At 33.4% G+C, this 144,179-nt stretch overlaps 3 protein-coding genes and 1 pseudogene across 4 annotated transcripts in view; all 4 read left to right on the top strand.

The window, feature by feature from the left end:
* The window catches only part of LOC148610303 (uncharacterized), a 4,433-nt gene extending 4,036 nt beyond the window's left edge, over nucleotides 1–397 (top strand). The window contains exon 5 of the mRNA XM_088543185.1: nucleotides 257–397. Coding sequence (XP_088399311.1) covers nucleotides 257–338 — 82 coding nt within the window. The 3' untranslated portion in view covers nucleotides 339–397. The remainder of the gene's footprint in view (nucleotides 1–256) is intronic.
* Nucleotides 398–17,278: 16,881 nt separating this feature from the next.
* Nucleotides 17,279–78,747, top strand: LOC148610304 (vesicular glutamate transporter 1-like). Of its 2 annotated transcripts, XM_088542691.1 has the most exons (13): nucleotides 17,279–17,780; nucleotides 39,947–39,968; nucleotides 50,160–50,487; nucleotides 53,701–53,822; nucleotides 54,273–54,387; nucleotides 59,689–59,776; nucleotides 62,168–62,254; nucleotides 64,951–65,087; nucleotides 69,053–69,202; nucleotides 70,090–70,219; nucleotides 71,280–71,390; nucleotides 73,089–73,216; nucleotides 75,239–78,747. In XM_088542691.1, the coding sequence occupies exons 2-13, from the start codon at nucleotides 39,955–39,957 to the stop codon at nucleotides 75,677–75,679; spliced, it is 1,851 nt and encodes a 616-aa protein (XP_088398817.1). In that variant the 5' UTR covers nucleotides 17,279–17,780; nucleotides 39,947–39,954; the 3' UTR covers nucleotides 75,680–78,747. The 2 variants fall into 2 exon arrangements, with proteins under 2 accessions (XP_088398817.1, XP_088398816.1); XM_088542690.1 differs by lacking the exon at nucleotides 39,947–39,968 and having other exon boundaries at nucleotides 17,280–17,780.
* Nucleotides 78,748–85,894: 7,147 nt separating this feature from the next.
* Nucleotides 85,895–102,460, top strand: LOC148610305 (vesicular glutamate transporter 3-like). Its single transcript, XM_088540869.1, has 11 exons — nucleotides 85,895–86,272; nucleotides 87,292–87,413; nucleotides 88,621–88,735; nucleotides 89,061–89,148; nucleotides 91,177–91,263; nucleotides 92,056–92,192; nucleotides 92,788–92,937; nucleotides 94,688–94,820; nucleotides 100,169–100,279; nucleotides 101,215–101,345; nucleotides 101,798–102,460. The coding sequence occupies exons 1-11, from the start codon at nucleotides 86,012–86,014 to the stop codon at nucleotides 102,029–102,031; spliced, it is 1,569 nt and encodes a 522-aa protein (XP_088396995.1). The 5' UTR covers nucleotides 85,895–86,011; the 3' UTR covers nucleotides 102,032–102,460.
* A 22,363-nt stretch (nucleotides 102,461–124,823) lies between these two features.
* LOC148610306 (uncharacterized) lies at nucleotides 124,824–125,705 on the top strand (annotated as a pseudogene).
* The last annotated feature ends 18,474 nt before the right edge of the window (nucleotides 125,706–144,179 follow it).

The following is a 144,179-nucleotide window of genomic DNA, read 5'->3' on the forward strand; positions in this document are numbered from 1 at the left end:
TAGGAGCGTTCGTTTAAACGCACGATAGAGGTGATCGTTTATCGTGCGTTTGGTGAGCGTTTAGCGTGCGTTTGGGTATCGTGCGTGCTGGAAACCTAAACGTCTCAAGCGGTGTATATTTTATAATAGATATGGTGATGTAAACCTATATGGTAGCGATTCTAACAGAACGCCGGTCATCTTCCACTTTTACTTATTTTTTTAACAGTTTAATCATGTCCGACAAAACTTATTTAATGCTTGTGTCTTGTTTTAGGCTAATCAACCAAGTTCTTGCAGCTGCTAAGCGATGTAACGTTGATATATCTCAAGCCATCATTTCGAAATATCTCGGATGAAGACAGTTTATTTGAAGCCAAGAACAAATATGTATATAATAAACATTAAGCTGAAGAAATAGAGTTGTCGTTCTTTACCTTTATGCGCATTTATACAATGTAATTTATTTTATGTATCGACCGAAAAACATAACGCTAATTAAGTTACCTCAAATATATTTCACATTTGTTACCTTAAAAATTCTCCAAATAAAGGATAACAACAAAAGTACTGAACTTATAAACTTTAGGCAATAGTAGAAAGGAACTGAAAAAAAAGGAAAGTCCCTATTACAAATGACAATATCAAGGCAAAAACCGGGAAGTTGGACACCAACGCAATGGTCCTATATTTGGTTCAGGCATTTCCAGTAGAAATGGTGGGCTACACCATGTTTTGTTGAGATAACGCCCGCCCTTGCTTTCACTGCTTTTTATTATATGAGGTGTATTACAATATAAACAAGCAGCATAAAATTGTAACCGCGGGCTAAGTTGGTGAAATTAGCAGTCCAAGCAGTACAAAATATAAGAATAATAAAAACAGGGAGCTAAATACAACTAAAACATAATAACACAGAATTTCTGCCTTTGTCAATGAAAAAAAAAGAATATTTCTCAATAAGTTCTGGATATCGGAAAAAAACTTTTCTAGGCAGTGTACGTCGATCAATCCAAAAGCCTGTCTCTCAGGCAGCGATGCCGCATTAAGAATGCAGAATAGCCGCTACTAGCTCTGGCATACCTAAACAACTAAGAAATATAAGCATTATATGCAGAGGAATCTAAAATAATACTGCACATTTATAATTTTAGCATCAAAAATTGTCTGGTTTGTCATATATGCCGTTGCACTTAGAAGACTACTGAAGGTCCATACAAGTTTTAATTACTAATTTCGATGGTAAGTTAATTATATGGAAGTCATTCTCCAAATGAACACCGTCAATATAATTAAATCGATAATACTGTAGTTTTACTTGTATTCAATTAGTTCCAACTTGAACTTGACGCGTTTACACCACACTGTTCAAGATCGGTCATTTTTTCTCATATGCCTGCTTGGGTAGTTCCCCATTCATTGGAATACCCTTGACAAAGACTTTATATTTCTATATATATAAAGTTTTATATTACTATATTTCAAAAGTTGTTTTTTTATTTCCTTTTTTCTTTTTAAATATGACCATTTTCTCTTATCTATTATTCATAGTCCTTTGTTTTGTTAGTCATTGCAATTAAAAAACTAACAACGCGTATTTTGTTACAAAAGTTTAAAATCTTTTTGACTAAACGATATCTAGATAAATTTCTGCCTTAAGTGACAGTAAATTAGTTAATTGAATTTGAAAATCTTTTCTAAAGCAACTGTCAAATTGATATTGATATTATTAGGTCCCAGCTAAGAAGGTAACAGTTCAGCGTCACGAGAATTACAACAAGTTAAAGTTAGGTAACGTACCCTAAATAAGTCACTATATACAAAAGGATATCACTTTTGTGAAGTGTTCTTCTATTTGTGTATTGTTGGAATATTTTTCAGGGTTTTGTGACATGACGAGGACTATAAACGTAAATTAAGGAACATGACATTTGGTCTATAATCAAACGTTTTTTGAAACATTCATTCATATTACTGAAACAAATGTATATCAGAAATGATATGAAAGTAGATAGATTTTTTAAGATTTATAATTAATCCTTAAAGTAGTTCTGTTTTTAACATCTTAAATCTTTAACATTTAACCTTTCAGACTTAAAGACCTATTGAAATATATTCTACTGCGCTTTGTGGAACATCTCTGTGCGTGATTTAGCTTCCTACAGTTCTAACTAAAATATTTTAAAACCTCTCAATAAAACTGAAAGAATAGCCGGCTCTATGACAGTTCTATATGTATGAATGTCATAGAACAGTTCTAAAAGAGCCGGTTCCAGGACAGTTCTACGTGTAGCAATGTCATAGTACAGTTCTAGAAGAGCCGGCTCCAGGACAGTTCTACGTGTAGCAATGTCATAGAACAGTTCTAGAAGAGCCGGCTCCAGGACAGTTCTACGTGTAGCAATGTCATAGAACAGTTCTAGAAGAGCCGGTTCCAGGACAGTTCTACGTGTAACAATGCCATAGAACAGTTCTAGAAGAGCCGGCTCCAGGACAGTTCTACGTGTAGCAATGTCATAGAACAGTTCTAGAAGAGCCGGCTCCAGGACAGTTCTACGTGTAACAATGTCATAGTACAGTTCTAGAAGAGCCGGCTCCAGGACAGTTCTACATGTAGCAATGTCATATAACAGTTCTAGAAGAGCCGGCTCCAGGACAGTTCTACATGTAGCAATGCCATAGAACAGTTCTAGAAGAGCCGGCTCCAAGACAGTTCTACATGTAGCAATGCCATAGTACAGTTCTAGAAGAGCCGGCTCCAGGACAGTTCTACATGTAGCAATGCCATAGAACAGTTCTAGAAGAGCCGGCTCCAGGACAGTTCTACGTGTAGCAATGCCATAGAACAGTTCTAGAAGAGCCGGCTCAGGACAGTTCTGCATGTAGCAATGTCATAGAACAGTTCTAAAAGAGGCGGCTCCAGGACAGTTCTGCGTGTAACAATGCCATAGAACAGTTCTAGAAGAGGCGACTCCATGACAGTTCTACGTGTAGCAATGTCATAGAACAGTTCTAGAAGAGGCGGCTCCAGTTCTACATGTAGCAATGTCATAGAACGTTCTAAAAGTGGCGGCTCCAGGACAGTTCTACATGTAGCAATGTCATAGTACAGTTATAGAAGAGGCGGCCCCAGGACAGTTCTACATGAAACAATGCCATAGTACAGTTTTAGAAGAGCCGGCTCCAGGATAGTTCTACATGTAGCAATGCCATAGAACAGTTCTAGAAGAGCCGGCTCCAGGACAGTTCTGCATGTAGCAATGTCATAGAACAGTTCTAGAAGAGGCGGCTCCAGGACAGTTCTGCGTGTAACAATGTCATAGAACAGTTCTAGAAGGGGCGACTCCTGGACAGTTCTACGTGTAGCAATGTCATAGAACAGTTCTAGAAGAGGCGGCTTCAGGACAGTTCTACATGTAGCAATGTCATAGTACAGTTATAGAAGAGGCGGCCCCAGGACAGTTCTACATGAAACAATGCCATAGTACAGTTCTAGAAGAGCCGGCTCCAGGACAGTTCTACATGTAGCAATGTCATAGAACAGTTCTAGAAGAGCCGGCTCCAGGACAGTTCTACATGTAGCAATGTCATAGTACAGTTCTAGAAGAGCCGGCTCCAGGACAGTTCTACATGTAGCAATGTCATAGTACAGTTCTAAAAGAGCCGGCTCCAGGACAGTTCTACATGTAGCAATGTCATAGTACAGTTCTAGAAGAGCCGGCTCCAGGACAGTTCTACATGTAGCAATGTCATAGTACAGTTCTAAAAGAGCCGGCTCCAGGACAGTTCTACATGTAGCAATGTCATAGAACAGTTCTAAAAGAGCCGGATCCAGGACAGTTTTACATGTAGCAATGTCATAGTACAGTTCTAGAAGAGCCGGCTCCAGGACAGTTCTACATGTAGCAATGTCATAGAACAGTTCTAGAAGAGCCGGATCTAGGACCGTTCTACATGTTACAATGCCACAGAACAGTTCTAGAAGAGCTGGTTCTATTTTTGTTCTCGTATGGTAGGTCCGAGGACTGTTTTAACATTATAATCAGCTCAATGAGATCTGTTCTGCTACTTGAAATGTCATCAGAAATGGTCCTACGAGAGCAGTTCTACTAGAGAAAGCTCTACGAAAACTGTTCTACTACTAGAATTGTCTGAAGATCTCAATCTACGAAATTGTTCCACTACTAGAGCCGGCTCTACGAAAACTATTATACAATGTACTACTAGAATTGTCTGAAGATCTCACTCTACGAAATTGTTCCACTACTAGAGCCGGTCTACGATAACCATTCTACTACTAGACCCGGTTCCACGAGAACTATTCTATTGCTAGAGCCGGTTCTACGAGAACTATTCTTCTACTAGAGGCGGCTCCACTATAGCTATTCTACTACTAGAGCCGGCTCCACTATAGCTATTCTACTACTAGAGCCGGCTCTACTATAACTATTCTACTACTAGAGCCGGCTCTACGAGCAGTATTCATATACTAGACCCGGCTCTATGAGAACTATTCTACTACTAGAGCCGGTTCTACGAGGAGTGTTCTACAACAGTAGTAGAGCCGGTTCTACGAGAACTATTCTACCCCAAAAGCCAGCTCTAGTGTCATACTATAGAATAGTTCTTAATCTGTCATAGAACTATTCTTGCAATTCTAAGACAGTTTTGTTAGAGGTTAGAACTGGTCACATATGTATGTCGATATTTTCATTTATTTGGGGGTGTATATGTACTTGTACGTTTTGCACTTCAAGAATATATTTTCGTTCGTTTTTAATTTTGATCTCCATATTACCAATATTATATTTATACAGAATGGTTCAATATACTAACGATACTCCCAAAACTCCATTGCACAAGAAATTGCTACTGCCACTGTTCCACAAATATTCAACTTGCTAGAAAACCTATAGGTGTGATATAAAAGAAATCTATTAAGACTTTCTTCACGTATTAATGCACGTGAGACTAGAAATATAACAAGTTTCAAGAAATCTTGCATAATGTTATCGATTACCTTTGAAGAATGATAAATTGTACTTAAGCTTTCGATTTTTTAAGGTATTGACGGTTTAATTATCAAATATTTTATCCTTAAGCCCCAGAACAACCTTATATAAGAAGCTTACTTCTACTTGAAACAAGATAGTCAGGAATTATAAGATCCGGACACAATCCGGGTTCACCTGATATAATCCGATCATGAAAAGATACACCAATAAATCTGAAAATTACCATAATCGTTATTAATATGGAACTTGGTTTTAAATTGGTAAAATACAAAGCGACACAAGCCAACATTTGCCTTCTTTTAAGTCACTTTTGTACCAAAAATGTATACGTTTTCAATATGCAATATTAAAAGGCGTCTCCGTAAAATTACCGTTATCAAGTTTCACAGGTTTACATGAAAATGGACTGGCTTTGTAAGGGTCAATGTTCTAAGAAAATGATCATCTGTATGGCTGATAGTTGTTCTATATAGCGGCTCCAACTGGTGAATGATCTGTCTCTTTACGTAAAGATTCTACTTACTTGTAGAGCACAAATTACACAATATTGTGTTTATGTGGAACGTTTGAATAGCCTTTCGAAAATTAAGTAGCACTCCACATAAGAATCATGCAAAATGCGATTCATGGATGGAAAGTCCACAAATTTAATTTTGATATCTTGTTAAAAATGTCATATGAAACAGAAAGTAACATGCGGTTTTTCATACAGCCTATGTTCATAGGAGATAAATATTATATAGAATGCACTGTAGATTTCAGGGAGATAACTCTGTAAATGACACTCAAATACAATAGAATCTATTGGTTTTCAGTGTTGATTATATCCTAAGAGCAGGCAGATATGAAAGAATAATTTGCACATTTCACAATATAGACCCATAAAACAACTTAATCACAAAAATAAAAATATGTAGCCTTTTTTGGGGTGTATCACATTTTTCAGATTTTGCATGATTCTTACAAAGACTGCTACTTAAATATTTCGTTTGTTACATAATTAATGAACAAGCTATGATATGTATTTTGCCCGACTAAGAGAGGACTTGTATCTTGACTTACGTGATGACCTTTTTTTGTAGTGTCATCCTATTTCTACCGTTAAATTCATAATCGCAACTTATTTGCTACATTAGAGCTTTCTTACATTGCACGACTTTTGTGTCTCACATAATAGAATCGATAAGCTTTTTAATGATGTTTTATATTGTATGTGATGGGATATAGAACTTTTAGGCCACCATCAGTGACTTGGCGAAAGGAAAAATTTGGGTTCCTCTCTTTGAGGTATTATATTCATTTCTACTGAATGACGTGTTGCTTTTCATATCGTCCAGTCAATCTAGCAATTCTATACCATAACTTTTAACTAATTGCGTAAAAGATTTCAAATTTGGATTTACAGCATTATGCTCCAAAGAAACACAGAAAAAGTCCTTAAAAAGTTTTACGGAAGACTCAAAATAAACAATAAGTTATTTTATTTTAGACTTTTTCTGACTGTGTATATTCGGAGCATAATTCTATGGATTTGAATTAAAACTTTTTCTGATCCGATAACTTTAAGGTGAGGATAAATTTTGATTGGACTAAAATACATATCATCATATTATCATTACTATCAAGAGGGTTCTAGATCAAAAGAGGTTGTTTTGAAGTGTAAATATAAAATGGCGGATATTAGTAATAGTATTCCAAAATCCAATAATTTGTTGTTGAAACTGTCAGATTGATATTATGTAGATGATATTAATTAATGAACAGTAAGATATGAATAAAATGTCGTAGTGGGAAAAAAATTATAAGCGAATTGTACATTACAACACTGAAAACTTTCAGGTAGGAGTTACGTAAATGAACGCCCCTAGCGGATTACGGGAAATGTTCTTGTTGCCGTTACTATGCGAGTTATTTCCCTTTGACCACAGACTAAAAAATGTTCGACGGCAATCAAAATTCCCGTGAATATTTCGTTCGTAAATTGTCTTATACTAAGTAACAAAAATTTCGTGGAAAAGAGAGACAAGAAGATGTTCACGAGAAAGAAAAAATGAATGCACTCAAAAGTAATAACAACAATTTGGAATGGAGACAGGCCATGATAGAAGAACAGTAGACATCTGACACATTTGCTGAAAGGGTGTAAAAACTGTATATAATTCTCCCCTATTCTTGCATAATTGCAAATCTGAGCAAAGATATGGTCTTGGGAGCACTCTTTTTTGAAAAAAAGAGAAATTTGGAAATTTCCTCCAATTAAAAATAAATGACTAGTCATGTTTCGACGAATAAAATATATATGAAAACAAGTTAGACGAACAATAATTTAAAATCATTTGTATGGGAAGAGTGTGTCACATTTTTGTGAACATACAACAAATGCGCTTAAAAATATTTAAAAAAAAACAAACAAACAAAGAGAAAAAGAAATAGGTAAAAGGATTGACAGTTGCGGTGATATATCTTGCCAAAGACCCATACAAAAGGAAATATCCCTAAATAAGTACGGTTTACAAAATATTGTAGGATTAAACAGCTATTTTCCGTCGTTCAAGCATATATGAAAGGATCTCTCCACTCCCAAACATTACATGAACGGCCAAAGGCCGTTCATTGAGTTTGGGAGCTCGGAGAATAGGAGACAGAAAACTATATGAGACCAGGGCGGATTCACAGATATTGAAAAGTGGGTTCCAGAGGGGTTACATGATAATATTTGCTGGTCACTCTTGACAAAATACTGCGTGAAATTTTTTATCCTACTTTTGGTCCACCACTGCTAAAAGAAATCAAACAAAAATAATGTGGAAATCGGAAAAAGTGGAGGGTGGTCGAGGGAAAAAGCACAAGATATCAAATTGGTATCCCTACAACAAACTATCAAATAAATCAAAGCACTCTTGTACTGAATCAATTTACATCGATTGTTTGAATTAATCGTCAAATTGCAAAAATAGGGTTAAGATAGAAGGAAAGAATCGGGCTCGTTTTCAAACGCATCTAAACACAAGCTTGATGTTGTACATGTAAATTGTCAAAATTAAACACATTTATTTAAAATCACCATTCTGATTACAAATGACGATCAATTTGTCTTTAAAGTAGCACAATAAAATTCAATTGGCACCGTAGCAGTGCGCCAGTTTGTGTGATATTCAAGTTCGTTGTCAGTTTACGTGGAACACCTAGATGAATGAACACAAAACCCAATTTAGCGAACTCCAGATGCCCTTTCTTACATGTACATGTACATAATACAGTTTGTTATCAGTTGATAAGCTATAACTTAAGTGCTACAAATAACACCATACCTTAGAAAACTGCATGATCAAAATTACTATACCCCATGAAATATCAGTTGCCTTTGAAAAGGGTTTGCAAAAAAAGAGGGGAAGTGGACGGGGTTACAGTAGTTTGACAGGTGCACATTACACAAGTAGAATGCATTTTTTTTTTTCATTTTTATAAGCCCCGTGTCAAAAACAAACAAACAAACAAACACGATACCAATCGTGCAAAATGCCATGAAAAGCTGTTATGATGTATTTCCAACAAGATTGTTATGAGTACATGTAGCTATACGTATAGTGGAAGGTAGAACATAATTAGAATTGGTATGTGGTACAATAAACTGATTGGATTAGGACAGAATTTTACGTAATTCGTAATTCACCGGTATTTCTATGTCCCATTTCCCCTCATGACGGGAATAAATTCACTGTCATATAATCAATAAAATTAGTATCTCAATTCTAAGGCACCTATTGCGTAATACTTCAGAAGATTTCCCAGCTTTCCTATCACTCTCAGCTGATGTTTCCTTCTGTAAGAATACAATGACTTCATTAAATGTCATGCCTGCCAAATATCACATATATTCATTGAGCTTTTTTTATCATTTAGGCCATACAATAATGCAGCGATCATGTATCCATTTTTTTTTAATTTTGAAGACATGTTTTTTTTTTCGATACAAATTGTGTTATAAAATAAATGAATATACAGAAAATCCATTCGTAAAATACAGCAATCTGAAATAAAATGGTTAAACAATGCTACACGTATTTGTAAATTACCGTCTTCTTGAGAAACTTTGTTTGTTTGCCTTTTCGGTATTTTAATTCCCTTTTCCAACATCTTTGAATTCATTTGAAACTGAAGAAGAAACTGTGTCCAGGGCCTTCCGTTCACTAATTTGCTACAAGTACTATACATGAAACAAGTGTCGTAGCAAGCCTAGCGTTTCAATTACAACCGTATAACACGTAAAGATATGTGACGTCGCTAAAATCTATGTATTTTCATCATTGTACTAGTATATTTCAAATCTATGTACTTAGAAAACGAAATCCGATACGGTGTCATTATTTCCTGTCATATAATTGCATTCGAGTCGATCTTTCCACATACAAAATTTCAGAAAAATTCTAGAACGCGATATTTACGTATCTCCTACCTTAAACTCCTTCTGTACTTAAAATTGGTTTGGTTTAGACGTATGTCCGATTTACAAACCAAGGTTCAAAATACATTTAAACTGATATGAATGATTTTCAAAATTGACTGGTTTTGACAGGTTCTCGGATTAATATTCGTTTAAATGGTTAAGAATCCGTTGTATCAACACACAACATACACGCATGTATATCCATTACTTTATGATTAAATGGCTACGATTATCAATAACGATCTCGTAACCTCGTGCACTATTAAAAACATCTACACAGGACAATATTCCCGAAGTGAAATGCTCTAAAGTAATACTGATATTAATAATCTACAGACGACGGATTTGTGAAGTTATTACTGTGTCGCCTTTGGCAAAAATCCTTCCACAAAATTTGTATCAGAATAAAAAATAAATCATATCCATAACGAATGCTCAGTATGTTTCTGTGTATAGTATATCATCGGTTTAGATGTCATCACGTGGTATCCTATTGTTTGAATCTTGACGAACAATCAACACTATTAACAAAAAGTCATTTTTTTCTCTATGTTCATGGCGTCAAATTGGACATATGCTTTCTTATATTGACTCTTCTTCCTATGTTAGTTTCATATGATGTGTTAGTTTCTTATATAACTGGGCAATTAGTATACCTGTCAACGTGAGGTGTGTAAGACAACCCATCTTAACTCGAAAGACCGTTTGAGTATAAAAAAAATATGAAAGAACAAAATGCGATTACAGTTATAACGTTTAACTAGACAGATAAGATAACACACCAGTCACCAATGCTTCCTTAGGACCGTGAAACCTGCCTTAATTGAATTCCTTTTGGGGTCTTTTGAAGTTTATTCGGATAAGACTGGAGTTCGGTTTACAAGTCTTCAAAATACCTTTAAACTGATATTAAATGTAAGTATTTTTAAGAATCAGTCAAAATAGGAAAAATCAGAAACATGCATGCCGGTCTGACAATGTAATACCACTCTATTTGAAAAGACCACTATCTAATCTCTGCATCATTGGCTTTGCCCAGAAATTTTTTATAAGAATCTTAGAAAAAATAGGTTTCTGACAGAGTTATCTACCATTGAAATGTTCGAAACGGAATTGAAACTCAACGGCCAAGCATGATATGGAAAATCTTCTGTTTTCCTTGATTCTGTTTGTGCATATAGTCAAATTACACTATCAAAATGATGTTTTTTTTTCATAGCATGTTTCACCGACTGCCTGATTCTTACAGAGACTGACACTTAAAAACTGTCTTGTTTTGGCATATCTTTTTTTTTTGTATTTTCCAGGGTTGTGTTTGGATGAGTTTTACTGTAATGAATTCACCTGACTGATAGGGAAATCTCTGGGCAAGTGTCAAACGACGATGGAAATTTCCGTCCATATACATGTAACAAATTACCATATCAAGGCAGGGAACGGGAACTCGAAAAAAAAAATCCGTCGTAGTCCCGACTGGGTACAGGTATTTTTGAGTGCATTTTTCCAATAGGTAAACGTAACAAAGTTTTATATTTTCATTCATGAGCTAAACAATAGATATTACTTTCATGCCATTATTGCATCTGTCGAACAGCAATAGACGTGATATACAGTGTAAACAACTCGATGAGGCATAAAGGCAAAGAATAAATAACAGAACTAATAGGCAAAAATTCAAGACAAAAGCCAAATAGAATGGTCAAACATGAAAAAGTCCGTGTAACAATGCTAGGTAACAGGAAATTTGGAGAAAACAGCAATGGTCATTATTGTATTCAGGCAAATTCGATGGATTGTAAAAATGAACATAATACGTTTTCCTTAAAGGTTAGTTCAAATAGCCTTTATTCGGAGGTACTGTGAAGTACAAATGACTTTACTATTGTTCGTGGGGTACCAATTTTCATGGTTTTCGTGGGTAAACCAAACCATGAAATTTCATTCGCAACGAAAAGGAGATTTCCAATTATTGGTGTACTAAATACATAGTTTAAACAATGGGTCATCTGTTCCTAAGAAAAACAAACAAAACGAACAATCTTTTGCACGAGTAGTTTTGTTTTTAGTATGTCAGTATGTTTTTTTTTAATTCATTATGTTTTTACCCCTATTATTGTTACTTTTACTTCTGCATGTTCAGTCTGTAAAGAACAATGGTTTGAGTATAAAGGTCCAAACCTATTTTGAAATCATTTTTTATTAGGTAAAGTGTAATATTGTGGTTCTGGGTAAAGCGAACATCTGGTAAAACCACTCTAAAGATGGTTCGGTATGGGTAGGTTTCACTGTAAAACCAATTATTCTAAGCAGTGTGATGATTCTAAAGTACTAAAACGGTACAAAAAAATAATACAAAATCCGGTAAAAGTTGAAACGACAGATCCGATATTTTTCCATTTTTTATATTGTTTTATTTTTTTAATTTTTTTTTTTTTATCTATTTATTTATTTTTATTTTAGGAAAATTTCGTACAATCATCTCTGCGTTTTACTATCAGAAACTTTTGCAATCGTAAAAAAAACTTGTTGTGTATAGCGCCGAGATAATGAAAACTTGAATTCGCGTGACTAACCTAATCACAATATTTTCAATTGCACTTGTATTAATCAGTTTTCATTGTGTAACGTTAAAAACCTCTGAACATAGGAAACACAAGAAGAGCGAAATTGGAAATTCTTCTGAATTTTGATAATCACGCAATGTTGCTCATTTCCTGGGGTCGTTATAAATTCTGATGGAGTAATTTTCTTATCACACCCGAGGGGCAACCTTTTAACATGATATTGTTAAGGAATAAAACACAAATACAATAATATATTTAAAAATCAAACCATCCATTTAATGAGAATAGAAAAAAGAGAAATACTTCCATTAAAACAGATATTTCATGAATAAAGCATTGCACTCCTATTTTAGTGACGGAACTTCAGTCCCACAGTACGTGGGCTGAGAAAACCTCCAAGCACCCCCACCCAATAACTAAAATATACTTTTCCATTTCATATCATAAATGCATCCTTTCTCAAAGTTGAAATTTGGCTTCTGATTACCTGCAACGGTTAAATAGACGAGATACAAAGAAAGCATTGAAACTCATTGAAAAAGGGAGATAGCCCTTTGTTTTTGCGCAAAATTTGGTTGCATTGTTAGGGAACTTCAATATCGTTTACCAAGCCTTCCATTGTTGTGTACTAAAAATCTTTTTTACTATTTGACATGCATGTGATTTAAGCATTACATTAAAACAAAATAAAAACAGTGGGATAAAATTTACCATGTGCCAACCATGTCATATGATCTACCTGATTTTTACATGGACAGTCACTTAAACACTGAAAACTGTCTTATTAAGTTCATCTTTGTCTTAAAAAATATGATTGAAAATCCTTCTGAAATCCTCAAAGAAACTGTATTAAAAAAACATAAAAGTGCAAATGAAAAATGGAGTTATTTACACTAAAAGTTGGTTACTTTCTCATACAAAAGAAGTACGGGAAAATTTTCCGCCAGAATTTATACACTATATAACCAGTCCCAGTCAAAAAGTATTTCACGATATACATTTGTACATGAATTACAAGGATATGAACATGGAAACAGTTGTTTTAACGACGTTACAAAGGTATTTGAACAGTTTCATTGATTCGCGTGCTCAATTTGACTACCGTGTGGTCGTTCGGGAAGCCTAGGGCTTCATGCAAGATTTCTCATTCATGGGTGTAGGAACTGGAACGGTTAGTACTATATGTACTCCGACCGTACTAATAATTTTGACAGGTACGGTATGCTGTGCCAATCATTTCACATTTTCGCGGCGAAGCCTCGTGTCCCCATTTCAAACACGGTACCAATAAGTTTTAGCTTCCTACGCCTATGCTATTAATCCAACCAAAAACCTTCTGTCCCTGAGACGAGTGAGCGATGACTTGAGTAAAGAGACGGCATCCAGGGAAATCGTCTAAGACTATAATTATCACCTTAAACTAGAAAATAAAGTACTGACTAACATGTTATTAACCATATAATTTTTTTCTATCATGCTGATATATGTTAACATTCTAACTGTATTGACATGAACATATATACACTTGTACAAATAAAAGAGCGAAAGCGAAGTAATATTAAGGAGGCAGACATAGGGTAAGGGACATAACTCTTGAAATTAGTGCTATGTTTGTGTCATATTCGATTTGATCAAAACCTATCAAGCTTTCATTTGAAACAGAATTTAATTAACCCAAATTAATTAGATGCTTACGTGAGATTGATGTCAAATGCTGAATACAAACGTTCTATTGATTGGTACGTGTTGTGTCCCTTACCCTAAGTCTACCTCCTCAAATCATAACAAAATTTATTTCCCGTCATCGGCTATCTTAGTGCGTGGCGTCCGTCTTATGTGTGTGTTGAATGCATATCAGCAGAAAGATCTAGGGTAAGAGAATTAACTCTTGAAATCGGTAATTCTAGTAGGTTTTTATCATATTCAATTTCATTCATTGAAAGCCTGCTTATTTTTGGGTGGGTGTACATGTACATACATTACCATCTTATTGACCCTTTAGTTACACAAACATGCACAAATCAAAATGTTTATTCCGATCTACGTATTTCAGAACATTTTAAGAAATTGTTTACTTTATCTTATTTTAACCAGCGTCACCAGCAGAAGGTACCTCCAGTTCTTCGTCCGTCCATATATCCGTTTGTCACATTATTAGGTACATTGGTACTCAACTGTATATTCTGTAACTCAAAATCTTTGTTTTATTGAAGATACGCAGATCATTATTATTTTTTTCCAAAATTTTGAGTACATTGAACTTACGTCATTTTGTTTTTGTCACTTTACATGTATGTTATGAATGGAACCTATTAATGCAATAATATTCAAACTTAGCAGAATGATTATATACATATTTAGATCATACATTACATCTTTCGTCAGTACAATGTTATATACTAGCATTAGGACATTACACACAAGGAACAATCTAACCAACAAGTTTTTATTTGGTTAGTGTTGATAAAAATGTTGAAAAGTCTTATATATGACTATGATGGAGGTCGAGACTTGTTATGTTTTTTTTTTCTTTTTTTTTCTGCCTTTTCTAATTTTAATTGTATTTACAATTAACACTTATTTTTCCTAGCATAATTCTCAGTTAAGCTATATTAAGAATTAAATAGTTTATCTAGCCATGGCTAATTTGTTATTAAGGCTATTTTTTACAAACAACCATTTAACTCTGCTTTACCTAATTCTTATTTAAGCGATATTTACCATTTAACCAATTTTTATTGTATAAAGATACGTCACATGGTCGTGATATCGTGATAAGAAACTGTTTTTTTTCCAAAGTAACAAATTGCAGGCGCTTTTAACACCAGAACCATATTTTCTACATCAATAATGTATTATTGTGATGTCTGATTGGTGGTCGCTATTGAATTGCCTATAATTTGAGATAATTCATATATAATTGATGTTATTATGGAAACATTGACTTTATGGCGGGTGGTTGTATAAATTTGTCATTGATTTATGAATATATTATTTTTAATATTAATATTGAACGGTTTGGATCTCCATGGGGGACAAAATGTACGTAAAGTGAGTTCTGTGGTCAAACTTTTAAGCTGTCACTGTTGATAAATCAAACAAGGTCTTTACTGTCTGTACGGCATGCATTTGTGGTCAAAATAATGAATTAATCAATAAGAATTTGTCTCGTTGCGTGATTAATAGGCATAAATACCAGGTTTCATGTTAAAACTTAAAAAACAGGTATTCGTTAAACAGGAAAAATCGAAGAACAACTGTTTCTATGAGCAACATAGTTAGCTTCCCAAACAAACAGAAACAGTATTGGTACAATGAGCGGAGCAGAGTATAATGTTTCTGAATGCGAACCAAGCTACTAACTTTGCTACCCGTTACATTGACAAACACATACCTTAGCGTCAATGATAGGGGGATTCAGATTCATCAACATCTTAACGTGAAAACAGGATATAAAGCGATCAGTTACATGCACAATTTAGATACTAAAATACCACTTTAGAGAACAGAATTAAGGAAGTAGACCTAAGGTAAAGGACACAACTCTTACAAATCATTGGAACGTTTGTATTCAGACTCTTTACATAAATATCATAAAAGCATCAAAGTAGCTTGGATTGATTTCATTCTGTTTCAAATGGAAGCTTGAATGGCTTTGGGGAAAATGAATACGATACAAACATATCACTGATTTTATGACCGTTTCCCTAGATCTACCTCCTTAAATACAATTATATATAAAACTAGTACTAAGGTAAACAAGACGTCACGCGGAAAACTAAAGCGCTAGAAATATTAACTACCACAATAAATAACAGGGGACATCAAGTGCTCCGGAGGGATAAACGTATATTTCTGTACCAGTAATTGTCACATTTCGTTCAATTACAGCTTTGAAATGTTGTAAGTCATATACACGCGTGGAGTGGTCTTTGGACTATCCTCTTTTTTTTATTTGTAACTTTGACATTGACTTGGCAATTTACTCCAATGCTATACTCACAGTGAAAGAGATCAAATGTGCATAAAAAATATTTTGAATATGATTTTATGGAAACAGTTCCATGCTTTGCTTGCATTTTCTATAAAACTTCCGGATTATCAAAAAGGAGACAACGTCATTAAAAAAGAAGGATTCGAGTATTGCTATCCATGCAAACGAGATATAATAACATGAGTTCAAAAACTCATTAGCTGTGAAGGGTCCCATTCTAAAATACTTCTTCTTTACATTAAAGTTACAGACAAAAGAGTATAATGGATTTTATGTTAGATACCAAAGAGATAAAGCATATTATAAAGAACGATGCCAAACTGTGGATTTGTTCTCGATCGGGTCCTTGATTATTCTAATCAATCAAGCGTTTTAGCAATGCATACAATTCATTGATATGAAGACATAAATTGTCATCTTAACTTATTTGTTTATCTCCCCCAATTTGGTAATGTGATGGAATGTTATAATTTCGCTTACATGTATACATGCATCATGCTAATTTTGACGTGGATTCCGAAAACAATCACAACAAAGAACACAAAGTAACTAAAATAATACATACAATGTATTAAAAGTAAATGAGCAGCTCGGACTCCACTTCAAACTGGGAATGTAGACCAGGTGCACTGGTATGGTAAGCGTCTTCTGCTTTTCCAGAAACACCCGCCGAAAATCGTAAGACTTTCGCGTGGATTTTTCCTGTCATTTTTTAAGTACATAGCTTCGCATAATTTCGTATTTGGAACTACATACAATTATAGCCAGTGCATGATATTTCTATTAAATAATGATAAAAATAAAGTATTATTATCATTATTATTATTATTATTATTATTTTATTATTATAGCACTTGGGGGTACTGAATATTAAATTATGTAACGAATCGATCTGCGTATGTACTGTGTGCATGTATAAGATATGTGTATGTATCACTTGTTTGGACTGATATCTGTATATATGCATGTCTCTTTTACATATATCAATTTTTTATGGAAAATAATTTTTAAATTGTCCTCTTTTTAAATTGAGCAGTCAAATTTAATAGAAATTCTATTTGTCCTAGCAACACTGCATAAATTTCAGATTTAATCTCAAAGAATATGACGATGCTATCATGTATCAAGGTCGCTAGTTTAATCGAAAAGTGATGAAGTAAATTTTCAGTATCAGTTGTTTTTACCTTTTAGTCAGAATAAACTAATCGATAACGTCCTATTGTACATACGGCACTCTCGTGAGAATAAAATGATTGATAAATACTCATCGCTAACCGAATCGGTATAGTCAGAATATTTCCACCCACTGTTGAAATCGGCTCTGTGAAATTTAATTTACTAATGGACTCAAGGGAATTTTATTATTTTCTACCAATACCCATACACCGTTTGATTAAATTCTTCTATTTGTGTGAACTTCAAGAAAAACTAACTTTGTGCAAAGTGAATGTAGCGCATTAATATTTCAGTTGATTTCCTGCATTGCGATTGGTTGTTTTGGGAGAGGGATAGAATGATCTCTACAAATGCGGCGGTTAACACCTACGACGTCGGATCTTCAATAATTTAATTGTCTCTACCATTAAGAGAGTACTGTGTGTAGCTTCATTTCTCCCTTTTCACGTTTGACCATTTTTGCTTGCAACTAATTCTGCTTTTGCCGTCTGTAGTTTGTTAAAATTTTTATAAGTGATGCCGTTCGGAAACTTTCAACAATTAAAAGAGCGCGTGATTTATCCCGCCAAAGACATTGCTTCATCTGCAAAATCGTCATTATCAAGGTAAGTTGAATTTTGTTTCCCTCCTCAATTTGTTTTTGTTTGTTTGTTTGTTTGTTTTTTTTAATTACTAACAGAAATATACGCGTGAATTTCAATTGCTACATTACAAGTTAAGTTAGAATGATTTTAATTTTGAAACTTACTAAAACTCTCTATACTAGAAAGTATTTGAATGCCTTTTTCTCCTATTCGAAGTTCTTTTTTTTCAAACGTATTGAATTTACATTCGAGTTCAGATATTTTTGATGATTTATAAAATTCTTTTAATTTATTTTCATATTCCGATACCTTTGATGATTTCTGAATTTCATTTATATATGTATATTAAATTACTGAACCTTGATTGAAATGATAGATATATTCGGAATGCCTTGTATCATTATTAATTGATTAATTGTATGAGCAACTTCAAGTAATCTTAATTAATCAAACAGAATATAAATGTTCACTAATCATACGTCAAAACATATGTTCTCTTTAGGAAAACAAGGGTCTGATATATTATGCACACCACATCCGCAAGCTTTAAAAATTGTTTTTGAAAACCGAAAGAAAATAAATAACATTTTAATTATAAAATTTAATCACATCTTTATTGGATGCTTTGATACTTTTGCCCTTAAATTAATATTTTGATCACTTAGTTAAAAATGGTAAAGCACGAAGACTGACATTTCAACCATAATTATGGGATAATGGATTTGATATTTTTCTCTCTTCTGGAATTCCATAATAGGAAAGAAAAATAGCGTAAAACAAAACAAGAAAAAGCAATCAAGTGGCAGGTGTGTGTTAATTTTCTAGAATTAATTTCCATTAATAATTCTTTCCGGTATTATTTCAGTGATAATTAATGTTTTATCTCCACTCCACAGCGTGCTGGCAACACTAATTTCTATTTTCTCTAGTTTCAATCCGCAAAGTTGATTTCTAGTCATACCTGTACATTGTTTACAACATTCAGGGATTGTGACGCGTTATCTTTTTTTTTTTTTTTTTGTTCTTCCAGTTGCATAAAAATTACAACTCCCATGCGTTCAAAATTCAACAGCGTATCCAGGAGTTTCAAAAGAGGGAGCTAATTTGTCTAACATGATACAAATGTAGCCTGCTTTAGTTCTCTTCGTAGTAATTTGCTATGTAATCAAGTGCATTTTCTATCCCAGGGGTGGAGTCTGAACCCCGGGGATCTGCTTATGAAAATAAGCTGTCTCATACATAACATGCATTTAAATATGTAAATGTAAACTTTACCATTTCAGTTATATTTAACAAGATAAAATTGCTTCTTGATGTTTTAGATACATGAATGCTTAAAACAAATACCAAAATGAAGACACAAACGTCTTAAGTAACACTCCAAGTAAGAATCACGCAAAATCTAATTCATGGTTTGAAAGTCAACATATTTTTAATTTTTAGATATTTTGTTTTTTATGTTATAGTAAACGGAAAAAAATAGAATATACTATAAAATTCAAAATTGATGAAGAAACCTCTGTAAATGACACAAAAATACAACAGAAACTATTGGATTTTCAATTTCAATTATCCCCTAAGAGCAGACAGATTGGAATAAATAATTATACATTTCAATAAATAGACCAATAAGGCAACTTAATAACAAAAATAAAAATGTGTAGCCATTTTGAGGTGTATACATATTACAGAAATGCATGATTCTTACAAGGACTGCTACTTAATACGTTCATGCTCTTTAACATCAAACATCTGTGTAACTTTCATAAAACATTTTAAACTGATCAGATCTCAAAGCAAACATAGGCCAATTCAATCAAACCTATTTTGAATACTTGATATAAAAGCTTCTCCTAAGAACGCTCTTGAAACATTACTGTGGATGATCGTGGTACAATTGTATTGAAGCTTTTGAAAGACGGACATACTGCTTATTCAAAGGCCAAAGTCCATGTGCTGGTACATGTATCAGTCAAAGTTAAACTTTGTAGTAGTAGTATTGAATGTGATTGGATTTCTTACGTGTATCGTGTTTTTGTATATTTCAAAGTTTTGACTATATGCCTGTCTGTCTGTCCTTGACAATGTACATTTTAAAGTACAATAGTTCTAAAATCCGTTCGTTACAATTCCAATGTGTATTGAAAATGTATAGACCGAGCACCTGTCTAACCATTACAATTTGGGAAAGTCCGATAAGAGATGGTTTTAGATAGACTTGTTGTTTCATTTTCATAAAATGCAGTGGATGATCCCCAGGATGATGTGGAGAAACAAGAAACCCTTCCGCTTTTTTTTTATTTTTTATTATTATTTATTATTTTTTTTTGTTATTAAGTTTCGTTCAAAATGTGTGCATAAAGGCAAAACAATAGCTTGGAACTCTCTTTACAAAATTTTTGACCGCCCCTTAGTAGGGAACCGCTAGAATTAATCAAATACCTACATGTAACATACCCAACCACAATATTTATTAAACAAGCATCAGAAATAAACTCCTGCTTTATAAATTTCTCTTAGCTACTATCAGTATATGTTACCATATAATGTGTTATGAACGGGGGCGTCGCGAATCTGTCTTGGAATTACCCATTTCCTCCCTTCAAAATTTAACGCTTCCGCACTAACTATCATGAGTAGCCGAGTAACCGGAAAAGCTTTCAAACCTTTATTTCAATATTTTGTAATGAGCTTGTTTAATCTATTTCAACGTCGAATTTTTAACTTAGCTTTATTGAAAAAGCACTTTTTGATGCGATGAATTTGATTGAACAAATCCATCTCAGTATTGAAAATACAGTAGGAATATACAAAGATTATTGATGCTTTTAAAATCCTCTTTTCAAATGCTATGCAAACCTATCTACCCAGATTTATAACATCGATCTATTTTGTTAGAACTCTGAAGGCGTGAGAGAGGAGCATTATTCGCTAATACACGAACAAACATGGTTCCATGAAAAGCATTTTATCAAGCGCGCATCGATATTTTTACATTTAATCAACTGCGAGAAAATATTTATTAGACACTTAAAATCTCGTTTAACGCAAAATACATCTAGCTTTTGTGCCAACGGATATAATATCCGTGTCTTTGTAAGGACAACAGTTTTAAATGAACACTGACAATAGCAAAACTCATCGACCCTCAAAAACGGAATGTAGTCGGAGCTTTCCAGTTAATGGTTCTTTGGTTTAACTTTACCATCGAATGCATTCTGGCATAAAACGGCACATATTGAATCGATTGGAACATGTATTTTTTATCAGGTAGATTTCATCGAGTGTCTGTTCGTATCGATTGTTTGAATGATAGATGAGTTAAATCAATCAAAAAGAAAACTCATCAATTGATTTTCAGGTACTAAAATGTATTATGGGCTACTATGGTACTTTACAGTCTACTCTGTTCAATTTCTTATTACCGTATCGAAACAGATGAGTGCTTTTAATGATTGCTTGTTTCGTAAACATTAAAGTAAATTTTAGATGCATGTTTGAAGTAAAAGGGGATATTTCTTTGACAGAACACAGCAGTCAACATGTTTGTTATTGATTGAATACACCGACGTCCGTGACTTTTCGCGATTAGTAAAATTTCATTTCTGATTATCCCCAAGTCTTTTTCGCCTGTCTACCTTAAATGAATGCGTTGGCGTTTTAAAGTAAAAGTCGTACAAAAAAATTATATTAAAAAATTCCAACTTGTATAGCTGAAGCCACGATATGATATAATATACAAGGAAAATATCTTGTTTAATATCTTAATCGCTATTGTATGGCACGATGTATATTATACATGGACAAAAATGTATGTCAAAAACAAAGCAGAAATAATGAGTAACAAAATAATGTGTAAGGATGGGTATTTTCGTCTATGCTTTTTTTTACTGTTATGAATGAATAAACCGCGGATCAGATATTTTGGAAAGGGCGGGGTTTGGGTTATTTTTGCTCATATCCTGTACTAAATAACAGAATTTCTCAAACAAAAGGGGGTTCAAACCCGCAGACCACCTGCATCTTCTAGTACCGGTTTCAAAGGAAGAAATGAAATTAAAGGTTTGCTCCAAAATACATGAATTTTACCCGAATTCGTTCGTTAGGTTGCAACTTGAGCTTAGGAAGGATTTGAGGTAAAGGTCATTTAAGAACAAGCCCAGTAATCATATGTGCCGGTGGAGACAGATCATTTTGTCAGTGACACTTAATGCGTGTATATTATTGTCAATGGAATTAGACTACTTAAAGTTACACTTAAAGTAAATACAAAAACTTGAAGAAATTAACTAGTGAACTATAACCAGACGCGTTCAGTCACCGCTTGGTAAATTCCATTACTTTGTCACGTCTGTACGTCAACGACCAATTAAATGCTTGTTATGAAAATGACAACTAATTAAATTCGTTAAAAGACCGAGACCTCTTAATTTAAACACCAAAACACTCAAGTCTTAACACTGTAAGTCAAAGACAAACTGGTGCGATAACCCAGTGTTACCGACAGAGACAAGTAATACGGAATGATTGTAATTCTCCAAGACTCCCTAAGGCACTATATCAACTTCTGTCTTGAAAGACAAAATGACTTGGAGGCAAGAATAAGTCTCGGGAGGGTATCCTAATACCATCTATCGGTTTTTATATTTGAAAGAAAAGTCGTTCTGTCACAAGAAATCAATTTCAATGTCCCTCGTTGAAATAGCTTCGACATATTTATTAAGACTTAACAATGGAGTAAATGAAGTTATTTCACTAACATTGACTATTTGTGAAGACGAATATTGGCCAGAATATTCCCTGTTGTGCTATGAAGATGATTGCTTCGATTTGCAATGTTCCAGTTTTCACTTGGGTTTCAATTTGCTTTTAATGGTTGTCTTACTTGCAAATTGATTTTCTTGAGTTGCAGTATTATATCAGAATGATACAATTTTATGACTTTTATGCTAAACGATACCATAAACTGTTATGATGTACAATTTGGCTTTCTTTCATTACAAAACAGTGGTACCACTTCACGTAAGAGTTCTCTTGATTTACCGCTAGACGCGATGATAATTCTAAATGTAAGAATTCTCTTGATTTACGAAGATAATTCTAAACGAATGCGAATGTGTCTTAAAGTTTTAAGTTGTGCAGTCAAAGGGTCAAGTCGTTATTTTGGCAATGACCAACTGCAAGGCGTCTCAATCTGGATTGATAGAGTGCGCATGTCATAAATCATATGACATTGTACGTAAAAGTGCCACCACTGCCTCGATCTAGACTGCTTTAATGACGTTTTGAACAGTGTATTGGTAAGCGCTGTTATTGCACGATACATTGCAATTAGAACATTTTACACGAAGTCGATGCCCCGTTGTTACATGTATTGAATAAAATAAGATTTTTCTATTACATGCATTATGTTAATTATACTGTATTACTCAATTGTATGAACGTGGTACTAAATGCTTGCCGAAGACCAACACTTTGATGTGTACATTTCATTACAAGTTTGCAATATGAAATTCTACCTTAGTTATTACAGTGTAATTTGAAACACGAATGCTTGCCCTATATAAGTACCGCGTTCTAGGCTACTAAAAATTCCATTAGTCGTACAATACAAGACTAGTCTAGTTTTAATGAATGTTATCAAGTCAGCCAATACGTTAGCAACATAAAGTGATTAGTTACCATTACATACTTGGTGCCTAAAGATACATCAATGTTTATGACAAATGTCCTGGGCCTCTGGCTCAAAGATTTTCAGAGATTTACAGTCATACAGTAATATGAAAACAGTAACCTGTTTAATGAATTATAATATACATGTAGCTTTACGGTGTACGCAATCTGCTTAAGTCACATGAACCTGACCCAATCCAGTTTGCAAAAAACCCTTCCGGCGCACCTGGTCAATTCCGTATATCTTGGTTGCTTGTTCCTTTAAATTTTCTCTATCACGTCTGCCCCGTTTAAGTTTATTTTTTAATGAACATCTAAATTTTAATTTTAAATATATCGATGCCAATGTGTGTATAAAATTCGGTATTCATCACTGTAACAGTGTACTATACACATGTACATTTAATACAACTTAAGCAAATTATATTTATTATATAAAAGAAGAGCTCTTTCAAATTATTGGTCCTCGATGTGACGAAAACAAAGTTGCTGCCATTTTTATTCTGTAAGAGATGTTCAATGTTGAACAAAAAGATGACGTGCATGTATAAACTGGTACTGAAATCGATGAATTAAAAAACGATTCACGAAATAGGAAACAGCACCAATAAAACGGAATGGTTAACATTAGTTTTCATTTTATAAAACATGAAATTCTACACGTTCTTTTCTTTTTCATGAGTTTAACACAAATTGAATTTCATGTTAAAACAGTTCAGTTTCAGAAAACATTAGCAATTGGCACGATAATTCGATACTTAAAAATACCATTTTTTGTTCGCCACTGAATTGGAATAATGGCTATGGTTATTGCTCAATAGGGGGTGGTCGGAGCATCTAATATCACTGAAAAATATGTTTTATCGGCAAATTAATTGTTCATGATCGATTTTCACTTTATTAGGTTGTGTAATTATACAAACTGCATGAGATAAATTAGGTTTTTCAAAGTGCTCTGCGATACTGATCAGAGTGAAGTGACGGAGAGTGTTCTATGAAAGCACTGATTACTAAATACCAGAAAATGTAATTTGAAACCAGTACAAGACTATTATGCTATTTTGATAAATCACTGAATGTAAATTGATCGGAAAGAATATATGAAGCGTTTACCTTGCTATTGCATAACGTTTCCTTTACCATTTCATTCCTTGCTTTATATATGGTTATGGTTATAACGTTCCAGTCGCTACATTTGTTGAAAATATTTCTACGTTCGCTCAAGTGCACTACATATAGAAGCTAAAAATGAGTTATTTATCAAAATCTGTGATTATTTGGAAAGAGTCAAGTACAGCTCCGCCTTTAAACCAGGAAGAAGCTTATGGTTGGTGACTCATGCATTTCTTAATCCCAAATATTTTTTGGATTAGAAATCCTTCTGAAGGCCCAATAAAAACTGTATTAAAAAATAAAAGTGCATATAAAAATTGCCCGCTGGAAAAATTAATTCTAAAAATCTAGTTAAGTTCTACTGCAGAAAAGTACGTTAATTTCCCGCCCGAATGTTTTCGCTTTAACCTTTCACAAAATATTTCATGATACATGTAAGTAGCAGATCTAAGGACATGAACATAGGAAGCATTGTTTTTAGGATCCAACAAGTGTGTTAGAACAGTTTCATCGATTGTCTTGAGATATGAAGAATCATCCCTTGCCTAGTTTTTAGGCAGAATTATACATAAATAAAACAGACGACGCTCACCCTACCGGTGAATATTCTCCATGTTACCAGTTCTTAGTGATGTCCGGTTGTTCATTTACTTTTGTGTCTTGGTGCGTGTGTTCTTTTTTCATGTCCTTTGTGCGTCTATTTTTCATGCCCTTTGTGTGTCTATTTTTTTCACGCCCTTTGTGTGTCTATTTTTTCATGCCCTTTATGTGTCTATTTTCCCTTCAAGTTGTTTTCCTTGGATACATTTTGTTTATTACCGTTCGAATCTTGGTTTCCTTGATTTCCCGTCAATGAAATTGCACGAATATGTAAAAATTGTCTCTGACTGGTGTTATTATTATCGTGATGAATCCTTTCGACAAAAACCCTTCAGCACAAAAAAGGTCATCGAACACCGTTGTACATTTTAAAGTTTGTTCAAGAACGATCCCTAAATATGCACGTACATGTATTTGACTCATTTTTTGTGTGGAAACATACAGTTTGTATTATCAACTACACCTACGTGTACATGTACCTGTGTATTGAGCCTGACTTTAAAGTAAATCGGGTTATTTACATATCAAAGAAATGATGAGATACCGAATAAAAAGCAACTTCAAATTCATTTTTACGATTTACCTAAATGGATAAAATATATCACAGTATGTAGTCAATATTCGATTTTATCTGACGGCAATTTTATCTCTCACTTTTTATCACTTTTTATACCGGAGAGTCATCATATACCATATATATAGAGAATCTATTACTTTGATCGCCATATTATTACATAGTTTTTTATGTCCACAACCTCGACGGAAATCGTAATTGAAGGAGCTAGAATTTGCATAGAAATTTCTTCATAAAAAAGGTCTTAACACATAAAATAACTCGATAATTTAGAAGAGTCATTAATAGACAGAAGAAATATCTCCACAAGGAAGTTTAGACTGTCTTAATGGACTGACGTTATTTTTTGCCCAACCATTGCAAATATCGTTATATTTGTAGTACACCAAGTTGATTATAAATAACCAAGCACTAAATATATTTAATAGATAGAAAATCTAATTGTTTTCTTTAGTGATTCTCCATAACTTTGTGGTTATTGGTCAGATCCCGCTTTAACAGGGGAAAAGTTAGATTAATATATCAAATGAAAATTGAGTATTCGAGTTTAATGAAGAAGAAAACAAGATATTGACGATAAAGTCTGTGAATCTGAAGATTTCCTATTAATTTCTTAATATCCAGACTTTATTTGGTGCCTAATAAACAAATGGAGTATTAAAGTCTTTATATACACACGTGTTTACTCACTGTTTTACATATACATGTACAATGCATCTAGTAACGTATTAAAAGCAAAATAATTCAATAATACATTATACATGTATGTCGGCAAAAAAATCGAAGCGTCAAAAGTGGGACGATTTAGATACATCAAGACCTAAGTACGTGATCTGAACATAAAAACAGGAGAAAGGGACGCTCTACATACACGATGAAGTGCTGTATAAAAAATTGAACTTCTTTATACAACACAAGTACAATAACGCGTAAAACTGATGATAAAGAAAATATTAAGACGTTACACACAAGAAAGCTTGAGTAGCAGTCTTTTCAAGAATCCGACGGAAGGTGATTCATGCATGTTAAAAACCCACCAAATTCAGTTTTATTTCTTGTTCAGAAACAGTTACTGATCACAAAACAAGTCCTAGTTTTTTATTTGTTTGTTGAGATAAAAATTAGACAGATTATACAGGGAATTTGCACTTTGTTTAGCTACATGAAGATCCTTTAATCTCAGTTTCCGCTATAAAGATGACGTAGTATCTTTGAACAATCCTAATTTTGGGGATTTTATACATCGCATCTACCCCCAAAGAACTTGAGATAAAGGATACTACCGGGCCCTGATCTACCAGCGGCATCTATTATGTTGAGTACAACCCCGGAAAGGTCTAGTTTCAATAAGTTATGTGATAAAATTGTCATTTTCAAATTTGGAAATAACATTTGAAATGCGCTAAAAGACTTTGGATAGACTGTACAATTTAACAATGCGACTTTATATTAATCTGCATGTTCTTTTTCTACTTTTGTTTCATGTCCTTTCCTCTTTCGTTTACCCGGGCTTGACTTTTTATGAGCAATTCGGCGGGTATTTCTAGAAAAAGCAGAAGAAGCTTACCCTACCGGTGCACCTGGTCTATGCTCCTAGTGTTTAGTGGAGTCCGAGTTGCTCATTTACTTTTGTTACTTTGTATGTATTATTTTAGTTACTTTATGTTCAATTTGGTTTTGTCTTATTTCCATGTCTGGTCTTTGTCCCTGAGTTACATTCTTTGGATTTCCAATAAAGTCTTGGTTTCCTTGATTACTCTTTTATGATTATAACTTTGTGCGAGCACCTGTGATGCATGTTCAGGCGAAATTCATTTAAACTGAGCTGTACGTGAAATCCATGTAAAAGTCGTGTGACTTTTACGTTTAATTTGCTTTCTAACATTTTTGTGGAAATTTCACGTAAAATTCATGCGAAAGCTCGATTTATGTGAACTTAACGTGCACTTTATCACTAAATCAATTTGCTCGAAATCAGGTGAAAGTCATGTGACATTCGTATGAAGATCATGTCAACATAATTTGTCGGAATGGATGTATATAGGAAAGCTGAAATAATATTGAACAACGATAATATCGTACACTCCCGGTCAGTCTTAACCTTGAACCATTTCCGCCACTTCTAGACCGAAACAGTTCTCAAGATCCCCTTATTAGGGCGACTGAACACGAAAACGCTGCTGAAATTGTAATTAAATTAACACTTATCTGCCGAGGCAATCCCTAAAGACGCTGGATTCATCAGAATTACATGAGAATACACCAATTCATTATAGAAGTCACATTAAGGAAGCGAAATTACTTTAGCAATGGATTAGCAAACATATATTAATTTGAAGTCAAAGAGACATTAGATATTGTAAGATACTGTTGATGATTAAAATGTGTCGTGGACCAAAACTTTATATGTTATAATCATAATACATCATGATGTTTTATTGAGTTAAATAGCTGTCTTTGAAAGAATCATGCAAAATTTGAAAAATGTGATACACCCCAAAAAAGGCTACATATTTTTATTTTTGTAATTAAGTTTTTTTATGGGTCTACACTATGAAAATGTGTAATATTCATTCAAATCTGCCTGCTCTTAGGAGATAATCAACATTGAAAATCCAGTAGATTCTATTGTATTTGAGTGTCATTTACAGAGTTATCTCCTTTAATTTTGAAATCTACAGTGCATTCTTTATAATTTTTATCTCCTAAGAGCACGGGTTATATGAAAAACCACATATTATTTTCTGTTTACTATGACATTTCAAACAAAATATCAAAAATAAAAATATGTAGGCTTTTTACCCATGAATCACATTTTGCATAATCCTTAGCTGGAGTGCTACTTAAATGGTGAAAAAATAAAAACTTTAATGTTTTCCATTGATTTCAATGAAAAATTAAGAGTTTGAATCACAAAAAATGCTAAATAATTTTGGGACAAGTTTTCTCACCGCTGGGACTAACAAAGTAAAGAGAACCGCCCCCTTTTTGCGTCTGTACTACTGTACACTATATTAGGTTTGTACTTCTTCTCATGTTTGAGATATTCTTGTACTGATAATGATTATCTCTCAACTGATCATTCCAAGTAAAGTTGAAATTTTATAAAATTCCGACTGCGACTTTCACCGCAAGCTGCAATGGCGAGCAATTATCTGTAACGGATTCTTTTTGTGTAGCATTTTTTACTATAATTGATAGTCAACTCTTATGAGGATAAACAAAGCCAACTATTTGCCGAAAGCTTCTTTGCCACAATATCCCTTCATAACTATTTTGGTATCCAGCGAAAGCTAATAAAGCCGTCTTTTATCTTGAAGCTTTTTTTGTCGGTGCGTTTTAGAATTCTGTTCTGTTTTTGTCATCACAACTGTGCTTTTGATCAGAATCTCACAACTCCATTATGGGATTAATTCATCTGTATATCTCTAGGACAATTTATAATGATTCATTATCTGCAACTGCCGTTTAGAAACACATTTCTTTTCATCTTTGAGCAAATATGTCAAGAGAGAAGATAAAGCGATCTGGTATAACGAAACCTGTCAGGAATATGACAATCATTAACATGTGGTATAACTTCAATATAAGTACTCCTCGTAATAACAATCAAGATCTTCTTTGCGCTTTGAGTAAGGGATATTTCCGTTAGAGGACATTTTCAATCAGGTTGAAATATTCTCTGATTAGGAGTTCCAGCACGAAGATTATTTTCACGTCACTGAAAAAGACCCTTGCAATTCCGATGGATAATCCTCATTTGATTAAATTCTTGCTATTTCAAGGTTTTAGCCTATGGTCAGAAGTATATTTTGTCCAATTTCAACGGAATCAGTTTGTATCATGTCGGAAAATGTAACTGACCGGTATATGTAAAAAAGAGAAAGGTTTTTGATTGAATAACGAGAAGTGGACAGTGCATGGTTCTTTCACCTTAGCCGTACATCAGGCAATCTGACAGACGGGCCTTGTCATCTTAAATTAATATACTAGCATCATGCTGTCAACTAGAATTTATTTTTTTTACTTTTGGAAACAACGTAAAGGATGAGAAGTCTGGCCTGGTTGACAAGTAAAGTGTATACTCGGATGTTAGAGAGACAAACTGCTTTGACATAAGTTCGATGACATTTAAAAGCTGTCGGTGATAGGTTACATGTATCTGTACATAAAGTTTTGAAAAGTAACTGCCGCTTGTCTGTGTATGGTGGGGGTATGAATTACGTTGAATCTTTTTCAGTGTTTTGGAATACATGAACAATCAAACTGTAACGGAAAAGTGTATATATACATTAGCGAAAATTATATTGCACTCAGATATAGCTTTTTTATATAGCCTAGCTGGCCGAGTGGTCTAGGGCGCTCGACTTAGTGCAGGCGGTGTTGAAATAGATGTCACAGCGGTACGAGTTTGAGTCCCGCGGAGGGAACGACAAAGTTTGCTTCGCAAATTTGATAGTTCTAACATCGTTGGGAATTTTTTAGACCCTTAGTTTACGTTATCTTCCCTGTATCAATTTGATCCGATGGAGAAGTGTAGCGAATAGAGTCGTCACATTCTGAGACGTTGTATATAACCGAATTTCTAGCCCTTGGCAAAAAAAAAGACATTTTGTAAAATGATAAAAATGGTAGTCTTCGTTGCGGATGTCCATTTTATCCCGATTGAAACTTAAAACTTTTAAGTACAAGATACATGTACATTTGTATTCATGTATCTCGAATACTTGAATACTTCGTATGATATTGCATTTTCAGTTATGTCAGCATTGTTTATATCCATCCTCTTTTTGGAAGTTATATAGTGGTCATGGAGTCCGTCTGTCAGTCCTTTCACAACTTTTTTTCGACACAAGTTTTGTTGCAACTACTTATCACAGCCTGTTGATCTGTTGCCAGATACTTTATATACATTGTAGGTATGCCATGCCGTTTGAATCGATGTCAGGCTGAAGCGAAATCAACATCCTGTTTCACGACTTTGTATATATTTTGACCATATGGTTACCAATATGGGCAGCAGAACATCCATTTGGAGTTTTAAATTTTCTTGTTCAAAATTGTATTTACCTTCTAGACACACCAATGTATATAACATGTTACATGAAGTTTCATATTTAGAAAATTTACCAAATGACTTATTTACCCGAAGTAACTTTTTCAATAATTCACAGTTACATTCAAACTCGGATATTGTTTGTTTAGGCACCACGCCAATGGTTTCGTATTGAACTGGTATGTGTTCAACCATCCTCTATCAAATATCAATATCGGTGATGATTCCGTGACAATATGAAACAGACAAGGGGCTTTCAATCTAGTCTATTACCACATTATACCACCTATGACGTACATATTAAAACAACGTTCGATAAGTTTGATTTTCAATAATTAACTTTGGTCTTCTAAAAACGCATTATCCGTACTCGGGTTTTATTTATATTACAAAGAGACGAATCCATTCGTCTATCATTTAAGTTTATAAATAAATTAATTGTTGATTCAGTTTCAATGTAATTCATTGATTAACTGATCAATTTTAGAGATTTTGCTCCATTAGTAAACATTATCAGATTTTGTAATAGAACCTTCGGAGAGATGTACATTATTGCCTAAAGATACCCGCAATGGCCGTCTGTCGTCTTCCGGTGTGCTTGATGAACTGAAACGAAACGTTGTTCTTTTATAATGGATGACTTTGTGGAGAGTAAAAGTAAATAGTGATTAATTACGATCATTGATAAAAAGGGAAACACCCGCATTAGAACATAGGAAATTAATGCCACCCTCACGTGATCTATATTCCCAAAATAAATCATACAAGTTTACGCAAGAGCTTAACTATATAGTGCCATTGCATGTAATTGAGCTTTTAAATTGTACACATTGATTGGATTTCATGTACATGTAATTACAGTCTAATTTCATGTATCACTTAAAGTTGTAGGTTTACTTATTTGAACAAAAAAAAATCAGTGCCGTTTTTTTTTTTTTTTGTTTTTTTGTTTTTTTGTTTTTTTTTTCAAAAGAGAAGTGGTAATATCAAATGTGCAAGAAAAGAGAGAAACATTGGACAAAGCAACACAGAGAAAACCAGAGGAACAACACATGAAGAAACTACCGTCCAAAACCAAAAACTAAAAAGTTGCACACAGAACAAACGAACAAAATATACCCTACAAAAATCCATTGGTGAACTTGGTTGCTCCATAGGGATGCGCAGCTCTTGCTTTGTACAGGACACCCGCCATGCTACTATGTACAATATTCTCTTTGATTGTCAAGTCCGGTGAAGGAGAACTGACACCCATGTTTGATATCGCTGATCATATAATATCACAATCTTAACAAAAGTTGTTTCAACATACTCGTAAATACCAAAAAAGCCAGAAAAATCATTAATTTAAGAAAATAAATGCTTTTGTTTATATGATTTCGTAAGCAATTGTTTCAGACATTTATTTATACCACAGTTCCCTTGCGATTTTGAATCGATATATACTCAAAGCATTCAATATTTATGGTATTCACTGTTTGCCGTATTTCATGCCTGAAATTTTCCAGAAATGTCTAATGTGAAACTCTTTATGACTATTTGTTGTACACAGAACACAACAGAAGTCACAAAATCAATGCTAATGACATTACAATACTGCTATAATTGTTATTATAGTATTTTCTCATGAGTATCAAATGTGTGTATTCCAATTGATATTCTTGTTGTAACAATAAATACCCTAGATAGGAATCGAAACATCCAGACATAATCATGCAGTCATGGAGATTAATATTCCATGTTTCATTGTAAAGTTTGCTTTCGTGACCCTTTTTGATATAATACTCTTTGAAAAGATTAAAGTCATCTATTCAACCAGTAGCGATGTAACCATTATTGTCACAATCTCAAGAGACATAATATTTACACTTCATTTACATCGCGAATACGATCACTTTTGTAATTATTTCAAGTTTAAAGGTCTTTGAAATCATACTTATGAAAATATTGTTTGAATTGTAATGAAATTATATGATATATTGTCATTAAGTTCTTCGTGGTTTTATTTAGTTTTTATACAAGTTGCTCTTAACGTAAATATTGATGTGTCATAATTGTGTTTAATTTTCTTGTGAATTATTCTTCATCTCGAGCAGTTCACATAAAATTTCGTATTATTTTATTTTTGGTTATGTTTAATGCACCAATTAAAAACAAATCCGAAAATTCCGTTTTACGCAACTAAAATGGTCTTTCGTTAATAAGTAAGGACGGAATGCATGGTCGAACAGAAACTTGTTGCTGAAAGACAGATCTTGAATAAAATTATTTTATTATTACTTGCATTCATATCATTTGTAAGACATACAAGAAAGACACATTTTATACAACGATAACAAAAGAATCAAAAGAAGTAAGGAGAACACGACTACACTGTAAGACAAACAAACATTAAAAAAAACATATACAGGAAACTAGAAGCCGGAGCAATATGGAGCAAAATTAATAATAATAAATACCGTCATGCACTAGGAAAAGTAAAAGGTTTAGCAGTAGGTTCAAGCGGATAAAGTCCTAATAAAGGTAATCAATATGAATGTGACCTATACATTTTTGTAACATTAAAGGCACTGAGATTCCGATTTCAATCTGACAGGAAGTTAACTTGTAATACTGCGTATGGATGTTTATTAGTTTCGTATCTTTTACAAAAACAAATATTCCTTGCATACATCTTGAAACTTTGTTAAATTATGAAGTAAAATAATCATAGTTGATGTAAAATTGTAACGTTGAAATGAAATTCGAACCAATCATCTGCCAGTAACAAAATTGTCTATCGTTAATTGAACACATTTCCTCACAACTGTCAGAAGGTAAGAAAATATGACAAATAAGAGTAACTGAAAACAAATATGTGACCTTATGTTTTGTAACAGGAATGTTGACATAAAGGATAAAACTTGGGACGGTATCTGATTTTTTTTTAAACACGTGCACAACTACAGGGCGACTAAATCCCCTACGGCGTCCGATACAAAGTATGCGGCTCGGCCCGAGAAGCATCTGCTGCAATAGCTCAACGAGGTGTCCCTGCGATGTCCCCGATAAAGTTATTGGTTCGACTCGCCTTCAATCTGTATTTGATTCTTTAATCTGCAGGATTCGAACTGAAAGACCATACAGTGTTGTTATTCATTAATCTCTATAAAAATTTAGTCCTTCCATATTTAATGAGGGAACTTTATTTGCTGAAAGACAACGAGATATGCCTGAAAAAGTTATTAGTTGCATGTATTTTCTGATATACGATGAATAATTGATGGAAATCAAAATAGATTTTGATTTGTAATCGAATGATTTAGAATGGAACCACGGGGCATGCGTCTGATTTAAGAGATCTGCGTACATACTTGAATATTACTATTTTTTATTTATTTATTTTTTACTTTTTATAAGATTCGAATTTGGTAATAAAGGCGTTTCTTACATAATGTAGAAAAGGTATGAGAGATAATATGAGGAAAGCATTGGCTTTAAGTACGAGCGAAGCATTTGATAGGTTCCCTCTTAAAAAGTGGATTCATGTAATTTACCACCATTGTTCAATTTGATTTGTGATATTTTGATCTCTAAAAGAGACAGCAAAAGATATTCCAATTTTTGGAATTTTTTACTGGTCAAGGTCAAACAGTTTCGAGTTCTGCACAGAATGTCTGGTTTTTCTATAGCCGAAAGTATCGAAAATGTAGAGGCTTTCAGAACAAAAAAAAAAAACGTCTTTGAAACGTTGTGGGTGTTTTGACTACATGACTGAAGTTTCTCAAGACGGATTTCTATACATTTATGAGAGAGCTGCTTCGCTTGCTTAAAATTGCCTAAAAGAAAACGACGCTAACATAGTGCATGTGATAAAATAATTCAATTGATGAATCTACCTGTTATTTACCGATGTTTTTTTCTCTCTCTCTTCCGTGTGTTTGTTGTTTTATTTTCTCTCTCTCTTTCGTGTGTTTGTTTGTTTGTTTGTTTGTTAAAGATGTTTATACTTAATGAAGCCTCCTAATACAGTTTGTTATTTTTTATTACATGTGTTTCTATTAAATTGTGAAAATAGAGTTTGCTTTACATCTAAAGTTAGAAGTTTCGAAAAAGTCTTAAAAAACGCGTTGCTTAAATTAAAGTCGTTGTTTTGTTTATGGTCAATCTTGAAAGCAAACCGCAATAACAAACTCCGTTTTATTTCTCAATAGGCAGAGAAATTGCGCAAAATACCAACAAACGATGTATAACAATTTGATTTGCATGATTTTAGTGGTTGTTGATGAATAATTGATGAAATCTAAGTAGTTTTTCTTCTCCCCTTGGATGATTATATTCCTTAACATCAATTAGCGCTCAAAATGATATTTTTGGTCTTTGTGACTGCTGTAGTTTTAAATAATAAATGATACATAGAAAATCATATCTGGTTCATCAGGGTTTATGTGTCTTCTACGTCATCGAAAATGGTGAAATAAAGTTGCGTGAATACAGTATAACCTGCATAAACCGAAACACGTTAGGAGCATTGTTCCGTTTAGGAGAGTATACCGTTGCGACAGGTTTCAAATACTTTTAAGTAGCAGTCTTTCTAAAAATCAGACGAAAGGTGATTCATGCATGTCAAAAACCTACCGAATTCAGTTTTATTTCTTGTTCAGAAACAGTTACTGATCACGTAACCAGTCTTAATTTTTCATTTGGCTGCTGCACTTTGAGATAAAAATTATATAGATTGTACACGAAATTGGCACGTTGGAAGAGTTATCGTTCTTGTTTTGGTTTCTTTTGATTGATTTTAGTTGGAAATGAATGTATGATTTTCTAAAAACTGCAGATCTGAATGCAGAAATGACCAGCATTATGTGAAAGTATAGTATACGTATATGTAGACTGAAAAAAAAACATCGTTTGTTTTGGGGGTATTCCTACTCCATGAATCACTTGGCAGTGTCTGAATTTTATGTGGGCAGGTTCTTAACGGGATATGTAGAATGAGTCTGGTTTAGACAGTTTTTTTTTTGCCTATATAGGATTAAAGGCAAGTTTTTTTCTGTTCTTCTCAAGTTCCTTGTTTTATGACGACATATAAAGGTATAAAAGATAGTTTCAAATTTAGTCTCATATGTACAATGTGTGTATACGCTTTATAAGGATTCTAGTTACATGCATAAAGTAGAAACTATGCCAAGACCTCTATATTTACTCACATGCTTACTTGATATCAACAACACATTTATATACCTGATTAGGACAGTGGCTGAATGTCATCGGTACGTGTAAATCATTTAGAAACGATAAAACGTATAGCCTATATATATATATTAGTTTGTATTTTCAAAAGCACTAAGAACACCTCAAAATATGCTCATGCTGAGAAAAGTGTATTAACGAAATAATTTATTCTGCTGAAACATTTTCTTAAATTTATCACTTAAAATAAAAATAATTTTACTTTATTTCAGCCAATGTGTTTTAGCATCTGATACGTTCTTGTATTTAGCTGTTCGTTTCGAATTTCTTTCCGAATTCGTTATATCATCAAGATAAAATGGCTTTATCTGATGTTCTATACTAAATCAAGTTTTGCATGTGGATTAGTATGCTTAACATAAACCATTAACAATGGCATTATAAAGGATTAGTTGTAAATGCATTTTATGTTCTTGTCTGCATGCGAAAACGGAAGTAAAGCCTCAGGTTGATTAAGATTAATTCGCTGATGTTACGTATGTAGGGAAATTTCACAAGATATGAAACTCCCAGGTGACCAGGGTAGATTGATTACAATGATACTTGGTGCAATGCAGAGAAAACTTATTTTCTTATCGGAAAATCTCTTGAGGGTTCGCACAACACAAAGAATTACATTTATAGGGAAAATCTTCCATTTTGTGACTGGGCAGTTATCGATAAAGAAACTGTGTCTGATAATACAAATTGTATTTATGAAGTTGACGCTACCATTGAAAGTATGGTCAAACATTAAAACTTACTTGTTCATTGAGATACACCAGAAATCTTAATATGCCTTTTCCATTATCAAAGCCTCTTACGTTATATGGCAAAATTGGTAACGAAATATTGTGTCACAATTCTAAGTACATTTTAGTATATTGCGAACTGAAAGAAATGTTATATTTACTCCCTCAATCAGACTCGGAGCTGCCTGGTCCGATCCAATCATAGTCAGACTCGTCCCATGTTCCATCATGACATCATTATATCGCGGGAGTTTGTTTCACAATCAAAGTGTTGAGGCACTAAGTCAAGGAAGACCTCAAAGAAATCAAAAATGTTCATGCAACCAAATTGTAAGCTAAATAAACCGATCAAAACAGTCCTTTTAAAGAATAACCATTTGTTTTAACGCAGTGTATATATATATACAGTCCGTTTATCAATATATATTTTTGGGTATTCCTGGTTGTACACGTACGTTTATGTCCTCAAATTTCCTAATACTTAAATCAGCATTTCTTACAAAATATGAATTCCACTGAGATTCACTAATTATAAATATTCGATGAATTTTCAAAGTAAGATTAGACCCACACCTTGAAATTTCGGTTTGGAGATGCATGAAGTAGAAATGAATCACGTGTTCTGTTGTGACGTCTTGATTTCGATTAAATTAATTGAAATTCATCCAACGCACAAGAAGTCCCTTTTTCGGCATATCGCATTTTTGTTTTTGTTTAACATTTTGGATTTCTCTACCAATTAACTTCCTGTCGGGGCTCATACATGTAACTGTTTATTATCTAATTCTGCATGTACATGTACAATTAAACATGAGCATACTTAAAAAAAATAAATAAATAAAGCATTATCTTGAAAATGAAGATGGAAGTAATGATGATATCGATGAAGTATTTATTCCATTATCACTATAGTCCATTGTGATATCATATAAATTCACAAATATAGGTTTACATGTACGTCAATACTGCAACGTACACGTGTTGCTTAATTTCTGCTAGACAGGAAATAAGCATATAAACTATTTTACTGTTTTTGTTTTTCTGGTTTGTCAATTAAAGAGAATAAAATCCCATTTGATTCATGTCGTAAAAAATCACCATCTAATAGCTATATGTTTACACCCTGCTTGAAACATTTGAAACATTTTCAGTCAACATTTGTCCATATATGTTTCGTCGGATCGTTAATGCGTTTTGAATAAAAAAAGAACAGCATATATCATCGGTTAATGCAAATTATTTCATTTCCTGTATCATATTATATTAGAAAATACAGTAAAACATATTCTTAAACGTACCCTGAATAATCTGAAAACCTGTCTAAACAAGATACTTCTTGAAGTTCCTTTGTATTAACTTTAATGTGTGTTGAACCTGGGTGATAATGATTGAGGTTTTTAACGACCTTGAATACCAATACAGGCCTCTCGCAATCGATTTTAGTGGTTAGTATAACCAACTGGTGTTGGTGGCGGAGCCCAGTTTTCAGGATACCTTACCGAAGAACTCGGTCATAGTATGTCCTACTAGCGGCTGGGCTGCTGTTTAGACGCTCTGGCCTACTCTCAGACCCCACTCTAACTGTATTGGAAGTACATCTACCTAAGAGTGTTTAACCTTGGTAAACCGAACTCCTTCCTATACCGAACAACTTTAAGTCCGAAAGAGACTCGGTTTAGAGAGGTTTCACTGTAGATGTTTTTATTGGGAACAAAGGAAACATTTTGCTAACTTTTTATAGATGGACCCTTTAGGAATCACATATTTGTACCAGTAATAAGTGAACGTTTCACATTAATAAATTAAATTACAGTGTACTTGAATAATCTTACATCTTGAATATTTTCAGACAGAGTTTTTGAAGTTACATGTGAAGAGCCTGTCTATGTAAAAATCAGGCAGATCCTACAATATGAGAGGCATAATTATGAATTTTATCCTACTGAAGTTTTTGTTCCTATGAAATGTATATACATGTACCATATGAATGTTTAATATAAAGTCTGTTTTAGATCGACAATAGATGGCTCATAAAATGATTTTAAAGCAACCTAATTTTGCTCAAATTAAAGAGTTATCTTCCTTTTTCAATGAATCTCAATGCTTTCTTTAATTTATTTCTCTTTTATCCTTGCAATTAATCAAAAACTAACATTTAATTTTGAGAAAGGATGTATTTGTGGTGTGACTATAAGCAAAACCGAATTAATTTTTAAGGCTTCAAGAATATTGTAGAATATTCAAATACTGCCCAGAAGTTTTAAATTTTTACTTTTAGCTAAAACATAAAATATTATTTTTTAAATAATTTTCTTTGGCATATGCATAAATGTTAAACACAAATTGAAGTCAATTGGCTTGTTTAAATCAGATTGAAACATGAATGTAATACAAACAATTTTAAAAATTTACAAAAAGAACAATTTTCAACAATATGACTGAGCGATATTGCATCGAAGTACTCAAAAGAGATTTTCGTACCAAATACGTTGGAGTTTAATTTATCTTATTTGTTGTAATTTGTAGTGAATGTTCTAATTCTGTTTCAACTGCAGTACCACAATACCAGCCGGATATTGTGACATTTCCGGTATTGTTTAATTATTTACCTTGCAGTTCTTTTCTGACATCCATTATCAAATATGGTGACTAGTACATTAGATTTTTTTTTCAAATGAAAAATATCCTATAATATGATTGTCGTTCTGATATTGTTTTGTGATCTCTGTCGATGTCATGTCATTTGGCAGTTTCCTGTTTTCTTGACCTAGTAAATGTAATTGCTGTATAGCACTTCGAGATAATTATATCCATGGTTGAATTCGTGAGATAGGAGTAACTTAAGGAATATGTCTGGAAAAGCTTCTTGCACAATTCTTTGTAAATCTAGATTTTCTGCCATAACAAAATATTGAAAGCAATTTAAATGCATTTTAATGCATAAGTAAAACATTACAGCGGAATTTAAGATAGCCAAAATGGTATTAATCCTTCTATACAGCCTACCCTGCGGAAGGTCATGGGTTCAATCCTATGCCGAATCACTCCCATGCCTTTAAAATACCATGCACACTGTATTTGAGGAGATGGAGTGAAGACTAGTTGGCTCGGCGTCAGAATAATTTGTCCAAGTGGTATGTCAATTAATCATATCACTGAATCATATTGATTTATGTTTTTTTTCTTTTTTTATATTATATCAAAGATAAAAAAATGACTGTGAAAAGGTATGTTATGCACATTTAATCAATTTTGACATTCCTGTCTTGAGTGAATGAAATTTCTCAATGTTTCTGCATATTAATTTTCAGTTATTGAATTTATGCATACACCGAAAACAACGAACGCACTTTCATTACTCGGATGTTGCATGCTTTACAATATTCACAATATTCATTAGATAGACTTGATGCTACTTTTATTATGCATCTTGTAGTGTATTGATACTGACGTATCCACTTAATTAGTTAATATGCATATTTTTCTAGCATGCAACGCTGACTAATAGAGGACGAAGTCGTCGTAACAGTAACCAAAGCTTATTAAGCATACAAATTTAAACATCTGAGGGCTTGAATGTAGTCTGACAGGCATTCCGAATAGTCCAGTTGACATATAACGGTTCTCAACGAACCCTCCATTGGGGAGTAAGAGGATTTGATACGGAGAGTGACTGAATTGTTCAGGTTATCTGCCAGAAAGTGATCTACGGAATAACTACAAATCACGTGGTGTCAATGCATATAGTCGCCCCAATTTTAGTAAAACCATGAATGTCTCCAAATGAATGATAAGTTACATACAATATTCTATAACCTATAATTTCGTCTTTTTACAACTTACACCTGCCTAGTACACATTTTTTTATAAAGACTACAAAGACATTGTCCACTGTCAACATAAAGACATGTTTTGCACATTCCATCGTGAACATTTCAGAAATTAGCCTTTGATTATAAGCTAGATTACTACATACAATATGGATACAAAGTATTCCTGTCATTTTTGGCAATTAAAACTATTTATACTGCAAATTTTGGTGGACGCATGCGCTCATACACAATGACCAGCGTACACGTCATGTTAAAACTGTAAATAAATTTCCAAGCATTCGTTTTTTATTTTACTAGCAATTTATTTGAATTTGAAGGAAAATAAATAGATCGTTTCTGAATCTTTCTAGCTGTTGGACCATTGCAGTTCCTGTTACGTTTTATGACAGATTTCTTTCTTTTAACGCTAATAAAGAAAAAGAAAATGATGACAACATTTTGATTTATAAAAGTCATGAATTCCCATTGATTTCCTTTATTTTGTGACATATTAATGTTATAAAGCTATATATTTTGACAATCCACTGACAGCAGGAATTTTTGTCTGTGTCAAATTCCAATTGATTGTCAGCACTTCTGTCATTATAGTCAAATCTTTGATAAAACGAATGTCATAATAGTTATTATTTTCTAGTTTGCTGATAATCAAAGCCTTTTGAGTAATCTTCTGTTAAGAAGTGATGCCGGAACGTTTTAAAAGGTAAATGGCTTAAGTGGAAGAGTCAAATTGGTACGAATTATTTAATAAGAGTAAAACATTGTATGTAATCAAATACTGAAAAAAAAATAGGAAACATGACGCACTGATAAAAAATTAGGTGTTAATTTTAAGCATTGGCTAACCTCTGAATAATTGGTAAATTTGTGAACTAAAATGTCTTATTTAGTGTATAAAACCATTCTTTATACAATATTTTCCTAGCTCTCTTTTTTCTTTTTTTTTTTTTGACATTTTTTGTAAAGTTTATGTGAACTTTGAACGTTTCTGTTTAATTTCGATTGGAAGGTTATGTATTAGTGCATTGTCGAAATTAATTTTTTTGTTTGTTTGTTGGGGTTTAACGTCCGAGCAGCAATATTTCATCCATATTCAGACGATGAACATGAAATGGATGATAAAATGAACATGAAATGAAAAAAAAAGGATGTGCCACAAGGATAATAGGGTCGACAAATTTTGATTGCCACTGGAAAAAGGGGGAATGGGCAAGGTCGGGCAATTTAGCCTCCTGTGGCGGAGCGCAAAAGTTCCTACTCCTATCGAATACCATGTCGAAATTAAATGTTATACTTTAAAAGAATTTCTTTTTTTTTCTCATGGAGAAAGAAAATAATCAATTTTCAATTTCAAATAAATGCTACATGTACATCAAAACAATTCATTTAAAAGCTAACTGGTTTAACCTCATAAACATTTTCTCATATTTAAGTACCATTCCGTGTAAGAATCAGGTAATGGGTGGCACATCATTTCCCCCCAATTTTGTCATTTTTGCCTAAAATATATTCAGTACATCTAGAAAACAACCAAAAAGCTGTTTAAGTTTATCCTGAAGGCATCCCTTATGGATTTAAAAATAATCTTTGTACTACGTGACATACATGATATAAATATTACAGTGGAACAAAAAAACTCAGTGGAATTCAAATTTACCATGTGACGCCCTTATTATAGGAACTGCCTTGTTTCTACATGGGCTGTCTCTTAAAATGTTTACATTTATCACAAGAATATTTTTTATTATTTTGTTATTAATCAAATCTGAAAAGATGTGTTCGTCTTAACTATGGGTGATTTTTTTTTGGTTTTATTATTACACAAACATTTCCTCAGTTGGTATGTATTTGATAAGTAATTTTTAAGAGAAGAAAATAGATCTCGAGCAAGTATTCTTAGAGAGCTATACAATGTAACTTTTAACCATGATTAATGTCTCGTATAATACAATGGTGCTGATGTAACATTTGATGGAAAGAGTAATCAAGGGAACCAAGGTTATAGGGAACCAAGGTTATACCGGTAATCAAAAGAATGTAATCCAGGGACCAAGACCAGACATGGAAAACAGACATAGACAACAAAGAACATAAAGTAACTAAAATCATACATACAAAGTAACAAAAGCAAATGAGCAACTCGGACTCCACTAAAACTGGGAGCATGGACCGGAGAGTTTATATTACTTTATATGTGCTTGAATTTAGGTTTGATGGAAAGTTTAAATCACTTTACCAAATATTGTCCAGTTAATTACCTGAGAATGTTCATCATGTGATTGTCCTTTAATCAAGGGACCAATTGGATTCCCCGAAGTTTACATGCTGTCTTACGCGGTAGAGTTTAGATTGAAATCTGATACAATGTATTTTATTCGAAACAACAGTTTAGTTATAAACTGCTAGCGATGTTGTGTGCTAGCTTTACGTTTGGAATGCCATAAGATACTTCGTTATTCACAATGTTAAATACTTGTGTTATTACTTGGAATTAAATTGAAATTCAAATATATTTTTATTACAAATTTGTTCCATATAATTTGGTATTAGGCCTTACGTTGTCTCTAGCTCTTTCTACTGAATAATGAATTCTTAACACAAATGGAAATGAATGTTATATGTAATCTAATCTTGATAAATTTCTCATTTATTTTTCATAAACATTATTTGAGGTTTAATTAAAAATCGATGCCATGAGCGTTCATAATTTTAAAACATATTCAATATGCAGCCTTTAAATGGCAATGTTTTAGCTCTTAACGCTGGAAGAATACATTTATGCGCATTCATCTTTAAATATCTGTTATATTTATTGGAATTAAACTCTTTGATGATTCAGAGAGCATCATTGAAACGCTTTGTTGTCAACTTCCTACAGAAGCTAAATTCATGGTAACTAGAACCGAACAAAAAGCCTTAAATAGTTATTAACGTACGTTTTAAATAAGGAAGTAAAAAATACTCCGGAACTTAAACCTATTTTACTGAAGAGGTTTAGTAGGACGAGAGAAATACTCGTATATTTTTTACAATGCTGATATATTGTCTTAAATGGTTTCAGGCTTTTTAAAGAAAAATCGATATTTATTGATTTAAAAAAAAAAAACAAACTCGGGTATGTAGAAATAGCATGGTATAACTGTAGCTAGGAATGTCTTTCACTGCAGAATCATTTGTCAACAAATGAAAGGTTAGACATTAAATTGACCTCAAGAGAATAACTTGTGTTACAATTTATCTCGGGATCTAATCATGTAGCGATATAAAATGTTATTTCAAGACGTAAAATGTTTGCATCTAAAAGATATTGCAACACTAAACAGAAACTTTAAGTAGATTGCCAACAGACTATGATCGAGACATTTATTTACCTGAGTTAGAAATAAAATGGGAAGTATACTTAAAACAGCTCAATGGTCGACATGTTTCAAGTAAGTATCAAAGCTTTGATCTCCGATTTAAATAGATGTCTTTCTGTTGTTGGTTTCCGGAAACCATGTCATGTTCCATCCGCGTTCTATTTGACTATTCTAACGAATCGTTTAGGCTTGACGTGAACACGTATAAAAGAGAACACAAATTATCAATGCAGGATATGAAATAATTGAGCTAAATGATAAATTCCTGATCTATTTTAGGAAAAATGAAGCCGATTTAAACAATCATCATGTGTTTGTTCGTGCTCCAATACAGATTCTGAAGACTTTCAAAAAATGGAAGCTGCTTTTAATGGTACATGTAGTTCATCGTATATCTTTATTTTGATTCTTTTTAAATTATAATTTCAAGATTTGGCATCGATAATTTAAATCGAAACTTGAGTTTTTCTGTTCTGAGTTCTTTAAGTGCATTACTTTTTGAGATAACATTTTTATGACTTATATATTTGGATAACGAAAATAAAAAATATCAAAAACCAAAAAAAAAAAGAAAAAAAAACAAACTCGTTTGGAGTTGTCAGGGTATTAATAATTTGTTATGAATTGAGAAATTGCATGATTATAAGGTATTACTTGGATCCCAATTGATTCCAAAGCGTCGGAATGGCGGATGATGAGAAGCTTACTTTGTTGGAAGCATTACCGTTGAACTGCCATTCTCATAGGTGTTCTAGGAAAAAAGTACATAATATGATTACGTTGTAGGCTTTTATGGAGCTTTTATCGATCTTGCTAGATTGCATTCAAGGCTTGTGCGACTGGTACGGCATGGTTTTATATCTTTCATGGACTTTAATATAGAACAGAATAAATGACACATGATGTCCGGTTGTAATCTACCTTCGAAGAGAAAATCTTACTCCCGCTAAATGAGGATGACCTTATATTGTCACACAATTGAAGTGCTTTGCTTTTAAGAAAAAGCACATATTGACATCAAAGGACGAAGATATTATAATGCCTTACGTTGTAAAAGTCCTTCATAGAAACAAGGCGTCTAGGTTTTTTGGATTAACTTTAGTTGAAGTGAAAACAAGCGAATTTCAAAACCGAATATTCAATTATATTAATTTCGTATTTAGCAGACTTTTCTCAACTCACCACATTTAACGCAATTACAACATATTGTTAATATAAAATTTACCCGTGTACATGTATTTCCATGCCATTTTTACGTCCTTAAATCAACAGTGGTCTGATAAAATGATATTGCGCGTGTGATGAGAGATGATGTTAAAAAAAAAAAATAAAAACGTCATTCAACACATAAGTTTTTTTTTTAAGATATGACAAGAATAAACACCTGCATCAATTTTTAACATTTTTAAGTGTAAGTTTTGTTTTAGAATAATGCAAAATGGGGAAAAAGAATAAACATGCATGTGAAAGACCCAGCGTTCTGATAATATATTTTCACTCAATGATGCTTTCTCTTTTTAAAAGATCATTAATTGATTTCTGCATCACTGGATTTGCTCAGAAATTTTTAAACCTGAACTTGAAATGTTCTCTTTCATTGTCTTTTGATGAAATTACAATCCAGTTTACCAAAGTGATATGGAAAATCTTGTCTTTTTTACTTGATTCTGTCGGTACAAATAGTCAAATTAAACATTCAAAATATAGTGGGTTTTTCTACATGTACGCCATGTTTCATCCACTGCCTGATTCTTACATAGACTGACATTTAAGGAGGTAGACCTAGGGTAAGGGACATAACTCATGAAATCAGTGATATATTTGTATAATATTCAATTTCACCTAAGCCTTTTAAGCTTTCCTTTGAATCAGCATGAAATCAGTCCATGTTACTTTGATGCTTACATGAGATTGATGTACAAAGGTGAATGCAAACGTTCCAGTGATTTATAGGAGTGGTGTGTCTTACCATAGGTCTACCTCCTTAAAATGTAAACTACGAATCTTAAAAGCAATCCTAATTCAAGGAACTTAATGAAATTTAATATTTTTTTTGGTTAAATCTCATAAACTTATCATCAGTATTTGAAATGAATTTCATTTCCATACTAAATTCGTCATATTTAAGCGTTTAACGGAACACAATCTTACTTTATAACAAAAATATGTTTAAGTATGTCAATCTCACACATTCTTTGAGAGAAGCAATATTTCTAAACAATTAAATAAGACGCTTTTAAGATCTGGAAAACTGATCTTAAATAGTTAGAATAAGCGCTTTTTATTAATACACCAAATTGAAAATGCAGGATGTTTTAAAGCTTCAAAGAATATTTTAATCGGTTTTAAGTATTGTCCCGGATTGCTGGATTTGTAAAGCATAATTTAATTTTGACTGCACCAAGGATACAGGAAGATATTCGGGTAAATGGCAATGGAAGTTGCATTTAGATAGTAATTTTATAGTTCAATTTTGATTATAAATCCTCTGTATAATACAATTTAACATCCCTATCATAATGACAAAGTGAAAGCCGTTAAAGTGTTGTCTGAAACCGCTTTAGAGGAGCAACATCGTGAAAGCAACAATTTAGCAGCGTTAAATTAGTGGTGACTTAGTGGGGTTGTTCTTAAGCGCTTTTCGGAAATTGACAATTTAAGACCAGAAATTGACTTAAAGCAGAGCTTTGCCACTGTCAAGACTTATTAGGTCTTGTTCGGTAATCTAGATATAGAACATGACAGATTCTAACAAAATAAGTGTGAGATTAGAAAAAAATATATATAAATCTGCAAATAAATGAGTCTATGAATTAATGCTGGATTGTAGCTTTAAATTGTTTTAACCTCGTTTCCAATTAACTTAACGACTTTTAAAGAATTCCAGAAACTCATGTTTCTTTCTATTACTTTGCCTGCCACTGCACCGAAGTCGATCTGTGTCAGTCGTACATTTTCTTTTAAGCCGTTGTAATTTCTGAACATTCTCGTTAAAACGACCTAGTTTTAGCCAATTCGTTTTAACGAATTGAAAAAAAAAATCACTGCATGACAAAAACAATTTTTGAACATTCTTTTTTTTTCAAAGTTTAACTGCAAAATTAATATTCTTGTTTTCCATTTTTCAAAATCCTGAATCACAATTAAGAACTAATGTTTAATACATGTTTTATACTTTATTTTAGAATTATCTTATCTAGAGCTGAATTCAAATAATTTCAGCTATTTTCATTTTATGTTTCTGTTTGTATATGATACATACAATATGGTTAATTTAAATGCCTTTGTTGTTCGCCTTTTATATTTGGTTAAATGGTTATTTTTTTTTTATCGAATACATGCTTTAATAATATGTCAATTGTTTAGTACATGCTCTTTTTAATTATTATTTATTATGTGATTATTATGACATATGTAAGTATTATATGAACATGTAAGATAGGAGATATATAAAACCACAACAACAACAATAATAATAATAATAATAATAATAATAACAACAACAGCAAACAACAACAACAATTGGCTTCCCTAAGTACATGGTGTTTACATTGTATTCAGCCGTATGCTACATATATTAAATTTACTTTACATGAATTATTCACACCTGGTAAAAATCAAAGCAAAAACTAACGAGACAAAAATATATAAATTTTTGATTATGTGTATGTGCATTGTTGTTCTGGTGCTATTTAGGTATTTGCTGGTCATTTTTCATGTGTCCACAAAATTACCGAAATTACTGAGGTACAATGTAATTAACAGAAACAAAAATCGAATATACCATGTATAATCTTAAGGATGTAGATCTAGGGTAAGGGAAATAACTCTTGAAATCAGTGATATGTTTGTATCATATTCAATTCACCATAACCATCCAAGCTTTCCTATCAAACAGAATGAAATCAATCTGTGTTACTTTAATGCTTACATAAGATTGATGTCAAATGCTGAATACAAACATTCCAATGATTTGTAAGAGTTGTGTCCCTTACCCTAGGTCTATCTCCTTAAAACACAACATTTTTTTGTTTCCAAAACTTGTATGCTAGTAGTAAACCAATTTGCAAGAATTTAATTTTCTTTACAAGTTAAACGCCTTTTTTTAAGAAAAAGAAATCGACACATTTTATTATATTAGGATGTACTGTAACTTAGAAACACGAGTTCTCCATTGAGTGGACAGTCATTTATGTTCTGTACATGGCTTCAATAAAGCCACAGAGGATAAGTTTGATAGTATCTTCTTATTTAATCTTTATTGGTGTCTATATTTTGAAAGTGCATTGCATTTGGGTTTTAGCTGACACTTAAGGTATAAACATCATTGCGAGCTGCGTGTTTAATTAAGAAGAGAAAATTATATTTGTTGATGATAGTTCTGATCAGTGCTATTGTTTGTCGTCTGCTGATAATTCCCGCCAAAGTAGATTTTCAATCTGTGCGTCACTTGTGTCAATATAGATGGCACTAAAATCTCATTTGGTTTAATCAAACTCGCGTATTGAGAAGATCGGTGATAAATGGATACAGAATAAAGACACAAAAAGTAATGAAAGCAAACAAAACTAGTTCCTCTGTTTCAATCAAAACAGCCATTATTTCGACATATTGCCGATGGCTTGTTTTAAATGCTTCATGCAATATAGAGTATTAAATAGCAATGAAGGCTCTAATAGCTGAAATTCCGATATTTCTTTTGACATTTAAAACGTTCCCATTAAAACTGCAAACAAACGCATTCCGCGAGGCTAAAATGTATAGAAATTTGAGAATAACACAAGCGGCCTACTACAGACACACTCCTGTTATAAGATTCTGAATATAGTGGAATCTTTGTTTTCAGGAAGTATGACTGTTTACGTTTTTGTAAAAAACCAATCCATAAACAGACAGTCCTTAAAAACACATAAACTACATAAGACTGAACTTGCACAATCCTTTTTGCTATAAGTACTGGTAACATTTAAGGATGGTATGATAAAAATTTAATCACTAATTCCAGATTTGACACCGGATTTCGGCAAGCCTTTTATAAAATTTTGCATTGCTGGTATTCAATTCGTAGAATTTGGCGGTGTCTTCCAATTTCGATATTTTTTGTTCTGTATTCAATGTCATTTGGGAAGTTAGATTTTATTTTTTTATCTTGAACTTTGTCAGTTTTTGATTGTAATGCTGCTAAGTAGGTTATTATTTTGTTAAAACAAAAGCCAGAGTTATTGGCTTTCGTAAATTACCTATCCGTATGGGCACGTACTTATTATATATTTAAAATATTATTCATATTGAATGTAGCAAAAGCAGCGTAGACTAGCTATGTGAAATATTGCATGTCTTCAGTGTAATGCAATATTATCAGATCAGAATTGATGAAATATTAATGAGAACTTTCATAGCAGTGGACGTATTCACAATGACTAAAAAAAGCACAACGTAAGATACAATGATCATAAAAGTCCATTTTTAGAATTGATTGCTGTCATAATATGTACATAAATGGATACTTTATTATTACCTATTTGCAAAATTAAATTTGTATTTTTTTTTATTTGGATCTCTGTTATAAACAATGACGATTTTGAAATAACTGAGATAAAGTAGAAATAATATAGGTTTATGGCAAAGAGTCATTTTATTCAAGGATATTATAAGACTGTAAGGCCATACGCATTTTATGTTTTATTTTTTTTAAAAATCTTTGCGTTATCCCATAAATGTTAAATTGTATTCTGCATACCTACTGCCGACAACTTAATATCTGGTACCTTTTGAGGTGTTTTGTTATTATTTCGGTTTTCTGTTGTGTATTTTCTAGCACCGTCTTTTTGAAATAGAAGTATATCTTATTAAATATATGAATGCAATGTTTAATTTTGTTTTTGTATATTTTTTATTTTTATTTTTGTTAAATATTTCAACGTTTTACGATTGTGTACATGTATATCTGAAACTATTTTCTAAATGACTTTCTTTTATCTATATTCTGAATCATATTATAAGAAGGACATTTGTCGACGTTAATAAACCATTCTTAAAAAGTGAATGGACACGAATTTCTTGTACGGAAAGTGGTTTCCATTTAGAGATTTTTAGTATCATAAAGGCCTTTTACCTATCCTTTTTTCCTTTTAACGTAGTCATAAATTCTCATTTTATCTTTAATTTGATAATGCATTTTTTGGCAAACCGCTGACAGCATCAATTATATAGTTTGTCTTGTTTGCAGGATCGTCCGTAAAGATGCCGACGAGAAATCGTTTGTCAAGTATGACGAATTGGACGAAGCCTATATCGATGAAGAAGAAGTCAGAAAATCAAAACCATTCCATTTCAAATGTGAATGTTGTCGTTGTGTTTCACAGCGCTACCTGGTGGCATGTCTAAGCAGTATTGGATTTATCATTTCATTCGGAATACGATGTAATATGGGAGTGGCTATTGTAACGATGACGAAAACTGACGATACAGGCGGAGGAAATACAACAAATAACGACTCTGCTTCACCAAATTCATTAAACGGCACTGAGCACCATAATAGGACAATGAAACATTTGGTACGTATCAAAAAATTTGAACATCTTTGTATATATAGTAGTCAATAAAATAGATCTAATGATGTTTGATATTAGGTACAATGTATATGGTCAATCAAACGGAAATTTGAAAGTTACTCGTATTACAGCATCAGAACATGTAAGCCATGGTTTAAGATAGGGTCATTCAAAGATTTTACCTCTCCTAAAAATTGCCAAGGATAGAGTCGTATCACAAAAATAACTAAATCATACATCATAAACCTACCGATTTGACAATATACTTCCACTATAAGTAGGTGTCTCTATTTGAAATGACCGCCATTACTTCTATGGATATGTTCGATCACAACATAATATTTTTCAGTAGAATTTTTTTGAAAATTTGAGGCTTTTGACAGAGTATCTGCCATTGAAATGTTTAATCTATGGACAATTTCAATCAAGTTTAAATGTGCAAACCTGGTGTTTGAGTTTTTAATACTGATTCTAATTGTACTACTAGTAATAGTCAAATTAAAATTTAAAAGTGGTAGGTTATATTTAATATATATTTAATTCTTTACCTGATTCTTACATAGTCTTACACTAAAACACATAAAATGATATTAAAAAAAATAAATATTTACATAGAAAATAAGTATAATATAACGTATCAAGAGTGTGTGTGTATGCGTTCTTGTTGTTGCTGCTGTTGTGCTTCTGTGTATGTAAGGAAAGTCAAGTCTATCATAACTTTATTTGTGGCATTTACAATGTAAATGAATTTTACCATCTGTGTTTACTTAATTCGATTTTATATAAAGACAAAACGAGATTAAAAAAAGAGCTCTATGACCAAAATCAACCCATTAACTTTTTGTGAGAACAGTCGTTAATGGTATTATTTAATAAATGACAAAATTAAAGGGGAATAATGAAAGCGAATATCCTTGAAAATACAAAAAAAAAATAATATTTTTATTAACAAATCTTATTGGTCGTTTGAGACAGACTACAGATGAATCTGCCCTTAACGAGCTTTTATTAAACAATGGCTTCTTAATGTATAAATATATATATATATATATATATATATATATATATATATATATATATATATATATATATATATATATATATATATATATATATATATATATATCTTGCTTACATCAGACCTTTAAATGTATATCTTTCTTATCAATTACAATTACATATTTAAGACACATTTGCTGTAGACTTTACCAATGTCTTGAAACGGTGATGCTGCGTTAGTCCACATTTAGATTGATTGTTTCAATCCTGACTTCCGATTAAAATTTCGCTGCTATGGACATGTAACTAATGTTGATATATGTAAGGAAAACGCCTTAATAGATAGTGATTTTGTCCATCTTAATAAAGTTAGTCATCGTCTGTCCAATAAGGCATGACATAATCTTATTGACTAACGTTCGAATATTAGCCTAAATGTGATCAAATTGCCAATACAATACAAAATACGAAAGTTCACCAATATGGAATTTAGCCATCCAATACGGCTTTTATCTATATTGGCCAGATCAAAATCCAATTTGACATGTTGGGCTAGTTAGTTAAAGACATAGCTGATTTACTCATATTTTTACTCAGATTACTCATTTACTTAGATTTTCCATATTTGGTAGAGGTACATGTATTTGTCCGAAGCTAGTCTTGGACCAATAACTAAGTCAATATAGAAAACAGATGAATCCATCTTTAGTTATCTTAAAAATAGTCTTCAGCTTCCACTTAATGTATAGTGATGTATTTTGCTGACTGTAGGTCTCTTTACACAGACCTCCCGTCAGCAGAGACCCCAATTAAAAGATTTTCTTTATGCGTACGTTTATCAAAAGTTGTTCATAATTACAGTAATGATTTACGTGAAACTTTTACTTTATGTGTGTGAATGAAAGGAAAACATGTTTGATAAATTCACTATATATTTTATATGAGTCCGCTCATCTAAAAAGTGTAATCAAGTTTGATGAAATTAAAGCTAAATTATTCTTAAAACAAATGGTCCACTTGAAAACATTTCGGATATGGAGTATGATAAAATTAGAAGCTTCAAGATCAAAATTTATACTATAACAATGTAACTGTATATGCTATACGTTATCTGTTCTCAACAAACTTTGATTCAGGATCAGTTGTTATTATATAGAGTGAGCAGTGATTTACCGAATGTTCTCAATGTAATTTTTTTTTCGGTAATTGAAACTGAAATTACTTCGGTAACTTCACGCTCGCGTTTTCCCCCGCCAAAACGTCACAACACGAATATCAATCCGTTGTTCACAAAATTTAAAAAAAAACCAAAAAACAAAACAATGAATAATGTTGGAAATCTATGCAATAAATAGGATAATCAATTGGTTATCGTGGATAACCAAAATATGATCACTCGTACCAAGAACGCATTACGATTGAACTCGTGTGCGGAAAAAGTTCCGCACACTCGTTAAATCTAGGCGTTCTTCGGCACTCGTGATCATATTTTGGTTATTCACTCTTTCCAATTAATCATCCTGTTAGGAATAGTTTTAGAATAGCAAGTATCAAGATAATACGCCTTTGTCAGTTAGTTATAATTCACTTTAATGACATTCAATATACAATGGAAAGGGTATGTCTCGAAATATCTTTATGATTTCTTATTGAAAGTTCATACTCCCACACCCAATGAAAAAACATACGAAGGCAATTGATAATTTTCTTCTGTTCTATAATAGCTTTATGCAGTAAAAGATGAAAACAAGAAACGACTTTGAAAATCCCAGTGATGCAAAAGTCATCATGATTATTAATTTGTGTTTCTATGTAGATTGCTACAGAAGATGATCTGTATCTCTGTTATTCTTAGAACATCAATTGAATACAATTGTAAACAAAACTAAATACACTGCTGTTTTCCACGTGGAGACAATACTATGATATAAAATTTCTTCAGGATGAAATTCTGTATCGTTAGTATTTTGTCGGAAGATTTACCTTTTTTATTATTAACATTAATCTTTAATTATTAACATTAATCTGCAATATGAATAACGATAATTTCGGAATTTCTGGATCCACCACGAATAAGTGCTTGATTTAAACAAAGGCTTTTATGAGAAGATTATGGTTGAAAAATATTTTCATCTCCTGCAAGCACATGACCAACATTTGAAAAAAAAACATATGCTTTCAATAAAACACATATGTTAAACTATTTGATTTTTTCAGCACCTTCCAGAATTCACGTGGACACCCGAAACGATAGGTGTTGTAGACAGCTCATTCTTCTGGGGTTACATTGTTACACAGATCCCAGGAGGCTACCTTGCTTCCAGGTTACCTGCTAATAGGTAATATCTTAAAACCAAAAAGTATGTTGAAAAACAAAATAGGTTAAGCAGTAAGCACTCAAAGAAAGGTAGGAGAATGTTTACAATAAATGTTGGTTAAACTTTATATTACATGCTGCCAATGTTACATGCATTTGTTATAAATACGATTTAAAATAACATTTTCAACACATCTGAATTGTACACAAATTTTAATTTCTTTAAGGTAGACCTAGGGTAAGGGACATAACTCATGAAATCAGTGATATGTTTGCATCATATTCAATTTCATCAAAGGCTATCAAGCTTTCATTTGACACAGAATGAAATTAATCGGAGTTAGTTTGATGCTTACATGACATTGATGTAAAATGCTGACTACAAACGTTCCGATGGTTGTGTCTATTGTGTTTTGTTATTTTGTTGGTGATTCTGTTTCAAATTCTAACATTTGTTTTGTTTTCATTTTAGAATATTTGGACTTGCTATAGGAACATCGGCTTTCCTTAATCTACTTTTACCCGGCGCTGCACAAGTTCACTTTGGTTTTGTAATGGTTGTAAGAATATTTCAAGGAGTTGTGGAGGTAAGAATCAATAAGATTATTTACCATGAAAAATATTTTCATGACTAATAAAAAATATTTAGAATCATTTAGTGAAAATTTGGAAAACTTCTTCGATGGGTATCAAATCGGGTAACATGAATAAACATACATCGGAGACAATATTACCAATTATTATTCACTATCCGTTATTTGCATAACAAAGCTACTGTTGCGATCACTTATAACCTCTCTTAAATTCTGTCAGAATCTGTCAGGATTTCTGTTCTACGACAGCAGATAGAATAGAAATCCTGACAGGGTCTGACATAGGCTGTCCTGTGTCAGGCCACATTTTGCCCTATTACCTGGCAGATCCTGGCAGAAACTGCCCTGGGTCGTGATAAAGAAAATACGAAAAGCTGTTCTAAACTGTCATACCCCTGGACAGTTCCTGAAACTAAATCTTTCTTTTATGCGTGACGTAATTTAGAACAGGAAGTCCGCGATTAAGAAATGAAACTGTGACTAATGTAAATTAGCTAACCCGATTAAGAAACAAATCTTGATTTCAAAATTTACATTAAATTTCCAAATATATACAGACAGCTTGTCGTGATTATTATCCGACAATCACTCGATCTTTGTTCATGTTTCAATTTTCGTCGATCACGGTCCAGTCACTCATCGCTCAAAAATTATCATGGTTTACATGTATATTTTTTTTTACATTCTGACATACACCTGTGATATTAATTAAATCCAATTATTTAATTATAAAACTAAAGGTCTATGTTTCTGTTCTAAGTGTAAAAGTCGTAACAAATAACTTTCAGATGTTCTGTAATTCAGTTCAAGATTGACATAAAACTTTTTGAGTGAGAGCTACTTTTAATAAATTTTAACAAAAATGTTAAAATCGACAATTTTGCATTAAATGGGTGACTGATACCTTAATATTTCGGTCCAAATTCTTCAAAATGCCACTTTTAGCTACGAATATGAGTGAAAACACTTCCAATTTCCCTACAGAGTCTTATATGTAGAAAATGTAGAAACTAAATATGTTAGTTCCATATTAGTGACTGTGACACCATTTGTTCAGTAAAAATTCTCCTAAATGTATGAGTGCAGGCAGTTTTATTTTTCATGAGGGTCTAAATTATTGACTAAAATGGTTATTTTTTTCAATACAACTATCATGTGGGTGACTGTGACTCATATATTTCTGTCAAAAATTCTTCAAAAATGTCATATTCCAGCATATGCGAGAGTGCCCACACTTAATTTCTACGAGGGTCTAAAATTAATGACTAAAATCCTATTTTTTTTTTTCAATATTACTATCATATAGTGGCTCTGGCACATTAGTTTGGTCAAAATTCTTAAAAAATGTCATTTTCTTGCAAAATGTATGAGTGCGAGCACTTTTTATTTCCATGGGGTCTAAAATTAATGACTAAAATGGTAAATTTTTCAATATAAATATAATGTGGTGGCTGCAACACATTGTTTTGAGTCTAAATTCTTTAAAAATGTTATATTCTTGCAAAATATATGAGTGCCCACACTTGTAATTTCCATGAGGGTCTAAACATAATTAACAAAATGCTTAATTCTCCAATATAAATATCATATAGGGGCTGCGACATTTCGTTTTGAGTCAAAATTCTTTAAAAATGTCATATTCTTGCAAAATGTATGCGTGTGCACACTTTTAATTTGCTTGAGGGTCTGAAGATAATGACTGAAATGCTAAATTTAACAATATAATTATCATGTGGCTGGCTGTGACACATTTGTTTGAGTCAAAATTCTTTAAAAAAATCTTATTCTTGCAAAATATATGAGTGCACGTTTTATTTCCTTGAGAGCATAAAACTATTGACTAAAATGCTATTTTTTTTTATAATAACGGCCATGTGGGTGACTGCGACTAACATATTTCGGTCAAAATTCTTCAAAAAGTCCTATTCTTTCAAATTGTATGAGTTTGAACACTTTAAAGTTCCATAAAGGTCTAAAATTTCTGAATAAACTGTTTTAGAAATGTCAATATATATAGGTAATCTGTCTCATAACGGTGTCTAGATCTACAACCAAAAATAATTCAGTCCAACATCTTTAAAGTCAGGGGCGTAGCAAGTACGACAGGCAATAATTTTTGTTGGCACTGCATGCCAAACATAAAAGTTGCAGGGTAAAAAATTGAAAAAAATCAGGTTTAAACATAGCAAGGCTTCCTTCCAGTCGTACGAATCGGGATTCGGGTGCTACGCCTTTTTTTTTCATAATCACATACATGTACTCTATGTAATTCAGCCAGAGAAGTATTCTCGAGCTAAAGACTGTCAGAATCTGTCAGGAACTCTTCTAATCCACGTTTCTGTTCTACTTAGAACAGTTCCTGACAGGAGGGTGTCAGGACCTATGACAAATTATGACAGAGCTTTTTCGAAATCCTGACAGGCCCTGACAATGTGTATCGCGGGTCAGAACAGTTTCTATGTTTAGAACTGTTCTATGACAGCGAGTCCTGACAGGATCGACTGACTGACTGTCTGTTGGGGTTTAACGTCCGAGGAGCAATATTTCAACTATATTCAGACGATAAACATAAAATGGATGATAAAATGAAAATGAAATGATGATGAAATGAAAAAAAGGATTGGGACACAAGGATAATAGGGTCGAAAAATTTTGATTGCCACTAGAAAAAGGGAGGGATGGGTAAGGTTGGGCAATTTAGCCTCCTGCGGCGGAGTGCAAATGTTTCAACTTCTATCGAGTACCACAGCAGGGTTCTTTAACGTGCGAGGAACGTGACATCTTTCCCAACACGATGTACCACGATGGTTTGCGGTCAGGTTTTCTTTTATAGCCTGACAACCCAAGCATGAAACATGCCAGGGGTACCCCATTCCACCTCCTGGGGGACACATCCCAGTTGCTCTGTGGGCAGAAAGCCTAGCCCCTGGCTACGTTTCTGAGTACTATTTAGTCGCTTTTTACGACAAGCTTAGCGCTGCTGCAGGCCTATTCTTTTGACACCCGGACCTGCATGGGACAAAAGAGAGGTTAGAAGTGATCGCAACTGTAAACATTTTGAAGAAAAAAAATCTTAATTTCTCGGGAACGTCACGGAGTGGACAAAAACTTAACTCCTACATCCAATCCAACCCAATGTCCCTTACAATGACAATATTTGTTTTGTACCAGCAAAGTATTTCCAATGTTACAGTTTTATTAACGATATCAATTCACCATTGCACCATCTAGGGCCCACCAAATACCATAAAAATTCAGCTTTGTCACAATTAACAATTTCAGTTCATTTTTTCCCAAACTAAACTCCACCAATTCCTGTTCACCAATGACCCAACCCGGTACTGCTATTTACCATTCCTAAAGCATCAATACTCAATCCAGAGTTCATCATTGACCACCTGGGACCTTCATTCATAATTCTCATTCAGCATTGTCCCAACAAGGTTACCCAAGATAACTTCCCCAAGCATAAATGTTTTTATTCACACCGTTATTGACCATCCCTAATCATACAATTTTCATATCTAAGGTTAAATATCCTCCATCCCAATTATTGCCGCATCTAGTCTCAAACCTTATACTTCTCCATGTATCAATGTTATACACCATCCCCAAGACCATTGCCATTGCCCATGCTTCTATCAATCATACATGTAGAATAAGCTGTTTACTCAATTCATGGATTATAGTTTAACCGACTTTTTAAATTGAAACAACCCATTATGGAACGCAACAGTCCTTAAAATTAAAACTGACTGTACTTTATTTCCCAGACACCAGACCGTAGGGAAACTATCTATTAACAAGGACAATGGAATTGACTCAAATGAGAAACGGATGACTACAGGGGAGATACATGTAGCCATCATGCAATTTTTCACATGCAAATCTGCGTTTAATGCTAATAGGATATAGCATCGCTGTACTTTTATGAATCCAGATTAATCAGCGGGTCGATTCGATTTCTTGCTTCACAACTCTTTGGAAATAATTCCATACACGTTATGCAATAAACCATACTTTAGTATCATGTCACAATCGCCCTATTTCAATGTCAATTGTTGTTAGCTTGTTTGCTTTGTATCAGTTTCAATTGCTGGAACCGAGACTTTGACATGATTAAAAAACATTGTTGACGGTTAATTGCGCTTTAATCTCATTTTGATTAACCAGCAGCGTGACAATTGAGATTACGTTTTCATTTATTGTGTGCTTAGAATTACTATTGAAGATAAACGATGGTTCTGTACCGGTCGTTTCTACTGTGGTTTGGAAGTTAATTGACAAAAATAGAATTTCACCAATTTTCTGTTTCATTATGTAATATTTAATTTGTTTTTCAATTACAGTTTCCGTTAATTTATTTCAATGGTGTAACGTGCTTAGATGTAGAAGTCTCTGAAGAATTTTGTATCAAATCATTTGTACGCGATTGTAAACACCCGAATCTGTAGTTGAATTTAAGGTTTATTGTACTGTTAAAGTGCTTTTGTTGTACATGTCAATGTCTGTGGCTAGTCGAAATGATTGTTACCAATGTACGGTTTTATTGGAACTTTTTAGAATTCAAAACGAATTGCACACTAATATTTAAACGGTACGAAAATTGGTTCCGTTCTTAAATTTCATTACTTATTTAAACAGTAAGTATGTAAGTCTCAATACATTTTTCAGGCATACACTTGTAAGATATAGTCCAAAACATATAAAAAATGGAATTTTCACTCGCGTTTATTGTTACAGTAAATAGAACCTATTACTGAGAGTCGCTCATATAAATCATAGTTCATTGTTAATGTAGCTTATTTTATTTAAGTTTGATTATTTAGTGAAAGTATTCATATTAACACTGTATCACACACTTTCATTACGAAGTGAAATTTTATCATTAGGAATAATGTTTTGAAATCATAATGATAGTTCACAAATACGTTATTCTGTCGATTTATTCCATGGACGTTTTATATATTGTATAGTTTTACCTTTATGTAGGTTACGATTGTTTCTTTTATTTTCCACTCCAGAGTGTCATTCGATTTTTTCAAAATGCGAGCTTATTACAGGCGAACTTCAGGTATTATCTGAAATAAAGGACACATTTTGAAACCAGACGGGCTGAATTCAAAGCAGTTTTACATACCAAAATTATTTTAAAAAATATGAAATTTTGTAGGAAACCCATAGCTAGAAAGCAACTTCCTAGGGTTAAAGATTGCATATAAATTTGATTACATGAAATAAAAGAGTGAAATACTAACTATCGTAGTATCTTATTTTACTTTAATTTTTTTTCAGGGTGTAACCTACCCAGCATGCCATGGAATGTGGAGACATTGGGCACCTCCCCTAGAACGATCAAAATTAGCAACAATATCATTCTGTGGTACGTTTACATATAATCTAGTAGTCCCACCCCTGGAATTTGCTGTTTATCAATATCGTAGTTCATATATTTAGGATATGAATAAACCTGGTTCATTTATTTATTTTACTCTCTTGATTGTTTCAGGATCCTATAATTTTCTCAGATTTGTGATGTGAAGTGATATTTTTATATAAAACACGCTCTCACTCTTCAGAAGAATAAGCATAAGAATAACTCGTACACAAAAATAGTAGCTTTGCGTGCTCACCAGAGAATGTAAACTCCTCTGCAATCATGCTACGATGCTCATGTTTTTTCCATATCCGAACTCCTATCATTTAGGCGTCTATTCCTATGATCGAGGTCTCGGAGTGAACGGTAAGTAAAATAGAAAATCCTGTGCATAATTTGACCCCTTTTGTCCAACTGATGGTGGATGAGATTTGACGATGGACTTTCATTACGTATAACTTAGTGGCAAAAATGGATTAAGAAGCATCATAGTATGCTTTTTATATAATTACAAGTACCATAGTTTTATATCTTTTAATTATTTCATTGAAACTTATATGGTTAACATTTGTTTGCGCTTGTTTACCCACATGTACATTTGTATCTTATTTCTAAATTTGAAATGGTTTATCATACAGAAAACATGCGGCAATGCAGTTTTGAAGAATGCAGTAACAATTTACTTGTTTTCAGGGTTCGTGATATAGGCCAGTTTAATCAATTGGATGATTATGAATGCATTACTCTAGTAAAATGAATGTATTAGAACGTAAAAGTGCAAACATACCAAATAACAGGAAGTGATATAATTACCAATTTTGTGTCAAGGCAAATAGTTAATTTTGATGAATATGTTGAAACCTGAAGAATTAAAGAGTCTTTTTGGCAATAACAATCCGCTATTTTCTAATCAAAACAAAAATAAAATTGGTATAGTCGTTTTTTTTTCATTAACCGATTTCATGAAATATTTCAGTATTGAGGAAAAGTTTTTAGGCGAAAAGTTTATAAATATGATATATGTATATGAGAACTTTGTCATGCTAAACGGCAGATATGTCATTTCAATCTCTATGACCGAATCATTGTCATTCACATATAGTTACAAATGCAAATAGATGAAATAAAGTTTATATTTCTAATCGTAAACAAAATCGAAAGCAAGCATTGTAATGTTATGTACACTATGCAAAGAAGAAAAAACCATAAATGTAAAAGTGTTAGTATTTGAAAAAAATACTAAGAGTAAAGAAAAGATTCGAGTTTCTAGCGGAAATTAAAATAATGTAATCCAGGGACAAGGACCACACATGGAAAACATACACATAAAACAAAGAAAATAAAAATAACCAAAATAATACATACAAAGTAACAAAAGTAAATAAGCAACTAGGACTCCACTAAACACTAGGGTCATGCACCTGGTGCACCGATAGGGCAAGCGTTCTCTTCAGCGTAAGGGTAAAACTGTAAACAAAATATTGTCTTGATATGAACAAAACAAATGAAGTTAATATGGGTTTAATTCGAAAAAAAACATAATGCGGAAAAGCACTGCATTGTCGGTTTATTGGCCAACAAAACAGATTTTGCAAGCATTAACTTATTTATCGGGTATGAAGATTATTTAACAGGAATGTCACGAAACTGGGAGGCGGTATTTATATCAATTTTGGACGACTTATAACTGTTTGTTTGGAACTACATGTACATTGTTCCATGAGCATCTGTGGTCCTGACCTATGGCCAACTGTAGGAATTTAATTATTGTGTTAGATTTGCATGATTTGATAGGTTTTATTTTCATTTATGATCAGTTCAGAAGGTTTCCGGAAATTGCAATTGTAACAGCTGAGCTTCAACTGTTATAGGTGCTGTCAAAGCAGGGTCCAGAGGCGGATCCAGACACCGTAAAGGTGGGATGCCAGCCGTGGTTCCTCAGAAAAAGAGGTTGTGGTGCTAGGACAAACTTTACAATTTTTTTTGGTCAAATTTACACTTGAAAATAACAAATTTTCGAATGAAAAGGAGAGGTTCAACCCCGGTACCCCCTCCCTTTTTGAAATCCACCACTGGTGCTTATGCTACGGAAAGTCATTCAGGCGTTAACTTGGCATGATATCCATATTTGATGTTTATTATGATAAAAATAAACTTGTCTAAACATAACCCATTTCGGACTTTTAAATTGTTCCTTTTATGAAAGTGTTCGATTTGCAGATTGATTTTCAAAATGATTTAAATAAATGAAATGGGACTTTAAAACATGGATTTAGACAGGTTTTTGAATTATTCATGAATAGTTACGACAGTTTCCATACGCGTACAATAATAAATCTACACGCTTTATTCGTAAGCACTGTAGAAATATCATGTATCCATTGTTTGTTTTGACAGGGTCCTATGCAGGCGCTGTTCTTGGTTTGCCATTGTCTGGTATTTTAACAAAGAATTTGGGATGGCAGTCGGGATTTTACGTTTTTGGTAAATAGTTACATCTAATATATACACAGAGACACTGAATAACAGTGCACAAACAGTATTACTGCTGAATCTACAAATCCGAAAACGGATATGTTGCAAAAAGCTGGACAGATGGATCAGCTGTGTTGGTAGGACTCGATCTGATCTGAGAAACACAATTATATATAAGTAATATTTCATAGTTATCACGAGTGCCTTAACATTGGCTTTACTATGTAAGGCTCCATGTTTTAAGAGCACGTGTAATTCTGTTTTGTTTTATCACTTAGCGTTGAAAGGAAAATTCATGTGCTTATTTAATCCTATATAATAATAGGAATGTTACTAAAATCTTCAATGACAACCTTTCACAATACATTAAAGTTAATAGAATTGGTGAAACCTTTGGGAATACTACAGTATATCGTATTGTCAATCCAGTTTTCTTAACAAAGAGTTATATCGGAATTTACTAGGCATTTTATTCCCATATGATAATATTTATGGCCTTATATAAGACATAAATGATCATGTTATCTTGAAAGTCTTACCAAATGAAGTTTTGTCGATGATGTTTCATAACACTACGAGAATATTTTAAATACTATCTTTATAAGATTAATCATAAATGACAATGGTGTCAGAAAAGAAATTATATAATATAGCTTTGAAATAATCAACTTTTAGTAATGACGCAAACGAAATGGTAAAAACTTAAATAACTGCAAAAACTTGCACAAATTCGTCCGTTTATCATAAAGAACACTTTTTCAAACCCGTTTATACAACACTTTTTTTGTGATCAGTCTTCAATCTTCAAATATAAAAAAGGTGTTTGTACTACACGTGTATCACAATTTTTTAAATAAATGTTTTCAATATAACTTAAGGAAACTAAATCCTGGGGTTTTTTTTAATTACAAGCATAGTTGTGATACTAATGATTTAGAAAGAGAGAATAACCAAAATGTGACCAAGAGTAGATAGTTCAAGCATTCTAAATGGCATGAGCAAATGTGTCATTGTTATCCCAGATAAACAATTAATTAACCCGTTGAGTAGCACTCCATCTAAGGATCATGCAAAATATGATTCATGGGTAAAAACGCCTACATATTTTTATTTTTGATATTTTGTTTGAAATGTCATAGTAAACAGAAATTAACATGTAGTTTTGTATATAACCCATGCTCTTAGGAGATAATAATTGTATAAAATGCACTGTAGATTTCAAAATGAAGGGAGATAACTCTGTAAATGACGCTCAAATACAAAAGAATGTACTGGATTTTCAATGTTGATTATCTCCTAAGAGCAGACAGATTTAAATGAATAACTACACATTTCATAGTACAGACCCAGAAAACAACTTAATTACAAAAATAAAAATATGTAGCCTTTTTTTAGGGTGTATCACATTTTTTTTCAGATTTTGCATGATTGTTACAAAGACAGCTACTTAATAATTATTCATAATGTATATGAGATTTTCTCCATAGTTTATTGCTATTCCCAACTTGATTTTTTTTAATTTTGTGATTGGCGGGTTGATATTCGTGTTGTGACGTTTAAGCGGAGGGAAAGTCCGAGGATGAAATTATCAAATGAATTTCACAGTATGAATTATCGAGTTCTGATTAATACCGTGAACATAGGCGTTAATATGTGCTTTCTATGTATGTTTTAATCAATACTAAACATTATAATAATCGTAAGTTTTTTTATTATTTTACACTAATCTCAATATATGCATCCAAAACCCCATTACCTACGTTTTTTTTTATTTCTGCTGGAATCGTGGTTCCTTTGATAACTCTTCCACAAGCAATTTTACTTCTAAGCCGATATATAACTAAGTATATCTAGTAAAAAAAATCTATTTGGTACCTTTGGTCATATATGGTATATGTGAAGCAATATGACAATAAAAGACAAAAAACACTTGTTTCTGTTTAACTATTTGTCAGATGAATTAATATAAGCTGATTATTTCTCACTCTTGAGATGTTAAACGAAGATAATTTTGTAGTTGAATTTTTCTATACTCGTTGGTTTAAAGTGCTAAAAAATGTTATAATTATTACATATCTCAAAGTATGACTGCGACACGTCGAATCGGATCATTTTCATATTTTTAATGGCATTAATCACTATATTTTAATGAGAAAAAAACCGATACAGTCAAACTAGTTTTTAGCAATTAAACTATACCATATATTTCTGTAGAAAATTAACCTATAACCTGTATATTAAAGACCACCCGCATTATGTGGCCATGATTTTACTTTTCCCTGGAAAGGCACTTAATCCAGGCTTAACTGAATTTTAGAATATCTGATATTGTATATATTAGCCATTAAAGAGTACAATTTTAGATCGGTATTATATATATACATTTTGGTCCATATAACTTTTTGGAGCGATCAGTTGGTCAATATCATGTCATATGACCCGGAGTATCTTGAACTATTTGCAATATCATACTTTTTTGATATATTTTACTGAAGGTCATACTTGTAGAAGTAAAAGAAAGCAAGATACACAACTTAAATAATGACGTCACGTTCTCAATTTGAAAGCGAGTCGATCCATTAAATGTTATATGTACCGGCAGACACATCCAAGAATGTAAACAAATAAATATCTTAAAAGATTTGTATTATTAAATATAAATAAGTAAGCAAATAAGTTTACGGTCTTTCACTTTTATATTGCAGGTGCTATGGGTATTATATGGGCCATCATATTTTGGTTTTTCTCATTTGAGAGACCAGCATGTAACCCCTATATTACACAGGAGGAACTCATTTACATAGAAACTTCAATAGGGGAAACAACCTCACTTACTGCTAAGGTAGGTACAATTTGGACAAATTTATATATACGCATTGAAATTTCATGTAGGAGTTACATGGGATATTTGTGCAATAGGAAAATGAAGAGGACACAGATAGGATTTAATCATCAAATGTATTTTTGAAGATGTTGACAAGTACATTACTGCTTTTATTGTTTTGGGATGTTTTCAAGTCGTTAATTTTGTTAGCGACTTCTTGCAAAGATCAAAGTTCAAATTGAAAGTCGGTACACATAAAACATTACAACGCAAGCTCTATGGCGTATGGAGTGTTCATATCACAACTCATACGTTATTCCAGAGCTTGCCGAAACTACGCAGACTTTTTGTATCGCGCTAGAACTCTAACAAATATGCTTCTGGAACAGGGTTATGTTGCTACAAGATTGAAGTCATCACTATAGAAGTTTCATGATGGTCATCATGAACTCGTGGATCGTTATGGTGTATCCATCAGCACCATGAAAACTGATTTATTCAACGGGCATAGTTTTCCTTTCCTCGTTTGTCTACCCCGAACTTGACTTTTTATGAGCAACTCGGCGGGTGTTTCTAGAAAATCAGAGGACGCTTACCCTACCGGTGCACCTGGTTCATGCTCCCAGTTTTTAGTGGAGTCCGAGTTGCTCATTTACTTTTGTTACTTTGTATGTATGATTTAGTTACTTTATGTTCTTTGTTGTGTATGTCTGTTTTCCATGTCTGGTCTTTGTCCCTGGATTACATTCTTTTGATTACCGCTATAACCTTGGTTCCCTTGATTACTCTCTCTAATGAACTTTTAATACTGTCATACGTTTTTAAAGTGTTTTAAAATATCAAGTATATTTTTGAAAAAGGAATACACTTATTTTGCTAGTAATGTACAAATTACGATTTGTCATAAGGTGTGAAATGGAAAAGAATATAAAATCTTTCAAGTTTCAGCTAACCAAAATTTGTGATTTTTTTTTATTCTGAGCCAAGTCCATACATATATCTACCCAGGGTTTATGGTGAAAATGAGAGAACACTGATTAATTGAGAGTAGAGTTTAGTAGAGCATTGAATTCGCCTGGATGTTGAAAGCAAGGCAAAACCAGTGGCATAGAATATTCGACGATTAGCGACTTTGAAGACTTCAGTATTTGATTTGTTCTCATTCAGTCATGATTGTCAGTAACATTGTGTTGATGTATGATTGTATACCTCAGAAAACATTGTTTGTTTGTTTGTTGGGGTTTAACGTCCGAGCAGCAATATTTCAGCTATATTCAGACGATGAACATGAAATTGATGACAAAATGAACATGAAATGAAAAAGGGATGGGACACAAGGACAATGGGGTCGATAAATTTCGATTGCCACTGGAAAGAGGGAGAGGTGGGTAGGGTCGGTGAATTAAGCCTCCTGTGGCGGAGCCCTATGGTGTCTACTCCGGGAGAATACCACAGTAAGGTTCTTTAATATGCGAGGAACGTGGCATCTTTCCCCACACGGTGCACCACTATGGTTTGCGGTCAGGTTTTCCGTATTATAGCCTGACAACCCCAGCATGTAACACGCCAGGGGTACCCCATTCAACCACCTGGGGCACACATCCCAGTTGCTCTGTGGGCAAAGCGCCCTAGCCCCCGGCTAGGGTTCTCAGCACTATTTAGTCGCCTTTTATGACAAGCTTAGCGCTGCTGCAGGCCTATTCTTTTAACACCCGGACCTGCACGGGGCCTCAGAAAACATGAACCAAGCGTATACTAAAACTTAAAATTTGTTTAGTAATCAAAATGTCGTTGATTTGCCATAAATGTAGGGGCACGCCAATATCTGAACTGAGATTTAGCTCTGAAGTACTACTCATTCTATAACCTTAAGACGAACTACTTGTCTAGAACTCGTATTTCCTGATGCCTAGCCGTTACATTAATCTTATGTATCAAGTTTGTACATTTACATGAAATGTCCAAGACAACGATCCATTGAAAAAAAAACGAACATTACATATTCTGTTCTGTAATGTTTTTGTTATAGAATTACTATCTTTCAAATCGATAGATAATTAAATAATCCACTTCTTTGCCGATTTTATCACTCGGTGTCTGGAAAATATCTAAGGAAACAATGGAAGAATCTAATGTCTATTTCTGACACTAAAGAGCTTTATGTTGCCATCAATAGAGGGTTGATTTGATTAGGTTTAGCCATTAGAAAAGGTCGTATTATACATTTCACTAGAAACATCATTCGAGCGCGCCTTTTTATTAATTTGCGCCACAGATGTTTTTGTTGTTTAAGGTTGATTTAATTAATTAAGTCTTGAAGAGAGATCATTGTGTACAAATAAGTCAAGAAATCAGCTTATTTGAAATACAATAAGCATTGTCATAAACATAATAGAAAAGGAAAGAACACACCATAAGCATCAAATTTCTTGAGTTTATGTTTTAAACATAAATTGCCGCTGACGTAAAAAAAATCTTTGATAGTCATGGAAGTTTTGTTGATTACTCCATATGTCATTACCATGGTGACCTATCATTGATTTATAATAACAGATACGAAGTTTTAAAAAAAATGTGATAATCAATCCTGATTTATTAGTTGCACATGATTGTTGTATTTTTTCTTTAAAAAGTCCAGTACCTGAATGTATGAACCTTTCCATTAAATGGAATGTCCAGTCAATGCTTCCAAACGACTCGATAACTGATAAGCAAAACAATAGGATGTGTCTAGTATAAGTCGCTGTTCAGTTGGGAACTTCTATAATATCGAAGCTCATTTTTTTTGTTTTACCAGGCCTTATGATGACTATTTTATTGTTAATACTAGTGTAGACTGCATCTGCCAACCAGACACTGTTACTATAGTTGTTTGTTCATAGTTGGCTTTAACATGACCTAAGTTTTAACTCATCAATCACAATTTCAGTTTGCGATGAGTAGAATATCCCATCATGATAAAGTTCCAGTTCCGAACATAAACAACATTTAATATCTTACAGTGAATCTAAGGCGTCTCTAACATGTTTGAAGTGTTGAAAGTCTTAATCAAATCAATCAACTTTGAAGCCTTAGAAGTCAAATTACTACTTTGTGAGGCTTCAACTTGTTAAATTGATTAATAAAAGGAAATTCGTTCAAACGACTTAAATTCAACCTTTATATTCATTTAATTGTTTAAGGCGTGTAGATGAACATGATTGTAACAAGTTAATAGCTGACCTTAATGAACAGTTGTATATTCAATGCAAGTGTGGAAAAGCTTAACATATTCACCGATTAAATTATCTTTATTGATGCTTTTGTACTTTTTTTTTCGTAAACATGTCAGGTTCATCAAAATCTCTACTATTTCACTCCATTTCTGAAGAAAAAAATGTTTCCCTTAACTATTCCGTCTCACATTTGTGTACGTGTAATTTTCTGTTATAAAATACACAATATGACATTTAATATGTTAATCCTGATAGAAAATAACTACATTCTATCTGGTCTGAGTTTTTTCTAACCCTCGGTGCAACTAAACGAAGGACCCATTTGATTTAATGCCATTACCCTTTGTTTGATTAGATGGCAGAAAAATTGTTTCATTACGTACTTTTCAATCGTATTTATTCTATTTGCACCTTGACAGTTCATGTTTATGTCAGTTTAACATTATATGGACACTACTGCACTTATTTACCCTATCTACAATTACAGCATGGTATAATATATCTATTCCAAGAAGTGCGGACGATTGTGCTGAATTTTACATGCATCTGCATACATATTATTCTACACACAATTATACATAATGCCCTGCTTATATGAAGAATTGTTTACACTTGTTGAATACATTTTGGTGACCGCTGAATGCATTTACATTGACTATTCTGCATTTAGGATATACACTGGTGCATTTGTTGCGTTTCACCATACCCATTCTGTTTGTCTGTTGTATAAGTTTTCTCTGTACAAGTATACGCTTTATCTATCTACAGAGCATGCGGACACCTTGGCTGAGTTTCATTACTTCCATGCCAGTTTACGCAATTATTGTTGCTAACTTCTGTAGGAGCTGGACTTTCTATCTGCTGATTATTAGTCAACCTATGTACTTTAAGGAGGTTTTCCATGACGACGTAGCAAAGGTAGAGTGAATGCATTGTGGGTAGAGTCAGTGTACTAAGCCTTACAGGGAAGGAATCAAATGATCGCTAACCGAGATATAGAGATACTTTTGTTTGCAAACCATTTTACGTTCACTCTAAGAACTCTAAGAAAACTGTATAAACACATACAGTTGCAATATCAACTTATAAAAAGACTTGATCAAATACTAACCAATATGACATACAGATACTTCTTTTGTTAGAAATCCTCTGTAGCAACTGATTCGAGATGGAATCGTTGAATGGGGTTTTACGAAATCACATTTTATTGACATCCAATTTATCACAATGGCCAATTCTTTTAAAATCAATCTTGATATTTTGGAATTTGTTACCAAATGGCAAAGTATTTACATCCAACCCTCCACAAGTCTATAGCATATTGGATTAAAATCCCATTTTCTCCCAAACCTAATCAGTTTATAAGCTTGTCTGTTTTCATTTTCCTGTCATGTAAAATAGAACTCACCTATTAATCACTATATAAGGTTACCAAGGCATGCATCTGAACAAGAGAATTTCATTTTCTCATTAAGGGTTTACTTATAAGCGGATTGTACGACCTCCATGGCAACTTTATACACTTTTTTTTTTATTCTGGGTGTTTCTTCAAAAGCATGTATTATGCGTTTATTTTACAGAACGATTATGATGTAATTTTCATAAATACTGAAAGAAATCGCTCTTTATTACATATAAGGAACACCTTACATTTCAGATTGTGTATATGTCTATATCCTGCTGTTACAAAAAAAACCTTGCCAATTAACACCAAATATTGAGAATTAATTTTAGTCGTTGAGTACCACTATTGATAATCACAAGTGCATGTAAAGCATTATGTGAAATATTTCTCTTTGTTTCAGAGCGGGATATTATCGGCCCTACCTCATTTAGTAATGGCTATCATTGTACCTATCGGTGGACAGGTTGCTGACAACTTAAGAAAACGGACTCTTACCACAACTACTGTTCGAAAAATATTTAATTGTGGAGGTAAAAACTGCAACAAAATGAAATAAAATCTATTTTTGTTTTTTTGGTTTTTTTTTCAATAATTCATATGTGAAAATAGTCAATATGTCTTGTGAATTTTCTTACATGCAATTGAAACTAATGGTTTCTTTAGTTTAAGGAAGTAGACTTAGTGTAAGGGAAACAACTCTTAAAAATATTGGAACGTTTGTATTCAGCACTTTACATCAATGTCATGTAAGCATTAAAGTAACTTAGATTAATTTCATTCTGTGCCAAATAAAAGCTTGATAGACTTTGGTGAAATTGAATATGATACAAACATATCACTGATTTCATAAGTTATTTCTTATCATTATCATTCATTCATTATCATTACAAAGCATTTATATAGCTCTTATCTAATCCAAATTACTCTAAGTGCTTGACATAAGTAACCCATACTATAAAAATCACAACGCACACAATGAAATGATACAATCAAATAAATGAAAAAAACAAAGTCAACATTTTTTTTTAAATAACAGCAAAATATTTACACCTATTATATACAGATTTAATAAATGCAAGAATTCACCATTAAAATCAATGTAATTAATTTTACCTACATATATACAAACACACTTTTGTATTTTGTTTAGTACCCTCTCTCACTCTCTCTCTCTCTCTTAATATGTGACCCTTTGTAATGGACGTGTTCGATTATTTTATGTATGTTTTATGCTCCTTGTAAGGTGAAAAAATGTATACATACAAACACATACACGGTGTACATAATACCCCCACCAAAGCTTTAGATAAATAATGATCATGCTGCCAGTCCGTCCGATCGAAGTTCAAATTCGGAACTACACTGAAACTGCTGATGGAAATTAATGAAATTATCAAATGTTGACATTGTGCAGCTTTTATTTATCATTGAAGACGACTTTTAAGGTTTTATTCATTGCTTCTGGGGGTGAGCTGGGGTTATTTCATTCCTATCCCTCGTGTCCTCATCGTAATTGGTACTAAAGTATGCTTACTAAAATTTGTATGCATACACATATGCAGTACGTACTTCTATTTAATTTTATTAAAGGTTTTGGATCAGAAGCATGCTTCCTGATTGGTGTTGCAGTGGCACGTGATAAGACAACAGCTATGGTTTGCTTGACGTTGGCTGTTGGTTCAAGTGGATTTGCCATTTCAGGTGAATATTTTTTTAGGGTTAGAAAAGTTTTCTAAGTTTAGAAAAGACTGTCACTCAAGAGAATCTTTATTGAGTATGGCATTGTTTGTATAAATGCTTAAATGCATATGGAATAGCAAGTTTGAAATAGAATACAATAGCACGCCCCACACAGTCTAATCTATGAAAATATAAGAGGTCATGTCCTTTTAATGCATTGTATTTATTTCCATTGTTGAACTTAAAATTAAAATGCATCGTACTAGAAAGAAATTTTATTGGATCTTTTGCAGTCTTTATAAAAAATCAGACAGGTAGTGGTTCATACATGTCAAAAACTCATCAAATTAACTTTAATGTTTTATTCGGATACAGTCATAGACCACATAACCAGTCTTAGTTTTTCGTTTAGTTGCTGCGCTTTTAAAATAAAGTAGATTGTACATGAAATTAGCACTTTGCAAGAGTTATCGTTCTCGATTTAGTTTGATTTGGTTGCTTTTATTAGTACGTTAAAGAATAGCATTCTCGAAGTACAGATCTAGATACAGAAAGGACTATTGTCTCATAAAAATATATAATATGTGGACCAAAATGGCATCGTTTGTCCCGGTGGGTTCTTCCACACCAAAAATCACTTTACCATAGGTGGTGTCTGAATCTTATATGTACTTAAAATTAATAAAACAAAACATCAATTTTTGACGAAATCTATCTTATATAATAGGATATTTTAACTCATAGATTGAATAATTCTAATTTAATTTCATCCGATGACATGGAATACTGGAATTATGCATTATCGTTAAAAAACTATCAAATTATTTTGCCAATATCTGCATAAATAATAGCATCGGATAACACGAATTAAAAACATTAAACTCCATTAGGGAGTATGATGTTTTAAAGCTGTTGATATGACAAAATATTGTCTGAATTGCGGTATTTAAAAACTTAGTACTGTAGCATTGACATGACGTATAATGTTATTTTCAAAAGGTTGTACCAGCTGACCGAATTAATTTAAAAAAACATATTGACTGGAATTTAGTAACATATCATTTTCTAGTTTACCGAATAAACAACAAAAATGATTACTTCCATTTAGTTGCGTAAAATGTTATTTTCTAGAGGTTGCCCAAGCTGACGAATTTACTAAAAAAAATGCCACATGTTATTTTCAAGAGGTTAAACAAGCTGGCTTAAAAAAAACATGTTGGTTGGAATTTGATAACAGATTATTCGCAGACATTTTTAACCGGCTGACTGAATAAAGACAAAAATACATTTGAATTAAATAAGTAACATGATATTAGACTTCAGCTTCAAAAGTGATAGGTATATAGTGTTCATGCTATCCGTTCGTCCGTCCAATCGTGCGTCGCCAGTTCAACCAGTTTTCATAATATTAAGGAGGTGGACTTAGGGTAAGGGACACAACTCTTACAAAACGTTTGTATTCAGCATTTTACATCAATCTCATGTAAGTATCAAAGTAACTTCGACTGATTTCATTCTGTTTCCAATAAAAGCTTGATAGGCTTTGGTGAAATTGAATATGATACAAGCATACCACTGATTTCAAGAGTAATGTCCCTTAACTTAGGTCTAACTCCTTAAATTAACTGAATTAGTATGCAAATTTGAGGTTGTGACATTCAGGATTGTGTCTAATCTTTTTGTTTTTGTTTTGTTTTTGTTTTTGTTTTTGATTTGCAGGTTTTAACGTTAACCATTTAGACATAGCACCAAGATATGCATCCATTTTGATGGGTTTGTCCAATGGTATTGGTACTTTAGCAGGCATGTTGTGTCCTGTCGTCACTGAATTACTAACCAAAGGAGGGGTAGGTTTAGAAAGAAAGACATTTATTTTTAAGGACCGAATAGAAATACTCAATAACTGAATATGGAATGCAAAATTTGTATCACATGCCGTATCAACCCGAATCATAAGATATATATATCATTCCGAATGCCACGGGCCCAAGGAGTAAAAACAGATCGAGGGTTGATATGGCCTCTGTATGTCTTGTTTCGTGTTCACTTTTAGTTTAATTTATGTTACTGGAGTATATAGAGGAACCTATTTCGTTGTCCCTATGAGTAATGTGTTTTGTAGCCTGTCCATTGGTGTAAGGCTTTCTTCGTCGTTCATGGAAGACCCATGGGTGGCCTTGAGCTGACATTTTCATCCTGGTGGGGTTGTTGACTCTTGACATATTTACCATATCCATTTTCCTTATATGGAAATATGTATTCAGCAGGGATGGTATAGTTGTATGATATAGGGTATGCAATATAGGGTTAACAATGTAGAGTTTAAATACACATGTAATTACTTGATAAATGCATTAAAACATCTTCATTTCTATCTAAATACTTATACTAGTATATGGACCTACCTTTAATATAAGAAGGAACATCATACCAAACTAACTTTCGTTTTAACGAAATGACAGCCTAAGAATGGTATGACACTTTCATAAGCTTTATGATTAGCATTTAAATTATCATAATTCAGTTTTACGAATTGTTTTGTATAGCAAAACACACAACATTATCCAGAAAAATCTTTGAAAGACACTTTCTTCAAAGAGAAGGAAGCTCTATGCATTTGAGAAAACATTATATGAAACTCAAATGCAGAATAGCAATATATGAAATAAAGATTGTCACAAGAATAAAACAGGAAGGAAATAATGAAACAACAGTCGAAAATGTGACAAAAATCCAATTTATAACAAATGAAAATCCAAAAACAAATTATGAAGAATAAACACACTGCAATATATGATATAGCATTACATCAAACTCATTTGATAATTTTAATAAAATGGATTAAAACATTCACTCGTGAGAGAGGAATGAAATATCATTTCCTTACTTTCACATTTTTGTTAAGGATAAAAACAGTTTGGAACGTTAGTTGCCTTAAAAGTGAGATAACTATATTATAGATTTTGATTTTCAGTCTGTGGTAATCTAAATATGAATGAAATTTGATGAGTACAATTAAGGGAATGTATGGTAGCAACTAGATGACCGATTCTTGTTGTAGGTTGTCTAATAAAGACCTCATTAATTCTTTATTAATCCATCGCCAAACCACGGACGAGTTAAAACACATTAATAAGCCATGTGTCACGTTTCATGTCTTGTATGTAATGAAAATAATGGTGTTTCATAGTCACTTGCTGTCCTCAATATGTCACGTTTAAGACAAATTTTAGCAGAAATCCGTAGTGAATTACATTTTCCTGTTGTCTGGTAAACGGTGAAAATGTTTTATCAAATCAAGTAAAAATACGAATTGTCTAATAGAGCAATGATGCAAAAAAGAGTTAAAGAGGCATTATTAGAATAAAGGTTTAATGATTTGAAAGAAAATTAGGACAAGCGATGAAAGATACTTTTGTCACAATACTGACCCTTCTTCATTACTTCTGGTCAAATTACAGTGTACACATAAGACACGTGTGCGAATTTATGTCATCGGACGTAAAGAAATTTGTGATGTAAAACAAATGAAATTTGATGAACTGTTGTCCTTAGATTTTTACTATATAGTTGTGGCCAAATAAGGATGCGGATTTTTATTGATAAGCCAATCAAAGAATAGGAGCCAGTCACACATTTGTCTGTCTGGACATTCTGATCAGTTGATCGTCTGCATGTACAAGCGCCACTTTGGTGGTACAAAACACTTTACTTAATGTGCAAAGGGTACAAAGTGTTCAGACTGATATCCACCATGGTATTTGAGTAAAAACAAATAAAATATTGAAGATGATAAGTTAAAAAAATAATATTGTTTTATTTATTTCAGTGTGTTTTTATTTCTTACTCTTACATTTTTGCATTTTCAGACTGCAGACGAGTGGCAGAATGTATTTATCATTGCTAGTGTTGTTCACTTTCTTGGGATAATTTTTTATGGAATTTTTGCATCTGGTGAGCTTCAGCACTGGGCAGAACCGCATGGCGAGGATACTTGGCGACCGGAAGACACTCTAAAGCCAGATTCAACCGGAAAATTCTTTTCATACGGTGCATTTCAAGAAAAAGTTTCAGATAACAAAGGACTAGGCAATGGTGTGATATCGATGAACGGTAATATTGGGAATGGTCATACCGGATTAAATTCTTCTAATTATACAAATGAACAATACAAAAGTAATGATTCATCAGTACAAAATCAATCTTCATTCGGACAATACTCATTTGATGGACCAATGTATGAAACAAGAGAAGAACTGGTACAAGTACAGTCCCGTGATCGCTACATGGGTGATGATCGTGATTTATGAAAAACATTTTCATTAGGTACTTTTTCATAAATAAGAGAAATCACTAATTTTTTTCACTTGGTAAAAAAATGATATTGCTATTTAATTTTGAGTACAAAATGTATGATTTTTACCGTAACTGCTTGAAATTAGAAACGATGATATTTCATATACGAATAATCAAAAAGATTGAAACTTACAGATTAATTCTATTATTTTTACAAGGGATATTTAATATCAACGTTAGTAAAGAATTGATAAATGTATTGTTCCCTTTCAAATTTGAACATATTAAGAAGGTAGACCTAGGGTAAGGGACATAACTCATGAAGTCAGTGATATGTGTGTATCATATTCAATTTCACCAAGGCTATCAAGCTTTCATTTGACACAGAATAAAAGTAATCTAAGTTACTTTGATGCTTACATGACATTGATGTAAAATACTGAATACAAACGTTCCGATGATTTGTAAAGGTTATGTCCCTTACCATAGGTCTACCTCCTTAATTCAGTGCAAATTCATATCTACAACGATCCTTTATACAGAATACAAGTTAATTTTGTTGATGCATAAACAGGATATAATTCATAATGTGATACCTGAGAATGAAGTTACATTACATCAGTTAAAACTTTTCTTTAAAAAGAAATGTCATCTTTATCCGAACTATCCTAAACTAAAAAAAAATAAGAGAACTAAAATAGTATTATTTTACATTTGTTGTTATTCATTTAAAATTGATATGTCAAATGTAAAATATGGACCAATATACGCACTTATGTAAATGATTTGAAAAACACATTCTTAAGCAGCCGGACTATTACTATTTATCTGTTATTATTAAACACGTGATCATATCTATTGATGAACTGTTACTACACGGTCCGTCTCAATGTTTATATGTTTATTGCATTGAAAAATAGTTGTTAAAAATGGTTATATTCATCTTGTGCAAAAAAAGGTGAATTTTTTTTTTTTGGTTATGAAAGTGGGTCTGTTTTCAAACGTTTAGGTGCCAATAGTAAAGATTCATCATACTACGCAATTAAATTGTTTTTTTTTTTGGTTAAATTTACGTATGAAAATGACAATTTTTGCAATACAAAAGAGGACGTCGGAGTGTCAACATCTTACATTCCCCTATGGACTCAGCATAGAGTTTGGTGAGAAGCATAGGGTGGTTTGAGGTTGTCGACGCTTGCGATGAAAAAGTTAACGAGTATTTTAATCCCAAACGTTACAATATTCTAAATTTGATTGTTTAATTCGCTACAATTGCAGATATTGTATATTAATTAATGTTGACAAATTCTACTGAAACCATTATTGAAATTTCATCTGTGTGTTTATGTATACAAACACTGTTGCCTCAGTTACTGTTATATAATTGTCGAATCGAAAATGTTATAACTGTGTGATGTTATTTTGAAAAGTGTTTAGTTGTTTTTGTAGATTTTTATGACTGTTGCTGTTTGTGAATATAACCGTACAATACGTTACATGAATAATTATCAATTAGTGTGATGTAGTTCCTGCAACCTCCACTTCAAAATGGATATACTGTTTGCCCCTTGTTGTAAAATTATACTGATATTTGTGAACAGAGATTTAGTTAAAGCTAGGTTTGATTTTTAATATAGTCTAGTCGTCAACTGACTATTCCTGAAATTTGTAAACTTTTTTTTTTGTTGTTTTTTTTTTTTTTTTTTTTTTGGTAGTCTAAAATTTAATAGAGGACAAGTATTTTTTCATTTAAACGTAATCTTTACGAATCTGACATATGACCTTAGAACCACTGATGGTCTGATTCTAGTCTGACAGGTGGTGATCTACTCTACATCTCACGTGATGCAAAAAAAAATGAAGTTTGAAATATGGGTCAACTCAGCCCACAGACAAGTCGCCACATATCTACTAGGACTTATGACGTAACCACTTCTGTTAAGTGACGTACATCTATCGGTTAAGCCCCTCTATCAGTAAACTGTTAACTTCGTCAACTTGCGTCATAGTATACTGAGTGTGGTTGCAATTTTGCGACAAACAGCACGGAGCTTTAAAGCAAGATGCGTGTTGAAAAAAGCAGAATTTTGAAAACAAACTCTTAGCGTCCGGAAGTGACATAAGTCATACATGTGGTGTAGAAGATGCGAAACAACAATAATATCCTCCAATTATTACAACAATGTCTTAAACGTCTAAATATCTCAAATGACAAAATGGGACTTAAAATACTTATATTATGTACTATGTGTAAACAGAATTACATATGTATTACGTAATTAAGTCATCCCTGTTACTTTTGTAGGGTTTGTAAGTTTCGTTCTTGTTTCAATTTTCCTTCCGTAATTTCCAATGTCAAACGTATTGAAATCCGAAGATCGATCTGCATTTTCTTGTTTACTTCCGGGAAATCGGAACACTGTATCACAATGCCAAATCTTCTATTGTATGTTTTCTTAACATTTTTAACCTGTAAAACTATATATTTGTCATTTTTATAAGTAGTTTTACACAAAAAGATATTTACTTTTAAATATTGAACCAAATGATATGTGAATGACAAATCTCCATGAATTCGAATGGTAGACGAGGTCCCATTCTCATGAAACCACGGATTCACGTGACGAGACTTACATACTCCATATTCCAAACTCAATTCGGAACACAAACAGTATCAAAAAGCTAGAATTATTAATAAAAATAGGTTGGAGATTCGAACATACTTAAATATCATATATTTCATACATATTAGTAATAGTTAAAGTGTAATAACACTTTTTTCAAGGACTATTCAACGGTCTCTGCTGTTTACCCATTCTGATAAGTAATCATCAATGATAGCGATGCTTGTATTACTTAAAGAAAATATGTGCTCGAATTTACAATGTACAATGTAGACAGCGGACAGGTTAAACCGATCTTGGATTAAGAGTTGGTGTCGAGAGAAAAAGGGGGCGAGAGTTGTTGATACACAACACATGGTTTTATTAATCATGAAAGTACACAACGCGTAGACTTTAATATATTTTTTAGTGAACTGGAGGTTTGTAGGAAATATGCAAATTAAAATTTAAAATATAAATGACTTTTTTTTCATTTAGTAATTAAATTGGTTCTTTTTCATTTATGAAAATACAAGTAAATCATCAAGTCAAAAAAGTGTGAGAAAATTTTTTATGTCATATCATCTCCCGAATGAAATTGTTTGGATATTAGGTACAAAGCCATATAATTTTAAGACAATGCAAATTCTTACTCCTAAAACAAACAAAACAATTTAAAAAACTTATTGCACACGTAATTTCAGTACTGTACATTCGTATATGATTTGCAAAATTATATATTACTACATCACCTTATGCTGCAAACCTGTGCCATCGAACCCAGCTTCAAACGAGGTCAAAATGTACCTCTTAAATACCATACGTGTACATGTGTTCTACGTGTGTTTTAGCTCACCTGGCCGAGGTCTTGTGAGCTATTGCCATCACTTGGCGTCCGTCGTCGTCGCTAACAGTTTTTCGTTAAAACTACCGAATGGATTTGGATGAAACTTGGCATGTTTTTTCCTTAGGGTCTTCTGCACAAAGTTGTTGCCTTAATTTTTGAATCCTAGATAAGCTTGTCCAGCGTAACTAAAAATAAAACAGGGGTCAGGCAGCAGTTTTTCACATATATCTCAAAAACCATTAGATTTTTTTTAAAATAGAATGGGGTACAAGTGTTGGGATCTATTTGTTGACAAATTTCAGGGATATTTGGTTAGAATAGTAAACATAGTCTCCTGAATTGAGTGGTGATGATAAAAATGTTTTATAGCAATGAGTTAACTTGATTTTATGGGTTTTTTCAGCAAATGTATGTTGGACTATTTAAATGCCCCCTCAGACCCAGTGGAATAACAGGACATTCGGGGACCCCTGCCCAAATATTTTCCGTGGATTGTTAAAACACTTTGAAGGCATTTTCAACATTTTACAGTGCCTTAAGTACTTAGTTGAACTAACAGCATTCATCAATATTATGATCTTTTTCAGCATTTTTTAACATACATTACTTAGTTAATAGGATATGGTTTGCCAGGTGAGCGATTTAGGTTCTTCAAGAGCCTCTTGTTTACTTGTACATGTATGATAGCGGGAAGTTTACATTAAAAGATGAAATGATCGGTTAGCATTGAACTTTCAGTAACATAACTGAGATACAAATGTACGCCTAGTTTCAGATTCGTTTTGTTTGAAAAACATTCGGGTCATCACGGTTACGAAGTCACTCGATTATCGATCGCAACCTCGTTTAAAGTTGGTCGATCTGAGCCGATTGGCGAACTATTGCGAAACGCAACAAAGTTAGAAGTTCAAAATTCAAAAGAAAGTCGGAACATATGAAGCATTACAACACAAGCTTTGATAAACCGATATAAACTTATAAACCTTCAAAAATGTCAAGTATATTTTTGAAGTAGGAATACACTTTAAAATTTAAAATTCAAATTAAAGATGTGAGATGGAAAAGGATGTGAATGTATATTATCAATAGACCTAAAATCTTCATTGAAATTTGTTATTTTTTTATATTCTGACCCAAATCCATCCATATATCTACGTCAGAGTTTATGGTGAAAATGAAGAAGAAAAGAAAATCACGGATTGATTGGAAGTTACGTTTAGTGGAGCATTTAATTAGCCAGGGTGTTGAAAGCAAGCCAAAATCAGTGGCATGAAATATTTGACGATTCGCGACTTTGAAGACTTCAATCTTTGATTTATTTACATGTATACTTCTGCATACAGATCTGTATTTTGGAGACAACCATGCGTACATCTCCCATTCAAGTCAACCAAATAAAAAAAATAATAGCTCTGATAGTTACATCTCATTTCATACAAAATCTGCATAATTTTTATCACGAAAAAAATGCAACAACAGAATGGAAAACATGCCTTTAATGGCTTCTATGAGAGAACGACAAAATGAAAGTAGAAAATGGCTGAAAAAGTCACTTCCTTAATAAAATTGGTATTATTCCAAATCATGGTGCCCCTAGCAGCCGGGAAGCCAGTGACACAGGAGAGTTCTTTCTAAAAGTCCAAAGTCACGTGATTTCAAGTCCTAAATTGACGCCATTTTTATCGTTTCAACGGCACGAATAAAAACCGTAATTTCACTTACTTGTCGTGTTTAAAAAAAATAATAATCAATAGTATCTGTAGCTTTCTGGATAATTCATATTTTGCCTTACTCTTTTTTCATTACGAACGGAAAGTTTTTAACTTATTATATTATTTTGAAGAAATCCAACGTCATATAGAGAGTTGGGAGGTGTTACGCGTCGATTAAATCATGAAACTTGTCCTTCACAAATCGAGTGATGGGCATTTATGTGGTTAATGTGATGACAAATTCATATTAAATATTAAATGTCCGCATGAGGAGAGATATAAATCTATAGGATGCCATTGTGTCAGGCTTTTTCTGTCCTACCTTCACGTCAGTGACTTGTCCATAGACGTCATAAGTTAGATACTTTCGGAACGTTTCGGACTTATCCAATGAAAAAAAATAGATAATGCTAGGGAAGTGTTTCTAAAGATAGCAAAGCTATTTTTGGATTCCTCATTAGATAGTTTGAGAAATTAATATATTTTTGTAATTTTCAAGTTCAAAATAGTCAAGACCATTTATTAATGAATTGAGAGTAGGGAATTTTCAACAACAAAATAGAATGTTAAAAAATTGTAGGCCTAGAACATGTTTTCTCAATTTACACCTTTTCTAGTTAATTAACCTGAGAAGAAATACAATAAGCAGAGCATTTTACTGGTATGATTTCGCCATATTTATCGTAGGCAAAAGAAAAAAAAACACAATAATCAAGTAGAATAATTCCATATTATTATTTTTTTATTATACAATATAAAGCTAGCAGTTTGTCTATGGAATGTAACAAATAATTAACACGCCATTAACTATTTTTTATATCTCCAACATTTATTTTATATTTTATATGTGTTTCCGAGGATAAGAAAATTATATACTGGCAAATCTAAATCAACAGGCTTTAGTTTGGTACTTTTTCAAAAATACAAAAATTTCCATTAAATTATGGCTGAAAATTCAAAGTGTTATTCCCGACTTGCGGACCAACATTTTGTAAACATTTATCTCCCTTTGGAGCAGGTGTCTATTCGGAACACGTAAGGTTTTTCATCCGATATCGACGATACTTTAGAAAATCTCGAAAGTCAAAAGGGAATGTCTCGTTCTACTGACCCTGCCATAAACAGACATTCACAACAAAGAACATTAAGTAACGAAAGTCATACATACAAAGTAACAAAAGTAAAAGAGCAACTCGGATTCCAATAAAAACTGGGAGCATGGACCAGGTGCACCGGTAGGGTAAGCGTCCTCTGCTTTTCTAGAAACACCCGCCGAGTTGCTCATACAAAGTCAAGTGCGGGGTAGACGAACGAGGAAAGGAAAACTATGACTCGTTGAATACATTAGTTTTCATGGTGCTGAAGGATACACCATAACGAGTTCATGATGACGACCATAAAACTTCTGTAGTGATGACTTCAATCTTGTAGCAACAAAACCCTGTTCCAGAAGCCTATTTGTTAGAGTTCTAGCAACAAAATTAAACACCCTGTAAATTTTATAAACACCGTCGTGTTTGTCTGCTGGGGATTCCATTTTCATTCGAGTTACCTCTTTCTTCTGCACCCGAATCCGAACATCGATTAGAAAGACTTCGAAATTATACCTGCTCTTACGGGAGGTAACTCTGGAAAAAAAACAGGATAAAATATGGCTGCATCCCGAGCTCTACAAGTAGGGAATAGGTCTAAGTTGTAGTATTTACTATAATACTTACACATACATACTGAATAGCTCGGAAGTAACAGATCTGTCTTATTTCTGCCAGATACATAAAACATATTGAATGTAGTATTTTCGAATGACGAAAATTATGTGGTATGCTTTCCGAAATTTTTAAACAAATATTTCTTTGAGAACATAATAGAATTTTCAAAAGGGAAGTCTAAAAAAGTAAATGATAAAAATCTAGAAATGGTTGAATCCTGTACCTGTTATATTTATGTATCATTTTCTTTTGGTGAGATTCTTTTCTCTACAATACATTCTGATAACTAAATTGGTAAAACATTCTGATCTCATCATCGGAAAAGGCGACTAAATAGTGCTCAGAACCCTGGCCGGGGCTAGGGCGCTCTACCCACACAGAAACTGGGATGTGTGCCCCAGGTGGTGGAATGGGGTACCCCTGGTGTGTTACATGCTGGGGTTGTCAGGCTTTAATACGGAAAACCTGACCGCAACCATAGTGGTGCACCGTGTTGGGAAAGATGCCACGTTCCTCGCACGTTAAAGAACCCTACTGTGGTATTCTCCCGGAGTAGGAACCATACGGCTCCGCCACAGGAGGCTAAATTGCCCGACCCTACCCACCTCTCCCTATTTCCAGTGGCAATCAAAATTGGTCGACCCCATTGTCCTTGTGTCCCATCCCTTTTTTACTTTATCATCATTTCATGTTCATTTTATCATCAATTTCATGTTCATTGTCTGAATATAGCTGAAATATTGCTTCTCGGACGTTCAACCCCAACAAACAAACAAACAAACATCCACCTGCTTTGGTGTTTTTATTTATTATTTTGAATTTATCCAGGGGCTAGTTTGTGTACATTAGTACACTCCCTAATTTATTTTACACATTTATCAAAAATACTTTCTTATGCTTTGCGTGGGGCTAGTTCAATATACATTTCTAATGGACTCAAACTTCTAAAAATTGCGACACCTTAACCCTCGTGCAGAGGTTTTAATCCAGAATTTCAGGTTGGTAAGGGGAACTTAACCACCATCATAGTGCATACGGGAAGGGATTTTTCGCGAGTATAATTTGAGAAAAAGCTATGTTTTATGTAAAAAAAAAAACAAAAGTCCCCCAATTTATGGAGGGGAGCGTACGCCTGACACGCTTTTCCTTGGATCCCCAAGACTTATACAGGTATATGCTAACACACGATGAACATTTACTTTTAACTTTTAAGTTTACTCAGCTCTGATCGAAAACTTGTGTGTCAAGTTAGTCCGTGAATCCGGCAAACTTTCTAAATTTTGTTTACGGTAGATTCGGAATATATAATATAATATAATATTAGAAACAAATAAAAGAATGCATAATAATTTACTTCATACACGAAAATATATTCAACTAAACTACACCAGTATCTCCACTGTCTCATCATTAGCCGGTAATGGCGTCCTGGACTTGGGGTTAAAACAAATGTCTATTTTTATAACATGGGGATCGAGTAACGGTTTTATTTAGGTGTCATTCGAAAGGTAAATGTCCAAAGATTACATCATTGCATGGTCAATTTTTTCCCAAATAACCAATAGGATGCGATTGTGTCAGGTATTTATATGCCCTTGGAATTCCCGCCATATTTTGGTATCGAAAGTGAAAGCAATGCAATCCTTTGAATTCAACATCAATATTTTATGAACGATCTAAAGATTCACATTTTGTTTTCACATGGAAAAATCTATTTCCTTTCACTTTTTTCTCCTTTCTATTCACGGATCAACTAAATTTAATCAAATTAGCACGATTTTCTCGAAGTACCCGATGCTCAGCGATTATTACGCCCTCTGGTGGAATTTTCATTGTCTTCCCATGGACGAAAAACCTTCCGAGTAAGGGGTGGAGGTACATAATTGGTCACTGGATTCCCGACTATCTTAAAGTCAATTTTGTCCTTTTGTTTTTTACATTAGTACTTAATTGTGCACGAGAAATGTTCCTTGGTCATTGATCTTTCAGATGATACTTGTACCAAACTTTTTGCCAAAAGTTGATTCTCACGCCAAATAAACTCTTCAAATTGGAGCTATTTTGTTTGTACGGACTACTTCCTGGTATGTGCAGGCCAATGAAAGTTGATAATTCGGTATACAGTGTCAAAAGAGCGAAAAGGGGAGTAAAATGCCAGAATATCTTTTCATAAATTAAATAGGAGAAAAATAATGATTATGTTTTAAAAATTAAGATAAAGGGTAGTAAATGATTGTTTGAATATGTTTTGAAATTCGTTGTAAGTTTAAAGCTCGCCAAATTTTGTTAACTGAATTTTACATTAAAAGAGAGTACAATTCATGATCAAGCTGCAGTGGTACCGCTGCAAGAGAAGAGAGCTCTCCGGTAATATACACGTGCAAATAAAAAATTAACCGATATAGCTCATTTTACTTCAAACGTTTTCCACGTGAATTTCTAAGCGTCCATAACAATTTGAATTTAGAATAACTGTTGCCGAATGCTCGAATACATTTTTGGAACAAAATAAAGACCATGATGTACACTACATGTATGTCTATTTTCGGGAAGGACAAGCAATTTTTTCCTAACTTAGCGGTTTTCTCAAAATAATTTTTAAACTACATAGAAATCCTTTGACATATGTATTACAAATAAATGCAGTCTCGTATCCTATGTATAAGGACCCTTTCAAAATTTCTCGACTCGCCAGGTGTATAGTAAGAATGTTTATTATAAATGAAATTGGAATTGCAAGACGGCTTTTAATTAAATACGGGATGTGGGTAAACTTGACATGAGTTGGTCAGAAAGGGCCACACATAATTATGTCTGGTACGAGCCTCTTTGTATATTTAGCTTAATAGCAATCCGACAATTTCATTCTGTTCAGAACGCGGTTTACCTAAAAGTTTACGCCCTTTTGATTTCAAATTGAATTATATTTGATATATTCCCCTTTTTCTGTCATTTTGTGTAACATGTAGTTCATATGACCACTTTTTTTATTAAAATGTGTTATATCCGTTTTATACAGGGTTCGTGTCATGTGAAAAAAAAACACACAAAAACAATGCAGTTTTAACACTCGAAAATAAATTGCTCTACAGGTACCAACCGTTTGCATATAATATATAATCTGTACATTTATTTTTATTTATTTTTTATTTATTTATTTATTTTTTTTTTGGCAATAATGATTGGCCTGAATTCAACCATGGGCATTCTTTATTATTATAAACGAAGATTTGTAATGGTTGACGGCCCTACATATTACATAGGCTTAAAATTCGGGAATCCGACGCGTTCCCTTTGCCAAACTGCCTGCATATACTTCCTGTATATGTAACGTCATAGTTAATTGTATTGCCGTAAATTTGACGCCCTCCGAACGAGGGGGAAGTCGCGAGAAAAAATGTTGCTGGTTTGATATTTTACTATTTAAGAGTATACCAAAAAGATGTGAAGAATAACCGTTTTATAGATTAGGAAGATGAACATCTTGAGAAACGCCACAACACTAGCAGCCCGACCATGTCATTGTGAATGTAACTGTTGTCGATGCCTCTCACAGCGCTACCTGTTGGCATGTTTGACTAGCACAGGGTTTATTGTTATATTTGGAATGCGTTGTAATATAGGCCTAGCTACTGCAGCTATGACACTGACAGAGGAGCAGTTATTAAACTGTTCTAACATATCTTTGGCTGAAAACTATATTGATCATCGGACATGCAATTTGACCACGCAATCAGTAAGTATTTTGAAATTCCATATAAACATTTTAACTTGGATTACTTCTGCAAAAAATAATTAATAATCATATGCCGAATAAAGTTTTAATACTGTAGCCATCAAAGAAATTGCGGTTCCCTTGATCCTCCTTTCGGCGGTGTTACATGTTCTAGGTATGTTGAAGTTTCCTACCGAAAAAAAATATATAAAATTGGTACAGGAGAAGGGGAGATATGGTTTTTATTTGCATAATAATTGTCTGAAAATTAATCATAAAGTGTTGAGTGCTTTTACTGTGAATTTGGAGACTTGAATCAATCACAAATGAGAAAACATAAATACTGCTGAAAGAACAGAAAAATTGCTTAAACTACCAATATTTTGATATTTTGTCAAATTTTGTTCTTTTCGGTAACTTTTCGGTCATACTTTTGGTAAGGAGATTGTGTCCACACCCAAGAAACAACATATTTTGTGAACACATTCATTATGACATAGTTTATCCCATCTTAAAAAGAATAAGGTGTTTCTTGGGTGTAGATATACATGTAGTTTGAAGTATGCAAATATATCCGAAAAAAAAACAACAAAATTTACAATTTTCAGTAGTTTTTGCTAAATGACGTAATTTTTGACACATTATGACGTCATTACAATGACAGTTACAAAAATATTGATTTTTCTTGTATTTATGTATTTTACTATGTTATTACGACAAAGTTGATATTTTTAGGCCATATTCGTAGCTTATTGCCCCTACAATTTTAACAAAAATTAACAAAAGTTACAACTCAGTGAAGATAAAATAATTGTTAATTTCTTAAGACAGTTTTTTTTTTATGTCTCGCAATCCAAATCCGACAAGCGCTTATGAAAGTTTTAAAAATGTTATCATTTTCCTCTGAAACTTTGTAAGAGCTTTTAAAACTGAAAACTGTGATAGCTGCAATAAATTTGTATTATTACGCACTTCGCAACGAATGAACTTAATTGATACACGTGTGTGTGTGTGTTTTTTTTTTTTTTTTTTTGTTCTAGAACTCATCTGGTCTTCTGTGGCCCCCTGACATCAAAGGAATGGTAGATACTTCGTATTTTTGGGGAGCTATTATCACACGAATGCCCGGTGGATACCTGGCGTCAAAATATCCTGCTAATAGGTAAATATTGAAATATGTTGAATAATATGGCACCTTTTAACTGATTCACATTATAGTTTTACATGTAAACATTTAAAAATACTTCACTTGTAGAAATCAAATCGTTTAGGAGTTTTAAATTTTCCGAACCATTGCACGAAACTATAGAACTCTTACAACAAGCATGAAATGACAAACAGGGTCAGTGGCCGATCTGGGAGTGTTTGAAACTCATTTTTTTCTGTTTTTGTGTTAATTTTGTGCAAAATTATGGCTCGAATGAGCAGGTAATGCCCGGAACACCCTTGTGTATGGAACCCATATGGACTCCACCCTTTTAGAATGTCTGAATCGCCATTGAAGGTAGTGGCAGGCTGCAGAATTTTTCAACGCATAGAAATACGTTATCACTTGTCTGAGGAATTCAAACTTGACAAACCTGAACATTTGCATGGATGATTACAGTGTTTAGTATACTCTTCTAAGGAGAACGATAGATATGGTGAATATGTTAAAGAGATAACAACACCACCGGGATGAAAAATGTCAGCTCAAGACCACCAGTGGGTCTTCACTGAACGACGAGGAGTTTAACCCTGTCACCACTGGGCAGGCTGTACACCGAAATAGTGGCCTCTGTAGACTCCAGCAACATAAAAATGAATTGAAAGTGAAAAATAAGCAATACAAAATCTTGTACTTTTAATACATGTACAGATATTACACACCCCGTGTTCTCTATAAACATGTACAAGTGTTACGGCTCTGGTGATAATTAGCGGAGAGCGGTCGAAGATGTACAGACTCTTGGTATTAGAATATCAGTTTTGCAGAGAAAGGGAGACCAATCAAGAATCTTGTTTTCTTTTACAAGATACATTTTAACTTTGTGTCCGCAGAATTGCCAATTTTACAAACTTTATTTATACACGAGGTAGCACATATTTTGTTTCCGTCCTTCACAGTTTTGAAACCGTAGTTTCCTTTCTGTAACGGTCGTTCATGAAAAGTTAAAATCAGGCCTTGATATATGATAAATTCGTATGGATTTCCAATATAAGGACTACTTCGTCGGAATCCTCGTCGTCCATTGAAGACCCATGGCTATGTGGCCTGGAGCCGACATTTTTCATCCCGGTGCCGGCGGCGGGATAGTACTCACCATTTCTATTCTCGATATATAAAAACTTAGTTTTTGTTTTTACACATTTCTCTCCTTTTGTTTTAGAATATTTGGCTTTGGAGTTGGGATATCAGCAGTTCTTAATCTGTTTCTCCCTGTTGCAGCCCAAATTAATGTCTGGCTCTTGTTCACACTAAGAGTTTGTCAGGGTCTAGCAGAGGTAAAGTTTCTCAATGTATTTATATCAAATGATCTTCCAAACACGCCTATGCACAATGTATACAGGACTAAACCGACTGAACAAAACGCGATTTGTTTCTAAATTGTAACTGTACAAGTACATGTACACTGTCATGTAGGATTTTTAAATATATTTTTATTTCACTTTGCTATAATTTAATTTTTGAGCAATTTATATATTAACCACAAATGCATTCAGTATTCGGTTTATTGGAAAAGTAATACATGCACCATAAGCCATCATTTGTTTACTTAGTACATGCACACATCATATACATGTACATGTATGCTTGGTTTCATTGTAGGGTGTTTGTCATCCTTCCTGTCAGGGTATGTGGAGATACTGGGCACCTCCTTTAGAGCGATCTAAATTAGTTACCATAGCATTTTCTGGTAAGGTTTTATCGATAATTTAAATACTGATAAATCGATATACACAACAGATTTAAACAAGTATTATCTTTTAAAAAAAAGACAGCCGACGCAGTTAAATTTGTTTTTTTTTACGTATAATTTTCTACATGTCATTATAAGAAAAAACACATGGCACCGAATTTCAATTTTCTATACTGTCTTTTTTCGAACGCAACTAAGTTATCAGTATTTGGCCAATCGGGAAACAGATTTGTGACTCCATGGAAGAGCATCTTTAAGGTCAAAGGGTAAAAAGCGAAACTATACTGACTGCGTCGGAAAAAATATAAGGTTGCATGTATACAATGAGGTGGAGATAAATGTAATAAATTAGCTCCAAATTATATAAAATGTACAGAGAAACCTGTCTAAACCGATCACATTTCGAACGATTCATGCGCGTTTTAGATAATTGTTCAGTTTTCACAGGTTCAAAATACATTTAAATTGATGTATATGAACTTTAAAAATGTATGGTTTAGACAGATTTTCGGATTATTCAAGGTTCGGTATAGTCATGTATGACTGTTATGGTCAATAATGATTTTATTCTTCATTTTATTCGACCGCCCTCTGCATTGTAATTGGTCTGCTAACCCACAAATCTGGCGTAATATCAATCATTTATCACAACCACAAATTTCCGGTCATGTTAAGGCTACAAACCACTAATTCAGATGCCCAGTACTCTCTATGTTAATTTGCTCATTTTCAGGGGATCGTCAGTAGTTTACCTTAAGTTTAACCTACCAAAAACCATAAATCACCTGAAACATACACATGTACTGCTATGTCACTCAAAATTTCACAAGGAGTTTACTACCTTGCAGTGCAGCACTAACACTCGGAACCTACCCTAAAAATAGCCTAGGGAATCCTAAAAATTCTTTATTTAGACCATCTTCATTTATAGTTCTACCAAATTAGTTTATTTCAGTTTGAGGCAGCATACTTTGCACTCAAAATTATCAGAATAAAATTCCCTTCATGAAAAAAGTTCATTCATTTAAAAATATTGTCAGCTTTTTTTATAATGGCATGCTAAAGGGACTACTTTGTACCTTGGCGTAGGACTTTTTTTTGCGTACGTTCCAAATTGATGATTTAATTGGTGGTCTGTAACCTTAAAAGTTTTTACCCGTGCAGGTCCGGGTGTCTAAAGAATAGCTCTGACTGCCGCAGCGCTAAGCTACTCATAAAAGGCGACTAAAAAGTGCTCAGAACCCTAGCCGGGGGCTAGGGCGCTCTGCCCTCAGAGTAACTGGGTTGTATGCCCCAGGTGGTGGAATGACCGCACACCATAGTGGTGCAACGTGTTGGGAAAGACGCCAGGTTCCTCGCACGTTAAAAAACCCTACTGTGGTATTCTTCCGGAGTAGGAACCATAGGATTCCGCCACAGGAGGCTAAATTGCCAGACCCTGCCCACCTCTCCCTATTTCCAGTGGCAATCAAAATTTCTCGACCCCATTGTCCTTGTGTCCTGTCCCATTTTTCATTTCATCATCATTCCATGTTCATTTTATCATCCACTTCATGTTCATCGCCTGAATATAGCTGAAATATTGCTGCTGGGCGTTAAACCCCAACAAACAAACAAACCTTAAGAGTTTTATCCAAAACGTACCACCGCTAAATATGATTTGCATACATCTTTCTCTAAACAAAATAATATGTAGTAGAAATAGTTATTATTGCTGGGCAATTCAGTTGCAAGAGTAATCAAGGGAACCAAGGTTATAGCTGTTGTTTCTATAAATTAACGCATAGTAAGTCAAATCTATCTCCAAGTTCTTTCCTACATATTCTTAACTTTTTTACACGTTTATGTTAGAGGGGAAAGTTGCTCTAGAGATCTAACTGCCACTGTTTACCTTTGGTGAACAAGCATTGAAGCACAATGCCGTTTTTGCCTATTGGTTGGAAATGTAACCAGACATTTTTTTTTTTTTTTGTTTTGTTTTGTTTTGTTTTCTTTTCTTTTCAACTTGTTAACTTGATATTACAGGTCCATACGCAGGTCTTGTTCTTGGGACCGCAGTATCTGGTGTTTTAGTCAAGGATCTAGGATGGCAGTCCGGCTTTTATATATTTGGTTTGTACTTTTAAAATTATTATAATTTGACTGGTATCAAGCCGTCTGATTTATTTGGTTCTCTTTGGGCAAAAAGTCCACTATCTTGTATAAAAAAAAAAAAACTTGGTACTATGACGTCATTAACTTCGATTTGTCTGCAGTCCGCAGTTTAAATGATTTCAAAACTACAGTAACGTTTTGATTATTGGTTCAGTTTTAAGGATGTTCGCTGCTCATGTTCAGTCATTCTTGTCAGATTTTCGGACTCCTCTGGTTTTATCGATTTAATAGTATTAATATTTTTTCCCAGTGACCCCAATTTTTTTCATAGTTTCATTAAACACACCTTCAAATTATTTCAGATGTTTTTTAGGAAATCCTTGTCATTTCTACAGGTTTTTTAAGATAAAACTACAAACATTTTAAAACAAAATCTATGGAAAATCCAGAGAAATCCTTCTTCCGCCAAAACTTTGAGTAATTTATTTTACATTGTAAATACAAATTATTCAATATTCGTTCCATGGAAAAACTTGCATTAAGTCATCATATTTTGCTAGTAGTAGTCTATGTAAGAATCATGCAAATTATATAAAATGTGATACACATTTTTATTTTTGTTATTAATTTGCTTTATAGGTCTATATGATGAAATGTATAATTATTTATTCCAATTTGCTCCAATTTGTCTGTTCTTCGGAGATGATCCTCATTGAAAATTCAATAGTTTCTAGTGTAGTTCAGTGTCATTAACAGAAATATCTCCCTTAATTTTGAATTCTACATTACTCTTGATTTTTTTTTATTCAGGTGCCTTTGGAATCATATGGACTTTCATATTTTTCTCGCTAACCTTTGAACGACCTTCTAAAAATAAATACATCTCGCAAGACGAACTCAGTTATATAGAACAGTCGATTGGAGGAACCTCATTGCTGTCCGACAAGGTAAGGGGAATTAAGTACAGCTCTGCCTTAAAACCAGACAGAAACTTAATTATAAGTGATTATTATTTAATTTATATAAATAGCGGTGTTTTATCGAATGTTCCCAGTGTAATAAATTACGATAATGCACTCCGTGAAATAAATTCGGTAATTTCACTCTCGGACTTTCTCCCGCCAGAACATCACAACTTTGATATCAATCCGCCAATCACAGAATTTTAAAATTCATGTTGAAAATATCGATTAATTATGAAGAAAATCTGAATAATAAATAGGACAATCAATTAATTATCGCGAATAACAAAAAAAATGATCACGCGTGCCAAGAACGCTTGAAGATTTAACTCGTGCGAGGAACAAGTTCCGCACAGTTGTTAAATCTAAGCGTTCTTTGGCACATAAGATAGTAATCCTTTTAATTTTGTTGGTAACATATTCCCAAACTTTGATATGACATTCAGTACATGTTTATTGGCATGTAGGAGAACCGACGTGTATTTGCAATTAAAACCAGCCAGAAAGTTGACGATATCGTCACAAATGCATGTTGCCACAAGATATAATCTAATCTTTACCAACCTCTATCTTTCCTAAGCATGCTAAGACGCCTTGGATGAGTATCTTGACGTCACTTCCTGTACATGCTATTTTGGTAGCATACATCTGTAGAAGCTGGACGCTCTATATACTAGTATTTGCTCAACCAATGTACTCCAAACAAGTTTTCAATGTAGCAGTGGACAAGGTAACTCGCTAAAAGGGTAACCAGAAAAATAATAAATTATTATTATAGCGTTTGTAAGTCTCGTTCTAGTTTAAGCTTCTAAGCCGGAATTTTCGACTTAGAACGTATTGAAATCCGAACTCCGATCTGCATATTATTCTTTACTTTCGGGATCTCGAAATGCTGTGTTGCAATGGTAAATTTCCTACTTAATGCTTTTCTTAACACCTCTATTTATCCACAGCTACATGTAACATGAACATGCACTAATTTGCAGCCAGGCTACCGTGTTAACAAACTAGATGGGCTGCATATTTGATAGTGGGAACAAGCCTCTGTAATTATTCTGTATGTAGAAAATAATATATGATTGCCTTTTTTATCGGTATTTTTAAAAAGAAATATATTTTGCTTTCGATATTTAATTCAACGATTTGCATATAACATCGTTTCCATCTATTTGAATTGTAGATTAGGGCTGGTGTTCGAGAACCACGGGGTAACTTGACAAGACTTACACGCCCTATATGTTGTACATGTATCAGTTCCATAGTGTTCAGCTACATTTGTACATGCATTTGTTAACTTTTATTTATTATACTTACCATAATAAACTGCATTTACTATCCAACAACAGCTTGCTTCGTTGTATGTTTTCGTATATACACAAAAAAGAAAAAAATAATCAAAATTCGAAGATAAGACATCATTTCTTCGCTGAAGAATGTAGTGTTTGTGGAATAAATTGTGCATGTAATGTCACACCGTAATTAAATGTGTTAAATTAATGCTTAATTTTATTTGGCATGAATACATATAGCCCCCATTCTGAGCGAGTGATTATTTAAGTGTCGGTCTGTAAGAATCAGGCAGTTGCTGAAACATGGTGTGAAAAATGCCACCATTTTGATAGTGTAATTAGACTATTTGCACCATCAGAGTCAAGGTAAAAAGATGATATTTTTCATATCATATTGATGCACTGAAAATGTACATTTCAAGGGCAGATAACTTTGTAAAAAACTTCATTTTACTAGTTAAACATATCATTGTAAAATAATTCTGAGCAAAGCCAGTGATGCAGAGATCAAATAGTGGTCTTTTCAAATAGAGAAAGTATCCTTGAGTGATATTACATTGTCAGATTGATGGGGTTTTGACATGCGTGTTTCTGATTTTTCCCATTTTGCTTGATTCTTACAAACACTTATACTAAAGAGACATTGAAAACCCTCGCCCTGACGCCACGAAACTTAAAAATACTGAAGTCTGGGAATACTACTAACTTCCATGGTAACTCCAATCAAACACTTTGAAATTGGAGACACCGTAAAGTAAACAGTGCAGAATTTTCTCAGACTTTAAGGCTTTAAGGATTTAAGGCTCTTGGACTTTGGTAATGATCACATTTTCTCTGGTTTCCCGCCTTTTCATAGTTTCTAATCTTTGTAGACTTTTTTTATAAATGAAACTGGTGCTACTTCCGAATCGTGCAAGGCGTTTTTTTTTCTTTTGTTTTTGTTTTTTGTTTTTTCGTTTGTTTTTTTGTTTGTTTTTTTTTAATTTTCGTTTTTTTGTTTTGTTTTTGTTTTGTTTTTGTTTTAAATTTTTGTTTTTTTTTGTTTTTTTTTGTTATGTTTTTATTTTTTTATTTTTTTTATTTTGTTTTTTTTTTACATTTTCCCTCTCTTTGTTAGTATTTACCTTAATATGTTTAAAAATCAAATTGCAATTTCCTCTAATGGAAAGTAATATAATATCATTGTTTAAGAGCGGAATGTTATTAGCCCTACCCCACCTAATGATGGCTATCACCGTTCCTCTGGGTGGACAGATTGCAGACGGACTGAGAAAGAGGGGAATATTCAGTACAACGCTAGTCAGGAAAATATTTAACTGTGGAGGTAAATCATACTTTGTCTACTGTAGTAAAGGACAAATAAAAAGCAAAAACTGGAAGAAATACCTTTTACAGTATTTTTTTTGCAGTAAACATGTTTAAATCTTGAATGTGCGAAAATGTGTTGCTTTGGGAAATTTATTCATAGATCATAACAACTTTTTTATTTTTCAATTATGTGATTTCAATGCATTTCAAATTGCTTGGTGTGATGTTTGTTTCCATGTACATTGTATACATGTATATTTACATTACATGTATGTGTTCAAAAACTTGATGTTTACTGTATAGTATTTATAGTGCTTCTGTTTAAACATGAACACACATAAGCCGACAATCATTCATTTTGAAATATGATTATATAGGAAGGAATATATTTTTAGCTGACTAATTATACTTTACCCCATGTTACATGTATATTACAAAACCTACATTTGAATGTATAAAATCACAACTTAAAAACGAAATTGTAGCAACAGCATCTCTTCAAACAATGAGTTTGTTCAACTCATCCTCATCTACGTTAAAACACATGATGGTAGACATGGAGTGGCGGATCCAGAGGGTGCAGTTGGTTGGCAACACACACACGCACGCACGCACGCACGCACACACACACACACACACACACACACACACACACACACACTCTCTCTCTCTCTCTCTCTCTCTCTCTCTCTCTCTCTCTCTCTCTCTTTTGGCAGAAGGCCATGCGAGCTATTGTCATCGCTTGTCGTCCCTTATTGTCGTCGTCTCCGTTAACAATTTTTCAAAACTTTTTTCCTCTGACACTACTTGACCAATTGCAACCCAACTTGGTACATGTATGAATGTTCCTTGGGGTATCCTGCATAGAAGTGATGTGGGGATTTTAGATCCGTCGAAAACGTGGCCGCCGTTACTAAAAAAAAGAACATCAGAGTCGGGCAGTAGTTTTTGGCATATATCTACAAAACCATAATGTTTAGCTAAATTAAAGTATTCAGCATTATGAGATCTGTATGGTCAAATTTTCATTTTAATCTTGTAAGCGCTGTTGGAATTATTGCCTTTTTGACATTTTTTTGCCATTTTAATGTTATTACTTTCAAAAATCTTCTCTCCTGACACTACATGATCAATTGGAACCAAACTTGGTATGTATTTCCTTTGGGTATCCTGCATAGAACTTGGTGTGGGTATTTTTGAAACGTCAAAAAACATGGCCGCCGTTTTTTAAAATAAACCATGAGGGTGAGATAGTAGTTCATCGCATACATCTTCAAAACCGTTAGGTTTAGCCAAACTCTTAATGTCAGGAGACTCCTTGGAATAGTTATTGCCCTTGAAAGATTTATTTTTTCTACCAAATTCTTCTTGAGTCAAACTTGTTAGACACGTCTTGTTGAATTTATTGCCCTTGAAATGCAAAATTTGACCAGGTGAGCGATTCGGGCTCTTGAGAGGGTCTTGGAAAATTTTCAATTTTCATGCGTAAAATTTACAAAGGAAATGGTAAATAATGCTCTTAGACTAGTATCTCCTTTATTTGAGGAACCCCGGCTGGTACCCTCCTCTTCAAAGTGTCTGGATCCGCTCCTGGGCATGCTTGTAACAACCGATGCATCTTTGTATTATGTTAAGGCCAATAGCAAATAATCAGTCTTGTTTCCTGTTACAAGCAAGAAATGGTAGGGTATGAAGTAAGATAATTGTTTTATTTCTCAAAAACATTTTACATTGAGTCAAAAGGGAAATATTCTAGCCTTTAATGGTGGTTTAGCTAAAATTGCCATACCGTTAAGAATGCAGGAACCAAACATATTATTTTTGTTTGCCTTGTATAGAACACGACTTTCACATTCACTTCCATTCAGGAAAAGTTCTTCAATTATGTCGAGGTAAACTATGGTCGACAGGCGTAAGATCGAGTGACATTGCAATGGGAGCAGAGGGAGCGGAAATTTGAGTCGATTACTGTTATGAATTATTAAAGGATACATATATTTTAGACGCATTTCAGATACTTTAATGTTCGGAGACATATTTCCACATAACTATTATTGTTCTTGTAGCTTTCAAATTCAGTATCCTTTCTTTGTCTAGTATAAACCGTAAACCAGTTTCCACCAAATTAGACGTAAATGGCGAATTTGAAAGTCGTCTAGAATGCATTGTCTGTCAATTGTCCACCTTAAAGTTTGTTAACACTGCATTTTTATGGTTTTAATTGCAGTCGTTGTAAACATCATGCAAATGCTGTCATATGTGATATAGCCCAAAAAGAGGCTACACAATTTGAAGTTGCTTTATACATTGTTATAGGTCTATGATGAAGTGAATTATCATTCATTCCAATCTGTCTGCTCTAAGGGTACATTTTATAATCCACATGGATTATCCAGTAGTTTCTATTGTATTTTAATGTCATTTGCAGAGTTATCTCCCTTAATTGTAAATTCTAGATTATATTCTGTATATTTTTATCTCCAAAGAACAAAGATATTACAGTGATGTCCCTTGGTAATGGACGTGGTCTCGTTGACCTCCCGATAAAATATTGGAGTACTGTTAATATACATGGATAATACCGACGACTATTTCGTATAGATTTCTATTCGGTTATTGACGCGTTGAATGAAACGTTTTTGTGAGTTTTGTCATTTTTCTAACTTTATTATAAATACAAAGAAAAACATTGCCACTCAAAACTTCTGAAAACTGCTCACAACACTTAGCATAAAATACATTGACGGTATTTTTTTTTTTCGGAAACTGATTGGACTTTGGACCCTGTGACTATTTGACGGTAACGCACAAAAGGCAGTGAGGTCGATGATAGCTCAACAAAGGCAGACGATGAAAGTGACCTGATCGACAGCCTAATAAATGGCGAGTCTCAACCTGGTATATCTGATAGCCAATTAAATGATGCTGACAAGTTCCATCTAATTAAATCAAGTTTTGGACTGCTAGATGAAAAAAACAAAAACGTTTAAAATTGACATTCTTCAACATACTGATACTCAAGACCTTAGACCAATCAGGAATTCACTTTTTGATTCAGTAAAAAAGAAAGAACATGTATTAAACGAAACGGAACTCGTTCAAAGAATTCAACGGGATAACGGCCAACCATATAGGCGAAAAAATTGCAGATGATATCTATGTAACATACCAATATCCTGAAGGATCTAAAATAAATATTTCTGGACTTAAACAATGCATCTCGAAGGGTACTAGACGTACAACAACTGTATCAGATGATACGGGTGATACACAGCTTGTCGATATTATACAGAAGTTATCGAAAAAATCAAAGATAAAATGTACAGATAATGGCATCTTAATCGATGGCAAAATATGGAAAATTATTTACGTTTCTTACAAACGTGCCACTGCATATATTCAAAAACTCGAGAACCAGTAGAACATTTCCCATTCAACAGGTCGTCGGACAGGGACGAGTGATGTCAGCGTGACTGTTTTCGCTTTTAAATTATATCAATGATCTGATTTATTAACTTATCGAAACTAACTGCGGCCTCATGTCAGGCAATCTGCATATACCGTCCAATTTGTTGGCAGATGATACAACACTGCTAAGAACATCTAAACACGGTTTACAGACACTGTTGAATGTAGTGGATAAATACGCTCGAACTTGGAGACTTAATTACAATGCTTCTAAAAGCCATTGTTTAATATTTAGACTCGAAATCACGAAAGAGTAACGATTCAGAAGTCTTATTCAAGCTTGGAAATGACACTATACATACGACATCTAAGGTTGTATAAGGGACTCTACTTGACTCATCTAGAAAAACTACAGAACGAAGTGAAAACGCGTGTAACCGTAACGGTATGTCAACTATTACAAATACCGTCATTTGGAAGCGTATTGTCTTACCGACAGTCACGTGTGCATGTGAAACTTGGGGTAAATTACATGTAACAGCTACAGAAACAGAAATGTTAGAGCAGACTCAACGGTACTTTGCAAGATTTGTATTAAGGTTTGACAAACGGTCCTCAACAGATGCGTGCATCAGTAACATTAGGTTGTGGTCAGTGAACGGACTTATTGATGAATTCAAATTAATGTTCTTTGGGAGCAAAGCACGACACAACACATAAACAAATATTTAACTCTTGTTTGGGTCAAATACTTAGTGGTGACATAAATCAGGATTCCGTAACATGTGACTTAATAAGAACCTTAATGAAATACGATATGTTATCGTTTCTCAAATGTTATATTGAAGACACTTGTATCCCTGAAAAGAGACTGTGGTCTAAAATAACGAGCCAGTCATTGGAAATTTGCGAAGAATCGAAGTGAAAATCGTTAGAACACCGACCAGGTCTCGATTTCACAAAAAGTCGTAAGTGTAAAGTTGATCGTAAGTAATGTCGTCATAAACTAAAATTGCATTGTGACGTCATGATTTACGATCAATTTCACATTTACGACTTTTTGTGAAACTTGACAGATACTTTAAAATTCACAATAAACTAACTGAGCACAGACTCCTTCGTATCGCATCAAGAAACCCACTATTGAAAGAAAAACTATTACTTGTTGTAAAACTCGGGTGTATGGCAATCAAAGTTGGCCAATGTACCTTTAGCAATTGTTTTGATATTGATATCATGAAACACTTACTATTGAAATTTAATATGATAGTAGCAAGAAACAAATTTTTCTATTCAATAGTTGACGTGCTATACCAATCCAAGAATATGTCCGCTTCTTCATGCAGGAAGATGATGATATGCTGATCCCGTTACTTGGTGGCATTACTGAATTTGTAGAAACAATGGATGCAGAAATTTTGATGTACTGCTTAGCAGAACATATCTATGACATGCATACATGTGTAAAGTTCAAGGATACTTTGAAATGTCACAGATTTAATTTTCGGCACTGGTGCACTTATTTTGTATCGATATGTATTTTTTTTGCCTGTATTTACATTTAGATGTGTTTGTTTAGTAAATTGTGTATTATGTAATGTTTGTATAATTGTTAAAATGTAAACTTATCAATACTGGTGGAAATAAAGACAATCAATCAATCAATCAATCAATCAATCAATCATTCCAATCTGTCTGCTCTAAGGGTATAATCCACATGGCAAATCCAGTAGTTTCTAGTGTATTTTAGTGTCATTTGCAGAGTTATCTCCCTTAATTTTAAATTCTATATTACATTCTGTATATTTTTATCTCCAAAGAACAAGGGTTATATGAATAGCTACATGTTAATTTGTGTTTACTATATTAACATTTTAAACAAAATATCAAAGATGGAGTGCTACTTAATCGTAATTACTGCGTTTGTGCTAATATATAAAATATTTATTTTTATAGGGTTTGGATTAGAGGCTTGTCTTTTAATTGGTGTTGCCTTTGCCCAGGACCAAATAACGGCGATGATATGTTTGATACTTGCCGCTGGCTCATGTGGATTAGCTTTTGCAGGTAGGCTGGACCTCTGATTAGCTTAGTTAATGATACCTAATCATTGTAATCTCCTCTGCAAATACACAACCGTTTCTTTATTTATTATGAAGTTGCATATATCACTTCGCTAGGTTATTGACTAACCTGGAAGCCCGGCTAATATTTTCGTTCCACAAGTTTCTCTCGAATATAACCCCGGGTCACCAGTGACGTCTTCTGTCTTTTGATTGGCTGAGCGAATATGGCGTTATTTTATTTACTTTTATAGGTTCTAGAATTCAAATTTAAAGAAAGATGCGTTTAAAGATTTTTTTTCAAATTACTCACATCATCTTTAAATATAAATGCACAATTATACAGTTAATTTAGATGATCTCATTTTTGTTTTTATTTTATTTTATAAGCGGCAATTTACTCATATATTGTGCTTATCCGTCGCTGGTGACCTGAGTCCATATTTTCAGCGACCCTAGGGTTGCTTATGATATTGACCAGGGAACCAGATTAGATTATAGATTCGACTATCATACAGGATGTGAAACAAAATCACAAGACATGAGCCCTATTCGTTCCAAATCCGCGAATGTCCGTTGTATTGTACTAATTTGCATAAAAAGTCGAGCTTATACGTACTAATTGTGACAAGAAACAGCGAATATAATACCTTCTGTACAGGAGATTGAATAATTGTTGCCTTATAGATTAGCTAACTACTGAAAACATATATGCACACTGCCGTACCACGATAAAGCTTGTGGTCTTGTATTAAATAAGTGATTTCATTACTTGGAAATTGCAATTATAAAATTATATTACATTTTTAAATGGAAACACTCGGACCCCTAATACACTGGGATAAAGAAAACAAATATATGAATTCTGCTTGCAAATTAGTGTATTCTTTATAGTGTGCCACCGTCATCTTGACCCGTTTACTTATGTGATTTTTACAGGATTTAATGTAAACCAGCTAGACCTTGCACCCAATTACGTATCTATTATCATGGGACTCTCCAGTACAGTGGGTTCCATAGCTGGAATAGTCGCACCAATCATTACAGGATATTTCACCAAACACAAGGGGGTATGTACAATCATCTGTATCTCATGTAATCCTTTGCTTTCTCGTTCACTGGTCATTTGATTTAGGGTGGAGTATATTGCGGATTAAGGGTATCAGGTAAGGTGTGGTGTTATTAATAACTGAGTGCATCATTAAAGACGAAGAATTATTTCATATTTCAAAAAGAAAATTTGGGGGTCACTGAACATTTTTTTCTTATAATATTGAAAAAAAACTAAAGCAAACTTTTCCAAGATGAAAGCAAAAAATATTCAAAGTACATGTACAAATTATGATTTTTTTGGTTTTTGTTTTTGCCTAAGTGGTTTCTTGGATTTATTCCGTTCGATCGTCAGTTTGGACTCTTGACGATTTTTTGAAGTCATGGAGAAAATATTGCAGCATATCTTTGGTTTGTTTTTCATAATTGCAACCGATGTGTTTAAATCTGACATCTTTGATTTGTTTTCTAGACTCAAGAAGAGTGGCAAAACGTATTTTTGACTGCTAGTCTAATCTATTTTCTGGGAGCGATTTTCTATGCGATATTTGCTTCCGGTGAACAGCAGTCGTGGGCGGAACTACCAACTGAGCACATCTACCGACCAGAGGAGACCACTAACACTCAACATTCTACTGGGAAGCCCTTTTCATATGGCACATTGAAAGGGGAGGATACCTATGACAGCAGTTCAGAAATAGAATAAATGAACATGGACATCAAAAATGAAAATCACTCGGAAGGTACCAATTAGGCAACTAAGGACGCAGTAGTTCAAAAATCTTCGAAGTGCTATTAGCTCTTTCCTGTTGCCATCGGATCATCAAGTGGCGTCAAAATCTCTTAACCGCAGGTACAATATAAACACATCAGCTGCGTCCGGAAAATGTCCTATCGTACAAATAGAATGGAGATTAGTAGACCAAATGCCATGATTGCATGGTGCTGGAAACGATCATAGTAGTAAATGATCCTGTACCCGACAATTATAATGTTATGTTCATAAAACAGCCAACATGCGATACATACAAACCTGTAACAGTATCTCGAGAGATTCTGATGTCCTAATCTCTTGGTCAGTACATGTAGCTTTGAATTACATCTGCGCCAAAATAAAAAGGCATGTTAATAGCTAGGTTTTAGTTGCGTATAATTAGGCCAGGGCCGGGGGTGTTATTGACTATCAAAATATAGGAGTGTATCTGTCCCGTTCCTTGAAAGCCAGGTTTCTTGAATCCGAAAAAAAGTATAAAAACACTCTAGATAAATGAAGTAAAACGTACCACTCGCAAATGAGAAAGAAGCTTGAAAATTTGAAAACATCAGACCCAAAAGAATACTGGAAGAGTAATCAAGGGAACCAAGGTTATAGCGGTAATCAAAAGAGTGTATTCCAGAGACAAAGACCAGACATGGAAAATATTAAACAAAGGGAGAGACAAAAAAAAACAGTCAAATATTCCTGTTTGAGAGCTTTTTGATTTTTTTCTAAATACACCGTCGAATAATGAACAAGAAAATAACAGTTTCGATCATATGATACCAGATGTTGAAGCAAGTAACTTAAGTGAAAATGTAAATGGAGTCATAACACGCGATGAGATCAGATGAGATCTAAACTGAAAAATAACAAGGCTTGTGGCGAAGATAACATTGTAAATGAGTATATTAAATTGACTGTCGGCATAATGTTACCAATATACGAGAAGCTTTTTAATCTACTTTTTTGACTCTGGTATTATGCCCGACCTTCGGCTAATCGGAAACATAAAACCAATTTTTAAAAAACAAGGGAGATCCATTGAATCAAAAAATTTTTAGACCAATCACAATTCTAAGTTGTCTTGGGAAGCTTTTCACTGCTATTTTGAACGATGGACTGTACACTGTAAAAACTATTTTGTGCCTTTATAGATTTTGAAAAGGCTTTTGATACGGTATGGAGAGATGCACTTTGGTACAAGATATTACTTAGCCATATAAATGGTAAAATGTATAATGTTATTCTAAATATGTATACAAATGTAAAATCTTGTATCATTTATAACAATGACAAGTCTGATTATTGCCAATGTAATATGGGTGTCAGACAAGGTGAACATCTCTAATCTGTTCTTTTGCACTTTATTTTAACGATTTGCAAACCTTTCTAGAAAATGCAAATTTATCAGGACTAAATACTATTTCGTATTGCCTTAACGACAAGCAGCTAAATATTTTTCTTAAACTTTGTATTCTCTTGTACGCCGACGATACTGTCCTGATGGCAGCGTCCGCCACAGGCTTAAAAGAAATTTTAAATGCATTTAATACATATTGTGAAAACTGAAGGCTCAAAATCAATATTGCAAAAACAAAAATTACGATTTTCTCATGCAGTAGACAGAGTCAAAGTCTAAAGTTTTATTTAAATAGATCTGATTTGGAAACTGTAAATGAGTTAAGTTACCTTGGAATTTTATTAAACAGGACAGGAAACTTCAATAAAGCTATTAAAACAGGAAGAAAAGGATAGAAAAGCGATGTATGAAGTTCTGAAAAGAGGAGTAACACATAATTTGTCAATTGAGTGTCAAATCGACATTTTTCAATAAAATGGTTAAACCGATTTTACTATATGGGGCTGAAATATAGGGTTTTAGCTAATCTATATCATGCCTAGAAAAGGTTCGACTAAGGTTTTGCAAAGTCTTACTCAAATTAAAGTCATCAACATCCAACTAAATGATGTATGGTGAACTTGGCATAATACCAGTAAATGTTGGTATCAAAATAAGAAAGATATCTTTTTGGGCTCGTCTATTAAATGGGAAAGAAAAACTTTCGCGTATTTCCCACGATGTCTTATTCACATTATATATGGAAAACAACTGTGAGTTTTCTGGGTTAAAACATGTGAAGAATATATTGGACGATACTGCTTACTCATATATATGGACGATACTACTTACTCATATATATGGACGATACTGCTTACTCATATATATGGACGATACTGCTTACTCAAATATATGGACGATACAGCTTACTCATATATATTGGACGATACTGCTTACTCATATATATGGACGATACTGCGTACTCATATATATGGACGATACTACTTACTCATATATATGGACGATACTGCTTACTCATATATATGGACGATACTGCTTACTCATATATATGGACGATACTGCTTACTCATATATATTGGACAATACTGCTTACTCATATGTATGGACGATACTGCTTACTCATATATATGGACGATACTGCTTACTCATATATATTGGACGATACTGCTTACTCATATATATTGGACGATACTGCTTACTCATATATATGGACGATACTGCTTACTCATATATATTGGACAATACTGCTTACTCATATGTATGGACGATACTGCTTACTCATATATATGGACGATACTGCTTACTCATATATATGGACGATACTGCTTACTCATATATATGGACGATACTGCTTACTCATATATATTGGACGATACTGCTTACTCATATATATGGACGATACTGCTTACTCATATATATGGACGATACAGCTTACTCATACATATGGACGATACTGCTTACTCATATATATTGGACGATACTGCTTACTCATATTTATGGACGATACTACTTACTCATATATATGGACGATACTGCTTACTCATATATATTGGACAATACTGCTTACTCATATGTATGGACGATACTGCTTACTCATATGTATGGACGATACTGCTTACTCATATATATGGACGATACTGCTGCTTACTCATATATATTGGACGATATTGCTTACTCATATATATGGACGATACTGCTTACTCATATATATTGGACGATACTGCTTACTCATATATATGGACGATACTGCTTACTCATATATATTGGACGATACTGCTTACTCATATATATGGACGATACTGCTTACTCATATATATATGGACGATACTGCTTACTCATATATATTGGACAATACTGCTTACTCATATATATGGACGATACTGCTTACTCATATATATGGTTAAACCAAGCAGTTTTAATACCGAATGATTAATAGCTGCAGTAAAAACAAAACTGAAAGAACAATTTATTCAAGAGTGGCATGCTACGATCCGAAATTTTCCTAAAAGGGTAAATTATAGGTTATTTAATAGAGTAATCAAGGGAACCAAGGTTATAGCGGTAATCAAGGAGTAATCAAGGGAACCAAGATTATAGCAGTAATCAAGGAGTAATCAAGGGAACCAAGGTTATAGCGGTAATCAAGGAGTAATCAAGGGAACCAAGATTATAGCGGTAATCAAGGAGTAATCAAGGGAACCAAGGTTATAGCGGTAATCAAGGAGTAATCAAGGGAACCAAGGTTATAGCGGTAATCAAAAGAATGTAATCCAGGGACGAAGACCAGACATGGAAAACAGACATACACAACAAAGAACATAAAGTAACTAAAATCATACATACAAAGTAACAAAAGTAAATAAGCAACTCGGACTCCACTAAAAACTGGGAGCATGGACCAGCTGCACCGGTTGGATAAGGGTCCTCTGCTTTTCTAGAAACACCCGCCGAGTTGCTCATAAAAAGTCAAGTCTCGGGTAGACAAACGAGGAAAGGTAAACTATGACCCGTTGAATAAATCAGTTTTCATGGTGCTGATGGATACATCATAACGATCCACGAGTTCATGATGACGACCATAAAACTTCTGTAGTGATGACTTCAATCTTGTAGCAACATAACCCTGTTCCAGAAGCCTATTTGTTAGAGTTCTAGCGCGATACAAAAAGTCTACGTAGTTTCGGCAAGCTCTGGCATAACGTATGAGTTGTGATATGAACACTCCATACACAGGAGCCGAAGGGATGTTGCCACAGATGAAAGGAAAGTTGACAATTCTGAATGGAAAGTCATCACGTTTGTCGTAAAGTTTGGTCAATAGTTTTCCTTTACCATCGATTTCTAAGTGTAGGTAAAGATATGAGGCTGACTTCACAGTGTCTGTAGTATCCTTTATCTCAAGTTCTTTTGGTTAGATGCGATGTATCAAATCCCCGAAATTAGGATTGTTTAAAGATAATACGTCATCTATATAGCGGAAACTGAGATTGAAGGATCTAGCCAAACGATATTCTTTCTTTCTGATGAAATCAGCTATAAAGTCAGCCTCATAAGAGTGAAGAAATAGGTCAGCAAGTAAAAGAGCACCATTTGTTCCCATTGGAAAACAGAATTCAAATTTGAAAATTATCTAACAATTCTTGAAGACAAGAATTTATTCACTCTTTGCTCGTTCAGAACCACAAATCGCAGATTGCCAATCGAAACTTGGGAATGGAACGGGATCCAAAGAGGCGAACGAATCTATAAAAAGTGTAATGACTCTAAAATTGGAGACGAATTTCATTTCATAATGGAGTGCCCCTTTTTCAGAGGAAAAAGAAACAAACTTATTAATAAAACCTGTCAACACGACCTAATATCTTAAAATACCGACAAATCATGTATTCCCAAAATAGAACAAGTTTGGAAAAACTATGTAGTTTATAAAATGTATCACAAAAACAGATTTTGTCTAGGCTTACCTTTTAACATTCTTAAGAAGTAAATGTTTTCCTGTAGTATGCATGGGTGAGTGTGTGAAGTAAATTGGGAGTGTGTAAGTGTGTCTAGTCTTGTCTTTTGGTTTTTTGTTTGAAGTTTTTTTATTATTATGTCATGTCTCTGTACCATTGTATTTATGATTTATGAGAATAAAATATCTGTATCTGTATCTGAAATATAATTCTGAACTGTTAACCACGAAAATGTTAATTCAGTCGGTATCTATTCAGTCATGGTCTGCTACACATACATTTAGGACTGTCGGCACAGCCGGAAATTTTAGCGCAAAAGACCACAAATCTAACGATTCAATGACTGTTTTTACACTAAATTTAGTGTATTTTATAAAATTGTAAATTATCATTCCAATGGTAGTACTTTTACTTCAGAAATATGTCATCTTATGTGTCTTAGTACTACTTTTATGGTCTTAATGCACTAAGACCGGTCTTTGCGGTGTTTAGACGGACCGCGATAAGATAAAACATGTACATGTAATACGATATAAATACATTAATGCCAGTCTCAAAAGAATGATGACAGACTAGTAAAAACAGAATTCATAAAAACATTCCATTAAAAAATTAACAAAAGGCAGTATTTGAAACTAAAACCTTAAAATCATTGTCGGGAACTTTACAAACTTAAAAAAAGTCTCTAATTAAAGAACTTTAAAAGCTTACTTAGGATACATATTTCGTATCTAGACACCAACAGAGATAATGGGGAAATTAACTGATTAGTGTCTAATTCATTCATTAATTATCGGTGACACTTCTTCAAGAATTCGGTTTAATCTTTTAATCTACCAGACTTTTCTGAAAGTATCGCCTAAGTCCACCAAAAATATGTGAAACTGTAACCCGAAATCTCAAAAATATAATACAATTTAGACCCAATATCCAGAAAATATAGCCCCGGTATAAGCCCGAAAGATACTATATAACTACCTTTTTGTATAACTACTACCTTTTTGTATAACTACTACCTTTTTGTATAACTACCTTTTTGTATTATAGAACAGGTTCAAATACAATGTAGGATCTCCTCAGTATTTCTCGATGCGTACATACTTGTAGAATACCCACATGTGTGAGGTGGATGAATCTTTACTTTTTTCCGATTCTATTATATTGTTTTCTTCACCGTTCGTCAAAGTTCACATGAAGGAATAGTAGCACACCCTGCATAACAAACAGTTGATTGATAGATGGAATGTGGCTTTGGACCTTTGGCAGATCTTGCATGTAATTCAGTTAGAGAACGCGTATATTTTCCCGGATTTATACGAGCCCGATACGCTATATGCTAATTTTATGCTATATACATGTACATGTAATATAATAAAGTAGCTCGAGGAAGAAATAGATCACATGAAGGTTTATACAGGCATACCACTCCAATCGGATACATTACTCGGAGTACAAGCCAACCAGTTGTTATCTCCTACTTGCATATGTCATATGCTTGGTGGGGAAACAGAATTGCATATGCCGTATGCTTGGTAGGGAAACAGAATTGCACATGTCGTATGCTTGGTGGGGAAACAGAATTGCACATGTCGTATGCTTGGTGGGGAAACAGAATTGCATACGTCGTATGTTTAGTGGGAAAACAGAAAATACTACTTTTAAAGTATTTGATGCAATTGGTCGGGGTCAAACCGACGTCCTCCTGTGATCTAGGCGATCATAAAACCACTTACAGTGTCAGTGCACATATCACAGTGGGTAATGCGTGTGTTAGGCTAATTCAAACAGTGTTTGTACTACATTTTTTTTATTGGAACACATTCGATAAAGCGAACAGCATAACCAATGATGTGATATCAACAATCACAGTAAAACCAGCTAAACCAAACTCCTCTTGGACTTTCAAATTGGTTCAGTTTAGACAGGTGTTTAGTTTACCAAAATCAAAAAAATACAAATACATTCGAATTGATACAAAAATATGGTTTAGACAGGTCCCCGGATTATTCAGGGTTCAGTTTAAACATGTTCACTTTGTTTCCCATGTAAATTGTCAGAAAAACAATTTTTCTTAATGAAAAGAATAAGAAAGACAGTTATTTGTTTGATGGTTTTAGAATAGTGATGCATTTGCTACCTTCAACACATTTTTAAGTTCAAAAATCGAAATGACCATTGGCTTATGAAAATCAAAGAATATTTTTGGCTCCACTGCAAAATACTTAAAGTTCAGAGCTCTTGCTAGTTTTAAAAAGCATGGTCTGTCTATTTTATTACTTATTTTTAGCGATTTCAGTGGTAAAAATTCAATGATGGTTGTATTTTTTGGCGCAAATATCATATTGCCAAGACCGCCGCCGTGTGGCCCAATTATAACTTTAGCATTCCCGAATAGCTTTTTATCTCTTTTCCAGTCACCTACAGGATATACAACTTTAACGTTCGGCCACACTTTCCGGATTGTAAATAAAACGTCATTTTCGTTTAAAACAGATCTTTTTGTTCCTTTTTCCCGCGGTAGGTAGATGACGTCATCACCAACTCTTGTCTGTGACCCTAGTGATGTCATAGAATTGGATGGCACGTCTCCCAATTGTATGTCACTTGCTTCGAAGTAAGGTACACAAATCGATGAAAACGCCTCAGTTCTAGTTAGTACATAGAATCTGTCTTGATCTAAAGTACACACTTCTCTAACTAATTCACCCATCAGCTCGTTCATGATAATAATGATAATCCAAGGACGTGACTGCAGCCATTTGCATGACAGCACCACTCGAGGCAACGCATCTAAAATAATATGTTGAAAAAGTTGACTGTGTAATTGCACTAAAGTGTATCCCACAGAAAAAGACTTTTTGTGAGCCGGTTCTAACTGTATATGGTACTCATCTTCCACCCAGTACGATTTGCTAAAGCTGAAAGGCTGCGATTTATTAAAAACTAATCCAGAAGGATGCAGTATTGTTGCATCTACCACGCATGTTATTCTGAACGAAGAAGGAGTAATCCAGGTTACATTGTCATAGATAATTGTATTATTTTCAATACGTTGTCTATAAGTGTCCTTGGAAATTAGCTTCGCTGTCATTTGCTCTGTCTTAAGCCTAATGTCATATTGAATTATACTGGCACTAAAATATCCAATGGAAAACAGACTCAGTGCAGTTAACACCTGGCCAAAAGTTCTTATCCGTGAATTCGTCGACAGCCCTGTCATCACGAATCTGCAATGATACATTAAATAAACTTTTATCACTAAAGAAGCAGTTCATCGGTAAAGCGAGCATTTCTCAAACAAAATGAATGAAGAGCCAACGTATTTTTTTGTACATTTTCATACACAATTTCGACTGAAGAAAAAAAATAACCGCAGGACATATAATTCTCATAAATAAAAAAATAATTAAAAAAAATAGAAAATTTTATCCTAGCACTAAAATGGTTTGCCGTATATGTACATGAAACATAAAATTTTGGAAGGGGTTTCGACAGTAAAACTATTACTTACTTGTAAGCGCCATTTTCGAAAAAAAAAGTGTATTCTGTTTGAATTATAGCAAATTGGTATCAAAATAAGTTTGTCGATATGTACATTGTATTCGTTTATGTATATTTATATATGGAAACGGTCGATAGAGAATTGTTGAATTTCATGAAAATAGTTTTTGATAACATATGCAACATGTATACTACATGTAAAACTGAAAGTAATTTATGTTTGGGAGTTACTAAAACGCGGACAGGGAATGACGAATGGAAAACGAAATCCCGAATACAAAGGAAGGACTGTATTTGATAATCGTATTCCCTTTAGTATTGGGTCATTGAAAACTTATTCTCTTTAACTTTAATAACTGTATTTAAATCAAACACTTTCCTCTTCCAACTTTTTGTTTGTTTTCTTTACATTTTTAATTTGATTGGTCTTGAATTATTTAAGGTTGGTTTTCAAATATTAACGTAAGGACTTCTAATTTTTTTTCAGTACATTTGTAATTCGTGCATATTGTAATAATTAAAGAGACAATATTAACCAAGTTTTAATTCAGTGTGGATATGATACTATATTTCAGAGTAGCCCAAATGCTTTCCCAGTTCTTGTTAGTTTCAATTAAGTATGTAAAATTGTGGGGTAAAAATAGTTTTACCAACAACTTGTAAACATCTACATGTATGTACAGTATATGTAGTTCAATAATATATTAGGATAATGTTCATCAACTGAACTTATTTACTGCGCATTCTAACACAAACACAGTGGTCGTCTGTATACACAAACAAATTCAACTTAATAACAAATATAATCAAAGTACTCATATACTGAATCAATTTATATCGATCGTTTGACTTTTTAAGCCTCAAACAATTGTGACGATATGGTTTTTTTCATATTTCATATTTGGGAATATTTTATGTTTTACAAATTCCTCTCCCAGAAAAAGAAAACATAATCAGAAAAGGTAAAAGACAACTATAAATGAAACAATTACAAAGTACATAAATCAAAGATGACCAATATACACCAAATATTGAAGCCAAATGATACAGTATAACATACAGTCAATGAAGCCACACAATACTATTTAATTATTGAAATATTGATGCAGATTTGAATATAAAGTAAACCTTCTTGTATTTCAATATAAAATTTTGTATCACAAGAAAATTTTCGACATTTTCATTATCAGAAAGGTTAGTATCTCCAGTAACAGTAACATTAATTAATCAATAGTAATAGGATTATAATCTTATAATCCTATTACTATTGATTAATTAATGTTACTGGCATACATATGACGTCTGTGTTCTTCAAACCGGGCACACACTAAAAAGAAGTGTTCAGAATTTTCAACTTGATCACAAAAACAAAAATGATTTTTTCATATACAGGTATGCATTTAGTCCAATACTGTTGGTCCTTATTCTAGTATGATATATCTGGCCCATCCTTTTACCGGTATTAAATTATTTTGGAACAGAATGGGTCTTTCTCAAATGATTCTTAAAACAAGACAAAGGGGAATTTCTAATATCAAACAGTAGATTATTCCACAAGCTAGTGGACAACGGATGAAAGCTGTTATGACAATAGCTAGTTCTTGATGGTACGTTTGTCAAATTGTTGGCATTACGCGTATGATAAGCATGAATATCACCAAATGAAGCAGAAACTAAATTAGAGAGGTATGTTGGGGCATTATAGTTGATCATCTGATGAAATAAAATAAGCTTGCGATTTGTCCGTCTGTCTCTTAACGTATCCCATCCCGTCTCCTCTAAAAGAACATTCAGACTGGTCAACTTTGAGGCACCAGTAACAACACGTGCCGTCTCGTAGTTAATTTGCTCCAATCGATCCTTCACATACTCAGTGCCGTTATCCCATATGACGTCAGCATATTCGGGCATAGGACGAATAAATGAAAAAAAATACATGGTCTCCAAGGATTTTCTGTCTACCATATACTTTAAACGACGTAAAAGATCTGGGCGGACAGACGCCTTCCGAATAATCTCAGTAATATGATTGTTCCAGCTACCGTCACTGGAAAATATAATACCTAGATGCTTATGTGACTGGACAGTTATAATGACATTACCATCCATAAGTAATCGAGGGTGATAATCGGGGTCAATTTTTCTAGAAAATATCTTACATATAGATTCAGTTTTCTTCGGGTTAAATGTTACCAGCCATCTTGAAGCCCATCGACTAATTCTTTGCATGTTAGACTTTAAGGCGTTTAATGCCAGAAGAGGGCTGTCAACAATCGCATAGATGCTAGTATCATCAGCAAAAAGTTTTATTTTACAGCCAACTTCATCAACAATGTTATTAATAAAAACTAAGAATAATATATGACCTAAAATAGAACCTTGTGGAACACCAGCATTTATAGATACCCATGAAGATTCTTGTCCATTCAAGACCACCCTTTGCTTTCGCCCTTCCAAATAACTACGGAACCATGAGTAACATTAGCTCGTTTCCAAGAACTAGGAAAATACATAGTGGTTAAACTCAAGTTGAAAATAACACATAGTGGTTTATCAAGTATATCAAAAGCCATTTTTAATAACCTAGGGCTAATACAATCAGGAACAAGGGCCTTGTTTACATTCATAATTTGGAGCATATCTCTGACATCATTTTCAGTGATGTGTAAGCTATCAATTTTCCAATCTGGAATTGAGTTTAAGACCGGTAAGGTTTTATTTAAATCATTGATATTGGACTGAGAAGGAAAAAAAACTGATTGAAAGCTTCCACTTTTTCTTGATCACTGTTGATAATGGTATCGCTCGTCTTCCACGGAGGGATATCAGAATTGCGAGTTTTGAAACCAATCACCCGAGAGGCTGTTATCCACCGTTTTTTTTTCACATCGGACGTGTTGGCGCGAAGTCTATCGATCAGGCAATGAAGGAAATCTTGTTTAAGTTTTCTAATAAGATTAACAGTTCGGTTTCTACTTTGTCTAAAATTGGCCCAATGTTAAGGTGAATTCGACCTTTTCAGCCTTCTTGTGTAATCTACAGCGTTTGCTTACAGCCCGACGAATGGTATTATTCATCCATGGAGGATCTGAGCTGCGAACAGTTATTTCCCTGTTTGGGATAGTCTCCAATGCAGAATTCATAATAATAATATGTGACCGAGACAAGGACATCAACGTTATTATCGGCGTCAGAAATGACACTGTCCCAATCGATCGAGCGTAATTTTACGCGAAAGCCGTCAACATCGCATCGATCGTATAACCAAATTCGACGTTTAAAATATGCATGACTCGATTTTTCAATTCTTATGATTCCATAAGTTGAACATTCGTATCGTGTCTTAGAATTGAAGAATGAGTGGCCGATATGAACAAGATCAGTCAGATATTCCTTATTCGAAATGACCAGATCCAAACACGACCAATTGCTTTCTGTGTAATGAGTCGGATCATTGACAAATTGAAACATATCGTAGGTTGTAATAATATTTTCATACGCGTATTATTGTTGTTTAGATAGCTTCATTAAAATTTCCAAAGATGAAAATGTTTTCAATACCGTATCTACTGCTACGTCAATGGAATGATCAATGAGAGTGAAGGAATGAATACCAGAATCTGGAGGTCTATAAAACCCTCCAATCAAAAGTTTCTGATTGTTCTTAATGTTATTATAATAACTTCGACCCATAAGCTTTCAACTCATCTAACAAGAAGATCATATCTCTTGGTGGCGACTAAGTTATCCTTTATAAACATGGCTACTCCCCCACCCCGTCTACCAATACGGTCATTTCTAAAAGGAGGATAAAAAGTGTCTAATAATATATCGTTATCATTAACGTGGGGGACAAAGCCAGGTTTCGCTAAGACACAGAATATCAATGTTACGTAGTTCAACATTGACAATATTCAGTTTAGGAACAAGGCTCCGTGTGTTCAAGTGAACGACGGATATGCATTCATACAATTACAATAATTGTCAAGTAAAACGTCATCGGTAGACACCGACGACATGCCAGACGTGACTGAAGAAGTTCCGGGATTTTTCTCTATATCTCCAGACAGCATCATAATGAGGTACATCCAAAAGAGGATAACACTAAATAACAAAAGCTCACATTGTCAATTCAAAATGTGAAATCGCGTATTACTATCAGCAAATGCTAAAGCGTTAACTGAGGGACGAAGCGAACCAGAACATAAATAAGAGTAACTATGAGTGAAAGATACCTGAAATACTAAGAGCATCAGTAAAACAGCAGTTGATCCTGGAGAACATATAAGGTTTACAAAGAGTACATCATCAAAAATAAGGCTCTTGTCTTGATCTACGTATAGCTCTCGAGTGAAACAGACCTATTCCAATGCGTTACTCACCGATGGACACCGACATTATGTAATGCCGTTGTCCCACGAGAAAAATCGCACCAGGACAGGTCTGTTTGTGGCTTCAAATATATTTTTACAGTTGAACATATAAACATGTAAATGAATCATAACAACAATAAAGCGGTCATCAGAAACAAATATATACCAAGAAAACACTGTATTATATAACAACAAAAGAAACCCACTAAATACAGATGCTAAATGCAAACCATCCATTTCACAAATACGAATAATAGAAAAACAACCAGTAGTCGGTTGCGTGTGGAAAAAATAGTTAATATATATTGCTCGAAGACAAGAAGTCTTGAGTTCAAAGAGGGGTAACTCAAGTTTACAGTAAATCAAAATGTCTTACAATTTGAATAAGTTCAGAAGTGTATTTTGACCTATCTATTTCTTTTATTCTTAAAAAAATCAATTAGATAATAGGGTAAAAACCTTTTAAATGAAATATCCCTATAAAGATAAACTAAATAGAATTTTCCATAATGGCAAAATTTCTGATGACAATATAAAATCAAGCTAGAATGACCAGATGTAGTCACAGTAATCGAAAGTTACATGTATACAGGGAAATATTTAAAAGGAGAAAGAAAAACAAGCAAAATAAAAACAAAACAAAAATTTCTCTTCCAACATTAAAACAGTTAATTTAAAACATCACTAATGAACAGTATAGTTCTGACATTTTTTAATGTGAATAAACCTAGCTATGATTTGCTTTGGTCCCTTCTCTGTTGGCAAACGGTGTGATTATTTAATATTTTTTCAACGAAAGCGAGTTTCTCATGCTCCTCTCGTCGAGTGAGACGAGATGAACATGAGAAAATCCCGCGAGTTGAAAAAAGATTTAATAATCTGTTTATCGCTGTTTTGCTGAATTGTAAGGTTTTAGTTTTCTTTTATTTTCAGTTTTCTTGACCTAAATATGTAAATTTTATAAGCCCTGCAAAATTTCCTTTCGGGACTATTTTTCAGCGACGTGCTACGTGACGTCACGTATGTTGTGCAGCTGTGATACACATTTTTTGAAAAAAAATCGATTAACTATGACGGACGCGTTTAAAATTTGTGTAATAATTTTGGAATTTATTCATTTCAATCGGGTAGGTTACTGTATTTACTCATTTTCCATTGTAGACTAGAAAATATTACCACAAATTAGCCATCATTTCATACGCAGTAAACAAACAGACGGTTATTTGGGTCGTCAAATATTCATACGCTGTTGCTTGTATGTCAGGCGGGGACATAGAAACTAGCGATAATTTTCATTCTCACTCGACTGGCGTGAGATTGAAAGTTATCGTATAGCACGATCAATGGGATTATAAACAAAATAGCGATAATCTAGTAGTATCGTTAGGATCAAGATCGACGTCAAGTTTCTTAGCAAATTCATATACTATATTTGTCGTGTCTTAGTCCTGTTTTTGAGGCATCCCACTGATGCGAATCCAGCTTTTGCGACTGTGCTGTTCAAGGTCGTCTTATTTAGATGCCATATTCAGAATTTCATTAACAGATTTTTTACCATATATTTTAGCCTTCAGTTTATCTATTTTGCCATACAATGGTGCGGTTGTCGTGTTAACTTGATGCACAACGTCTGTTTTTAATGTTTTCTTAGAGATCATCTAACATAATAAATTTAACGGCCTGTGCCAAGCGTTGTACGTCGGTAAAAAGAGACTGTTGAGTTTTTTTGTGTTTGCGACATCTTTTTATTGATTGATATATCTAAACCCTTATCATTAGATTCCTCTCGCTCAAGTCAAGGTCGCAAAAAAGCCTTTTTCCGCAATGGTTATGTTAGGCGAATGTTCAGATGAGTGTCTACGTTTTTTTAATGCATTTATTGATAGGTATTGACATAAAACATGACCGGTTTATAAATACACAATTGCTGTAAACGATAAGGGTGCACTCGACTACATGTGGCTTTATATAATGTAAACAATGTACTTACAGCCAATTAAGCTGAACATGATTACCGATGATTACACAAAAAATGACGTCCATTAAATTACAGTTGATATAGGAAACACTCAATGTCCATACTGATCACTAAGAGCCGACTTCGTGGTGTTTTTTTTTTCCGTTAAAACATTGTTTACTTACACAGTAGAAAAGGACGCTGCCATTACTATCAAGTCTGTTTTATACATGTACTAAAGTACATAAAGTGTTAAATTGCCTTTGAAATCAAAAACAATTAAATACATGTACATGTATAAACACGAACAAAATCTTACCTTGACAAAACCTGTTGATTCTTTTTCAGGTTTCTGTATAATTATATGTACATGTGTTTGTATCAAGATTCTTCCTTGAATTATGTCTCCATTGGAAATGGTAAATTGATTTTCAACATTAGAGCTTTAGCTTAATACGTTAAAGAAATAGAAATGAGATTGCATTAAACTCCTTATCTGAACTCATTTTATTATGATATTATGCACATGTGCATGTAAGTTTAAAAAAAACATTGTACATACAATGTTGTTAAATAATGTTTTATAGCCGCAGTTAAAGGGCGCCGTCAAAATCTACTTTGGTGTGCACAAAATTTAATTTTGTCATAACAAAATCATTTCTGTCGTACAAAACTATGTTGTACAAATATACTTAACTTTTTTTCTTTGTCTTTCTGAAAGTCCGGGCTATAGACCCCGGTTCTTAAAAAATCTGTGCAATCACCGTAAATTGTTTGCATATGAAATATAGAAAGCGTTTCCTACCTGAATGCATATGAACTATATTTCCTAGAAAAAAAGTAGCGTCACAAGAAGCATGGAAATTATAATAGTTATCCATACAAATGTGAGCTGAATTCACATGACCAAATTAACAATCATTAGTGTAATTAACACAATAAAATCAAAATGTGTCACTTAATTCACTGATAACAGTTCACAAGTGTCATATCTTTAATTGCAGGCCTATAAATATGAACCTACTGCCAGTTATAAATCACTTCCAATATTTTCATTGAATTGTATACATTGTGAAACATTATATTAAATATAATTCTTTAATTCTTTATTTCCTTTCTGTTGATTTTTTGTTCAATCAGGGCTTCGTACCCTTGTGGTACTTGTAATCAAGAATGTGATGGTCATAGGAATGTAGCTTGTGATTCATGTGACAGTTGGTATCACCGGAAATGTAAAAGTTTAATGATGTTCACTTTCCTTTTTTGGACAAAGCCTCGCTTTCATACATCAGTTCACGTTGCGTTTGGGACTGTCATGGAAATTTTAATTTTTTGTCTGGGTTGTAAAGGCTAAGAGAACGGGAATTCCGTTGAATCAGTCAAACTGTAAATTATTAACTGAGAAACATCATATTGCACCCATTTTCGAATACGACTAAAAAATTCTCTCCCTAGTAAGTTCATGGACACGACACTTCAGACCCCTACAGAGACATCACATGGTGACAATTTACTTGCCGGACGGAAGGAGAACGTTTTTGTCATTGTTAACTCTGAAAACAGACGACTTAACAGACTTTCATTGACGACTGTGGTGCTTGGCTAAAGTCATCATTAAAAACTCCTTATTACTTAAATTCTGGTTGTGGGAAGTTTGAATATATTTACCAAAGAAAAAAACAGTCTCAATACTTTAAGTAACAAAAACGTAAAATGCAACTTTTGGACCCACAACCAGATAAATATACTGTTGCAATCTTGCAATATGAAATCTTGTATTGTGTTCAACTCGCAATACCTAATAAGTGCGGTCTAGGTTAATATTAATGTGGCGTATGTGCATTTACTTGTTTTCCTAATTCAAAATAAATCTTCAAACGTGGACTATTGAACTCTGAACGTTTTTTAAAAGCGAACACAGCGTTTTTAATGTTCACAAATCAACACAATCTTCCAAAAGCGAACGAAAAAGATCAACGAACTAACACACCAACGTAGGAAGTAGGCAATTTCTAACGATAAAGTCGAACTCGGACTGGCACCGAAAAAAAACCCGAAACATACGAACTTCAGTTTCTCGAACTCCCGATAACTCGAACACATTTCTATGGTCCCTTGGAGTTCGAGCTACCGAGGTACTGTTAATGTTAATTTAAGTCTTTTTGCCTTCTTTATAATTGAAAATTTAATCCATTTAAAGCAATTCAAACTGCAGTAAGTCAACCAAAGAGTGAAACAAATCTGGATTAGACTCCTTTTAATGTTTTATGGCCATATCACCATGATTTTGCAATGCTTTAAATAAATAAGGTCATTTACACATGACTGATTTATTAGGTATACATTTACAACACTTAGAGAAAGGTCGATCAATATTTAACATGAAACATAAAGCCGATGTAATTAAACGCGATGAGTAAATTGATTTTATAATTGAGAGTTAACATATTACGATTTGTGACGATAAGGGGGCGACTCTTTACGCCGAGAAGCCTGGGCCTTGATGCCAATAAATGCGATATTGGACTTTGAGTTCGACTATCGAGAACAAGGAATTCTAGCTCACTGCGTTCCGTCGGATAACCTATGCAATATCAATTAAATTCCAAATGCTTTTATACTCCAAATTATAAACAGAAATATAAAATACAAGTAATTTACAAAGACACGTCTACTCATGATGGAAGTTCCAAACGGAGTCCCTGAACAAGAAATGATACTAATTTAAATAGAGATTCTATGTTGCTAAACAAATGAAATTTGTTGTGGTCAATTTGTCATTAGAAACGTATAACGGAACATCCAGTTATAGGACACATTGACCATTTAAATAAAAAAAAATTGCATAAAGCTTAAAGTTCCATATCTTTAGTATATAAGAGTATACATAAGACGATTTACTTAGCAAGCTTAACCTTAATGACAGTGATAAGTGAAATGACCTTATAGATATAGATTTACTTTGGATTAAAACAACCAAAGTCTGTGTCTAACAATTATCCCCTTTCCCCTAAAAATTCGTCTTGAATTTAAAGAAAACAATAATTGAAAAATACAATGTAAATATCAAATTAAAAACGTTTATAGTGTCGCTGGTACTGTCTTTGGTAATGGTGCTGTTGTTTTCGAAAATTATCCAATTCAGATGTCAATTTTTCATTTACACTTTTTAGAGTCTCATTCTTTTCCTTAAGTCTTCAGTCTCCTTATACTTTACGTGACACTCCTTTAATTTAATATGAGCTAAATTTTCATATAAAGTTGAATTGTGCAAGCTCTTCTCTAGCTCGCCTTTCAATTCGATAATTTCGTTCGTGTGATCGCACGAAAGCACATGGGTAGTATTTATAGTTGAATTCGAATTTCCAAAATTAATTTTGAGGTTCCGTTGCAAAATATTGTTCTGTTCGAACAGTTTTGTGTAAGCATCCTGGAATTGGAAAAGGCAGGTATTCAGTTTATTTATCATGTCTTTCAGATCTTTATTTTCAATTTGTAATTGTTTATAGGCGTCCGAGAGAATACTTATTTTTGGAAAAGTTTCTAAAAGTTCTTCATTTGCAAGAGATGAAAACGGTAGCTCCGCATTCGTCTGTTTCTCTTGTTTAAATTTACGAAGTCTTTTTATATCACGCCGTCTTTTGGAGGCTGATTTATTTTTTCTGTTTCTTGACTTTTGTAAATCTTCAGTCTTGGAATAGTAAAATCCCTTTGAATCCAGAGTTTCATTCAGTCCTCGGTAGGGTTGCCACGGCCGAAAATTCCGGTAGCCCGCCGACATACACGGACGCTGTGTTCTCCATGTATCCATAATCACTATCTAGAATGAAAATTTAACGACAGATTGACGTAGGCACCCGAAACCTACGCTAACCACTCAATTGTTTTGACTGCGAGAAAGGTGGATCGATTTGATTCTCCAACAATTTATTACGATTTGTGACGATAAGGGGGCGACTCTTTACGCCGAGAAGCCTGGGCCTTGATGCCAATAAATGCGATATTGGGCTTTGAGTTCGACTATCGAGAACAGGGAATTCTAGCTCACTGCGTTCCGTCGGATAACCTATGCAATATCAATTAAATTCCAAATGCTTTTATTCTCCAAATTATAAACAGAAATATAAAATACAAATAATTTACAAAAACACGTCTACTCATGATGGAAGTTCCAAACGGAGTCCCTGAACAAGAAATGATACTAATTTAAATAGAGATTCTATGTTGCTAAACAAAGGAAATTTGTTGTGGTCAATTGGTCATTAGAAACGTATAACGGAATATCCAGTTATAGGACATATTGACCATTTAAATAGAAAAATTGCATGATGGGTAAAGTTCCATATCTTCAGTATATGAGAGTATACAAAAGACAATTTACGTAGCAAGCTTAACCTTGATAACAGAATTTCCATAATCTGCAAACGCTTTTCTCAGATTGCAATCTTTTATTTAGAATCAAAATGAACTATTAAATACATTCATAAAAAATTATAAAAACAGCATATAATTAAAGAATATTATCCAAGGGGGGCAATTCATGTTCACAGTTTTATGACTTTACACCTGGTTCATGCTCCCAGTTTTTAGTGGAGTCCGAGTTGCTCACTTACTTTTGTTACTTTGTATGTATGATTTTAGTTACTTCATGTTCTTTGTCGTGTGTGTCTGTTTTCCATGTCTGGTCTTTGTCCCTGGATTACATTCTTTTGATTACCACTATAACCTTGGTTCCCTTGATTACTCTTTTACAAGTCTACACGCGATCTTCTAACATCTTAACACAGAATTTTCATTCAATTTCAAATGATCGAAGTCTGAACTAGTCTGAACAGAAAACAAAACAGCAGGTCTTGTTTATTTGAACAAGACTGAACACGTCTTAAACACTCCTTGAGACGTTTAGGTTTCCCGCACGCACGATACCCAAACGCACGATAAACGCTGACCAAACGCTCGATAAACGAAAGCTCCTGTCGTGCGTTTAAACGCACGATAAACGAACGCTCCCAGCGAGCGTTTAAACGACGAAAAATAATAATATTGACCTATAATGAAGACAGAAAAAAAGTAAAAAGATAAAATTAATGAAATTATATAAATCAGTAATAGCAAAAAAATATAAAAATAACAGTTAAATCAAGGAAATAAACAAAGTACAAAAATAAACGAACGCTTTTATCGTGCGTTTAAACGAACGCTTCTATCGTGCGGTTAAACGAACGCTCCTATCGTAAGTGTCGAACTGAAAACAATCTTGTAGTGTTATACGGTCTTAATATTTCGATCTGAAATCGATCTTACTCTCTTACTTATTCTTGAGGTTTTTTGTCAAGATTTTTCAGGATATTTTAAGACGGTCTAAGATTGTGTTATGATCGAAATTGCCGTTTAAGACTTAAAACTCAGTACTAGTGTAAGATGCTGACAGAACACTCCTCACAAGTGATATAAAGTTATTGCTAATAACTGTAATTATAGTACGTGCATTGCTTTAATATACATGTACAATTTCGTTATCATTTAATGAAATACACATTTTAATTTAAGTATTTTCCATTAAAAGAATATCACTTGTACAACAATTAAAGTGCAAATATGTTGCCATATTTCTGTAAAACAAATATCTGAATAATAACGAATCGGCCATCGAATACAGTAAAATGATTGATTGGTGGTTGGTTTTTAACGTCCGAGCAGCAATATTTCAGCTTTATCCAGGGTTTGGCAATTTAGCCTCCTGTGGCGGGACGCAAAGGTTCCTACTCCTAATTAATACCATAGCAGGGGTCTTTAACGTGCGAGAAGAATGGCATCTTTCCCAATACGATGCACCACTATGGTTTGCGGTCAAGTTTTCCTTATTATGTCCTGACGACACCAGCATGTAGAATACCAGGGTAAACCCATTCAACCATCTGGTGCACACAACCCAGTTTGCTGTATAGGCAGAGCGCCTTAGCCCCCGGCCAGGGTTCTGAAAACTATTTAGTCGTCTTTTACGGCAAGCTTAGCGCTGCTGCGGGCCTATTCTTTTGATACCCGGACCGGCACGGGGTTTTACAGAAACAATAAATCAAAATGATAATCAAGGTAATCAGCTAAAAATACTGATACAACAAACCAAAGGAAGACAAACAGATTACACACTAACACAAAAAAAAAAAAAACAAAAAACAAAAACAAAACACAAAGTAACACTAGTATTTTTTTTCTTTTAATGAACACCCCTTATAGAACCTCCATACTATCTTTTTCAAAAATAGTTTTCCAATTAACCAACATGTATATTTCTTAACAAAACATTCCCAATTGTCCAAAATTTTTTGTACCCCATGTGGCCTGTAATTTTGTAATGTTGGACAATCGGGAAGACACTCTTTATATTTAAAAATGTTCAAAAGCGAGTGATTTATAATGCGAAAAATATACCAAATAATTGGTTACAAGATGAAAATGTTATTAATCAAATAAATTCATGAATTGTAAATATAGAAAATAGTAATGGTAATCAAATTGATATAGATAATGTTTATAACGAATTTATAAATATCATGCAAACTGAGATGAACAGCAAGCTAGAACAGAAAACAAAACTTTTAGACAGTTGTAACAATAAACGACCGCGATTTAAGAAGCCATGGTGGTCAGATGAATTAACTTTAAAATGGAACGAGACGTGCCTTGCAGAAAGCCAGTATTTGAGTTGTACTGTCGGTGGTAATAAAACTGTGTTACGAACTCTATTTTTGAATAGAAGAAAGAACTTTGATAAACTAGTACAATACAGGAAACGTATCTACTGGCATCAATGCCAAGATGATCAATTAAATATTAACAATACGGACTCGAAACAAATTTTGGAGAAAAAATTGGCAATATTAGTATTGGTAATGAAAGACAAGTCCTCCATTCCCAATGTTTTGTATCCCAATTTGCATTGCCGGATGGTACTATTACAAACAATATGGACTCTGTATTTATTTTAAATATATGGAAAAAATGTTTTTGTAATTTACTTAATCAAAATTCAAACAATGAATTACCTACAAATGTATATTTGAATGTAGAAAGTAATATAGTTTATGATTTTCTAGACAGAACAATTATTTTTGAAGAAGTTTTTAATGTCGTCATGAGTGCCAAAAAAAATGGTAAAAATGCTGGTATAGATTGAATTCAAGCTGAATTATGTAAAAATTATGCAGTTATTAACATCTTAACAAAATTGTTTGATTTGTGCTATAAAATTTGTAAAATTTCAAAAATTTGGAACAAAGGTATTATTACACCTATTCCTAAATGTTCTACCTCAGATCCAAGAGATCCATTGTCATATAGAGGTATTACTTTAGCACCATGTGCATACAAACTTTATTGTAGTGTATTGAATCATAGATTGGTAAAATGGTTAGAAGAAAGGGAGATAATCAATGATGAACAAAATGGTTTTGTTAAAGGAAGGAGTACAATTGATCATGTGTCCAATTTAACATCAATTATTGAAATTAGAAGGAAACATAAATTGTCAACTTTTGTTTCATTTATAGATTTCAAAAAGGCATATGATTCCATAGATGGATCATTATTGTTTAATAAATTAAAGGATTTGGGTTTAAGTACTAAGTTTATGTTTGCCTTGAAAGCCATTTATTCAAATGTAGAGTGTTGTATTCGTTTGAATGGTAACACTACTGATTGGTTTAATGTAAAGTCTGGTTTGAAACAGGGTTGTGTTTTGTCAACTGTAATGTTTAATATTTTCATTAATAATTTAATTACAGATGTAAAAGAATTAGATATTGGTTTAGATATTGACGGTCAAAAGATTGCTATTTTGTTATATGCAGATGACTTAATTCTTATGTCAGAAAATGGAGAAGATATGCAAAAACTGCTAGATGCTTTTAGTGTATGGTGTAATAATAATTGCTAGAATATTAATTTTAATAAATCCAAAATGATTCAATTTAGAAATCAATCAATACCAAGATCTGAATGTACTTTCCAGATCAATGGTGAAAACATAGAATATGTATCAAGTTATCAATATTTGGGACTGGTTTTAAATGATTTTTTTTATTATAATGTAATGGCCAAAGCAATGGCTAAATCTGCCAATCGAGCACTAGGTTTACTTATTGTAAAATGTAATACATATGGCGGTTTCCAACAAAAGATTTTCACGAAACTTTTTGACATTTTAGTAATTAATTAATTAATTTGGAGCACGGAAGAGTTCTCCTGTATTTCAGCAGTTCAGAACCGAGCCATGAGATTTTATATGGGGGTTGGAAAACACACCCCTAATGATGCAGTAGTTGGTGATTTGGGTTGGAAACCCTCATACGTTCGACAATGGGTTAACGTTTTTAGACACGGTCTAGATGTAGTAAAATGGATGTAGATAGAATTAATTATAAAGTTTTTACGTGGCCTATTAGAAAAGGCAGTTATAGAATTAAAAACTGGAGTTACCAAGTTATGGAAATGTTAAAATTTTATAATAAGGAACAACTTTGTAATATAGAAGTAAATATACTTGATAAGAGCACCATATGTCAATTAGAGGAAAAATGTTTGATAAATATAAAACTGACTGGTGTAACAGAATGAGTCAATATGGCCAAGGTGATAAATTAAGAACATATAAAGTGTTTAATTTAAAATTTAGATGTGGTGTAACATCTTTAAAGATTGAAACTGGTCGTTATGAAAGGTTAGCATTAGACGAAAGATTATGTATAAGTTGTAATGATACAGAGGATGAAAACCATGTATTATTAACATGCCCATTGTATGATGATCTAAGACAGTCACTATTGTTAGATATTATTAGTTGTAATGACTTTTTTTGGCATTGTCTGATGATGAAAAATTTATATTTTTATTTAACAATGAAAATGTATGTATCTTAGTTGCCAAACCCTGCCAAAGTATTTTACTGGGAAGAAATAGTATTTTATATCATTAATCTGTGATACTTTTTATAAATCGTACCCTTGTTTTAACTGTATTTAAGATGTATATATTACTATGTTCTCAATAGTCTCTCATAATTCTTTTTAGAATGGCTCATGCATTTTGTATTTTTATCTCTTATTGTTATCATGTTTTATATGAATGTGTGTGGTGAGACTTTATCAAACTATTGAACTTATATGCTAAATGCAGATACCTCTGTATTATCTTCGTATTTGTTTATTTTGTATTTTCATAAATTTCTATGTTTATATTCTCTGTACGACTGTATTTTGGTTTTGGAGAAATAAACTCACTTTATTAGAAAACCTTAACAATATTACAGGAGTATAATGTTGTGAGTTGTTGCCCTACATTAGCAGATGATGTCCCTTGTGTTAGTCTATCACCTTCCGGTCTTCAATTGATGTTAAATGTATGCACACAGTACATATACAAATGACAGTTCCGTTTTAATCCTGAGAAAAAAACATATAAGAAACTTACGATTTTTCTAGTGTTTTCAGAACATATGAAAAACAATTATCGCAATTTTTCCTATGTACAGGTTCCTGACCAGGACAATTATACACTGTAGATCCCGTCAATTCTCAAATCTCAGGGGATTGTAACTGTCAGGCGAAAACTAAAGGGTTTTCTCTTTCAACCAAAATAAAAAAAAGTTGTAAAGTGTTTTCTCTTTCAACCAAAATAAAAAAAAAAGTTGTAAAGGGTTTTTTCTTTCAACCAAAATAAAAAAAAGTTGTAAAGGGTTTTCTCTTTCAACCAAAATAAAAAAAAAAGTTGTAAAGGGTTTTTTCTTTCAACCAAAATAAAAAAAAAGTTGTAAAGGGTTTTCTCTTTCAACCAAAATAAAAATGTTGTACGGGTTGAACCTTGTCAATCGCTCTGGGTTCTTCGATAGCTCTACTACATTGTTGTCCATGTACAGTATACATGTAAATAAAAAAAGTTCACAAGTCAGAGCTGAACCTAACATAAATGTACATGAAACACAATTATACATTACATGTACAAGACTTAGTTACACGTACATGTATAAAAGCTAACATGAACTTTCAGAATTATTCATAAAAATTGAATACATGTACACCAATCGCTAGACACATTTGATAATTAAACTGCATCAGTGGTGCACAATTACATGTACATGTATATGTATGTTCGCATCGTTCAATCCGTTTTATCTATCAGTGACCCCAAAATGCTTTTTTTCTCAGCATCACCTTGATTTTTCTGAAATTTTTATATCAGTCAGTATTCAAAAATTTAATCAAGCCTTGCTAAAATGTTTTGTTAATATTAACTATATATAACTTACATTTAAGAAATACATGATATGTATTTTATCTAACTTACCTTAGAAAGTGTTCTACAGTTCTGTATTTAATTTATGCTACAAGTGATTGTCAGCCATTTAAATAAAAACGATTAACGATTTGAATGCTCTAAATCCCCAGTATACGCTTAGACTTACGTAATGGACAATAATCTGAATGAATTAAACAAAAAAACAAAACAAAACAAAACAAAACAAAAAAATAGCTGTCTCTAAGCGTCTTGGCTTTTTCATGTCAAAACATGTCTATCGTGACTTCACTATATAACTTAAAGACGACCGTTTTTATATCAAATTAACAACAGACCTCACTCAATCCTTTGCGGACGAAATAAACACTGAGTTAAACAAAATGTACGATAATAACCACATTGACATTAAAACTCTTGAATATCTCAAACCTGAAAATCCTAAACTCAAAATTCACAAAGTTAACAACCCAGGTAGACCTATAGTCTCTGCTAACGGCCATCCAACAGAGAAAATTTCGGAATTCGTGGACTTTCATCTACGTCCACATGTTGAAAAATTTCCATTATTTATAAAAGATACGACTGATTACTTATAGAAGATGCAGGCTCTGAATCCCCTTCCACCAAACACCACTCTGGTCACTATGGACGTTACATCTCTCTATACCAACATTCCTCACTCTGATGGTATCGAGGCTTGCAGAGAAGTATGGGACTCTCGGGAGGTCAAAGTTCCACCTACTGACTGCCTAGTCACTTTGCTCACAATGGTTTTAAAAAAGAACAATTTTACTTTTAATGGAGACCATTACTTACAAATAAATGGCACAGCTATGGGTACCAAAATGGCTCCGTCTTATGCCAACATTTTCATGGGAAAATTTGAAAAAGAACTACTTGAATCCTCTATAGAAAAGCCTCTGTCCTGGTATAGGTTTATTGGCGACGTGGATATGAAGTGGACACATGACGAAGAAGAACTAAACAATTTTATCGCTCGTGCCAACAATCAACATCTTTCAATTAAGTTCACTCACGAAACATCTGCTACAAGCATCTCGTTCCTCGATACCTCCAGCACCTTATCGGGAAGGGGGGGGGGAGAGCTCTCCACGGACCTATACTCAAAACCAACTGACACACATCAATATCTTATTCCTAAGAGCTGTCATCCATCTCACCTGACTAAGAGTAAACCATTCAGTCAAGCTCTTAGGCCAAGACGCATTTGTTCAAATGACGAATCCTTAAAGAAACGTCTAGGTTAACTGAAGAACAATTTAAGAAGAAGGGGATATAGATACAAGACCATTAAAGAAGGGTTCCAAAAAATTCACAATATCCAGATTTCAGATTTCAGATTTATTCAATACACTCAGACACATGCATAAATATACGTTACATGAGGTCATTAGTATATAATAGTTTTACAAACAACAACGAAACGAGCATGCGCAAAACATACATACAATAGTACAATGAACATATAATCATTTCAGTTACAATAAAGTAGAAACATTTCTAATAAATACTGATAACGATCTCAACACAGGGATATTACAAAATGATAGGAGACCTTCCATTTTCTTAGTATTCGGATTTATGTAGTAGTATTTTGGTAAATATTTTCCCCTTATTTTGACAATTTGATCATTCGTGCAACAGAAAAGAATATGGAACTCATCACCAACGGTTTGGTTACATAATTTACAGATACGTTCATGTATGGAGATAACAGACCATCTACCAGTTTCGATCGGAAGATGTAAATTAGATGTCCTCATCTTTGTAATCCACACTCTGTGTGAATCCGATAATTTCAGGAGGTATAATTGTTCAATACCAAAGGAGTTCTTGACTAGAGAGTAAAATTCGCCACGGGAAGCTAGTTGAATATCACTAAACCATTTTTGAATAAATTGATCCTGTAGGGTAATTTGAGCATGCTTAATGCTTACATATGAAAATTGGTTCGTGTATACCTCACTCATACCAATATCATTAAATATTTGTTTAATAAATTGTATCCATCGAAAATTATAGACACCGTTTTCTTGAAGAAAAAACATCAGTCTATATAAAATATTACTCAGTTTACCTTCACATTGTAATAATTTTATCCGAAAAGAAACTATCCTAAGTTTAACACGCAATTCTAATGGAAATCTTCCCAATTCCCCGTAAACCATGAAATTTGGCGTAGTATTTCGTACTCTCAAAATCCTCTTGCAAAACTTTAGATGGACTTGTTCAATTAAATACAAGTCCTCATAATCCCATACTTCTGAACCATAAAGTAGAATCGGTTCAATCATACAATCAAATAATTTTAGCTGTAAATCGATTGGTATACGTTCATTTTGAACTAACCTATAAATACTATAAGGGGCTTTATTAGCCTGTTATACGCGTTTTTTTTTCTGGTCTCAATAAAACAACCATTATATTTAAATATCACACCAAGATAGGTATAAGTATCAACAATTTCCAATTTATCGCCACTTGAATAGAACTCCATATTTTGTCTAACTTTTCTCTTGCTAAAAATCATAACTTTAGTTTTATTTGTATTGACTTGGAGCTTCCAAGATTCACAATAAGAATTAAAAATGTTCAAAGAATTTTGCATGCTTTCCTTTGTTTCTGATAAAATAATAGTATCATCAGCATACAGAATAACAAATATTTTATAAAAAATGTGGATCTCCTCTTCTAATTTTCTTTGTACAATTTCACATTACTCATTAAATTTAGTATAACTATCTTTAAGAATTTTACGATAGTTTTTTAGCTTTCAAATTTAGTTCCGCTTTATTCGAATCGGTTTTATGATGATGAAATCTTTGTTTAGCCTGGTGAAATTCATCCCTTTTCAGAAAAGGTGAGTAATGTGCTAATGAATTACGCGCATTGTCAAAAAATGACACACAATCTTTCTGGAAAACCTTACACAAGTATTCTAATAACAAAAAAGAAAGTCCTGAAGTTGACTGAAAAACATTTCACGAATATTTTAAGAATTTAAATGCAGGTGATGATAATCTTCAAGACATAGATATTGATATCGATGAAATTTGTAACAATAAAGTTTTTGAGTAAACCAGGTATATAGCGAGGAGGTTCTCGGTGGGTAGTAGGGTCGTAAACTTGACCGTCAACAATAAGTTTATCGTACACGATTTTGGCGTTTTTCTTCTGTCTCCGGAATTCTTTAAATTTTGGAATTAATGTTTTGCGTCTGTCGTTGATCTCTTTTGGGTATTGTTGGTAGACGGAAAATTCAGGTTTACTTTTCAGTTTTTCAGCTGCATATTTTCTGACAGTTTCATTTTCGCTAAATTTAACGAATCGGGCAATAATGCCTCGCTCTCTTCTGTCTCGACGTTCACCAAGCTTATGTACGTTTTGGAACCTTATATTTTCGACATCCCAAGAAGTAGTCTGCTACAATACAAGGCAAAGAAAAAATGTAAAAGAACCCCTTGTGTTCTAACATATTACCCCTGCCTTAAAAACAGCCACAACACCATTTGTGAGCACTGGGCCTCTGTCGAGAGAAACTCAACATTATCCAAAGTCTTTCCCGTACCACCTATGATTGCTTTCAAACAGCCAGACAGTTTGCGTAGTCTACTTGTGAGGGCTGAAATATCTAAGCCCAACTTGACTCCAGGCGAGAGTCGCTCCTGTGGTGACAAAAGGTGTAATTGTTGCAACCAAATGCACCACTCGTCATCGTTCACCTGCAAAGTCACGGGGAAACGCTACAAAATATTTTGCAACGTGCACTGCTTGAGTGCTAATGTAATATATTTGCTCCACTATCCCATTTGTGGCCTTCAATATGTTGGTGAATCTAAATAGCCTTTTCACAAGCGCTTGAACGGACACAGGAGCGACCTAACTAAAAAGCCTTTACTCCCAGTGAGTCAACACTTTAGATTACCTAACCACCGCCTCGATGATTTCAACAAAATGAAAATCTTCATCGTGGAACAAAACACGATCTGGAGCGAACTACAGAGAGTGAAGCGGGAGGGATTTTGGATAAAAGAACTCCGTGTTTTACACCCAGACGGAATTAACAAAAAACATTAAGTTCTTCCTATTTTGTATAGTTTCTTATAACAGTGTTTGTAAATATTTTTATTTTTATAGTTCAGTATTCAAGATCAACACCAAACGTGTGTCTATAGCACAATGTTCAAGATCTTTGTTACTGTCGGTAAAAAAAAAAAAAAAAAAATTATACTTTATTATAGTGTGTTAACATCTTTATCGGTATCTTTGTACAATCCTTTAGACTTATATATAAAAGAAGAAAATGCTTTGACATTAATGCCATGATTTCTGTTCAACCAAATTAAAGGGGTTGGTTCACTAAGTACCAAATTTGGCCCAAGCTCAGTTTTTGACAAAAGCTTTACAGATGGATAGGTATTGATGAAATATATATATATAAATATTTAAATGTCTGAATATCAATTCTGCGCTTCCATGGCAACTGATTGAATCTTTCATAAGAAAATCACATTTTTTTTCATTAAAATGCCATAATTTGCCATTTTATTCATCTCTGGTATTGACTTTCCTTACAACTTTTGTGAGACTTTGTAGTAGAATGGTATATAATGCAAAATGAACAAACAACAAAAACTAATGTTTATTTTATTTTATTCGATATCGCTCTTGTCTTGCGGCAGCGAGAAATATATTGGAGTATTTGATTCCGTCTCTGAGATATTTGCATACTCTCGTCGAACATACATACACAACTTTGCAACGAACATAACACTTAACTGTTTTAATACCTGGTTGTAATCATTCGATATCATTTTATATAATAGACCTTGAAATGAACATTTAAATTTGAATTTCACTACCATTTTTCTCCTTCTATTTGATATTTAATTTTCATTTTTTCTACAATTGTTTACTCTTCATTCGGAGGATAATAAAGAATATATACAGACTTAAGATCTAATCAAAGACAGGAGTTTTCAAAGTCGCTGATCGACAAATATTATATGCCATTGATTTTGGCCTGTTTTCAATGTCCGGCAGGTGAATTCAATGCTCTACTAAATTCCCAACTGACATTTTTAATTTTGGTCCATACTCCAAGGTTTTAGTGGCGTCCTAGTTGCTCATTTACTTTAGATTTGTTACTTTGTATGTATTATTTTGGTTATTTTATGTTCTTTGTTGTATTTGTCTGTTTTTCATGTCTTGTCTTTGTCCCTGGATTACATCGGTTTGATTTCCGCTAGAATCTTGGTTCCCTTGATTACTCTTAGTACTACAATAGTGCGTCGGTTTTAAAAGTTTATGTCAGTTTGAAAAGCTCATTAGAACATGGATTGTAATGCTTTATGTGAACCGACTTTAAATAAAGCTTTTGAACTTTGAACATTGTTGTGTATCGCAACAGTTCTTCAATCGGCTAAGATCGGCAAACTTCGAGTCCGAAATGATACGAACTCAAGCGAAGTTGCGATATGCTCTAAAATCGGGTGACTGTGTAACGTGATGACCCGAATGTATCTCAATCAAAATAACTCGGAGACAATGCGTTTCTCAGTTATATTACAGAAAGTTCAATGGTAACCGATCATTTTCACCTTTTAATGTAAACATCCCACTTCCATACAAGTGAAAAGTTATTTAAGAAATGCTTTGCCAGCCTATCGTGTGCATATATGCCATATCTAAAAGGTGTTTTGAAGATAACACAGTCACCCAAATTTTCGGATCCAAATAAAAAAAAATACAGAAGTATCTGTTTAGAGAGGCCTGTGTATTTTTCTAGCCATGAGCACTCAGTCTGAATCATTATGTTGCGACCACCATACTTCATACATGTACGGGTCTTATTTGGAACGAAGTGGTTGCATATTGTTGATATTTCTGCTCATTAGAGACACTTTTTTGTACATGTTATAAGTAAAGGCACAAACATCATTTTTGGGCATAACTGATAATTGATAAGTTTGAGATGAAGAATTTATGAAAGTTTCTAAAATCGATTCTTCAGGCAATCGTGTATTTGTGAATTAATAATTGTTCATTTTTTCTCTTAATTGAAAAAATAATAATAAAATGTAAATCCGTCGTGCAGAAAACGCTGCAACAAACAGTTACGTATTTAAGTAGACAAAGTTTATTTACCTTTCAAAATAAGACGTCAGCTTCTTCATGTTTCACCCCTATAAGTATGCATGTACAGTCTATGCCCATGTTTTTATTGGAAGATTTCTTCCGTGAATTGTTTTGACTATTAAGTACCAGTCTTTCTAAAAACCCACCAAATTCAGTCTTATTTCTTGTTTAGAAACTGTTACCGATCACATAACCAGTCTTAATTTTTCATTAGGTTGTTGCGCTTTTGAGATAAAAATCATCTAGATTGTACATGAAATGTGCACTTTGTAACAGTTATCGTTCTTGATTTGGCTTCATTTGGTTGATTTCAGTGGGAGATGAATGTATGATTTTCTTAAAAGTGCAGATCTGAATGCAGAAAATGTTGTTTTGTGAAAGTATAGCATATGTAGACTGAAAAAGCACCATTTGTTTGGTGGGTTTTTCTTCACCATGAATCACTTTACCGTTGGTAGTGTCTGAATTATATGTGGACTTGTACTTAACAGGTGTTTAACAATTTATTTATACCCGTGCAGGTCCGGATGTTAAAAGAATAGGCCTGCAGCAGCGCTAAGCTTGTCGTAAAAGGCGACTAAATAGTGCTCAGAACCCTAGCCGGGGGCTAGGGCGCTTTGCCCACAGAGCAACTGGGATGTGTGCCCCAGGTGGTGGAATGGGGTACCCCTGGCGTGTTGCATGCTGGGGTTGTCAGGCTATAATACGGAAAACCTGACCGGAAACCGTAGTTGTGCACCGTGTTGGGAAAGATGCCACGTTCCTCGCACGTTAAAGAACCATACTGTGGTATTCTCCCGGAGTAAGAACTATAGGGCTCCGCCACAGGAGGCTAAATTGCCCGACCCTACCCACCTTTCCCTATTTCCAGTGGCAATCAAAATTTGTCGACCCCATTGTCCTTGTGTCCCATCCTTTTTTCATTTCATCATTTCGTGTTCATTTTATCATCAATTTCATGTTCATCGTCTGAATATGGCTGAAATATTGCTGCTCGGACGTTAAACCCCAACAAACAAACAAACAAACAAACAATTTATTTATCTGTAGTCTGTCATTTTGTTACGTACTTAAAACAATTTGCGAGATTATAATTTATTTTAAATATTTATTAGCCGAACATGGGAAAAGACACATTGATTACTCGGAAGTCATGTGACTTCTGAGTCTTAAAACCATCTGATGTCAATCAAAAGTACTTTCACCCCGAAAGATATCTGGTGGATGAATTTTAAAATGAATCAAATTGATTATTTTGTATAAATACATTGCCCGTTTTTACAGTATACGATTGGAATCAGGCGCGTAGCTGCCGTTAGGCAAAAACGTTTTGCCTGCACTTAATTTTGCCAATTTTTTTTAAGGAGAGGCATAAATGATGCTCTAAAACGCTATCTTCGCGGAGTTTCGGGGGGGGGGGGAGGGGCTTCGCCCCCTGGACCTGCTGGGGGCCTTAAGCGGCCCCGAGACCCCCTGCCGTAATTTTGCCTATACTTCAATTTGGCCTCAGCTACGCGCCTGGGAATTATATTTTACAAACATGATGACTGATTGTCAAAGAAAAATTCAAATGCATATATATAAGTTTGAAATATATTTCATTAATCCCTTTGATATCCATATATGGATTCCACGTGATTGGCTACGTTTAAAACTAAAAATAGGTTGTCAAGATTACACATTGAGAAATGTTCCAGTTGCACAGGTAAAATTATTTCACATGATTTTCAAACGAATTTCACATCATTTTCACATGAATTGAGCAAATAAACTTTATGACAGAGTTCACGTGAAATTCGGGTAAATGGAGCATTCACAGGAAGTTCTTGTTAAGTGGATTTCACGTGAAAATCAAGTTAATTTTATGTGAAGTTCATGTGAATTTTACATGAAGCTCGATTAACATGACTTTCACGTGAGAAATATTTACATGTGTAGTATACGTGCCCTTGTCATTGCCTCTCCGACTTCCTTCACCGAATTTAGGATTGTGTCCCAAATTATGTGAGTTTGTCTACTTCCAAGTTTTCGAAAGAAAATATGCCCAAAGTCGCCTTTTCCTCACAGACCGCGCTCAATACTTGCGTCCATAAATCACGGATCATGCTCCGTATTTGTCATCTTTTTTCTTTCTAATTTACTGTATCGTTGTGACATTATTGTTTCAAAAGGTAGTAGCTGGTACATAGAAAGTATTTCTGATATGCGCACATACAGGTTTGACAGACGTCCTATATGATATTGCCTCCAGGCTACCACTTTGGATGGAACTGTTTGTACTTGAAATATAGTAAGCTTACTTGGCGTTTGTAAAACTCAGCCTGTATTGGACGAGCTCCTATAAATAATGTTGGATGTTGCGGTTCTATCGGGTAGAGAATGAAATAGGCGAAGTGTTTTTATACGGAATTTTGTAAATAGCTCTAAATCCTTTAATTAGATTTATGGTTTCTAATCCATATAGTAAGTTTGGAAGAACATAAATCTGATGAATTCTGTTTTTTTTTGTTTTTTTTTTGTTTAAACATTTGATCCATGCACGCCTGATTTTATAAGAAAGTATAGAGAATATTTCTCGCTGAAGATACATGTATCCGTACTTCTGAATTTATTGTCGCTTCATTTAATTCTGTTCTTCTTAATCCTAAATTTGTTGTTTGGGTCTTGAATTCCATATCTTTTTCTCCCATTTTAAGGTTATCGTTACTTTGGCGATTAATATTTGATGGTTGGAGCTTGATTTCACAATTGCATTATTTTTGTAGGGTGTACTTGAAATCTATAGGAACTGACTTCATTATTGGAGGACGATATCAGTCACTTCTTGCTTTTCAGATTTGTTGTTAGAAAGTAGGACTGTATCGTCAGCACATGTCGGTCATTTCGTATATTATATATGTTTCCAATGGAGGCACCTTTTCTGGGTTTTCGATACTTGAAAGGATCTCGTTGATGTATTGCTTATAGAGATAAGTTGATAGTATCCCACCCTAGCACAAACCTTGTTTTATCGGGAACTGGTTGCTTGTACCATCCTGCTATTTCACTATAGAAATAATAGGGCTATTTATCTCATGTATTTTTTTTCAAAATGATGACGCCCGAGAACTTAAGTTTGTACAAAAGTATATTATCATGGTTCACAACGTCAAAAGCTTATTGGCTATCCAAAGTTGCTATAAACATCGTATTTTTTCTCGTTATCTCAGTTCAAATTTGTTGAATTCTGGCCTTCGGTTTTACTATAACCCTTTTCCCTTTTGAGTTCCGATGTAAATACACCATTCTAAAATGGCCCTGGGACTTCCGTATTTTTTATCATTTGGGAGAAGATGTCCTGGTGGAATTAGAGGATCTCATGACCTGCATATTTGGTATGTTCCAAAGTGTTTTAATGGCCAATTCAAAATCTCCTCTGAAACAAACAAATGCTGGAGTACGCCAAGGCTCCGCTCTTTTCTTGTTTATATCAATGACATAGCTGATGCTCTCATCAGTTTTGCTAAACGTTTTGTGGATGACAGATCGCTATCATACTCCGCACTATCGTATTCTACAATCCAAGATGTAATGAATTTAGGCCTAGAGAATATAACAACGTGGTCTGAAAAATGGTTAATAAATTTTAATTCACAGAAAACCAAGGCTTTAATCATTGCTAAACGCATTGATTTATTATTTCAAAACGATTTTTTATCAAAACAGCCCATTTTATAAAAAAATCAAACTTACAACAACGATTTCTATAATTACACAATGATTGATTTGTTTTTTCTTTTTAGTATTTATTTTGTTTTTGTTTATTTTTGTTTTGTTTGTTTGTTTTGTTTGTTTGTTCTTGTTTTTTTTAAATATTTAATAATGTATGTGGTAGACTTAATGAAATAGTGAACATGAAAATAATTTTACCCCCGATTGAAAAGCGCGAGGTTTACAATACTTTATTATACTTTATTTGATAAACCTCACACACACATGTGTACAAGAGGACATATACATACATTCAAATATAGTCACAACAAACAACTATTTTATAAACCACACTCAATACATTCACAATTGTTACAAATACATACTATTACATCACAGAAAACTTTGAAATCTTCTTATGAAATGATGCTTGTTTGTTGGGGATTAACGCCCGAGCAGCAATATTTAAGCTATATTCAGGCGGTGAGCATAAAGTCGATGATAAAATGAACATGAAATGATGATGAAATGAAAAATGAGATGGGACACAAGTATGTTGGGGTCGAGAAATTCTGATTGCCACTGGAAATATGAAGAGGTGGGTAGAGTCGGGCAATTTAGCCTCCTTTTATGAAATGAGCGAGGTCTTTGTACATTTCATTATGACATAGCTTTAATAAACTAATAAATTTTTGTTCAGTTGGATATTGTAAATAATAACTAGGTATATATTTTTGCCTGAGTTCTAGAATTTCTCTTTCCTAACAAATGAACAGGTAATGAAATTCATCGCCTGTTCCATTTCTACATCATTGACATGTTCGTTCATTTCGTGGGATTCCCGACTATCTCCCAGTTTCAATAGGGATCTTCAAATTTGAGCATTTGAATTTAGAAATAAACAGCCTATCTGCATGTTGTAAACGTAGCAGGTAATTTTATAGGCCAAAGGTAGTCTTGAATTTTGAATAGGAGTCGCCACGACATGAGATAGACATGCTAGACTGCCAATGGTTTATAAACTGATCTTTCAATCGTACTGACAGCATTGACTTTAATACTTACTTTTCTAATGGTATTTGGTCATCCCAGAGGAACAATAATCCAATATCATCAAAAATGGATTTAATATGGGAAATCCAATTGAATTTGTCTGGTTCTAAAGAATGTAACTTTAACATTACTTGGTACATAATTGAAGATAGTTTTGTATTGTTGAGAAGAAGGTTGTACCAAAACATTACCATTTTACATTTGATACTAATCAACTCTCTAAATTTTCTTGCAATATTGCAAATGAATTCTTTCCATTTCATTTGATTTGTCGAATCCCAAACTTCAGATGCATATAACAGTACAGGACTTATTAATGAGGCAAAAAGTTTAAGCTGTAAATCAATTGGAATGCTTAAATTTTTAATTTTTGCATACAAAGGATAAAGGGCCTTTTGGCTTTGATCACACAACCTTTTCTTTGCCTTGTGAAAACTTCCATTGAAACTAAATAACACACCTAAGTATGAGTTTATGATTTTATATTGTTTCCGTTTTACTGAAAACCACAACTTTTGTTTTACTCGTGTTCACACTTCATTTCCAACGCTCACAGTATCTTTCAAACCATGTCAAACTCTATTGCATATCATTTACACTCTCTGATAATAATGCCCTACCATCAGCATAAAAAATAATAAACAATTTCATGAATATTCCTATAGACTCTTGCCACACATCAGAAAAAAGGTCTCAAGACATTCGACACTGTTTTCTGTGAAAAATTTTTCCATATCATTCAGAAATAGGGAAAATAAAACAGGAGACAAGTTCTTGTTTTGATACGTACTATGGATAACATTAAATATTTTTCCTTTGATATTTGACTTACGTAACTTTTGCCATAAACCAGATTCATTCGCCAAACTGTGTCGAAAGCACTTTAAGCATCATTGAAAGTACAAAAAAGTTTCTTACCAAATGAAAAATAAATTGTGATAAGTGCATACAGAACAAAAAATATTATCGACAGTGTAATGCCCTTTTTTAAATCCAACTTGTGATTTTGCAATCAAATTGACATGATCTGCGTACTCATTCAACGTATTATTCAGTATAGCTGGCAAAACTTTACTAAAGCACGAATTTAGCGGAAAGCCTCTATACATATCAGAATCAGATTTGGAACCCTTTTTCTTGTATATTGTTATTATTATCCCCGTTAGCCAGCTTTCGGGTACAAAACCAGTATTTAATATTAAATTGAATATTTTTAGATAAATTGGCATGAGGCATTCCATAGTACTCTTAATATATTCATTCAAAATTTCGTCGCATCCAAACGCTTTTCCATTTTTTTAGTTTCGGATACTGCATTTTTTATTTCATCTTCGGTAATAGGGGAATTCAGCCATAGACCTCCCTCGGAGGAAATACTTTCCGCGTTATCCTCGACTGATTCTGAGCCTTGATCAGTATATGCATCAATACTCTCATTAAAGATTTTTGAAGTGATCATACAGGGTTTCTATAGAAATATCATCACCTGAATTTTGTTTATTGTTATTATTTAGACAATTTAAGATTTACAAAGAGACTTTGGATCTTTCTTTGAAATTTCTAATAATTCATTAGCTGCTTTACGTTGATAGTCGTTGTATGCTTTTATAAGGTTGGAATTTGGGTATAAATTACGAATTAAACGAATTTAAATATTTCTAGCATTTAAATGAGAGATTGGTTTAAATTAGAATATCAAAGTTAAGAAATAATGTTTTATTTTTAATTTACATATTCGGTAATATTTTAGATTTGATTTCTTTCAATGACAGATGTCAGTTTTATGTATTAATAAGATTCATTTTGTTTATTGGCAAAAGCGATAATTAAGATCAGAATACTCATAGGAAATGTCTTAAAGATAATCTTTGGATATATAGAATAAGTATTGCTAAATCAAAACAATGTAACATAATTCTTGAAAGTAAAAAGTATTATTCTTATTGAATTAAACTTCTTTAGGAAATAAAATACTTGTTGGAAAGTTTTAATACGGATATTCAATATTTCGGACAATGTACACTTTGGCTTAAGGCACCTGACCAGTTCACTATTTAAGTTCGACGAAAGGGACTCTTGTCACTTAGCTGATGACAAGAGTAAAGATGTGAACTATAAATTGAACTTGGTTTGTTTAGGGTGCGTATTTATTTCGGATGATTTTAATATAATTTATTTTATTAAAGCATTCATCTTTTAAGATAAAAATATTTCTTTAAATAAGCTAATTTGAACCAAGACAAAGCTGTATTTAACTCAGTTATTTATATTTGGAAATAAGTACTTCAGAGAATAAAATACTGCTCAAAGTTTGTGTCCTTATTAATGTTTAATTATGTTTAATGTTTAAAAGATAAACTGAATTATATATAATCTTTATCATTGTATCTTTATTAATCATTATTTTTGTACATATGACTTAGCTGGTGGCAAGAATAAAGATGTGAACTATAAATTGAACTTGGTTTGTTGAAGGTCACTCCTTCCGAGTCCCTGACCCTCGCAAAGTAACACCTGCGTAAGCGAGTTCCCCAACGGAAAAGAAAATATGAAGTCGAGATAAACAGAAACAATAAAATAAAGCATATCCCACTGTAAGACCCAGGCGCGGATCCAAGGACTGGCGTACCGGGCGTAAGCCCCTATCCTCGTAAATCGGTAAGAAAAAAAATTTTCACCACAAGTTTCACCAAATAATATTTTTTGCCTTGCATTGCACGGCATTTAATTCAATTAACGCCCCCCCCCAAACTCAAATCCTGGATCTGCCCCTGAGACCTCGAAACACAACACTATACTTTGGTAACCGCTGCCTTATATTCCTTGCTCGCTTTACGCGTATCATTTCTATTTCTCGCTTCCGAGTTTTGTGAAATTTGTTACGCCGAACCGAACATATATCATTAAGCCAGGGTTCAGAGTTCTCGTGTTTGTACTGGTTTTTACGATTTCTGATTTTACCAAAAGTTTCGACTGCCGCATTTGTGAATTAAGTCCGATATCTACTGTAAGCTCGTTTATTTCGTTTTGTGTTATATTGTAGTCGCGTGTCAATAAATTATCTAACTTGTTTGATGTACTTTGTAGAATGCCACTATTATCGCTTTTAACTCGTTCAACGAACTCATTCTTTTTCGCGTCTTTCCATCGAATATATTATTGTTTCTACTGACGTCCATCCTCGACGAGCACTGCCTTATACCTTGCCAATACTGTGACAGACAACCGTATTAAACAGTGACAATCAGAAAATAACGACATAAAATCTTTAATTTGAAAATCTGAAGTCAAAGAGATGAGTTTAGATGATATTATAAGATAATCTCTTCCACTACAATCTTCACATGTTGCTTTAACAATACCCTTATCTTTCCTTAATCTAGAATTAGCAATATACAAATTGTTTCTCTTACACGACTGTAATAACTTATTTCCATAATTGTTAGGTCTACTTGTACATTTTGTCGTGCGAGCTAATGGTATATCATTTCTTTCTAATGTTTCATAATCATACACATATTATAATATTTCAGAATCGCAATCTAGATTAAAAAGACTTATAACAGAATCATCATGTATAACATAGACAGGTTATGTGTTTGTTTTGGGGTTGAAATCGCCTAATAAAGACTCACTGATATTACCAGATTTTTATAATTCCTGCATTTCACTTTGCAGTTCTTCAAAAAGCTTCTTGTGAAGAGTAAATAGGAATTTCCAGGTGGAATGTAAACACATCCTATCAATACATCAGAATTTAGCGATATAATTTGTTTAGATATTTGAAACCAAAGTATGAATTGACTTTCCGTTGAATGAAATTTAATGTGTTTTTCTAGAGCTGTTTTATATATTACTATGATACCACCCGATGGCCGTTTACATTTTTGTCTGTTTTTACTACATTAGTTTAAACATATTTTATTTGCATAATTATGCAAAAGGGATTAGATACAAGTTAGACAAACTTATTAAGTCTTCTCCCATATACAGTGTGTAACAATACATATTGAAAGCATGCAAAAACAATACAATAAATATATAAACATAGTATTGACATGATATAACTAGCAAATATTGTGATGATGTGCTGATGTATGTGGTTGTTATAAATATACTTTAAGTATCAATGATACTGATTATACAATATGGAACCTCTTAGATCCATTTATATAATTATATACATGACTAAAAATTATTGTATTTTGCTCATCGGTAAGATCCGGGTGACCACATGTTAAGGTACTTAAATTTACTCGACAATTTTCCGGTAACCAATTTAGATTAATAAAGAGTCTGTTTCTAATATCAGAATAGTGAGGACATTCAAAGAAAAAATGATTTGAATCTTCAATGCTAGCACCACATCGGCAGGATGGATCAGTTATAATGTTAACTCTCGAGAGATCATAATTTAAAAAGGGGCCGAACATCGTATTTGTATTAAAATAATGTTTAATTTACGGTTTCCAAACTCGAAATATTTAGGAACTCTGTTTACTGGATTTGATTTACTCCTCTTTAATTCATTTTTAAATTTACCTATAGATTCAATGTTACGAGTAGACAAATTGAGTTTATTCCATAACCGTATAGTTGATGGTAACAACGAGACTTGTGTCAAAAAGTATGTATCAAGTCATTTCCAGTACGTAAGGGGTAAACTGTTGTACTCTGAATTGTTGGTGGGATCAAATTGTATAAATATTCTGGAGCATTATTATGTTGAATACTATAGAGCAACTGTAGTTTTCTTCTTTCACGTCTTTCTGCTAGAGTTTACCATCCGATTTCACTATAAATGATTCGTGCACTAGTAAAGATTGGAAGTCCAATTACTATTCGAGCAGCCTCTAGCTGCAATTGTTCAAGTCTATTGCAATAACCCACTCCCATATTGTCCCAAACTTCACATGCATATTCAAATAACGGTCGAATAAAAGTAAGATATAGTGATTCAAGATTCTTTCTTCCTAAACTATACTTAAGTTTCCGTAATACATTTAAATGTTTCGATACATTTTTGATTATACTTTCAACATGATTATTCCATTTTGCATCGTTAATAAATGTTACACCTAAATGTTTATGCATATCTGTAACTGGTATATTTTTATCATTAAATACAAAGTTTATTTCGGGAGTTTCAGTATTAGAAAACATCATAATTTCCGTTTTGTCAGGATTAAAAGACATGAGCCATTTTTTGGACCAATCACTTAGCTCTCTGAGGTCAGAGACGTGTCGTCTGCAAATAGCCTACAGAAGGACAAACGATTTTCAGCAATATCATTGATATATATTATAAATAACAGTGGACCTAACACTGAGCCTTGAGGCACACCAGCTGTAACGTTGCAAGGTTGCGAAGACGACTGTTTGATTACTACCCTTTGTTTTCTATTGTCTAAATAACGTTGAACCAATTCAATAAATTTCCACCTATACCATATGACTTCCTTTTGTGTAATAACCCATGATGTCATACTTTATCAAAAGCTTTTGAAAAATCGCAAAACACAAAACAAATTACCTCCTTATTTTCTAAAGAATTTAAAATACAATTATAAATTTCTATTAGTTGATGAACTGTTGAACAATGTGGAAGAAAACCAGACTGATATTCATAAATGAGCTTATTTCTTTGTAAATGGTTAAACACATATTTTCAGCAATATCATTGATATATATTATAAATAACAGAGGACCTAACACTGAGCCTTGAGGCACACCAGCTGTAACGTTGCAAGGTTGCGAAGACGACTGTTTGATTACTACCCTTTGTTTTCTATTGTCTAAATAACGTTGAACCAATTCAATAAATTTCCACATATACCATATGACTTCCTTTTGTGTAATAACCCATGATGTCATACTTTATCAAAAGCTTTTGAAAAGTCGCAAAACACAAAACAAATTACCTCCTTATTTTCTAAAGAATTTAAAATACAATTATAAATTTCTATTAGTTGATGAACTGTTGAACAATGTGGAAGAAAACCAGACTGATATTCATAAATGAGCTTATTTCTTTGTAAATGGTTAAACACATGTTTATAAGCAATGCGTTTCATCACTTTTCCAACACAACTTATCAGGGATATTGGCCTATGATTAGGTGGAAGAGAATTTTTTTTTAAGATCGCAATTACATTTGCAATTTTCCAGCTGGTGGGAAACTTACATTGTTCTAGGGATTTTTTAAATATAATTCTTAAAGGAATTGCTACTTTTTCGGGACATATTTTCAACA

The sequence above is a fragment of the Perna viridis genome, chromosome 8 (genome assembly GCF_037379345.1).
Source record: "Perna viridis isolate PV_CMFRI_1.1 ecotype Kerala chromosome 8, ASM3737934v1, whole genome shotgun sequence".
NCBI classification, from domain to species: domain Eukaryota; kingdom Metazoa; phylum Mollusca; class Bivalvia; order Mytilida; family Mytilidae; genus Perna; species Perna viridis.

Excerpts from the sequence above, each read along its gene's own strand:
- LOC148610305 (XM_088540869.1), top strand. The coding sequence starts at position 86,012 with ATGAACATCTTGAGAAACGCCACAACACTAGCAGCCCGACCATGTCAT. Across the intron at positions 86,273-87,291 it reads GCAATTTGACCACGCAATCA|AACTCATCTGGTCTTCTGTG; the intron begins GTAAGTATTTTG and ends TTTTTGTTCTAG. Across the intron at positions 92,938-94,687 it reads TCAATGTAGCAGTGGACAAG|AGCGGAATGTTATTAGCCCT; the intron begins GTAACTCGCTAA and ends TCATTGTTTAAG.
- LOC148610304 (XM_088542690.1), top strand. The coding sequence starts at position 17,692 with ATGCCGTTCGGAAACTTTCAACAATTAAAAGAGCGCGTGATTTATCCC. Across the intron at positions 50,488-53,700 it reads ATAGGACAATGAAACATTTG|CACCTTCCAGAATTCACGTG; the intron begins GTACGTATCAAA and ends TGATTTTTTCAG. Across the intron at positions 71,391-73,088 it reads AAGTGGATTTGCCATTTCAG|GTTTTAACGTTAACCATTTA; the intron begins GTGAATATTTTT and ends TTTGATTTGCAG.